General features: G+C 36.9%; 2 protein-coding genes across 3 annotated transcripts; both read left to right on the plus strand.

Annotated features, from left to right (window-relative positions):
• The first annotated feature begins 6,091 nt into the window (after window positions 1-6,091).
• PSMD14 (proteasome 26S subunit, non-ATPase 14) lies at window positions 6,092-115,553 on the plus strand. 2 transcript variants are annotated; one of them, XM_038002023.2, is made up of 13 exons: window positions 6,102-6,272; window positions 10,781-10,830; window positions 14,156-14,288; window positions 16,555-16,606; window positions 70,062-70,133; window positions 70,369-70,488; window positions 72,691-72,761; window positions 73,753-73,903; window positions 88,345-88,452; window positions 94,014-94,088; window positions 98,755-98,880; window positions 112,658-112,720; window positions 115,138-115,553. In XM_038002023.2, exons 4-13 carry the CDS (start codon window positions 16,559-16,561, stop codon window positions 115,234-115,236), a joined length of 933 nt encoding a protein of 310 aa, XP_037857951.1. In that variant the 5' UTR covers window positions 6,102-6,272; window positions 10,781-10,830; window positions 14,156-14,288; window positions 16,555-16,558; the 3' UTR covers window positions 115,237-115,553. The 2 variants fall into 2 exon arrangements, with proteins under 2 accessions (XP_072875860.1, XP_037857951.1); XM_073019759.1 differs by lacking the exon at window positions 10,781-10,830 and having other exon boundaries at window positions 6,092-6,272; window positions 16,556-16,606.
• Window positions 115,554-120,117: 4,564 nt separating this feature from the next.
• TBR1 (T-box brain transcription factor 1) lies at window positions 120,118-129,886 on the plus strand. The gene is made up of 6 exons (XM_007965133.3): window positions 120,118-120,997; window positions 121,573-121,727; window positions 122,100-122,221; window positions 122,785-122,943; window positions 124,088-124,149; window positions 127,263-129,886. Exons 1-6 carry the CDS (start codon window positions 120,306-120,308, stop codon window positions 128,119-128,121), a joined length of 2,049 nt encoding a protein of 682 aa, XP_007963324.1. The 5' UTR covers window positions 120,118-120,305; the 3' UTR covers window positions 128,122-129,886.
• Window positions 129,887-144,179: the final 14,293 nt, after the last annotated feature.

Raw genomic sequence — 144,179 nt, forward strand, 5'->3', positions numbered from 1 at the left:
AACATTAATTGTAAATATCTACTATAACCAGGCCATGCTCCTTGCTGTTAAGAATTTTAAAGTTTAGATGGTAAGGCAGACAAGTAAATCAAGGATTACAGAGTAGGGCTATAGAGTAGATTATATGGGAGGGTATTGACTGATCAACACCCCCCACAAAATGTGGGAAAGAGTGTGGGGATAGGAGATGGGAGAAAAGACATTCAGAGTGGAGAAACAATAGATCTGAAGATTCTAAGGCATATGATAGCATGATTTAATAGCAAATACTTTGGTATGGCTAAAAGAATGGGGGAAAATAACAACTTTGAGGTTTTTTCCTTTAAATCAACTTTATGGAGGCATAATCAACCATAAATGCATCCATTTTTAGTGTGCAATTTGGTGAGTTTTGACAAGCTTTCACCACGATAAAAATATAGAACATTTTTAAGAAACCAAAAAGTTCCCTCATGCCCCTGTGCAGTTACTCCTCCCACCTAACTCTACTATTAACTACAAAGACAACAAGTGATCTGCTTTCTGTCACTGTCTATTTGATTTGATTTGTTTAGAGTCTCTTTAAGAGGTATTGTACGGTATGCACTCTTTCTCATCTTACTTTTCCTCAGCATGATGTTTCTGAAATTCATGCTTGTTCTTGCATGTATCAGTAGTTTCCTTTTTATTGTTAATATTGCATTGTAAAGACATACCAGACATTATTTATTCACCAGTTGGCAAACATTTAGATTGTGTCCAGTTTAGGGCTTTTATCAGTAAAGTTGCTATGAACTCTTGCAGTCAAGAGTCTTGGTGTGGGCACATGTCTGCATTTATTTTTGGTAAATATAAAGTGGGATTGCTAGGTCAAATGATAATGGCATTTTTATTTTTTAAATGCCAGAACAATTTCTAAAGTGGTTGTGCTATTTTAGTTATTATTTAGATGGTATGTTTTTTTTCATCCTTTTACTTTCAACCTGTGTCACTGAATCTAAAGTGTGACTCTGTGGACAGATATAGTTAGATTTTTTTTTTTTAGCATATTCTGCCAATCTCTGCCTTTTAATTGGAGTTTTTATTCCATTTATATTTAATATACTGACTTATGTGAATCCTGAAAGAGCTAATCTTTCAAGATGGATCCCGAGTGGCTAAGTGGTCCTAAATTTAAAATGGAGCCAAGCAGCCATTTGCTGACTAGAGGTCACACATGTACCCTGTGTTCTGAGAGAACCTACAAGCTTATGAGACTTCGGGTCATTCATAGCTGTCTGTTCCTGTTTACTACTGCCTCAATCAACAGCTGCTAGAAAGTCTCATTTCACCACCTGGACCTAACTGATACACTGTGACCTGCATCAACCAATCAGAACTAAACAAGCTTTTATTCCTCATTTGCATAGCAGACCAGAGGGGGAACCTGGGTGGGAACTTTCTCTAAAGAAGATAATCCCTTTTGTTTTCTTGAACCACACCTTTGTTTGGTACAAAAGACTGCAAACTGCTCACTGGAATAAAGTCCCTTTTTTTTTTTTTTTTTTGAGACAGGGTCTCACTGGGTCACCACGGCTAGAGTGTAGTGGCATGATCAGGGCTCACTTCAGACTTGATTTCCTGGGCTCAAGTGATCCTCCTACCTCAGCTGCCCGAGTAGTTGGGACTACAGGCATGTGCCACCACACCTGGCTAATTTTTTGTATTTTTCAGTAGAGATGGGGTTTTACAATGTCGCCCAGGCTCGTCTCGAACTCCTGGACTCAAGCAATCCTCCAGCCTTGGCCTCTCAAAGTGCTGTGATTACAGGTGTGAACCACTGTGCCCAGTCTTTCTTTTTTAAGGGAAATCCTTTGAAGTGGATTGTTGACATCGATAAGGTAGAATTTACATTTGTCATTTTGCGATGTTTTCTTTATGTCCTGTGTCTTTTTTATTCCTCTATTTCTTAATTGCTGCTGCCTTTTGTTGTGTTAAATATATATTTTCAAGTATGCCATTTTAATTTCCTTGTCCTTTATTCATATATTTTAAAAGTATTTTCTTAGCAGTTGCTCTGGGGATTATACTTAACAAGTTATAACAATCTAGTTTGGATTAATAACAACTTTATTTTAATAGTACACAAAAACTTGCTACTATATGGCTTCATTCCTCCATTATTCTTTCCCTCCTTCCTCTCCCTTCTGTTATTGTCATATTAATATCTTACAATAAGCCCATATAGACTTATAATTATTGCTTCACGCAATTGTCTTTTAAACCAAATAGAAAAATGAGTCACAAATAAAAAAATTATACTTTTATATTTATTTAAGTAGTTAAGTTTTGCAGGCGTTCTTTATTTCTTCATGTGGATTTGAATTACTGTCTAGCGTCAATTTAATTCTGAAGGACTCCCTTTAGTATTTCTTGCAAGGAAAATGTCCTAGTGACAAATTCTATCTTTATATATACATACATTTTGGGAAAGTATTAATACCTCCTTCATTTTTTTTTGTTTTTGTTTTTTTTTGAGACGGAGTCTTGCTCTGTCGCCCAGGGTGGAGTGCAGTGGCCAGATATCAGCTCACTGCAAGCTCCGCCTCCCAGGTTTACGCCATTCTCCTGCCTCAGCCTCCTGAGTAGCTGGGACTACAGGCGCCCGCCACTACGCCCGGCTAGTTTTTTTTTTTTTGTATTTTTAGTAGAGACAGGGTTTCACCATGTTAGCCAGGATGGTCTCGATCTCCTGACCTCGTGATCCGCCCGTCTCGACCTCCCAAAGTGCTGGGATTACAGGCTTGAGCCACTGCGCCCGGCCTACCTCCTTCATTTTTGAAGGATAGTTTTGCTGCAGGTGAAATTCTTACTTGATGATCTTTTTCTTTCAGCACGTTGAGTATGTCATCCCACTGCCTTTTGGCTTTCATGGCGTCAACTGTAAATGTTATGGAGGATTACCTGATGAGTGGCTTCTCTCTTGACACTTTCAAGAGTCTCTATTTGCCCTTGACTTTTAATCAGTTAATTACAGTGTGTCGAGGTGTGGATTTATGTTACTTGGCATTTGTTAAGCTTCTTTGATGTGTAGATAAATATTTCTCATTAAATTTAGGGAATTTTGGACATTCTTTTATTTAAGTATTATGCCTGCCCTTTTCTTTTTCTCCTCTCCTTCTGAAACTCCCATTATGCACATGTTGGTATGCTTGATTGTGTCCCACAGGACTTTGAGGCCTGTTCATGTTTCTTCTTTCTCTTCTCAATCTGTTGCCCAGACTAGATCTTCTCAACTGACCTAAATTGAAGTTTGTTGATTTTTTTTTCTCCCTGCTGAAATCTGGGGTTGAGCCCCTCTAGTGAACTTTTCACTTTATTATAACTTTTTTTTTTTTAAATTAAAAATTGTCTCTGTCATGGCATATTATACTTTTTAACTCCAGAATTATTTCGGTTTTAAAAAATGATTTGTCTTTATCATCTATTTGATGAAACATCTCATACTTTCCTCTAGTTCTTTAGACATGGTTTCTTTTAGCTTTGTAACATATTGAAAATATCTGATTTAAAGCCTTTTTATCTAGTAAGTCCAGCATGTAGGCTTCCTCGGGGTGAGTTTCTATTGATTAATTTTTATCCTGTGTATGGGCCATACATTCTTGTTTCTTTGCATGTATCTTAACTATTTTGAAAACCGAACATTTTAAATAATATAATGTGCGACACTGGAAATCAGATTCTAACTGCTCCCCAAGCTTCACTGTCGTTTCTGTTTGTTGTAGTATTTGTTGGTTTAGTGACTTTTCTGAACTCATTCTTTTTTTTTTTAGAGATAGGGTCTGAGTTGGTGACTCAAGGGATCCTCTGGCTTTAGTTTCCTGAGTAGCTGGGATTACACATGTGTGCCACTGCACCTAGCTTATGAACGAATTCTTTAAAGTCTGTATTATTGTGTGTGACCACACAGGTTTCTGCTCAGTTAGCTTAGCGGTCAGTTAATGATTAGTGAGACAGGTTTCCTTAAACACCTTCAACCAAAAAGTCTCCCAGTCTTTCCTGAGGGCTTTAGTACTTACGTTGGGACGAGCCTTCAGCAATCAGCCAAGCACTTTCTATTAGGTTGGTGCAAAATTAATTTCATTGAAACGACAAAACCACAATTTTTTGCACCTACCAACCAAATAATTCTGCCTTTGCCTTCACTTCTTGCTTCTGTAGTGCCTCGAGTCACCCAGAAGTTAGAGCTCAGGGCCCTCTCAGGCCTATCTTGAGTGTTCACATAACCCTAGGCATGTGCACACCCTAAGCACCTTCTACAGTCTCGGGAATATGTTAGCATTTTTCAAAGCCCTATGAACATCTTATTCCCCAGTTAAATACTTCAGTATGGCTGGAGCAAAAGGTGCTCCAAACAAAGTTTAAGGGTTTTTTGTTTTTTTTTTTTACCTTTATAATGTATGTTATGGGGAGCCACTAGTGGAATCTTACGTAAAGAAGGAGCATGACTATATATAGCACAAACATTTTTACCAATCAGGTGAACAGATTAAAAGGAAGCAGACTGAAGGTGGAAAGATCAAAGAGCACTCTAAAAACATAGCTTGGGGAACATGGTGAAATCCTGTCTCTATTAAAAATAAATAAATAAATAAAAACATAAATAAAAAATTAGCTGGGCATGGTGGCAAGCACCTGTAGCCCTAGCTACTTGGGAGGCTTAAGTGGGAGGGTTGCTTGAGCCCAGGGACGGGGAGGTTGCAGTGAGCCCAGATGGCGCCACTGAACTCCAGCCTGGGTGACAAAGCAAGACCCTAACTAAAAAATGCATTAATAAATAAATACATACAAAATAAAATAAAATAAAATAAATAAAATAAAATAAAATAAAATAAAATAAAGTGAGGAAGGTCTGAGTTAAGGCCAAAGTGGGGAGTATTTAGAAGGGGAAGTAGTGGATTGGAAAAGCTGTTATGGAAATTACACATTTCATGGTTTCTACAATGGTTAACTAGGAGGCCAGTGGGGAGAGATGAAAAAGAGGCAAGTGTTTATACTCTTAAGTTTCTGACTAGGAAAATTATTTGGAGGATGGGGTTATTCACCCCCTCCCCCCCCAAAAAGGAATAGAGAGGCACAGGTTTGTGGGGGTAAGCATAAAGATGTGGATCCAAATATTACCTACAAGTAAAATAATCTTTGTGTTTTTAGAGGTATGAATATCTTAAAGCAAAAGTCTAATGCAATTGTGCTACTCAAATCAGTTTGGATCCACGCGCTGTAATCTTTCCCCACTCTCTGTCCAGTAGATTCGTCGCCATTCTCGATTTAGGAATGCTTTCAAGATGCTTGTTATTTGGAACATATTTGAGAAAGTGAGAGGAACGTGGTAAAGAAGCTGCCTTAAACACAGATTGTACCTAGACCTAGAGTGTAATATCAACTTGTCAAGTATATCCTGAGCAACTTTGCTTTTTGAAAACCTAGCACAAAGTAGATCATGAGTAAAACGTGATTGTTGATAATTACATGGAGAAATATGAATAAATGACTCTTTAAACCCTGTAAACTAAACTCGGAGTAAAATAGGTGGTTTGAACATTTGGGAAACATTAGTTTTTCCTGAAATCCAATCCTTGCAAAGCAATTATGACAAGAGGTGGATAAAGCGGTCTTATGGAAAAGGGCGTCTTAGCGGTCCCCTCTAATCACATCATCCCCCGTCTTTCTAAAACATTTTCTTCTCAGATAACCAGTTAAATCTAGTTCAAATGAACCTTTTCGTTTTTGAGGAGAACCATAATAGTAGTCAACACCAAAACGAAAGGGGATCTGGGCTTCGTAATACTAACAGTTCCATTTCCTAGCCAGTCGCCTCCCGGGCTGGATGTGCCCCCGTCCTAGATCTCAGCGGCAGCTGGAGAGCGCAGAGGTACGGAGAGAAAAAGGAGGCGTCGGCAGGGCGCAAGCGGCCAGGGCGCTAAGTTCCGCCTCACGGTACTGGCAAGGACTGGAGACGCCGGGCCGCCCGCGCCGTCTGTCCCAAGCTCTCCTCCTGGACACCCGCCTGTCTCCCCGTCGTCTCCAATTGGCCGTCGGGGAACGGAAGCCGAAGCAGATCAGTGAACCCGGAAGTGCTTCGCGGCAGAGGCCCGGGCAACTCTTTTGAATGGAATCGGGCTGATTCATCGCCGGTTCGCAGAGTCAGAACCGCGTCGGGTCTGCGCCGCTGCTGCTGTTGCCTCTGTCTTCACGTCACCGCAGAGGCAAGACAACGGTCCAGATCGCGGCATCCAGCTCCCGCCCGCCTTCAGGTAAGACCCAGAAGGCAGGCCTGGGAGGTCCGGGGAGGCAGCCGTGCTAGGCCGCCACCAGCCCCGTGCTTTCCTGAGTCACGTTGCCCAGCTGAGTTGCCACTAGAGGCCTGGGCCTCGAGGGAGGAGCCCGAGCTCCTTCATTCTCTTCGCCTGCTCTCAGGGATCTCTGGCAGGGTCAGGTGTGCATCTTGTCTCCTTTCTCCATTCTTTTCTGCTTGGCCGAATTCACATAATGGGAACCTCTTCTCTCTGAGAGAATCCTTGTTTATGGCCTGTTTGTCTGTGCTCTATCCGTAGTTGTTCCTGTCTTGAAAAACTTCAAAGCAGACCGGAGAAACAAGGGAGAGAGAGTAGAATTAACTTTCCCATTGAATACGTTTATCTCCTGTCCTTTCTGTAAGCTTTGACCCTTTTTCTGTTAGTGTTAGGTTTTCAACTTCCTCCAAAAAATAAACAAAAGTCCTGCAGATACACTGGTTTTGGACCTTGAATATCTTAAAAACAAAGTGTGCTACTGTGCCTGTTAACTTACTTTCAATATTATACTAATTGAGTAATTGTTGGTGAATTGATTACATTTCTCGTGTTAAGTAGAAATCTGCTACCGTATGTTCCATCTTGCAACTTAATTTTCCTGGGGATGTAGCTCTGTGTCTGTCAAAAGAAAAAGAATGTAAACTTTTGAGTCTATAAACCTAGTGACTGAACGAAAAATTCTCGAGAAAATAAATGGTAACCAAAAGTTGATAAAAATTTTATGGAAAGGCAGGGGAGAGGGTTTAAAAAATAGCATAAAATAGAGTTCTAGTGTGAAAGTGATTTTGTTCCACTGGTCACAAGTATGTTTTTAGTGCTACTGACTTAATGTGTTTGAGAAAAGCAGCAAGACATGCGCTGATACTGTTGAAATAACAAAAATATGAACACAGTTTTAGTGCAGATGATTAATATAATGGTGGCCTTCCTGTCACGTAAGGCTACCTACCAGCTGACTCATTTGAAGTTTAGAGGTTAAGATATATAGTGGTTCTGAATTAACTACAGTTAAGGTATGTTTAGTGAAGTGCTATTTAGTGAAAAAGCCTGAATGTTGTCTTGAATTTGTCCCTAAATCTTGCCAAGGGAGGAAAGGTTTCAAGTTATGATCTTTCATTGATGCTTCACCTGTTGACTTTGGGAGTTTGGTTTTTTTGTTTGTTTCAGCCTGAAGTGTTTGGTAAATAATATATTGCCATTTTAATTAAAAAGCTGGATGGATTTTAGGCCGGGCGAGGTGGCTCACACCTGTAATCCCAGCACTTTGGTAGGCTGAGGCGGGCGGATCATGAGGTGATCCAGCCTGGCCAAGACTAGCCTGACTAACATAGTGAAACCATGTCTCTACTAAAAGTACAAAAAAATCAGCCGGGCATGGTGGCACATGCCCGTAGTCCCAACTACCTCAGGAGGCTGGAGGTAAAACGTGGGAGGTGGAGGTTGCAGTGGGCTGAGATCGCGCCACCGCACTCCAGCTTGGGCAACAGAGTGAGACTTTGTCTCAAAAAAAAAAAGCTGGATTTTAATCTCTTTGACATGGGTCTATCTTATTTTTATACTGGCCATGTGCTTGTTAGTATATAGTTTGTGAACCCTATGTATGAAAATCAATAAAAGTTATTATTGCTGTTTTTATTGTTATTATCTTAGAAGTGGAAGAGATTATTTAATCTAGTCCTCTTATTTCAGTAACAAGAAGCAATTATGCTTTTTTAATTTTCAATTTTGTAGTAATGTTCATTTAATAATTCAGTGTCCACCTGTGAAAGCCTTGCCTGAATATCCATGTGATTTCTTGCTCAGGAACTTGTCATATTCCCTGTTTGTTGCAGTCATTTTGACATTTCATATTCTGCTTTGTGTGTGGTACTTTGGTGACCTTATTTGTGAAATGGGAGAACTGGATTAAATAATCTTTGCTAGTTCTAAAATGATAATAACAACAATTATAACAATAAGAATAGCAACGACAACATTTATTGAGTACCTTGAATGTTTCAGACACTATAAGTTGCTTTGAACATATTTTTACAACAGACTTGCAAAGTAGGTATTATCCCCACTTTGTAAATGAGGTCTAGAGTCTAGAAGAAGATAAAAATTAGTGTCATATAGTGAATAGGTGGTGAAGCCAGGATTCAAATCAAAGTCAACTGGTTCAAGAGCCTTTTTCACTCTATACTGCTGTCCTTTCTCTTTACATATTTTTTATGGGTTTATGTCAAACTCTTCTACCCACCCCCCCCAGTAGATTATAAATTCTGTCAGTGCACGCCACTAAATTTCTTGAGTCAGCCCTCCATATCTGTGGGTTCTGCATCTGTAGATTCAACCAACCACAAATTGAAAATACTTGAAAAAAGTTGCATCTAGGCCAGGCACGGTGGCTTACGCCTGTAATCCCAGCACTTTGGGAGGCTGAGGCAGGTGGATCATCTGAGGTCAGGAGTTCCAGCCTGGCCAACATGGCGAAACCCCTTCTCTACTAAAAATACAAAAATACACAAATTAGCCAGGCATGGTGGCATGTGCCCGTAATCCTAGCTACTGGAGAGGCTTAGGAAGGAGGATCGTTTGAACCTTGGAGGTGGAGGTTGCAGTGAGCCGAAATTGCAACACTACATTCCAGCCTGGTCAACAGAGTGAGACGCGGTCTCAAAAAAGGGGGGAAAAATTGCGTCTGTATTGAACATGCGTAGACATTTTTTTTTCATTATTCCCTAAGCAATATAGTATAACTATTTCTATTGTATTTACATCATATTAGTTATTATAAGTAATCTAAAAATGATTTTAAAGTATATGAGAGGATGTGCATAGGTTATATGCAAATAGGGTACTACGCTATTTTATATCAGAGACTTGTGTATCCATGATTTTGGTGTCCTGGAACCAGTTCCCCACAGATACAGATGGATGACTGTACTCAAATGCTGAAATTGGGAGACTCCATAATAGATTATTTATGATGAGTCCGTTCTCACTCTTCCTTTTTTTTTCTTTTGAGACGAAACTTTGCTCTGTTGCCCAGGCTGGAGTGCAGTGGCGCAATCTTGGCTCACTGCAGCCTCCGCCTTCCAGGTTCAAGCCATTCTGCCTGCCTCAGCCAGCCTAGCTGGGGTTACAGGTGCCTGCCATCACGCCCGGCTAATTTTTGTATTTTTAGTAGAGACCGGGTTTTGCCATGTTGGCCAGGCTGGTCTCAAACTCCTGACCTTAGGTGATCCACCCGCCTCAGCCTCCCAAAGTGCTGGGATTACAGGTGTGAGCTGCCGTGCCCAGACACCATTTTCACTCTTCTAAGTTGCAGAAATCTTGTTTTCAAAATCCTGTTTATATAATTAGATTTAATGTTGACTCACTCAAGATCTTCCACTGGAAAAAAGTCCTTAAGAAAGTGAGAGTATAAAGTTTTAACTACTTTGCACAAATCAGAAAACAGAGGAATTAGAAATACAGTAAGATAACAAATATGGAATAGCTTAAAAAGGATTGAGCATCAGTCTGAAAAGTAAATTTTTTTTTTTTTTTTTTTTTGAGACGGAGTATTGTTTTGTCACCCAGGCTGGAGTGCAGTGGTGCGATCTCGGCTCACTGTAACTTTCACCTTCTGGGTTCAAGTGATTCTCCTGCCTCGGCCTCCTGAGTTGCTGGGATTATAGGCATCTGGCACCGTACCCAGCTAATTTTTGTGTTTTCAGTAGAGATGGGGTTTTGCCATGTTGGCCAGGCTGGTCTTGAACCCCTGACCTCAAGTGATCCGCCCCCCCTTGGCCTCCCAAAGTGCTGGGATTATAGGCATGAGCCACTGCACCTGGCCAAAAATTGATTTATTTTAAATCCAGCATGGACATGATCTAGCAATATCAGGTTCTAATCAGAGATTAAGAGAGAAAGAAAAAGTGGAAAGTAATCAACTTTGGAAAGTACTGATATCTTTTTTGTACTATTTTTACCAATTACGATTCTAAATATTATTGTATGTATGACATTATGTTAGGTATAAACACTTTATTCATATTGTCTGATATTTTCCATAAAGTTAATTATGTCATGAATGAGCTTTTGAGTCTTCTGCTTTTTGATAGCTGTAAAAACTTGGTTTAGATCCATCAACCTTTTTATTGCTTTTATTTCTAAGAATTGAAAGTGTTCTCTTTTGTGTTAAGTATGACACATTCACTTTGTGAATCTTTCTGCTAAATTCTGCGAAATGCAAGTCCCTATCTCCAATGTGATTTAGTCATGTGAAATACGCCCAGCATTTTGAAACCCAGTAAGTGGCAAACTATGTGAGGAAGAAGGATCTGTGTTGGTAGCCATGCTCAGGATGGGGTTGCTGATGAAGTAGCTAGTGTTTATTATATGCTTACTATATGCCAAGCATTGTATTAAATGGTTTTTTTTGGGTCCATTGTTTTTGTTAATCTTTTAAATGGCTCTATGAGATATATATCTCTATTTTGCAGATGAGGAAACTGAGGAGGAGAGAGGTGATTGACTCAAGGACATAGAGCTTGTAAGTGTTAGAGCCAGTATTTGAATCTGGCACTCTGACTGTAGAGTCATAGTACTTGACTCTCATGTACCAGACAAAATAGTCATTAGTCATCGCCATTTACCATCTAGGCCCAGTAGACCATAAAAGGATAGTGAAAAACAACTATATTAGAAATGTTAGTAAAGCTTAAACATAGCAAATACAAATTTTTATGTTAATTAATTAATTAATTAATTTTTGAGATGGAGTCTTGCTGTGTCACCCAGGCTGGAGTGTAGTGGTACCACTTTTGTGCACTGCAACCTCCACCTCCTGGGTTCAAGCGGTCCTCCTACCTCAGCCTCCCCAGTAGCTGGGATTACAGGCACACGCCACCATTTCTGGCTAATTTTTGTATTTTTAGTAGAGACAGGGTTTTGCCTTGTTGGCCAGGCTGGTCTTGAGCTTCTGACCTCAAGTGATCTGCCTGCGTTGGCTTCCCAAATTGCTGGGACTGCAGGCATGAGCCACCACACCCAGCCTAAATACAAATGTGTATTCTGTATTTTCTTGGTTTTGAAGGTACGTATATCTTCATATGTCATCCTTTGAATGGGCATCATGGTTTGAATGAACTGCTCATCAGCCATCATGCATGAACCTAGAACATATTTGTCTTGTATCGATCAGTTCTATATTTCAAATACATTTCTAGTAGGCTCTAGCTTATTACTTCTGGTTCTTGTATTTATTATCCTGTGTGTGTATCTGTGTGAAAATATACATCACATAAAATTTACTATTCTAACTTTCTGGTGTACAGTTTAGTGGCATTAAGTATATTCACAGTGTTATGTAACTGTCACCACCATCCATATCTAAAATTTTTTTTGTCCTCCCAATTACTTTACTTTTGAAAACATTGAGAGCTCATAATTTTGTTGAAGATAGGATGCCATCTTTCCTTCATAATTGCAAAACATTTATATTTTTAGATTTATAGGCACCATTTAGAATTAGTCCAATGATTTTTAAAATTTCTACATTATCCATTTCCTTTTATTCACATTTGTGTACACTTTAGCATTTTTCCATGTGTGAACTGTATTAACATCATAAGACATAAAAAAATATGTCACACATCTCTTTAGAAAACAGGTTCTCATTGCAAAATGCTGTGTGATGAAGTCCTTTCTTGTTGAATAAGTAACTGAGTAAGAATGTCACTTTTTTGGTTTTAGAAATATATTGTTCACTCACTGACCCTTTAAAAAATAATCTGTTGAGGAGAAATTCACATAATGTAAAACTAACCATTTTAAATTGAACAGTTTAGTATCATTTCGTCCATTCACAGTGTGACATTACCACCTCAGTTTAGTTCCAGAACATTTCTGTCATTCCAAGGTAAAAAATCTCTTAGCCATTTAGCAGTTTCTCCATTTTCCTCCCTTCCCCAACCACTGATAACCACCAGTCTGCATTCTGTCTCTGTGGATTTATTGGATACTTCATATACATGGAATCACATAACATGTGACCTTTTGTGCCTGGCTTCTTTTACGTAGTGTAATATTTTGAGGTTCAGCTAACTTGTAACATGTACCAGTAGTACTTCATTCCTTTTTATAGCTAAACAGTATTTCATATTACAATTTTCCTTTATGTGTTTATAGTAGAATTTGTTTATCCATTCATTCTTTGGTAGACATTTGGACTGTTTCCACCTTTCGGCTATTGTGAATAGTGATGGTGTAAACATGCATGTACATGAACTTATTTTGAGTATTTGTTTTCGGTTTTATGGGGTATATACCGATGAGTGGAGTTGCTGGATCAAGTGGTAATTCTATGTTTAACTTTTTGGGGAACTGCCAAACTATTCCCAGCACTCATTGGTTCTTAAGTTTGAGAAAATTAATCTAGGGTATTATCATCTCAAGATAGTCTGAGATTTTGTTTATATCAATGGTTCTCAATTGTGAGTGATTTTTGAGACAATCAAAAATAACTTCAAACATTTGTCCCCCGGGGACATTTGGTAAAGCTTGGAGACATTTTTGATTGTCACAACTGGATAGGTGCTGCTGTTGTCTAGTGGAGCTGGGGATGATGTTAAGCATCCTATAGTGCACAAGACAGCCCCACGAACAACAACAGATTATCTGGTTCTGAATTTCAGTAGTACTGAAGTTAGTAAATCCTGGCTTGTACCGTCAATTTTATTGTCATCATTAGAGACTAGAATGCTATAATCTGTCTCCTTCACATTCATCTTTGATTTTGTAGTAATGTGAAACATTTTCTTTGTTGCTTTTTCCTTTTGCCATTATTAAAATGAAAAATTCTGATTTCTTAACCATGCTAAATGAAGACTGAAAAAAAGACTACAAAGATGAAGTCTCTAGTGTTCTATATCTTTTCGAAAGATGGATCAGTGCTTTGGACAACACAATAAGAATGAAAGGATGATGTAATAGCTATAATTTTTTTTCACTATTGCATTATTTTAGATAGTTCTTACCATTTTTCCATATTCTTGTCATTTTAGTGTTTTTGGCATAGTTTTGGGAATAATTGATTAAGAAATGATGGACTACTAATGCCTCCTAGTATGATAAAATAGCAAATTTTCAGGGTATAAGAAAAATAACCACTAATATTCCATAATATTTGATAGATTTGTAATAATGTACAATTAACCTATATAGTAATTACATGAGAGAATGAACTGTCCTATTTAAAAAATAAGTAAATTTTTATTTTATTCTTTTTTTTTTTTTTTTGAGACCAAATTTCACTCTTGTTGCCCAGGCTGGAGTGCAATGGCGCATTCTTGGCTCATTGCAATCTGCCTCTGGGATTCAAGTGATTCTCCTGCCTCAGCCCCCTGAGTAGCTGGGATTACAGGTGCCCACCACCACGCCTGGCTAATTTTTTTTGTATTTTTAGTAGAGAAGGTGTTTTACCATATTGGCCAGGCTGGTCTCGAACTCCTGACCTTCTTAGGTGATCTGCCCGCCTTGGCCTCCCAAAGTGTTGGGATTACAGGCATGAGCCACCGTGCCCAGCCTCTTTTGTTCTTTGAAAAATGTCTGGAAAGACTAAAAGTTTTGAAATGTCTGTCTTCAAAGTTAGTGTTCACGAGAGAAACATACACATAAAATTTGGATACAGGGTTACTCACTGTGCTCTGTAACTCCCTGTAAAGTAGCTTATTCTGTATTCAGAAAATGATTATTAAGAAACAGTTTTGATTTCTACTTCATTTTTAGGAATGTTGATTCTTTTAAAGATTTTGGTATAAAGTTTTTCTCCTTAAATTATCAAAATAATTATATTTTATTTTGTTTACTTTTTTCAGGAGAGAAAGAAAAAATAAAATATACTTGGGGAAATTGTGCCTGCCAGAATTAGCAAGAGCTTTCTTTAAGAAGAAATTTGTCAAACTCAGCAAATTGAAGGTTAACACCTTAAGAGTTATAGTTATTGACCAGGTAAGGTTTAAAAATGTATTTTACTTTTAATTATTCTTTTAGGAGTGGATAGAGAGATAGCATGAAAATGTATTATTTTTAACAGATGTCAAATTATGAATATGTTTGATAGATAACCAGATTTTCAAAAGTGGTGTGATTTAGAATATGTATCAATATACTTCATTCCCAAATGTTAGTATTTTTCTTAAACCTGGTTATCTCAGCTTAAATGTTTTAATTTGTTAAATATGTTTCCTCTTTGCTGAGACATCTAATTTTGCTACAGAAACAAATTTGACCTGCCAGATTTTCTTTCTTTCTGCTTCTTGCATCACTCATGTATATTTGCAGCATCTGGAGTCTGTGTAAAGTCATCAGAAACAACACAGAGGAATAGATAAACTGAACACAGCTGGGAATCAGTTTTGGCCTAGAATAAATATATATATTCTAATGTACACTGTATGTTGTTTGTTTTTTCTGTTGGTTCTTTAAGTTTGTAAGGTTGAAATGGTCCAAAAGAAATTTTTTTCTTCTTTGGTAATTTATTCTAGAGAATTGCTTTAATATTATAAAATATACAGGATCCCCCGCCCCCGCCCCCCACCCAGTTTACAGCCTTTAAAAAGTGCTGCATGTTGAGTGCCATATTTGATTTGAGGAATTTCAATGAGTATTTGATGGAGATTTTATTTGTAAGTGTTGGTATTAGGAGGATGCGTTAAGATTGTGAAGTGGAAATTTTGTCTGTATTACCATGTTTTCTTATATGCCTTTTCATTTTAAAAAGAAATTGTTGAAATTGTGAGTTTCATAAACATGTTACATGAAACAGTCCAGATACAAAAAATATATGATTCTGTTTATATAAAATTCAAAAACAACTGAACTAATCTATGCTGTTGAAAGTTGAATTTTTACCTTTTCAGGGTGGAATAGACCGGAAGAGGGGCTTGGGTGGTGTTTCTGAGGTGCTGATAATGTTCTGTTTCTTGAACTGGGTGATGGTTACATGTGTGTTCACTTTGAAGAGTCCATGGCTATATCGTTTGTGTTCTTTTCTGTATGTGCACTTGAGTAAAGTTCTTTTCTGTATGTGGACTTGAATAAAGTTTGCAATATTAACATTGTTAAATTGTTACCAGGATTCAACAAATGTGATTGGTGGGGGGTAATATATAAAGTACATTATTGAGTTTTAGTTTACATAGCAATTTGAACTTGTAAAACAACATGGATGAATGATGAAATGAATCTTAGCATTTAATTTAGAATATAATTTGTAATAATACCATTTTCTAAAGCATACACTTAGGAAAAAGGAATTTTATTTAAGGACATAGCAATTTTCAAGTAGAAAAAATTGCTTTGTTGTCATTTTTAAATTACTTAGTTGTACTGCTATTCATTTTTAAAATTTTGTTACTTCTTTTTGTTATTTAAGACCATATAAATACACTTGCTATTTCTTAACTTCTTCTCTGAGGTTTTCAAGCTTGAAGAATATCTTCTGTAGTTACTCCAAACATTAAAACTAAATCAGATTGGTATAGTAAATCCACCTTGTATTGGTTAACTCTGAAGTTATAATTGAGAAGCACAGTTGAATTTCCTTAGTGAAAAAGTCGTATATCTCTACAACATCTGAAATAACGCAAAATATCTGTGTAGGTTCTAGAACACTGTCTTAATACGTTTAATGTTTATGCTATAGTATTTCTTTTAGTATAATGAGTTCAGTTTTTAAAAGCCTTTGATGCTAATTCAGAGATCCATAATCTGCTCACAATGTCTTTCACATGTAGTTTTGATGATAACTGACAAGCTGTAAGTTAATTAGCACAGAACTTACTAATGAGGATGTTAAAATTTAATTTAAAAGTGAGGATTTTTATTTGTACACTCTGGACAAATTGAAGGAAATTCAATCATACATATGATAAGCATTTCAGGCACTTTTTCTGCATTCAGGTACTTTATTAGATAGCAATAAGAAAATATAATTAACTTAATGATAGCAAAGTTTTGAAAGTATGCTAAGATTGCTTGTCTTTAAAACTGGGGATAACCCAAAACCAAAGCAGTAAAATAAGGTCTGTTAATTAGCATGGAAGACAGCTTCTTGAATTAATATGTGGTGTTAATTAACAGGAAGTCTGATGTTGTGTTGTAATTACCACCAATATTTTTGACATACTGAGTGACTGAAAGTGAATTATATAGATAGCAATTGAATAAACACTTTTGTGCTTAGGAACGTTTTTTCTTTGTTTCTGTTTTCTAGAAATATGGACAGACTTCTTAGACTTGGAGGAGGTATGCCTGGACTAGGCCAGGTTAGTATATAGTCTCTTGAGCATTTCCTTGTGTGTAAACTGCAAGCCTTTTTGTAGTTATCCAAAGAGAAAGAAATTATCCCCAAGAAAATCACCTAACGGATAACTTTATGGTAAGAATCTTACCTTATTGATGTTTGCTATCTTGCAACACTAGATAACATGTGGTAAACATTTACTGACTTAGTTTACTTTTCTCCTGGGAATAAGAATTTTCTGTTATTTTCTTTGTTTAAAATTTTGAGATATGTGAGATTATCAAAGTTGTCTTTTAGGGAAAAAAAAAACCCTCAACATTGCTTAACTTCCTGAATTTACAATGTAAACTTTAGATGTAACACAAGAAAAAGTAAGCACGTCATCCTGTTTGCCAGATCCAGAAAACTAACCCATAGAATGTTTGTATGTACAGTCTTAACACTGGTAAATTTCTGCTAATAATTATAATATATAGATGGATTAATAAGTAATCTCTCTCCTTTAAATTTGGTATAAATGATTTCTTTTATAATCTTTTTTAAAAATAAATAAGCTTTCAGTTGTTTTAATATTGTTTGTCTTGTTCCATTTGCTGTTGAGCAAATGACCTCTAGATTTCTGCCTCAGGATAGTCTATATGCTTTCAGGTCAAGAATTTCTGCCTCTTGTGAGTTCTACACTTTTGCTCTGTGCAATCATACATTGAGTTAATACTAATTAACAAAAGAAATGACTATGTGTTTTTCTCTTCCTAAGACTTCTATGCAATGTATTGTTTTATGACCAAATATTGGAAATATTTTTATAGTCCCTTTTAAAATCTCTTTAGTTTCCAGCTTTCCCACATTTCTTTATTGCTATCAGTGACTTCATCTTTCTTCAAAGTAATCTATGTTTACTGTAAGAAGCAGTTTTTGTTTGAGACTTCATGAAATTCTCAGTGTTTTAGAAGAACTTTCATAAGAACTGTTTGATTAGGTCTATCATGGTTTGTGACTTTTAGAAAGTTTGAATCTTTTTGTGGTTCTGTATTGCATTCTTGGATGGATTTCAGTTTTTTCATTTACTTTTAGTTTTGATGATTTCTCATATTTCTTTGCTGTTAGCCTATTTCTTCATGATTCTTCATTTTTGTAACACCTGTATAACTCATTCTTTCAAGAGGCCTAAGCCTCTTTGAGCTTGATCCTGAACCATTCCCATTCTTTCGTAAACATTCTAGAGAGCTTCTAGAATTTCTCTAATTTATTCTGAAATTAGTAGTAATAATGTTCAGGCATGTGAAAATGTGAGAAGTGAGGAGAGGTTGTGTGTAGATACTGCAAATTTACCTGCAAATTATAGGTAAAGATGTTGCCTTAGAATTCTTAAGGGAAGTTGTATCAAATTTAAATATAAAAATAACTTTCCTTAAGCATAGATACAATAAATTACCCATTTTGGAAATCCATGCTGGAAAACCCCTGGACATGAAATAATGGTTTTACTGACCACAAACTGAGCTACATTATATGTCAATGGTGACTTCAAACCTTTGTATCAAGTGAAAAACTTGATGTTTTCTCAGTAACCTTATTGGTTTCTGATTAATCAGCCATTGTGTCCTTACTTTGTATTCTTTTTTGAAGTTAAAAATCTGCTTAAGAATCATTTCATCTAAATTAGATGACAAACTCAAAGAAATATTTTGTGGAACTCTTATTTTTATGTTATCTCCCTTATCCTATACTAGGTGTTTAATTTTCTTTTTCTCTAAAATTTTATTTTATCTTGTTACAGGAATAATTTGACAAATACCTATCATGTTACTTTTGCAACATGAAATGTTAAGTGTATTTTTTGCCTAATAAGAATATGTTGTTTATTATTTACTTATAATTTTTTTTGAGATGGAGTCTTGCTCTGTCACCCAGGCTGGAATGCAGTGGCATGATCTCGGTTCACTGTACCCTCTGCCTCCTGGGTTCAAGTGATTCTTCTGCCTCAGCCTCCTGAGTAGCTGGGATTACAGGCATTCACCACCACGCCTGGCTAATTTTTGAATTTTTAGTAGAGACCAGGTTTCACCATGTTGGCCAGGCTGGTCTTGAACTCCTTGACCTCAGGTGATCCACCTACCTTGGCCTCCCAAAGTACTGGGATTACAGGCGTGAGCCGCCACTCCCAGACTATTATTTATTTTTAATAAGAAGTCAAAGATCTTTGGATTGATAATAGCTATCTTTTCATTAGATAAGGCAGGGCACCAATAGTAGTAGAGAAAAGGAGACACAAATTGACCCTTCTCTCTAGAAATCAGTGGGAAATGTTATCTTACCATTTAATGGAAAAGTCAGAATTCCCTCCCAAATAAGGAGCAGGTCACTTGCTGGTAAGTTTGTAGATGGCCCTCTTAAAATGTGGCAGTAGGCAGGAGCAGAACAGGTAAGGGCCTCATATGATTGAGAGTCCCTTAAGGTTATTTTATTTCCTTGATTGAAGAACAAGAACCATGGACATTTTATGAGTGAATAGGCCACCTTAAATCATGATCTATACGAATAACCTAACTTTGATGAAAGAAATATCCAAGACTTACTTTTTTTATATCAGTCTCCAAACAGTTGCTACTTTACTGGCTTGAAGACATTCTGTTGCACTCCTGGTTGACGCAAACCTGGTGGTTAGTGTCCGACTCTGCAAATTAAAGGCTCACTTCTCCACAGAACTACCCTTACTTCAGATGCCAGCTATACTTCCTGTGTCCCCAAGCCATCCACACTTCTGACCGACACTTTGACCTGACTATAAATTTGGAGGTCCTCACAACCTCCTCAGGTTTGATAATTCACTAGAACAACTGACAGAACTCAAGAAAGTGCTGTGCTTATTATTACAGTTTTGTTATCCAGGAATACAGATTAGGAGGACCAGTGAAATGAAGACACACAGGATGGGGTCTGGGAGGAGATGCAGAGCTCCTGTGCTCTCTCTTCATGGAATTAGGGCTTGTCACCCTCCCTGCACATCAATGAGTTTACCAGCCAGGGAGCTCCACATGGTGTAGCTTTGGTGTCCAGAGTTTTTATTGGGACTCGGCATACATGAGCTTGATTGATTAAATCATTGGGTGATCAAACTCAAAATTCAAAATCTCCATCCTTCCTTCCCTCCTTGGAAATGGGCCTGGCTCAAAGTCTTAGCCCTCTGTTTACCACCGTCTTTATGGTGATCAGCCCTCATTCTCAAGCTATCTAGGGGTGGTCACTGAGTCACTGTGTTAGCATAACAAAAGAAACTCCAAGGGTTTTTGAGGCTTTGTGCCAGAAACTCAGGATAAAGACCAGATTATTTTGCAACAAAGACTTGTTTTCAGCCTTGACTTCATTATTTGTAGAAACAATTCAATATTTCATTTGAATTTTTCTTGTACTATTATTTGATACTGATTTTTGTGCCGTTTCCAAGAGACATGATCCCACCTTGAGTCCCAATGCCTTTAATATAACCCAATAGTAGTAAAAAGGTCTTTGGGCTTTGCTCTATGTGCTAATTGGTTATGTTATCATTATTATTATTTTGAGTCAGAGACTTGCTTTGTTGCCCAGTCTGGAGTGCAGTGGCATGATCTCAGCTCACTGTAGTCTCACCCCCCTGGATACAAGTGATTCTCCTGCCTCAGTCTCGCAAGTAGCTGGGATTACAGGCATGAGCCACCACGCACAGCTAATTTTTTTAATTTTTAGTAGAGATGGGGTTTCACCATGTTGGCTGGGCTGGTCTTGAACTCCTGACCTCAAGTGATCTGCCCAATGCAGCCTCCCAAAGTGCTTGGATTACAGATGTGAGCCGTTGCTCCCGGCCTGGTCATGTTTTTTAATGGAGGAATTCATAGTAGTAATATAGGAATATCAGTATTATAATCACAGTTGATACTGATATTTCATTGTTTTTGAGGCCACTTGGCCTTAGTTGTTTTATTTGGGAGTTGTAGTAGGGCTAGTAGGTAAAAAAGGAACTTGTAAATAATCTAAAGTCCCCATTCATTCTAGTCTCTTAATTTTCTCTAAATAGGAGGTGACTTTTCTCTTTTCCAAGGCTATTCCTTGTTCTCAGATCTCCATTGACTCCTTTCTCTGCCTACAAAGATGTTTAAGTCTCCTGTATCCAAAAAAGAAAACTCTACTGCATACTGTCATAAAACCTTTTCTTCCATTTATTTCTAGAATTCCTGAAATAATAGCTTAAACTCCATAATCTACTTAATTACCTCTATTCACTCTCATGAGAATGCGTTCTGGCCAACTCCTGTATTACTGTATTGGAATTTTTTAAACTGCCAAGTCTATTGGCCTATTTTTAGTTCTCTTTTAACTAAACTTCAATATTCCACACTTACTATCTTAAACCTTTCTCTTCCATTTGTTTTTATCATGCTGTCTTTTCCTGTTTCTCATTATGGTATCCATTCTTACAAAACAACTAAGTTTTATATTTTTTAATATCACATTTTAAAATGTTAATATTGGCCAGTCCTGGTGGCTCACACCTGTAATCTCAGCACTTTGGGAGACCAAGGGGGCAGATCACATAAGGCTAGGAGTTCAGGACCAGCCTGGCCAACATGGGGAAACCCCATCTCTACTAAAAGTACAAAAATCACCTGAGTGTGGTGGTGCACATCTGTAATCCCAGCTACTCAGGAGGCTGAAGCAGGAGAATCACTTGAACCCAGGAGGTGGTGGTTGCAGTGAGCCAAGATTGTACCACTGCACTCAAGCCTGGGTGACAGAGTGAGACTATGTCTCAAAAAAAAAAAGAAAAAAAGTTCGTATTTGAATAGTGATAGGCTAAAATAATTAAATTTGTCCTCAGTCCTCTACTTCAGTTTAACTTACCAGTAGTTTGAGGCAGAAATAAAGATGTTTTATCAGTACTATTAAAATTTGTAAAGTAACAGCTTTACATTTTAAATGTATTTTTAGATTTTCTTTGTTAAAGTACTTACAAACTTGAAATTACTAAAAGGTGTGAGATTATTATATTAAAAACATATATTACTATAATTTGGCTACTTCGTTGTCTTTATAACAAACTCCACCTAGGTCTTGGCATCTAAACGATTTCCAAAAGCAGTGAAAACAGAGCCCAAGAGATGAGAATAGCCAAAGCATATTCTGCAGTTTTTTTAAAATTTTGGTTTCTCTCTGGGTTCATTTTAGCTTTGGAAATAGTCAATATAAGCTTGAAAGTAGGTGGAACTTCAGCAAAATGACAGCGGCATTTAGTAACTTGTCTTCAGTTTTAATTTGTTAAGTCAATATTTGGAGTTTCTGTGTATCAGGTATTATATACTATAACGAATTCCAAGATGAACAAGAATATCAATGCCTAATCCAGAGCCTTACATTATAATAGACACACAAGCAATCGTGTTTTAAGTGCCTACCACACATTAACTACTTTGAATCAGTGAAAGCTAATGCTCATTGGAAATAATGTGATTTGTAAGTACAGTGGAGGTTAGTTTAACTTCTTTTGGGAAAAATGAGACTAACTTGGGAAAAATGGGAAAAATGAGACTAAATTGAGGAGATGATGTTTGAGTTGAGTTTTGAAATATGTGTCAAGGCATATTCAAAAGGCTAGAGAATACATACATAAGAAAATACTGGGAAAAGAAGCTTGTAAAGGACTCTGAAGTTGGTTATGAAAGGCTTGGAATGCCATACTTAGTGATTTTTACTTTTTTCCCTTAGGTGTTGTAGTTTCATGAAGATTTTCTTTCTTTTTTTTTTTTTTTTTTTCAGATGTGAAGTTTTTTTTTTTTCTTTCCAGTAGACTTGTGAGATAATTTGATCTGTGTTTTTGAAAAGTAATTCTAGTGGTAGTTTGGAGAACAGGTAAAGGGGAACAGATTAAAGGCAAAGTCATCAATTACATGAATATTTGTGACTTTCAACCTTCCAGGCATATAACAGGATTATATTTTTCTGTCATCTTTGAAGTTAGCATTACCATGATTTTGCTTTGACCAATGGAATGTGATTGGTTAATAGGTCACTTTTAGGTGGAAGCTTTAAGAATCAGTATGTGATTTGTCTGCCCTGGTAATAAACAACATCATGATCATGGAGCCTCTTTTTGCCAGGTCCCTTAGTGAAAATGACATACAACCTGCAAGTTTTTTTTTTTTTTTTTGAGACAGAGTCTCACTCTGTTGCCCAGGCTGGAGTGCAGTGGCCGGATCTCAGCTCACTGCAAGCTCCGCCTCCCGGGCCCACACCATTCTCCTGCCTCAGCCTCCTGAGCAGCAGGGACTACAGGCGCCCACCACCTCGCCCGGCTAGTTTTTTGTACTTTTTAGTAGAGACGGGGTTTCACCGCGTTAGCCAGGATGGTCTCGATCTCCTGACCTCATGATCCGCCCGTCTCGGCCTCCCAAAGTGCTGGAATTACAGTCTTGAGCCACCGCGCCTGGCCAACAACCTGCAAGTTTTAAGCAAAATTAAAAATCATGTGATTTCTGTGTAAAATACCCTAATTTTTTTGGTCTCTTTAAAAAAAAAACAAACAAACACTGTGTAGGCCAAACTAAGCACATATGCAGCAGGTTATATAATGCCTATAAGTTGTCACTTTGTGTCTGTGGTGCAGACCTCATTAATTTCAGATGCAAAAATAAGGCAAAATACTGTGGGTGAGTGATCCCAGAAGGCTTCCTGAATGTGGTGAGATATAGCGTACATTTTGAAGAATTATTTCAGGTGGCTAGATTTAAAAAATGAAATTCATGAATTGAATAGGATGTATTTTGTTATAACTCCCAAATCATCGCAGTGTATGGATTTTTTGTATATTCACTAATAACTTTTTCTGGTTTCTTATTGTGGTTATTGGACCAGAAATGTTGTTTCAATTGTTTGTCTCAGGTTTTGGTCTAATGTTTGGTAGAGAGAATTAATTTAGCATAGCAATGGAAAAAATGACTGGAATAAATGAAAATATAATACTGTTTTCATGGATGAGGAATCTTTGTATCACCACATGCCAGTTCTTTCCAACTAATCATACATTCAATGCAGTTTCAATACAAATATCAACTAGAATTTTCATGGAAATAGGCAAACTGACTCTAGAATTCATATATGAAAAAATAGTTCAAGAATAGCAAAGAAATTCGTAAAAAGGAAAAAGAAATTTGCTCTACCAGATTTCAAAATATATTTTAATGCTATATGACTGAAGTAGTAATATATTGTTGGGGAGATAATCAGGTAGACCAGTATAATCAAAAACCCAGAAATACATCCATCAATATATGGGAACTTGGTTTGTAATATAAGTGACATTAAAATAGTGGAGAAGGAGAGGCCTGTTCATTAGATGATGCTGAAGCAAGTGGTAGCCAGTAAGGGGAAAAACTAAAATTAGATTCCAGCCTTATTCTATATAAAAAATATTTGTATCAAATGGATTGAATATCTAAATATGAAATCAAACTTTATAACATTTTTTTTTCTTTTAAGATGGAGTCTTGCTCCGTCACCCAGGCTGTAGTGCAGTGGCATGATCTTGGCTAACTGCAACCTCCACCTCCTGGATTCAAGAGATTCTCCTGCCTCAGCGTCCTGAGTATCTGGGATTACAGGTGCCCACCACCACACCCGGCTAATTTTTGTATTTTTGTAGAGACGGGGTTTCACTATGTTGGCCAGGCTGGTCTCAAATTCCTGACCTCAATTGATCCGCCCACCTCGGCCTCCCAAAGTGCTGGGATTATAGGCAAGAGCCACCATGCCCAGTCCAAACTTTATAATTTTTGAAGATATGCCCATTTGAATGGCTATTATCAAAATTAAACAACAACAACAACAACAACAAAATAAGTATTGGTGAGGATTGGAGAAATTAGAACTCTTGTACATTGATGGTAGAAATGTAAAATGGTGCAGATAATATGGATAACAGTATTGTTCCTTAAAAGATTAAACATAGGATTACCGTATAATCCAGCAATTCTACTTCTGGGTATGTGCCCAAAATAGTTGAAGGCAGAGACTCCAACAGATGTTTGTGCACCAATATTCTTAGCAGCATTATTTATAATAGCCAAGGGGTGGAAACAACCTAGATGTCCCTTAACAAATGAATGGATGAATAAAATGCATACACATTCATTCCTTAGTATCCTTGGGGGATTGATTCTCGGATCTTTGTCGATACCAAAACCTGTGGCTGCTCAAGTCGCTTAGATAAAATGGCATAGTATTTGCATATAACCTATACACGGTCTCTCGCATACATTAAATCATCTATAAATTACTTATAATGCTTAATACAATGTAAAAGCTATGTAAATACATATATTTAAAACATTTTTGTTTTTTATTGTTGTATTGTTACTTTTTATTGTTTTTTCCCTCCAGTATTTTGTGTCTATGGTTGGTTAAATCTGTGGATGACGAACCTGTTGATATGGAGGGCTGATTGTACATACAATGGAATATTATTAACTTTAAAGGAATGAAATTCTGACATATGCTACAACATGAGTGAACCTAAAAGATACTGTGCTAAGTGAAATAAGCCAGACACAAAAGGACAAATGTTATTATATGATTCCACTTACATGAGGTACCTAGAGTATCAGATTCATAATGATAGAAAGTAGAATGGTAGTTTCCAGGAGTTGGGAAGAGGAGAGAATAGGGAGTTATTGTTTAATGGGTACAGAGTTTCTGTTTGGGATGATGAAAAAAGTTCTGGAACTGGTGTTGGAGATGGTGGTGTTGGTTGTGCGACAGTGTTAATGTACCTAATGCCACTGAATTGTTACTTAAAAACAGTAAAAGTGGCAAATTTTATATTTTTACTACAAAGAAGACATTTTAAAGTTCAGTTACCGTATGTTTAAAATGAGGTTGATAATACCTACCCAGATGGTTCTTTATAAGGATTAAATAATCTCCAATATGAACTAGTCAGGTGCATAGCATATACCCTTCCCCAATCCCCCAGTTTTTGGGGGCAGAAATTTTTATGTCTTTATGACCTCAATATAGGAAAGCACAACTCAAAGGATTCATAATTTGACTATCTCAAGACAGTATTACTAATTCTTGTCCCCAAAAGACAATAGAAACAAACTTATAAGACAAGCAAAGATGGAGACAAGATACTGGCAACACATTAATCTGCAACACCATGTGGTTCATTCAGCAGAACCATAGATAAGTAAGACAAAAAAAGACCTCATTTAACAAAAGAATGTGAAATAAGAATGGCCAAAAAAAAATTATGACAAGATACTCAGTGTCGTTTTATATCAGGGAAATGAAAACTAAAACAACTGTTAGATTAGTTTTTTAAAAAAAGCAACCTGTTGAATTAAGTATTAATGAAAATTTAGGAAAGCAGTAATTTTCATGTAAGCTGTGTGCATGTGTGTGTGTATGTGTTTGTGTGAGTGTGATGTTGGTTAGGAATTATAGCGCAGTGCTTAGATCATTACCTGGCAAATAACAGACAATAAATATATGTTAAGTGGACACACCATATGTGGTAAATGGTTAAAGTCACTTTGGAGAGCAATTTGACAATATCTAGTAAAGTTGAAAATGAACAAACTTCTGTTACTCCATAATTCCATTTATTCACTTTAGAGAAACTTTTATATGTCAATATCAGGAGACATATTGAAGAATATTGTTAAAGCATTATTTGCAATATTAAAAATTGCAAAATATTTAAATGTCTAAATGTGTTATGATGAAATTAATGCAGCAGCTAAAATGAATGAACTAGGTTCCATATACCAATATGCATAATAGATCTTATAAACATAATAAGAGAAAAATTCAGTTGTAAAAAGATACATACAACATGGAAGCATGTATATTTAAAAAACATAAAGTAACACCCTTTTTTAGGGTTATATAACTCCAGAGTAAAAATATTACAAGTTGTTCTACAGAAGCACTGTCTAGTACAACTTTCTGCAGTGATGGAAGTGTCCATATTTGCACCATTCAATACAGTAGCCACTAGCCACATGTTAAGTACTGGAAATGTGACTGGAGCAGCTGGAGAACTGAATTCTAAATGTTATATTACTTAAATTTAAAGAATCACATGTACCTGTTGAGCCCATGAGATGTACTTTGTCTAACTGAAAACTGAACTTCTAATTTTATTTAAATTTATATGGTCACATCTAGCTAGTGGCTACCATATTGTACAGCGCAGGTCTAGATAACTCACAACAAATTCATGAAAAGGGAGGGAGGCAAAAGGAACTTCAACTTTATAATGTTCTCTTTTTAGTATACAAACATAAAACTAAAGCAAAAGAAATAAGTTGTGGAATAACACTAAATAACATTAAATGACATTAAATAACATTTTTCTTTACTACTTTTTAGAAGAGCCACCAAATAAAGTCAGAAATTCATTTGAATTTATTTTTTAGTACTTTTTTAATGCCTTACCTAGGTATTCCATTTTCTCTCCCACTCTTTAATTTGAAGGCGATAATACTAGAGAGGTTACCACAGTATAGATCTTGCAGGGCCCTGTAGAAAGTTCTCTTCTGAGTGATTTGGGAAGCTATTAGAGATTGCTGAGCAAAGGAGTTATGCTTATCAGACATACATTTTTAAAGAACTTGGATACACTGAAGATGAAGGTACCGTAATAATGTTTTAAAATAAATTACAGATTATTGTTTTATTTTTATTCTATATCTGCTAGAGCAATCCTGCCATGTAGTGAACCATCATAGATTAATGTGTACAATTAGTCTTTATTTATATGTGTCACATCTGTCATAAATACAAGCTTTAATTTTGCTATAAGCACTGGTATAGTAGTATGCAAATGAGCAGACCTTTACAAAATTTTTTTATAGGTTTTCTTTATATTCCTTGAGTTCTTTAGCTTAGCTGTATTGACAGTATTTATATGCTCATGAATATTCTGGTTCCTTTTTTTTTCTTTGACTCTTGAGTATCTGATGTAATCCTGTGTACATTTATGAAGAGCCTTTCTAAACATTAGTAGATTAATGTGGGCATTTTCTCTTAAGAAATGGAGAAGGGTCAAGAAATTTTAATTGTTTTATTTCTTAGCTTAACTACAAATAATAGTGATTTTGCTTTGGAAACAAAGCAGAATTACAAGATGCCTTTAACGTTTTTCTTATTTGCTGCTCTTGTGAGGTTATAATTTTATTAAATATAGTTCCTAATCATTCTATTCATATACTCTGATACTTATACGATAGGAAATTAAGAAAGGGGTCAGGTTAAAAGCAAACTAATTAGAGCATATTCTTTCTAGTTGTCATTGTAGTGTGATTATTCTGAGTATGTATTAAACTCTGTGAAAAATAGGGTGCTCCTGAGAGTCCTCAAATCTAGTCTCGAGGGTTCTCAGATAAGTAAAAGGGACATAAATTTTCCATAGGTATATGATAGTTAACCTGTGTCAGTTTGTTTGAATATTTTAATTGTGATAGGTCTTCTTTTGGGAAGAAAGGTCTTTGACACTTGTGAATGCTAAATTTCTATTTTGATATGCAATTGTGCTAAACAATTTTGTTCAAGTTCTTTAGAACAGAAGGGGATTGGTGATAAATTTTCAGTTACAGTGAAACTGTCCTTCAAATTAATCACATTCTGATGAAATAAGAGAAAAAAAAATTGTGAAAACTAATGAAATATTTAAAGTTTTAAATACAAAGTCAGGGATATGATGGATCTATTACATCCGATACCATTTTTGGTAGAAAGAGTATATGGGAAAGAAGACAGAAGAAGATATCTCTATCTAATATGAGAAATTAAGACATTGCAACTTAATCTCAATATTCCAAATGTATGGGATATTATGATCAACGATCCCATCTGTGTCTTTTCTTTCCCTACCTTCGACATTGTCTTACCTGTTTGATTTACTGGTTACATTGCTGATTTGGCACATTGATCATTGGGTTTCCTATCTTTTTTTTTTTTTTTTTGAGACGGAGTCTCGCGCTCTCGCCCAGGCTGGAGTGCAGTGGCCGGATCTCAGCTCACTACAAGCTCCGCCTCCCGGGTTTACGCCATTCTCCCGCCTCAGCCTCCCGAGTAGCTGGGACTACAGGCGCCCGCCACCGCGCCCGGCTAGTTTTTTGTATTTTTTTAGTAGAGACGGGGTTTCATCGTGTTAGCCAGGATGGTCTCGATCTCCTGACCTCGTGATCCGCCCGTCTCGGCCTCCCAAAGTGCTGGGATTACAGGCTTGAGCCACCGCGCCCGGCCTGGGTTTCCTATCTTAAACTTGCATAATTTTACTTGTAATTTTTCAGTTCATTTTATTATTTGGGAAGTTCTCTAATTACCAGATTCATTTAAAACCCAAGCAGGTGGGACTGATTTTCTTACAACACAGACTCAAGGTGGTTCTCTGTGGGATATTGTCTGGGTTGAGTACCCTGAAAGTATGCCACCAGAGCATAGCAGTGGTCTCCACTGGGCAGCCTCTCAGTGCTGCTTTTTAAGCTGTTGCCAGTGATTGCACAGGCTCTTCCCTTCAGAAGACTGAATGCCTGTGAAGGGCATAATGATTTAGGGACAATAGAGTAAATAATAATAATAATAAAAATTATGATAGTTGTACTTTTCTCTTACTCATTGTACATTTCCACCTCTTTTTACTCAGTTACGTTCTTGCCTGCCTGTGGTAATTTTCTATTCCCTAGTGTTGTAAATACCGGAGCCTAAGTTATTAGAAGGAAAATGCTTACCAACAGTAGACAGTAGAATGACAAAACCTAGTTTTTGAAAAGTGCACCATTCTGTTTTATAGAAAAGGAAAATTTTCACTTCATAAGAAACAATATATTTCACTACCTAGTAGAATACATTTTTGTTGTCATTGTATAGCTGTATCACCATAGAGAGATGATTTTGATTTTGCTTTAATTTGTACCTGGTTTCATGGTTTCAGGTTATTTCACTCCCATTTGTGATTTCTGATTTCTGTATTCATTTCCTGATTTCTACTGTATAGACTAGATGATGTCTTTGGATTTTTTTTTTTTTTTTTTTTTTTTTTTAAGACGGAGTCTTACTCTGTCACCCGGGCTGTAGTGCAGTGGTGCGATCTCAGCTCACTGCAACCTCTGCCTCCCGGGTTCAAGCAGTTCTCCTGCCTCAGCCTCTCGAGTAGCTGGGACTACAGGCATGTGCCACCATGGCTAATTTTTTGTATTTTTAGTAGAGACTTTCACCATGCTGACTGGGCTGGTCTCGAACTCCTGATGGTGATCTGCCTGCCATGACCTCCCAAAGTGCTGGCATTACAGGCATGAGCCACCGGGCCTAGCCTCTTTGGATATTTTATAGCTCAGCCATTCTATAAGACTTTTGCCTTGGGAGCTTTCAGCTTGAAATGGTATGAAAATTATAGTAATATAGGGAGACAGCCAGATACTGTGAGTAGGGAATGTCATTGTAACATCTAGAACAAATGTATGGATCTATAAAGAGAACCCACATATTTTGAAACTGTATTAAAATTTTCCTCTAGAATTTTAAAAATTGGGGTGGGGGAGCAGAGGAAAGCCAAATGGACTGATGCTGAGTACCTTCCTTATTCTGATATGAGGTGGTTATGCACTCAATCTTTTAATCCTCACAACGATCCTACATGGGTAGGGATAATTATTTTCATATTATAGGGTCAAGTCATAGAACTAACAAGAAGTGGAGCTAGAGTTGGAACACAACTTTTTCTGATGTCCCAGCCTATTTACATCAACATTTCTTTAGGTAGAGAAAATCAATAGTGTTGTCATGGTTACTTGTTTCATAAATTAATAAAATTTAAATAGTCTTGTAATTTTTATTGTAGATCGAAAGTAAGATGCTTGCTTTTTAAAATTTTTGGGAAACTAAAATATTTAGGAGGGTTTTTCTTTATCCTGACATGTAATACTTGGCCCATGTTTTAAGAATATTTAAGGAATTAGTGAATATTTCATTTTATTCCCTCTGATAATGTGAATTTTGACACATTGGTAAAGGTAGAGGTTACAAAATAGTACAACTTTTAAAAGAAGGTTTACATTTCTTTCTTTTTTAAGTTTTTAAAACATTTTCCTTACACTCCAGAAACTGACTAGCACTTCTAATTGCCAAAATACGTTGTTTTATTTTAAAAAATTATTTTGGGAAAAAGGCTTCTCTTGTTAAGCTAGTTTCAATGACCAGTCTTGTTGTACCTTGACTTGTAATAATGAAAAAAGAGGTACAGAAAGCTGTTTTATTTGAATAATAGATTTGCCAATTAGCCATCAAGTGCTTCCATCTGTGAAATTGTTGATCAGATGGGTTAGCTGGGATGTTTCCAGACTAGGGCATCATAAATGGCACTTGAAAACTGTCACTTTAATGATGAGGTTTCAAGTATTACACTGCTTGATGCTGTGGAACCTTTTTCTCCTTTTGCAGTACCATGTTTTTTTAGAACATACTGATCCCACTTATGAATTCTGTGGCATCAAGAAAATTTGGGAGACCTGCCACTGATGTAAAGTTCTGCCTAATCTGCTGCTCTGGCCTGTGCTGGGATTACACCAGAGTGCTAACAGCTTCTTTCATAGCCTTTCCAGTAATGTTGGTTGGGGATCTGACTGGCACAGGCAGGTGATGCTCATTGCTTGTGGGCTATGGAGCTGGCACACTTTGGCAAGTTTCTTTGCACTTTCCCATTAATATAAACTCATTTTCAAATATCTCACCTCCTTAAATAAATGTATAGGAGCATAGTAGCCTAAGGCCACATAAGTGTTGAGATTTCTATGTGTACCCCTTGTGTGAAATGACTTTAGCATCTGTCTTGTACATTTTTGAAGGATTTAAATTGCTTATAGGTAATTATTACATTTTAAAATTTGTTTAATAATAGCATAGAAATATAAATTTCTGGAAATAATTGTTGTATGTCTTTCCTCACTGTTTCATGTCTTCATTGCTCATCCTTCCATTTTATGGGAAGTTTCTTTTTTAGTAAGTTGACTTCCTCAATGCCGGTGCGTGTGATTAGATATTAGAGTCTCTGAGTGACATTTTTCCTTGGTAGGACTGTACTGTGCTTTTCTTTTCCTGTAAATCCAAATTCCTGAAATTTGGGCACACTTCTGGGTTACCAGTCTGTGTGGGGTCAAATTCATGGCCCATGTCACTTTTTGGACAACAGCGTGGCCTTCTGCCTGTCCTGGCACAGGTTTCAGACCTACCACTATGAAAGGCAGTATATATTGGGCAGTGGTGAAAACCCAGGGCTCCGGAGTTAGGCTAGATTTAAACACTGGCTGAGATCCATGGAAGAGGAAGAGAGAATGAGAATGCAGTGTAAATGTTCAAGAAAGCAGATAGTTTAGGATCTTGTTCCTATTCTTCTTCCAGAATAGATCATAATTTAGCATCATTCCCAGACCCTTCAACCTCCTCAAGTGGACAAGCCCCCAGTGAGAGAAGAGTATCAGTGTTTAAAAAATTATGTTATTTTGCCTGGTGCAGTGGCTCACATCTGTAATCCCAGCACTTTGGAAGGCCGAGGCAGGCGAATCACCAGGTCAGGAGTTCGAGACCAGCCTGGTCAGCATGGTGAAACCCTGTCTCTACTAAAAAATACAAAAATTAGCCAGGCATGGTGGCATGTACCTGTAATCCCACCTACTTGGGAGGCTGAGGCAGGAGAATTGCTTGCATCTGGGAGGTGGAGGTTGCAGTGAGCTGAGATGGTGCCACTGCACTCCAGCCTGGGATAGAACGAGACTCCATCTCAAAAAAAAAAAAAAAAAAAAAAATGGGCCGGGCCCAGTGGCTCACACCTGAAATCCTAGCACTTTGGGAAGCTGAGGTGGGTGGATCACCTGAGGTTGGGAGTTCGAGACCAACCTGACCAATGTGGAGAAACCCTGTCTCTACTAAAAATACAAAATTAACTGGGCATGGTGTTGCATGCCTGTAATCCCAGCTACTCTGGAGGCTGAGGCAGGAGAATCGCTTGATCCCAGGAGGCGGAGGCTGTGGTGAGGCGAGATAGCGCCATTGCACTCCAGCCTGGGCAACAAGAGTGAAACTCCATTTCAATTAAAAAAAAAAAATTGTGTAATTTTTTTTGACTGCCTGGCCACAGTGTCTTTTTTGTTCTCAAAGGTTTGTGTGGTCTCTCTCCACAGCAGAAATGTCCATTAGTTAATAGATAACCTTGATTAATCAATAGGTTTCCCTTTACAGGTGAGGAAATTGAGGCATGTAGAAATTAAGTAAGTTATTCAGTGTATTAAGACATTAAAAAAAAGTGCCTTCAGAGCAGAACTGGAAGACTGTCTTGCTTTCAAGTGCTCCTCTGTAGAGCATTAAAGGAAGTATAAGAAAAAGAAAATGGAAACAGATGTGACCATGTTGATGGAAGAATAGAAGTTTCCCTTCTTTGACTACTGCTACTTTTTCATGCTTTTTAAGTATTTTTCTTCTGATGTGTTTTCTTTTTTTGAAAATAGAGACAGGATCTCACTATATTGCCCAGGCGAACTCCTGAGCTGAAGTGATTCTCCCTCCTCAGCCTCCCAAAGTGCTGGAATTATACAGGCATGAGCCACCATGCCTGCCATTTGATGTGTGTTTTTCTATCTCTGTTCCCTTAATTCCTCAGAAATAGGCACTCTGTCATCTTTTGTGTGGTATCTCAAATAGCATTGTGAATAGATGAATGCTTAATGAAATTAGGGTAGTGGTCAGCAGTATTTCTAGGAAGCCTCAGGGATGACTTCTGTCTCTTAACCTCTACCATGCCTCAGAAACTCTGAGCCGTTTATGCTTCTCATTAACAGAATTCAGGCAGTTTTTATGAGAAACAAAGAAAGTATTTTTTTTTTTTGACAGTTTAGTTAACCAATTTTATTGTTAGGAGCAGTGTTACAACAAACATCCTTGTGCACACGTATAAATGGCATTATCATGTGGTAGTGTACATGCATATTCTAATTTATAGATTTTGTTCAATTCCCCTCTAAAATTATTATTTTTTCTTTTTTATTATACTTTAAGTTCTGGGGTACATGTGCACAATGTGCAGGTTTGTTACATATGTATACATGTGCCATGTTGGTGTGCTGCACTCATTAACTCATCATTTACATTAGGTATATATCCTAATGCTATCCCTCCCCGCTTCCTCCACCCCATGACAGGCCCCGGTGTGTGATGTTTCCCTTCCTGTGTCCAAGTGTTCTCATTGTTCAGTTCCCACCTATGAGTGAGAACATGCAGTGTTTGGTTTTCTGTTCTTGCGACAGTTTGCTGAGAATGATGGTTTCCAGATGCATCCATGTCTCTACAAAGGACATGAACTCATCCTTTTTTATGGCTGCATAGTATTCCATGGTGTATATGTGCCACATTTTCTTTTTTTTTTTTTTTTATTATACTTTAAGTTCTAGGGTACATGTGCACAACGTGCAGGTTTGTTACATATGTATACATGTGCCATGTTAGTGTGCTGCACCCATTAATCGTCATTTACATTAGGTATATCTCCTAATGCTATCCCTCCCCTCTCCCCCCTCCCCACAATAGGCCCCAATGTGTGATGTTCCCCTTCCTGTGTCCAGGTGATCTCAATGTTCAATTCCCACCTATGAGTGAGAACATGTGGTGTTTGGTTTTCTTTTCTTGCAATAGTTTGCTGAGAATGATGGTTTCCAGCTGCATCCATGTCCCTACAAAGGACATGAACCCATCCTTTTTAATGGCTGCATAGGATTCCATGGTGTATATGTGCCACATTTTCTTAATCCAGTCTGTCACTGATGGACATTTGGGTTGATTCCAAGTCTTTGCTGTTGTGAATAGTGCCGCAATAAACATGTGTGCATGTGTCTTTATAGCAGCATGATTTACAATCCTTTGGGTATATACCCAGTAATGGGATGGCTGGGTCAAATGATATTTCTAGTTCTAGATCCTTGAGGAATCACCACACTGTCGTGCACAGTGGTTGAACTAGTTTACAGTCCCACCAACAGTGTAAAAATGTTCCTATTTCTCCACATCCTCTCCAACACCTGTTGTTTCCTGATTTTTTTTTTAATGATCGCCATTCTAACTGGTGTGAGATAGTATCTCATTGTGGTTTTGATTTGCATTTCTTTGATGACCAGTGATGATGAGCATTTTTTCATGTGTCTGCTGGCTGTATGACTGTCTTCTTTTGAGAAATGTCTGTTCATATCCTTTGCCCACTTTTTGATGGGGTTGTTTGTTTTTTTCTTGTAAATTTGTTTGAGTTCTTTGTAGGTTCTGGATTTTAGCCCTTTGTCAGATGAGTAGATTGCAAAAATTTTCTCCCATTCTGTAGGTTGCCTGTTCACTCTGATGGTAGTTTCTTTTGCTGTGCAGAAGCTCTTTAGTTTAGTTAGATCCCATTTGTCAATTTTGGCTTTTGTTGCCATTGCTTTTGGTGTTTTAGACATGAAGTCCTTGCCCATGCCTATGTTCTGAATGGTATTGCCTAGGTTTTCTTCTAGGGTTTTTATGGTTTTAGGTCTAAGATTTAAGTCTTTAATCCATCTTGAATTAATTTTTGTATAAGGAGTAAGGAAGGGATCCAGTTTCAGCTTTCTACATATGGCTAGCCAGTTTTCCCAGCACCATTTATTAAATAGGGAATACTTTCCCCATTTCTTGGTTTTGTCAGGTTTGTCAAAGATCAGATGTTTGTAGATGTGTGGTATTATTTCTGAGGGCTCTGTTCTGTTCCATATCTGGTCTATATCTCTGTTTTGGTACCAGTATCATGCTGTTTTGGTTACTGTAGCCTTGTATTATAGTTTGAAGTCAGGGCTGTGTGGTATTAGCGTGATGCCTCCAGCTTTGTTCTTTTGGCTTAGGATTAACTTGGAAATGTGGGCTCTTTTTTGGTTCCATATGAACTTTAAAGTAGTTTTTTCCAATTCTGTGAAGAAAGGTATTGGTAGCTTAATGGGGATGGCATTGAATCTACAAATTACCTTGGGCAGTATGGCCATTTTCACGATATTGATTCTTCCTATCTATGAGCATGGAATGTTCTTCCATTTGTTTGTGTCCTCTTTATTTCATTGAGCAGTGGTTTGTAGTTCTCCTTGAAGAGGTCCTTCACATCCCTTGTAAGTTGGATTCCTAGGTATTTTGTTCTCTTTGAAGCAATTGTGAATGGGAGTTCACTCATGATTTGGCTGTTTGTCTGTTATTGGTGTATAAGAATTCTAGTGACTTTTGCACATTGATTTTGTATCCTGAGACTTTGCTGAAGTTGCTTATCAACTTAAGGAGATTTTGGGCTGAGATGATGAGGTTTTCTAAATATACAGTCATGTCTTCTGCAGAGAAATAAAAGGTATTCAATTAGGAAAAGAGAAAGTCAAATTGTTCCTGTTTGCAGACGACAAACAAGGTATTTTTAAATAGGTATATAGTTATTTTTAAATAGGTACCAGTATATGACATGTTACTTCAGAATTCAGAAGTTACAAGTGGGCATATGTTGAATACTAAGTTTCGTTGTTGTCTCTGTTCCCTTCTTTAGAGACAACCTCTGTTACCAGTTTATGTCCTTCCAAAGATAATTTTATGTTAGTATTGTCCAGTGGAACTTTCTGTGTGGTGGAAATATATTATATTTAGCTGCCTAGTATGGCAGCCATTAGCCACAGGGTGCTACAGAGTCCTTGAAATGTAGCTGGTATGACTGAATAACTAAATGTTTAAATTCCATTTAATTTAAAATAGTTTAAATTACATAGCTGCATGTAGCCAGTGGCCACTATATTGGACAGTGCAGTGTACATAAAACTGGATCCTGGCGATTGTCTCATCCTGTATCCATAGATATAAAGCTGCATGTATTTTCTTAAAGAATGGCTTGCTTTCCCATTTTTTAGACAAACCATAATTTACTTAATTAGTGCTCTACTGATATACACTTAGATTGTTTCTTATCTTTTGATTTACAAACCTTGTTGTAGTAAATACCTGGTTGAAAGCGTTACTTCACATGCATTTTCCCAGAGGGTAAATTCCTAGAAGTGGAATTACTGTGTTTAATCAGTGTAGTTAGCCTGATATGGTAGAAAGAATACAGGATTTGGCTTTGAATTTAGGATTTTCTAAGTTACTTTTCAGACATTGATTAACTTCTTTGAACTTCAGTTTCCCCATTTATAAAATAGGCATGGTAGAATCCACTTTGCCAGGGTTGTGTTATTATTAGAAGTAATATATGTAACGGTCTTCTCAACTGGTATTAGGAGCTTAAATTAGGAATGGTAGATAATGAAAGCCCTACTACTATTACTTGTTTTACTAATAAAGAGACCATTATAAGCCTAGAGGCCTATGTTTAATGCTGAATTGCAGCAGAACCTTCAGAATAGCTTTGCTTAGCCCATTTTAGGTTTGTAAATATGGTCTCCATCTTTTATTCATTTGGTCTCCACCTTTTATTCATTTAACTTGCCTGAATTATATGTGTATAGCCATCTATATAAATTACTTTTCATGTGCTAATTTATCGCTTTTTTATATCAACTGGCAAAACTGTTGTGCCCTGCCTGTCACCTGATAGTTAAATTTAAGCAGAATCACCAACTTAATAAATCACTGCTTGTATTTGAATGTTTTATGGCATATTGGTCAAAAACAGGGAAATGAAGATACTGATTACTATTTACAAGCAGCTATAGGTTCTAAAACTGGATGAATTATGGAAGCATGAGTTTGGATATCATTTTTTTCTATAGTATTTTCAGTGATGTTACTTATTTGAAACCTTTAGAATTACATTGGAGAAGTAAACTTTGTAACTTGATTTCTTGACCACAGTTATTTGTTATTTATTTATTTATTTATTTAGAGATGAAATCTTGCTCTGTCGCCCAGACTGGAGTGCAGTGGCATGATCTTGGCTCACTGCAACCTCTGCCTCCCGGGTTCAAGGGATTCTCCTACCTCAGCCTCCTGAGTAGCTGGGACTACAGTTGTGCGCCACCATACCTGGCTAATTTTTATATTTTTAGTAGGTATGGGGTTTCAGCATGTTGGCCAGGCTGGTCTTAAACTCCTGGCCTCAGGTGATCCACTTCCTCAGCCATCCAAAATGCTGGGATTATAGGCGTGAGCCACAGCGCTCATCCTATTTGTTATTTTTATATTCTTAATACACTGGCAACTATTAATAAGCTCATTTTAAATTTTCCTTGACTTCATTTTTTATAAACATTAAGGGAGGTCTTTTTTCGGGAATTTACACTTTCATATGAATGGTTACTTTAGAAGTAACTACTTATTCAAAGTCATTTAAAGAAAAATTAATCTTTTAAAAACCATTAAGATTTTTACAAGTATGCTGATTAAGAATCAGTTTCAGGAATGCTCTGTATCTGTATGAGCAAGAGGGAAATGTGCTTTGCTTTGTTTTTTTTGTTTTTTTTTGTTTTTGTTTTTTTTTTATGGTAAATCTGGAGTACCTAAAAGCCTCGTTTGGGAGTGAAACTCAAGGGAAGAAACAAACATTGTTAAATTTTATACCTAAATTTAGTATTTGTTTCTACATCATATATATTATGTTGAAATTATAATTGCTCTTCTTTGGTATCAATAACCTAAATATTAAAAGAAGTTTATTGTTAGGAGTAGTAGTAGCAGCAGCTGTGTGCCAGACACTGTACCAAATGCCTTACATATGTTATCTCATTTAATCTTTGCATTAACCAGTACCATGTAGTATGATTAGCACCATTCACAAGGGAAAATGGGTCATAGCTTTAAGTGGTTAAGAGAGGATTAAACCTCAGACTTGGTCTTTCTAATTCCAAAGTATCTCTGCACCTAATCAATATTTTAGTTTGGGAGAGTGTCATTCAGGTTGTTGATAGGCATTGCTATCTTTGTATACGGAACTTACATGAATTACCCAGTGCAGAAATGATTGTTCTTAGTTTATGGTGATGGTCCCAAGGCTGCCAGTGCACATGACTGTGAACAGTAAGTAGTATATTTTTCAAAGTGTATAAACAGGTACATTTGCAGTAATTGAGATGATGCGCTGTAGCAGGAAGGGGATTCGACTATGGATCAGGAGATACAGGTTCTGGTTCTGAATGTATGTCTTGACCTGTAGCATGCACAAGTTATTTATATACATTTATTTTCCTATCTGTATGCCATTAAAAAGTGTGATTATACGCTCTGGCTACTTAATTGTTACAAGAATAACAAATGATAAGAAAATCTAAAAACATTTTGTAACATCATCTAGCACTCAATAAGTAATTTAACCTAAAAGATGAAGGTCTCCAAGCACATAGCTTTGTGGTGAGTTGTAGAGCCGTGATGAAGCATTCCTAAGGTAGTTTTTTCTTTTTTGCCTAGAATTTCTCTCAAAGAATCCTTGGAACTATATTTAGAGCTATAAATTATGAGAAATGAAGTTCGGAAACTTCGTATGTGTGTGCACACGTGTGTGAGCATGTATTCACAGGTCCTGTAACGCAGTTATATTGTTGGTAGGGTTAGGAGAGTTTTTTTTTTTTTTTAAAGAAAAACTTCTCTTAAAAATTTTTTATTTGTTGAGCTACTGTAATCATATTATCTACTCTGTAAGTCTTTTTTCTACTCTTTTAGACTTGGAAAAGCATTTTACTTTGTAATCACTGTATATGAGAATGATCACTGGAAAAGCATTTTACTTTGTAATCGCTGTATATGAGAATGATCACAACAGGAAGTACTAAAAAAGGGATTCAGTAACTTTATAGTACTTTTTGAATTTTGAGAATTTCAGTATAAGAGTATTTATAGGCCTTTTGTATGTTTTTAATAGCTTAATTGAGATCTTACTGACATATAGTAAACTATACATATTTAAAGTGTATAACTTATTAAGGTTTGACTGTATTTACTCAGGAAACCATCACTATAATCAAGATGGTGAACATCCATCACTCTCAGAATTTACATATGCCCCCTGGTGTAGTCCCTTTTCTTGCACTTCTCTCCCCACCCCCAGACTACCACTGTTTTGCTGTCACTATACATTACTTTGCATTTTCTAACATGCTAATCAATGGGATCATATAATAGGTACTCTTCTTTTTGTCTAGCTTTCATTACTGTAATTGTTTTGAGGTTCTTCAGAGTGTGTATTAATGTTTCTTTTTTTTTTTTTTTTTTGCTGAGTAGTATTTCATTGGATGGATATATAACACTTTGTTTATCAACATTAACCTGTTCATGGATAATTTGGTGTATTTTGGTTTTTGGCTGTTACAAATAAAACTGCTGTAAACATTATGCACGTGACATTGTATGGACAGTTGTTTTTCTTTCTCTTTCTTAAATACCTAGGATTAGATTGGCTGGACCATATGGTAGGTGTATGTTTAACTTCTTCAAAAACTGCCAAATTGTTTTTCAGATTGGTTGTATCATTTATATTCCCACCAGCAGTGTGTGAGAGTTCCCATTCTTCCACATCCTTGCCAGTAGTTGATATGGTTAATTTTTAAAATTTAGCCATTTTCTAGTGGGTAAATAGTATCTGATTGTGGTTTTAGTTTGCAATTTCTGGATGACTAATGATGGTGAGCATCTTTTTATGTGCTTATTTGCCATTCATATATATGTTTTAGGGATATATTCATGTGTTGCCCAGTTTTTACTGGGTGGTTTATTTTGTTAATGAATTTTATGAGTTCTTTATATGTTCTGGATATGAGTCCTTTATCAAATATGTCATTTGCAGATGTTTTCTCCCAGTACGCGGGCTTATCTTTTTATCTTCTTAACACTTTTTTGAAGACCAGAGTTTTTAATTTTCATAGTTTAATTTATAAAAATTTGGGCCAGGCACAGTGGCTCACACCTGTAATCCCATCATGTTGGGAGGCCGAGGCAGGTGGATCACAAGGTCAGGAGATTGAGACCATTCTGGCTAACATGGTGAAACCCCGTCTCTACTAAAAATACAAAAATTAGCCAGGTGTGGTGGCATCTGCCTGTAGTCCCAGCTACTTGGGAGGCTGAGGCAGGAGAATCTCTTGAACCTGGGAGGCAAAGGTTGCAGTGAGACGAGATCACGCCACTATACTCCAGCCTGGGAGACAGAGTGAGTCTCTGTCTCCAAAAAAAAAAAAAAAAAAAAAACTGTAAAAATTTGTGTTATAAATTATACTTTGATGTGGTAATTAAGAAGTCTCTTCCTAACCCAAAGTCACAAACATATTCTCTTGTTTTCTTCCAGAAGTTTTATAATTTTAAATGTCGCATTTATGCTTGTGATCCATTTTGAATTGTTTTTTGTATGTGGTGCAATATATGGGTCATGCTCAGTTTAAAAAAATATTTTTTGCATGTGGATATCCAGTTACTATAGCACCACTTATTTAAATCCTGATGGCCCTTTATTTCTTGCCTTACTGATCTGACTAGAACCTTTAATAAAATGTTAATAGAAATGGTGAAATGAGTGTTCCTGTCTTGTCCTGATCGTAGCGGGAAGCATTCATTCTTTGACCATCAAACATGATATTAGCTGTACATTTTTTATAGATACTCTTTATCAGGTTGAAATTCTCTGCTATTCCTACTTTGTTGAGACTTTTTTTTTTTAATTAGAAGTGGATCTTGGATTTAGTCAAACGCCTTTTCTGCATGTATTGAGATGATTATATGACTCCTTTATTGTAATAAGATGATCTTTTTTATTCCTTATAACAATTCTTTGCTCTGAAATTGGTTGATGTAATATAGGCTTATCAGCTTTCTTTTCATTAGTGTTAATGTGGTCTATCTGACTGTCTGCCTATTTGGATCTTTATTTAACCTATTTGAGATAAGTTTCTTGTAGGCAGCATGTAGTTAGATTTTGAGGTGTTGTGTTTTGCTCTTTTTTTTTTTTTAAATCCAGTCATAGCCTCAGCTTTTTAATTCAGATATTTAAGTAATTTACATTTCACAAAATTATTAAATGTGGTTAAGTTTAAATCTTTCATATTGCTGTTTGCTTAATAATTTTCTCATTTATTCTTTTGTCATTTTTCCCTTTCTCTGACTTCTTTGAGATTAATTGGGTATTTTAATGATTCCATTATATCCCCTTTGTTGGATTTCTAGCTATAACTTGTTTTGTTAGTTTATTAGTTTATTTTTTGCTTTAGGGTTTATAGTATACATCTCTAACTTACCATAGTCTACCTTCAAGTGATACACTACTTTATTTATAGCACGTGAACGTTATAATAATATACTCCATATATACTCTCCAGACCTTTGTGCTATATGTTGAAACTCCATGCTTTATTTTCGTTATTTTTGTCTAAATAGTCAGTTGTCTTTTTTTAATTGTGATGATATATATGTAACATAAAGCTTACCATTTTAATCATTTTTAAGTGATCAGTTCAGGTACGTTCACATTTTTGTGCAACCACCACTACCATCTGTCAGAACTTTTTCATCTTCCCAAACTGAAACTCTGTACCCATTAGACCATAATTCTTCATCTTCCACCCCCTCATCCCTTGTAGCCAGCATTCCACTTTCTGTTTGTTACGAATCTCACATATATGGAATTCAAAGGAGCTCACATATATGGAATCATTCAGTATTTGTCATTTTGTGACTGGCTTAGCATAATGTCATTAAGGTTCATCCATGTCGTAGTATGTGTCAGAATTTTATTCCTTTTTATGGTTGAATAATATTCCATTGTATGTATGTATACCACGTTTTGTTTGTCCATTCATGTATTGATGCACAGTTAGGTTGATTTCACCTTTTGGCTATTGTGAATATTGTTGCTATGAACATTGGTGTAGAAATACCTGTTTGAGGATTGAGTATGGTGGTTCATGCCTGTAACCCCAGCACTTTGGGAGGCCAAGGTGGGCAGATACCTGAGGTCAGGAGTCTGAGACCAGCCTGCCCAACATGGTGAAACCCTGTCTATTCTAAAATTACAAAAGTTAGCCATGCATGGTGTCCCACCCCTGTAATTCTAGCTCCTCAGGAGCCTAGGCCTGGAGAATCGCTTGAGCCTGGGAAGTGGGGGTTGCAGTGAGCCAAGATTGCGCCACTGCACTCCAGTCTAGGTGATGGTGTGATACTCTGTCTTAAAAAAAAGAAAAAAAGAAACATCTCTTTGAGTCTCTGCTTTTAGTTCTTTTGGGTATATAGGTAGCCCTCCTTATCCATGGGTTCTGCATCCATGGATTCAACCAACGTTTACATCTGTACTGAACATGTACACTTTTTCTTGTAATTATTCCCAAAACAATATAATAGCTATTTGAATAGCATTTACATTGTATTAGGTATTATAAGTGATCTAGAGATTAAAGTATATGGAGGATGGGCATTGGTTATATGCAAATACTAGGCTATTTTATATTAGAGACTTGGTGCCTGAGGGAGGTCCTGAAACCAGTGCTCCGAGGGTACTGTGGGATGACTGTACTCAGAAGTGAAGTTGATAGATCATTTAGTGTCTTACTCAGTTGGGGGTGTTCTAACAAATTACCGTAGATTGGGTGGCTTAAATAACAAATATGTATTTCTCACAGTTCTGGAGGCTGGAAGTTGGAGATCAGGGTGCCAGTGTAGGGCCTGCTTCTGTGTTGTAGACTGCTGGCTTCTTGTTGTATCCTCGCATGGCAGAAAGAAAGCTAAGAGTTTTCTGGAGACCCTTTGTAATAAGGGCACTAAATCTCATTCATGAGGCTTCCACCCTGGATGTCAACATATGAATAAGAAGGAGGGGGCACAAATATTCAGTCTGTAATAAAAATTACTTTTTTGAGAAAATGTCGTATTGTTTTTCACAGCAAATGATTATCTTTTAAAGATATTTAAATAAGAAAAAAATAACATTTAATGATGTAGTTAACATTTCTGGTGTTCTTCTTTTTGTTGTATAGATCCATATTTTTATCTGGTATCATTTTCCTCCCGCTGGAAGGATAAAACATTTTTGTAAGGAGGTCTGCTGCCCATTTAAAAAATTAAGTTATTTTTCTTTTTATCTTTGAGTTGTAAGAGTTCTTTTTATCTGTAGACACAAGCCTCCTCATATGTTTTCAGATATTATCTCCCAGTCTATGGCTTATCTTTTCACTTTCTTGAGGGCGACCTTTGAAAAGGTTTTAATTTTGATGAAGTCCAGTGTATCAGTCTTCTCTTTTTTGACTTCTGCTTTTGATATCATGCTAAGAAATGCTTGTCTAACCCAAGTTCACAAGGATCTACTCTTCTGTTTGCTTCAAGAGTTTTATTGTTTTATCTCCTATATTGAGTTCTGTGATCCATTTTGTGCATATTTTGAGGTGCGAGTCCAAATTTATGCTTCTGGATGTAGATACTCAGTTGTTTCAACACCGTTTGTTGAAAAGACTATTCTTTCCTCATTTAATTGTCTTGGTCCCTTTGTTAAAGATTAATGGACTGTTAATTGTTAGAATTTATTTCTGAAATTTCAATTCTGTTCTCTTGATCTCTTTTTTTTTTTTTTTTTTTGAGATGGTCTTGCTCTGTCGCCCAGGCTGGAGTGCAGTGCCGTGATCTCAGCTCACTGCAACCTCTGTCTCCTGGCCTCAAGCGATCCTCCCAGCTCACCCTCCTGAGTAGCTGGGACTACAGGTGCATGCCACTATGCCTGGCTAATTTTTCTTTTTTTTTTTTGTACAGACAGGGTTTCGCTGTGTTTCTCAGGCTGGTCTCGAACTCCTGGCCTCAAGCAGTCCGCCCACCTCTACCTCCCAGAGTGCTGAGATTATAGACATGTGCTATGTGCCACTGTGCCTGGCCTCTATATCTATTCATATTGTTGTATAATACATTTAAGATATTTTTCTTTATCACTGATTTTGGGTTATAACATTCATTGATGTAGTTTTCTTCATGTTTCTTGTGCCTTGGTTTATTCAACTTCATATATCTGAAGGCCTGTTATTTTAATCACATTTGGACAAATTTTGGTCACTGTTTCTTAAATATTTTTTCTATTGTCCTACCACCCTTCCCAGGAATCCCAAAGATATGTATATTTTTTCTGCTTATAATTGCTTATAATTGTAGATGGCTTAATTTTTTTCCCTGATCATTTTGCCCTGTGTTTCATTTTTCTATTGCTACATCTTCAAGTTCATTATTTTTATTATTATTTTTATTTTTTCTGAGACAGGGTTTCACTTCCGTCACCCAGGTTGTAGTACAGTGGCATGATCACAGCTCACTGCAGCCTTGACTTCCCAGGCTTAGGTGATCCTCCCACCTCAGTCTCCCAACTAAAGTCATGTGCCACCACTCCCAACTAATTTTTTGTATTTTTAGAAGAGAGAGGGTTTTGCCATGTTGCCCAGGCAGTTCTTGAACTCCTGGGCTCCAGCGATCCGTCCGCCTTGGCCTCCTGAAGTGCTGGGATTATAGTTGTGAGCCACTGTGCTCGGCCATTTATTTTGTTGTTGTTGTTGTTAAATCTTCTATTAACCCCATCTAGTGTATTTTTTTATTTTGCATCATTTTTTCTTCTGGCCAACTATTGACAGCCTAGAGATAAAGTTTTGTCACACCTCTCTCAACTCACCCCCTGCTTTATCCTATTGCTAGTGGTACATTGTCATTTTCATCCCAAGAAGTCTGATTTGGGTCATTTTTATGTTTTCCATGTGTCTCCTTAACTTTTTGACAGTTTTTAAAACTTTTAAGTGTCTTTGCTAATTTTAACATCTTTGTTGGTGCTCAGTTTCAATTGACTGACTTATCTCCGTACTGTGGGTCATATTTGTTTTGTTGCTTTGTATGCCTGATAGTTTTTACTTGATGTTTCACATTGTGAGTCTTATCTCATATGCTGGCTACTTTTTATTCGTAGAAATATTCTTGATATTTGTTATGGGATGCAGTTGAATTACTTGGAAACTGTTTGATTCTTTGTAGTTTGGCTTTTTAACACTTGCTAGTTAAGACTGGGGCAGTGCCTTGTTTAGGAGTCATTATTTTCTACTATTGAGGCTAGACCCTTCTGTCTCTTCTAATTTTGTGAATTCTGAAATTTTCTAGTTTGGCTGGTGGGAACAGGAACTGTTTCCAGTGCTGTGTGGGAGGTAGGTGTACTCTTCCCTGTAATCCTTTTGGGTGATTCTTTCCCCAGACCATGCACTGATTGACTCCTCACACATGCACTGATCATTATTAAGCTAAATACCCAAAGAGGACCCTGTGAAGATCTCTAGGGTTTTCTCTCTTTGCAGCTATTTTTTCTGTGGTACTGTGTCCAGATTACTAGCTGTTTTGGTCTCAGTAATCTCAGCTCTGTCACCTCAACTCAGAGAGTCTACTGTTCTCTGCCTGGGTTTCTCTGCACTGCAGTCCAAAAAGTCTCTTAAGGCAGTAAGCTAGGGCAGTAGTAAGGCTCACCTCATTTGTTTCCCAATTTTTGGAGATCATTGTTCTTTGTTGCCTGATCAGTGTCTTACAAACTATTGTTTCATAGAATTTTGTCTATTTATTCTTTGCTTTAGGTGGGAATGTAGATTTAGTTTCTGTTACTCTATCTATCTTGGACATAAGCAGATCTCCCTTTTATCTACTTTTATTTATTTATTTTTTGAGAGAGAAGGTCTTGCTATATCAATAGGCTGGTCTCAAACTACTCAAGGAATCCTCCCGCTTCAGTCTCCTGAGTACCTGGGACTACAGGCATGAGCCTACTGCACCTGGCTTATTTACTTTTTAATGGGAAAAAAATTGTGTTGGAATATTCTAGATGGAGTTCTCTCTCTACTCAGATGTTAGAGAGATCAGTATTAAGGTAGTGCTGAGATTTTAAGAAAATCTGTTCAAATTAAATAGTTAATTGATACCACATTAACAGAAAGTGCTATTCTTAGCATTCAGAGATAGTGAATAAATAAGATGAGGCTTAGATTTATATTACTTTATGGATACTTAAAATTGAATATGTAGGGCAGGATTTCTTAAACAAGATAGCACAAATAATAAAGGGATGATTGGTTCATTTTCATCTAAAAACACTATAAAAAATAAACAGCTAATATTTGTGGAGCACTTATTGTGTGCCGGGTACTCTTCTTTTTTTTTTTTTTTTGAGACGGAGTCTCGCTCTGTCGCCCAGGCTGGAGTGCAGTGGCCGGATCTCAGCTCACTGCAAGCCCCGCCTCCCAGGTTCACACCATTCTCCTGCCTCAGCCTCCCGAGTAGCTGGGACTATTAGGTCATGTAATCTTTACAACTCTTTGCAGTTTGCTTATTGTCACAGTGCTCATTTTTCAGATGCAGCTGAGGCATGAAGCATAAAAAGCAAACGGAGCTACGGATTGGGAAAGTTTTATCTAACATATAATTGACAAGGTGTTAGTCAATTATATGAACTTTGACAAATCAGTAAGAAAAAGATATCCATTTAAAAATGGGCAAAAGATACAAACATTAGTAGAAGCACAAATATTCCATAAACATGTATAAGCTAGTGAGAGTATACAACCCTCTTGGAAAAACTTTTGGCAGAATCTATTAACAATGAAGATTTGACTAACCTACAACCCAGCAAATCTTCTAATTACATTCCCTAGAGAATGTCTCCCACATGGATACTGGGACATTCATAACAGCATTGCTTATAAGAGGGGTTGATAATCTTTTCTTTAAAGGGCTAGATAGTAAATATTTTAGACTCCTGTACCGTATATCTGTTACAAACTACTCATTCTGCCATTGTAGTGCTAAAGTAGCCATATATATTACAAAAATGAATGGACCTGGCCATGTTCCAGTAAAATTTCACTTTAAAAAACAGTCAGCTGGTTTGCTGATAGGTTGTAGTTTGGAGATCCCTAGTTTATAATTTCAGGAAATTGAAAATGGCCCAACTATCTATCAGTAGGAGAATGTGTACATAATTGTACTTAACAGTAGAATTTTGTAAAGTATTGAAAAATGAATAATCCTCACCTATTAACATGATTAGTTCATACTAATGAAAAAGCACATAGAGGAATAATTCTATACAATTGTTTTTATGTACAATTTTAATATATGCAAAATGATACTGTATGTTATGTGTGTATACTTATGTAGTAAAGGTATAAAGAAATGTATGATCACGAAGATTAGAAGAGTGGTGACATCTGAGGGTATGGAGTAAGGACGCAGTCAGTCAGGGAAAAGGATACAGGAGCTTCAACCCAGCTACTTTAGTGATGTTTTATTTCATAGGCTGGGTATAGTGAGCTTATTATATTATTCATTAGACCTTTCTGTATTTCTTAAGTATTTCATAATAAATTTTAAAAGAAATAAAGTAAATAGCAGTGGTTAGAAAAAACATTTGTTCCTATTCCAGGTAGTTGTTGCGTGGCTCTTTCTTCCTCTCTGCTGCTCACGTACCTGGTTCATTGGCCTCTCACTCCCAGAGAGGAATCTTTCTATCTTAGGCCCAAGACAGATCAGCTTTCTGAGTAAATGACCCTTTTGCTCAGTCCACTGCCAAATTGGTTTACTATAGGTTGGTACAAAATTCACTGCAAATTTTGATATTGAGAGTAATGGCAAAACCTGCAATTAACTTTTGCACCAATGTAGTAGCCACAGTCTCTTGTTTTATAAGTATGCGTCAAATCCTAATAGTTTCCCTTTAGCCTCTCATTTATTTTGCCTTTTGGATATACTTACTCTTCCTAGAGAAAGGATCTAAATTTCTTAATGGAGACCACACAGGCAAAGGATTGCCTTTGGCATTTTCATGTATGCCTGGCTCACAGAGGCATCAGAATGCCTGCTTGGCATGTTTGTGGGTGAGATAGTGAGTCAAAAATAAAAGCTAAAACTGCATTTATTTATAAAGAGATTGAAGAGTTATTTATTGAGCATCTTTTTTGTGTGTGTTTGGTAGTCTTTCCTAGTGTGGAGTTCTTTCAATTATTTCAGTACCCTTCTCTAAACTTTTTGACTTTTCTATTAAGATGTTCGATCAGGTAACAGATGTAATCTGTGGAGCAGTGACCTAGATCCTGTGTGAAGTTACAAATAAGTGAATGCCAAACCCTTACAGAGTGTTTGAATTAATGGAGACTTAATGACATGATGAGGAGAAGAGCTGTAGCAGAGAATATGTAGGGCAGCTGAGGTGCGCTGCTTAGAGGAGGGAGGAGAGTCTTCTGTGAGCCAGACCAGCAGGGTGGAGTTGGAGAGACCAGCAGGGCTTGCAAGGTGTGGTCTAAACTGTGAATGTTTTCTTGCCTGAAGTAAAAGATGTATTTGTTGGTTAATGAATAATTATGTTAGCATTTGGAGAGAGAAGATACTTCAAAGTTGATATTGATTTCCAACAAGATTAAAAATACGATATGTATAACATTGAGATATAGATTTAATTTGTATTCTTTTCATAAGAGGGAACTGGGAATGTCCATTTGGTGAGGGTACTTAAGTCTTAAAAGTATGCTTATTTAAAGACAAATACGTGGTAACATTTTTAAAGAAATGTTGGTATGTTTAGTAATATAAAGTTGCCTTTGGCTTAAGTAAGCTAGGCAGAACAAATAAAATGTGTAAGGAACTTAGAATAGAAAGTACTTGGGGATAGGGTTGCCAGATTTGGCAAATGAAAATACTGGATGCCCAGTTAAATTTGAATTTCAGATAAGTAATCATTAAGTTTTAATGTAAGTGTGTCCCAATACTGCCTGGGATGTACTTAATAAAAATATTATATATATGAAATTCAAATTTAACTCAATATCATGTATCCAGCAATCCTATTTGAGGATGAAGAACTTCAGTAATTTATACCAAGAAGGAAGTTAACTAGTCCTAAAACTAGATGTGATGATGTTTAATTTTGAGTGAATAACTGACTGTTGTAATGGTTTTGAATAGTCTTAAACCGTTCCATTTTGGGCAGGGCCTAACCAGCCATTTGCAGACAGACAGATAAAATGTTATTATAGTTGTGTTGACTTAACTTTGAACTTTGTAATGTTGTGTCTTGATTAATGAAGGTAGCAGGAAGGAGAGGAGATCTCAGATCATTTCCAATAAGAGTAAAAACAAACTAAAATGAGGAATAAGTGGATTTCATGTTCACATAAATACATTTATAGTTAATCACTAGATTGCTGTAATGCAGGTATAGTTAGAAGCAATTAGATTTTGGAGATTTTGGATATGGCCTGAAGGTATTCCATATCTTGGTTAATGGTATTGATATTTACTCTGCTGCCTAAGGCAAAACTTGCAATCATATTGTACTTCTCCATTTCCCCCAAGTGTAATTAGTCTCCAAGTATTGTACCGTGCTTCAAATGTTTATTCTCGTCATTGCCTCTGCTTATTTCAGCCTTTCTATAATCCTGTCTGTGCCCTCCTTTGTCCAGTCTTCCTTAGTAAATCTTCCCACCACCAGAAATTCTATAATTCTTTTTAAAATGTGGAACTTATTACTTTATTTATTTGTTTAAATATCCTTAATGAGACCTCAGTCATTTTCAGTTTAGGATAAAAATTATGGTCTTCAGGCCAAAGTGTAGTGAAGGGGGATGGGAAAAGGGGATGGGGAAGAGAGGGCCACCTATCCCTTTTGGGCGTGATCAGGATCATCTGGGAGCTTTCTAAAATGATTTGTATGGTCGTGTGTCATTGTTGCTGGTGAAAGTGGCCTTATCACTTAGCTTATACTAGGGCAGAAAGAAAGTTGCGGCGTAGTATCACAGAATGGCCCCTTTGGCCCTTTTATGAGTTGATCTACTATCTAGAATTTCTGTCCTCATGATTTGTCTCTTTCTACATTCATCTTTTACTCTGACCTTCTCATATCTCAAACTAGCCATATTATACTCTATAAGTCCTCAAGTTTCCCATACCATTCTGCTTATCCATTATAATATTACTTTTTGTAAGGTGTTCTCTGTAAAGGAAAGCCCTTTAACCCCATTGTGTATTTAATGTATTTACTACTTTCTTTCTAAACTACTTAAATGATCCCTTACCCTCCTCTTTCCCCTGGAAGTCTTCTGTGGTGTGCTAGTTAGGAAAGGTTGATTATGTTTCAGGAACAACCTCCAAATCTGAATGGTTTAAAACCAGAAAGGTTTCTTTTTCACTCATACTATATGTCTACGTGGGTCGTCTGGGTGCTCTGTTCCGTGGTATCATTACTGTGGGACTCAAGCTGACACAGCACTATCGTTGAACACTGACTCCTTAAAAAGCTTTGATTGAAAGTGACACCGGCCACTCTGCTTACATTTCCTTGGCTGAAGCGAGTCACATGTTCATACCTGACCTCAAGAGGTCAGGGAAGTGCAGTCCTATTAACGTGCCTGAGAGAGTAACCAAAAATATTTCATGGAGAGCAGCAATTAGTGCATGTGATGTCTCTAGCCTGATAAATCTCTCTACTTCATATTTCTGTGATAATTTGTAAACCTCTGTATCTCACTAAATTGAAATTATAATAAATGTTGTAGTAATTCAGAATTTGATGCATTTGGTGATTGGCTCTAGACCTCTGAAATTCCTAGACAACTGGCTGGGCAAACTAACTGTAGCCATTTCATTAACCTCACAATAATGAAATTCTTATTTTGTAAGTTTATATCAGTGGTTTTCAACCTTGATATAAATAACTTCGTTATTTATATCCTTGATTTAGAATAACTTGGGGAGCTAAATAAAAAAAGATTCCTGAGCCTCAATCCATAGCAATTAAATCAGAATCTCTGAGGGTAGGCCCAGGTATCAGAATTTTTTAAGCTCTCCTTGTAATTCTGAGCTATAAATACAGTTAAGAACCTCTGGCTTACATTCACTGCTTATTTGCTTTCTGAGGAGGCTCTTTGAAATAGGGCCTTGCTTTTATTATATTCCCAAGACTTACTCTCTTTCCTTTTATTTTGCCACTAAAATAATAAACTACACCGGGTTACAATCAAGTATTAATTTTTATGTATACTGTGTATTTTCTGTCTCCTATGTTACATTTTAAGGACTAGGACCACATCTAGCATCATATACCCAGTGCATGTCATAGTATCTGCCACCCAGTTTCCCAAGTCTTTTTTTCTTCCTTTTTTTCGGATATTCATGCCCACATTCACCCATTTTTTTGGATTCCCTGTCTTCTGTAGGTTGCTTTCTTTTTCTTGTATTGTTTCTTTGTCTTTCTCTTCTTTCATTAGATGAGGTAAAATAACATTTGAGAAATAAAGCAAAATGTAATTATATTTGAAAAATGTAAAGCAAGATACACACAAACAGAAAGGTTATTTGTATTCCGTGTTAACACCTCCAGGGCCCAGCTTTTATGGCTGCTTAGTGGCTCTAACAGCTGATCACTGTAGCATCCACTTAACCTTCAGCTCCTTTGATCAGTGATCCAGCTAATCCCCCAGTCTTGAACTCCGTGTCTTCTCATCCATTGGTGTCCATTGCTTGGATGTCAGATAATCAGCTGTTTATAATATTATTTATTAAAGGAATATTTTGTTCTGAGAACTGTATATTAAAGAGAAATAATCTGGCTTTAAGACTATGAGTCAGATGTAACATTTATACAAATTCTGTAAACTAAAAGATGCTCTATATCATAATAGTGAAATCTTGAGTCCTTAAGACTTAATATTTTGTGTGGAAAATATATCATCTTATCCTTCAAATACTGTCTTATAACTGTGTATTTATTTTAGGCATGTCAGGGAACTCCAAAATGATTTATATTCTTAAGTGCTGAATATTTTTCATAAAGCCAAAAGTATGGATAAGGAAGAGCATGTCTCCTTTAAAGATGACCCTACTTGTTTGAAAAGTCACATCCTCAGAAAAACAACCATTGAAATTTAAACAGTATTCACTCATGTTTGACTAATTAGAAATCCATGCTTTAGTTAGCCCATTTTATTGTTTAAAAAACTTTGAGTGGTACTGTGTTTTATGTCTCTGTGCCTTTCAATGTGTCATTTTTATCTTCCCAGAATGCCTTTTTCGCCTCCCCCTTTTCTTACTTGGAAAAGGTCTATATATTCCTTAATTCTTAGCATAAAGGAAGATTTTATCAAATAGATTGCTATCACTTATGTGTTTGTTCCCTATTTATGCATCTATTTTGGTACTTATTCTATATTGCAGTTATGGTTCTTCTCTTTCTTCCCTGCCCTCTACTTTGTAAGCCTTTTTAGGGCGAGGACTTTCCTACTTGTGTGTAGCTAGTACATGGTACGTGGGCTGTCAAGTCTAGTTGTTGAGTGAATAAATAAAAACGTAGATTCTTTGTATGTCTCTCTCTGTGTAACATTTCATACATGGCTTTGCATAGTATAATTTAGAAGATGGTCTAGTTAATGAATTATGAATTATGGGTGCTTCCCAAAATAACCACTTAATTTATTTTTTATTTATTTTTACATGTTTTGTAATTTAAATACATAAATAGTACCATAGCTGAACAGTATTTTCAAAAAGGCCACTGGCACTATAAGAACTCTAAAGCCAGTTGCAGTCTTTTGTGGAACAATTCTGATACCTCAGTGTTCTGTTATGAGACATTCACGTTCTGCTTGATTCTGGGCCCCTCTTTCCAGTTATAAAAGACAGTATGTTTTTGCCAATCTTAAATGTTTATATTTTCTGGTTTCTGAAGTTTGAACTGGTCTCCATGAATGATGCTGCCTTTTTGTATGTGTGTCAGGTGGTGGGGGGTTGGTGGAGACAGAGTATCACTCTGTTGCCCAGGCTAGAGTGCAGCAGCACAGTTTTGGCTCACTGCAGCCTCCACCTCCCAGGCTCAAATGATCCTCCCACCTTAGCCCTCCAAGTGGCTAGAACTACAGATTTGAGCCACCACACCTGGCTAATATTTGTAGTTTTTTGTAGAGACTGGGTTTCGTCATGTTGCCCAGGCTGCTGAATGATGCTTTTTTATAACAAAGGTAGTTGAGCATTGTGCTTGGTCCTTTCTCATTGCAATGGAGCATAGTGATTGTTACCCAAAGTGGGAGACAGCCATTTCCTATTCTGATGAGACAGATTTCATAGATCTCTAAAGTGATTGGTGCTCATGGTATATTTCACAGACACATAGACACTTTTTGTTTTTAGTTTTTGTGGGTTGATAGTGGGTATATTTATTTATGGAGTATACACACATGTTTTTTAAATAGGTGAGAATTGTTTCAAAGTGAGTACTAAGGGTGGTCTTAAAGGGAAAGAAATATCAGTTAGGCATTGTGCACTGGGCTGACAGCCCCTATGTTACTTTGATGGGGTCTCTTATAACTAGATAATGGTGTCATTTACCCCTCTCCCCTGCTAGTACATTGCTTCACCCACTGCCTGTTTCTTGCTGCAGTTTTTATATTCTCAAAATACTGGCTGCAGGGCCACCAAACTTAGGTGTGCTATATTAGAGGAACTCAGTAGGCCTAGGAAAAGAAACTTTTCAGAGAGGCAGGAACCGAATTTGTTAAATAATTAGAAAATTTGAGAGCAGGTGGGTGAGGTAGGAAAGGGATATAGAGTATGGTATAGGAATATAGTATACTTCTCATTGTTTGACATCCTTGAACGATTATATTTCCCATTGTTTTCTTGTCTCTTGCTAATCAGATTTTTAATAAAGAACTATGTCGTTGGTTAAAGTTACTCAAGAACCTAGGTATATTTCAGCAGTGGATGAAATTATGTCTCTGTTGTTATGTTGGCAATTATTTATTTATGTATTATACAAGGTACATAGTGTTAGGTATGTTTTCTAATGTTTAATTCTTACTCTGATATTCTGAGTTTTTACTAAAGTCAGTACTTTCAGGATTACTCAGATGAAAGATGCAGTATATGTATGTTTTTATTTGTAATATTTGTAATATTATATAATTGCATTTTATTTTAAATTTCTATAATCCTTAAAATATATGGAGATATTAGTATTTATAAATGTAGCATTTCAAAAGCAATGCATCATTATTTTGACATTTCCATTCTTATTTTCTTTCCTTCTTTTTGTCTTTCTTTTTTTCTTTTAAAGAATTAATGCACCATCTGGAAACCTCTGAGATCATGCCATAAAAGGAATTTGGGCTTTTTTTGGCAACCAGTCATCAGGCTATGCTGTGATTATGCACCTTATCAGAATAATAAAACATAATTAGAAAGGTGTATTAACTCGTTTATGTTTTAAAACACTTTTATATTGAGGATTCTTGTATAGACATTATGGGAATAAAAAATTACTACTACTCTATCCCAAGGTTAAGATGATTAATGGGACAGTTGTTGGATCCGCAAACAGAAATGTAAATGGAAACCCTATGTGATTAAATTGTTCTGAGCTATTTCTAAACACTATCTCCTCTATCTTCTTTTCAGTGTTAAAACAAGCAAATACAATTAGTTTATATGTTTTTCGGAGGGGAGATTGCAGTATTACATTACAATTAACTTGCTCTGTTCTTCTCTTCTGAATAATATAGTCATTGGAACTGTCAGCCAAAGAATCTTTTTTTTGGAACATTTTTTTTTTTTAACTCTAAAAAGTAACAAGTTTTTTAAATTAATTGAAAGCAAACAGCTGAAATCATGCATTGAAAGGGTTAAGTCGACATGAAAGAATTCATTTCCACTTTAATGACCTAGCCTTGCTGGGTTAGGACGATGGGGAACATGCTTCTGACTTGTACTCCTATTGCCAATTAACACCTCCTATAACAGGTTGCCTTAGCTAGTCATTGAAGCTCATGCAGTAGAAATAGTTTACATGCAGCTTGTTTTTCACACTAGTTGTTTAATACTCACAAAATTAAAGTATTAAAAGGTTGTTTCTTACCTTGCTGGGTAAGAGATAAACAATACAATGGTAGTTATTTGTATGTGTTTGAATTCACTTGTGTTGTTTTTTTTTTTTAAAGAATTTTTAATTGAGGAAACAATGTAGTGGTTTCATCAAAATTTTTGATTTTATGACAAAATTTGTTGAGGGTTATATTAGGTACCATAAAATTAAGAATTATTTTCCATCAACTCAATAAATTATATGTTCAGGTTTTGTTTTAAAACATATAATCACCTTCATTTGTTCCTAAAGCCTATTTTCTTTTTTGATATAAAGCATATATTTTAACGGACTTTTAAAAATAATTTTAAAACACAGGACTAAATATGTACTTTTAAATAGCCATTATAAAAATAAGCCATATGTAATATTTAAATATTCAAACTCCTGTTTTTTTTTTTTTTTTTTACAAATTTTTGAAATGTTTAATGTGATTTCCCGAGATAAATTTATATTTTTAGATATTTTTGGAATGTTGCAGTTCAGTGATGCTATTTATTTTACATTTCTTTTAAGTGACACTTTAGTTCATGTTTAATCAGCAGGTATTTTAATAACATAATACAATTGGCTAAATAATTGATACCAGTTCACACTAAGAGAAAGGTGGAGTAATAGAACTAATAGTGTTAACAAATTTGTTAAAAGGCCTGAGTAGGTAACACTTTGAGGCGTTAGTTTTTATGCTGTTATAATGGCAAATGCCTTTTTTTTTTTTTTTTTAGCACTTAGTCAACAAGGGCTACCCATGTAAAAGTCACAGGTTTTTATACTAGATCGGAGTTTAGTCTTCCAAATGGAAAAAAAAATCCACCTCATGCCTCAGTTAATTTAACCACATTTAAAATTTGTAAACCTGGATGATAATATCTGTCTTACTAAATGTGGCAGATCAAAACTCATTGTACTGAGGTTTGTTTGCCTTTGCGGAATTAATAACAGGTTTTATATCACTGGTTGCTTAGATTTTCATGAATGAATAAAGGCTGATCACACTGCTTGTGCTCAGCTCTTTACCCTACAGTTCTGTTAGATCACTGACTTACAGTTTTAGTCTGTTTAAAGGTGTGAATTTTCCCCCTTTTTATAACAAACTTATTTTCAAGAGTCAGAATTACTTAAGTGATTTCAAAGTTGCTTGTAGGAATTTAGTATTGAGGATTTATATAGCAAAAGTAATTATTTCAATTCCTTATTTTTACAAGGGAGATGTGCATTTTAGTTTCATATTTTTTACAGAAGTATGTAACTATAAATCATATTCCAAGTTTCAAGTGGTAACATTCATTTAAGTTTTAGCAGCGGACTGTGAAGTTGCAGAATGTTCAGATGTTTCTTATTTACTTTTCTATTGTCAGTGATGTGTGTGCTTATTTTATAGTGGCATTGTGTGAAAGACAGACTATTTATATAGCTTAAGTACCTCTTTAGTTATACTGGTGCCTTGGTTTATTCTAATAGTTGTTATTAAGTGACCTTGAAGTTTAAGTTACATCACATTCAATCTCCAATAAATGACTTCTGTTCTTTTTTTAAAAATGGTGGTGAAATAGTTGTTATAAGGTCAACAAAGTTAACTTGACTAGTTCACATACTACATAAGCTGATAATTTTAGAACTATGCTCTTGATTAAGCACCAGAAAAAAGACTTTTTTTTTTCCATTACTGTTTTTTATAGTAGTAGCAGCCTAAGCCAATTTTAAAAATTCAAAAAGTATTTGGAGGCCAGGTTTTCATTTGGTTTATATCATTATATAATTTTTTTAACCTCACTTTACCTAGCATTTCACTGACTTTCTTAAACATAATAATTTCTCAATAAATAAAAGATGATTGAAGTGATTGATACTCTGTAAATTTATTCTGGTCTTTTTTAGTCCTATAAATAAGACATGTATAATTTGTCCTCATGTGATCACTTAGTCCATTTTAGTTGAATGTAAATATAAACTAACAATGCAATAGTTACAACTTAAGTCTAACTTGAGAAAACATGTTAACAGTTTCTACTTGTGAAGTCTTTAGTTTTTCATTGAAGTCTAGGATTGGAAATATGAGACATAAGCATTGGGGTAGAGGGACTTGGAAACTTACTTGTGGGTGAGGGATAAAAACCATGCGCTGTCTCCTTTCCACTAGGTAGCTCCTCCCAATCCTGAAACTTTGTGTCTCTGCCCCTTACGTCCTCATTAACCTGACCACTCCTACTCGACATTTCCCCTCACTGAAACTCTTGACTCATACGTTTTTCCCCTTAAGTTTTTTCATATTTAAAACAGAGTCTGGCCAGGCACGGTGGCTTATGCCTGTAATCCCAACACTTTCGGAGGCTGAGGCAGGCAGATCATGAGATCAAGAGTTTGAGACCAGTCTGGCCAACATGGTGAGACCCCGTGTCTACTAAAGATACCAAAAATTAGCCGGGCTTGGTGGCACGTGCCTGTAATCCCAGCTACTTGGGAGGATGAGGCAGAAGAGTCACTTGAATCCGGGAGGCAGAGGTTGCAGTGAGCCAAAATTGTGCCATTGCACTCCAGCCTGGGCGAGAGGGTGAGACTCTGTCTCAAAAAAAAAAAAATAGAGCCATACCTCAATATCTATATTTGCTCAGGGCATAGCCATCTAGCACATGAAGTATCTTGAAAATCCTTCATATTTGAGACTTCTGTTTCTACAAGGAATTAGTGTCTTATTTTTGTTGTTTATTCAGTTCTTTTTCTGAAGACAGGGCCTTGTTGTGTTGCCCAGGCTGGAATGTGCAGTGACACAATCACAGCTCGCTACAGCCCCAACCTCCTGACCTGAAGCAATCTTTCCACCTTAACCTTCTGAGTAGCTGGGAATACAGGCACACACCACCATGCCTGGCTAATCTTTAAAAAAAATTTTGTGGCAATGCTGTCTAACTATGTTTCCCAGGGTGGTCTTCAGCTGCTGGGCTCAAGTGATCCTCCAGCCTTGGCCTCCCAAAGTGCTGGGATTATAGGTGTGAGCTACTGCGCCCAGCCCTATTCTAATATACAACAAATTTTGGGATTATAGGTGTGAGCCACCGTGCCTGGCCCTACTCAGTTCTTTAAAATACATTAATACTAAGAATATAATTTTATATTCTTATATATATGCATCCATAATTTAATTCTTTGGACTGGTAATATATTTGAGAACTGTGCTTGCCTGCTTTTTATTTTTCTATCATTTGTATGCCATGACTTTTAAAAAGTCTCAAATGCTTTGTGTGACTTAAATTTCCCATAGCTTTTAATAAAAAGTTATTTTTTTAGGGCAAAGACTGTTTTTTAATTGGACTTGGAAAAAGGCATATTAATTTTTATATTAGTATCTATACAGTGTATAGTGCATTTTGCTCTCTATAGCCCACTGTGCCCATCTAGACTTCAGGAAATATGGGGAGACACTGAAGTGTTCCCTGTTCTCAGTGAGCATACTAACTACTTTTCAGTAGGAAGGACATCTCAAGTTTTCTTTCCATTTTCTTTAATAGGAAATGGCTCCAGGAGGCAGAAACTTCTAAAATTATAAACAATGAAAGTGAACTAAGCTCCCAGAATAAAAGTAGATTGGGGCATCTGAAAATGGGATGGCATACTCTATTGGAAAGTATATTACTAGTGTCAGAAGTTGCATTTTAGCTCTGATTATAATACTTTTAAGCCTTGTGATATATGTTGATGCATATTTTGACTACCTCACAAGCTTATCGAAGCTTTTGTTTAACCACGCAGTTTGTGGCAGCACAAGTATTATTTGTAGTCTGGGATTGGTATCTATCACACATTTGGAAAAAAAAAAAAAAGTGTGTTTTTCCAGAGCCTGAAAAATTCCAGATTTTCTCTGATAGGACTGTTTTTCCAGAGCCTGAAAAATTCCAGATTTTCTCTGATAGGACTATGTGGCTCATGGAATGATTTAGAAAACTTAAGGTTAAACAAAGATAAACAGCTTTTATTACACCCTGTAACACACATATATATGTGTGTGTGTGTGTGTATATGTGTGTGTGTGTGTATATATGTGTGTGTGTGTATATATATATATATATTTTTTTTTTTTTTTTTTTTTTTGAGACAAGGCCTCACTGTGTCCCAGACTGGAGTGCAGTGGTGAGATCATGGCTCACTGCAGCCTTGACCTGGACTCAAGTGATCCTCCACCTCAGCCTCCCAAGTAGCTGGGACTACAGGCGTGTGTCACTATGCCTGGCTGAGCCTTTCATATTGTTTTTTGTTTTTTGTTTTTTTCACCCACTCTGTCACCAAGGCTGGAGTGCAGTGGCATGATTTTGGCTCACTGCAACCTCTGCCTCCTGTGTTCAAGCGATTCTCCTGCCTCAACCTCTGAGTAGCTGGGATTACAGGCACCTGCCACCATGCGTGGCTAATTTTTGTATTTTCAGTAGAGGTGGGGTTTCGCCATGTTGGCCAGGCTGGTTTCGAACTCCTGACCTCAGGTGATCCACCCGCCTTAGCCTCCCAAAGTGCTGGGATTGCAAGCGTGAGCTACTGTGCCCAGCCCTATTCTAATATACAACAAATTTTGGGGGTTAGGGTGGATACACAGTATATTCCAAACTTACTTGCCTAGGAGTGAACTCTTTGGATGTTATTTTCTTGCCACTCATTTCTCAAAAATGAATATTTAAAAAATCTCTGCCCACACTGCAGAATAACAAATAATTGATGAAACTTGGTGATATATTGAATATAAGGACTGAAGGAGAAAGTGAACAAAAATTTTGCCTAGATTCATAGTTTGAGACTCAATATATTAATTAGAATAAGTTGGCAAGTTAGTTTGTAGAGAAACATGGTTGAGTTTGAATTTTGAAGGCCTCGAATTTGAGATTTCTTCCTTGGGAAAGAATGTGATCATAGTAAATTAGGAAGGAACCTTTAAAAATTATGTAATTTTTTTTTTTTTTTTTTTTTTTTTTTTTTTGAGATGGAGTCTTTCTCTGTCACCAGGCTGTAGTGCAGTGGCACGATCTCAGCTCACTGCAACCTCTGCCTCCTGGGTTCAAGTGATTCTCGTGCCTCAACCTCCCAAGTAGGTGGGGTTACAGGCATGCACCACCACACCCAGCTAATTTTTGTATTTTTAGTAGAGACAGGGTTTCACCATGTTGGCCAGGATAGTCTCGATCTCCTGACCTCATGATCCGCGCCCCCCTCGGCCTCCCAAAAAAATCATCTGATTTAATCAGTCATTGAATATGTAAGCTTTTTCTGTAATACTTTTACCAATTTGAACACCTGTGTTTGATTAACTCCAAATATATGGGTAGCTTATTAACTTAAACTCTTCTTTAGATAGTTTGGACCAATACAAAATTTGTGTGTGTGTGTGTGTGTGTGTGTGTGTGTGTGTGTGTGTGTTTGTGGTTTCTTTTTTTTTTTTTGAGACGGAGTCTTGCTCTGTTGCCCAGGCTGGAGTGCAGTGGCGCAATCTCAGCTAACTGCAAGCTCCGCCTCCCAGGTTCATGCCATTCTCCTGCCTCAGCCTCCTGAGTAGCTAGGACTACAGGCACCCGCCACCACGCCTGGCTAATTTTTTTGTATTTTTAGTAGAGACGAGGTTTCACCGTGTTAGCCAGGATGGTCTCCGTCTCCTGACCTTGTGATCCGCCCGCCTTGGCCTCCCAAAGTGCTGGGATTACAGGTGTGAGCCACCATGCCTGGCCCAAAATTTTTCTTAAACTGAACCCAAATTCACTGTCCTATAGCTTCTTCCAATTAGCTCATAGTTCTGCATAAAATGTAGTCTGAATCAGTAGTTCACACACTTTAGCATCATAATCACCTGGAGGGCTTTTTAAAAACCCACATGTCTGGGCTCTGCTTCCAGAGTTTCTGATTCAGTAAGAATGTGCATTGCTAACCAGTTCACAGGCGATGCTGACTGTGAAGGGTTCAGAGACTACACTTTGAGAACTGTTAGTCTAAACTTTGTCTATCTGACAGCTTTTCAGATTTTAAAGAGAGGTGTTTTGTACCTTGGATCTTCTGTTTCCCAGACTTTATCAAGTTCTTTTGAACATTTCCTATATATCATGCATGATTTGAAGTCACATTCCTGTCCTGGGTAGCTCAGATTTTGAGAGTGAATAACTCTCTGAAGTGGAATCTCTAAAGAGCCAAGACTTGCCCAAAAAAAGCTGTATCCTTCAGTGCCTAAAATACTTTGCATTTGTAAACATAAGCCTAGCTGGTTGTTGCATGGGTTAATCTGTAATTTACCTCTTGTTTTTGTAGCCTCCAAGAAAGGAGAGAAATCTGCCTCCATGTGAATGTACTTGGTAGCCAGGCTCCTTTCTCTTAGCTTTTTTTTTTTTCCTCCCCAGGTTTGTTGAGGTATAATTGACAAAATTATATGATCTTAAGGTATACAATGTGGTGATTCGATATACATGTATTTAATGATGTGATTATCACAATCAAGTTAGTTTACATGTGTCACTTCATTCGATCCTCAGAATTTATTCATCTTATAATGAAGTTTGTACCCTTCAACCCACATCTCCCCTTTTCCCCACACCCCTGGCTAATGGTAACCACCATTCTACTCTCAGTTTCTATGAGTTCAACTTTTTTAGATTGCACGTATACACGAAGTATGTGTTTTTCTCGGTCTTGCTTATTTCATTTAGCACAATGCTTTTGACGTTCACCCATGTTGTCACAAATGGCAGGGTTTTCTTTTATGGTTGAATAATACTCCATTTGTGTGTGTATGTGTGTATATGTGTGTGTGTGTGTGTGTGTGTGCGCATCACAGTTTCTTTATCAATTCGTCCATTAACAGACACTTAGATTGTTTCCACATCTTGGCTATTGTGAGTAATGCTGCAGTGAGCAAGAGACTGCAGATATCTTTGTATGGTGTTGATTTCATTTCCTTTGGGTATCCAAAAGAGGAATTGCTGGTCATATGGTAGTTCTGCTTTAATTTTTTGGTGAACTTCCATACTGTTTCCATAATGGCCATATCCACTTATGTTCCCACCAACAGTGTATGAGGTTCCCTTCTGTCTATAACATCACCTTTTTCAAGTTAGAGGAGGGTTCCTTCAAGATTGTAAATTAAAATATTCAGTGTAGGAGTAGGTTAGAGTTCTTTTAACTTAAGGTTATATTACTGGTTAAAATGGCTAGAGTCATCAGATATCTCAGAGAAGGAGACTTTCAACAATATTCTTTAATTATAGGTTAAGTTCCTAGGTTTATTTGCCTTATTAAAAGAACTATCATGAACACTCTGGTTTCTGCAAACATCTCTGCTTATTTACTCAAATAATGTCTAGGAGTGAAAAAGTAGGTCAAAAAGTTCGTGCAGTTGAAAGGCTCTCGATATACATTGCCCAGTTGCTTTTCTGATAGACTATCCCATTTTACATTCCCATCAACAATGCTGATAGCGTTTCTTTTATTATACCTTTTCTAAAATTGGGCTTTGTAAAGCTTGTTTGGTAGACAAACAAACCCCCACAATATCTTAATGTGTTAATTGGCACTTCTTTAATTAAAGAAGATCAACTAGGGAGCTTGAACATTTTTCATATTTCTCCCCTCCCCTCCCCCCCCCCTTCCCCTCCACTCCCTCAGAGTCTCACTCTGTTACCCAGGCTGGAGTGCAGTGGTGTTAGCTCACTGCAACCTCTGCCTCCTGGGTTCAAGCGATTCTCCTGCCTCACCCTCCTGAGTAGTTGGGATTACAAGTACATGCCACCATGCCTGGCTAATTTTTTGTATTTTTAGTAGAGACAGGGTTCCACCATGTTAGCCAGGATGGTCTCCATCTCCTGACCTCATGATCTGCCCGCCTTGGCCTCCCAAAATGCTAGGATTATAGGCATGAGCCATGGCGCCTGGCCTTCATATTTATTTCATCACGTTTTCTGATGTAATTAGTGTCTTTATTATTCTTTGCCCGTGTTTCCATTATGGTTTTAGTATTTTTAATTTGCTTGTGTACTAACTTTTAGTCATAAATGGGAAAACTATTTTTTCAGGGTGTTTTGTTTTAAATTCTTTAAGTATTTAGAAATTTAGATTATGTTGGCAATTTTATGTTCCTTTATTTGTTCAGTTGGGTTTGTACCTAAAATGTGCTTCTTCACCCAGATCAAATAGACATTCACCAATATTTTTGGCATAGCATTTGTTACACTTTAATTTTTTAAAAAAACATGTAACTCTTTAATCCATCTGGGTGGTAGTATAACATGATAGAGGGAAGGAAATTTAGTTTTAAATGCTTCCAGTACTAAGAAAAAATGAAAAATTAAAATAGAATATGTTCAATTCTATGGTGATAACTTTGAAATCTAAATGAAATGAAGCTTTCTGCAATACTATAATAGTTCATCTGGCCTCAAGATATAGATAACCTGAATTTATCAATACAACTGAAAAGGTTATAACACTTAGCCACAGAACAGCCTCAAAGCCAAATGTTTTAATAATGAACACTTCCAAAATTGAAAAACATGGATAGATTTTTTATTCACATACATTGTATTGGAACATAGAAAATGGAAAACTTTGTAATTGGGAAACTTGTAAATTTTTCAGTTTGTTTTGTAACTAATATAATGATATCAAAACCTGGCAATTTTCACACACAAAAAATGCCAGAGCAGTCTCACTTACGAGAAAAAAAAATCAATGAACAAATAGTAAAGAAAACATGAACAATTAATCTAGAAGTACAAAGATGATTTAATAGTGGGAAATATTAATGTAATACACCACTGAAGAAAGGTAAGGTGAGTGAACTGGTAGCCATTGTGGCTTCTTTTAAACAAAAAATGTTGGTATCTCATTGACAAATTTTGTTCAGTCTTTTTGTATTAATTGTTACTTGTAAGCAGCATACACATGAATTTCCATTTTAAACCCATTATGAGAGGCTTTTATCTTTTAACAAGGGACTTTAATCCATTTGTATGTTTTCATAACCAATATATTTGATCTTATCTTATGTTGCTTGGTATTTTTGTTTTTCTTCTTTCTTGATTTCCTTCTGTTGTTTTACTGTCAGTATTGTGTTTGGTTTTTCTTCCCCAGTGACTTACTAATGTGTACATAGCGTTTTAATTTTAGTTTAAAAAATTTTTTGAGACAGGGTCTCACTCAGTTGCCCAGGCTGGAGTGCAGTGGTCAACCATGACTCACTGCAGCCTCAGCCTTTCAGTTTTTAGCCATCTTCCCACTCAGTCTCCTGAGTAGCTGGGATTACATGCTTTTTAATTTTTACAGTGTTTAAAGTTGTTCAAAAAACTAATTTATGTTTCTAGAATAATAAAAGTCAACACTTATATCTGTATTTTCTCCTATTATATAAGATAGAGCATATTGTGTACTTCATTTCTCCCTCCTGCCTGTATAGTTACCTGGATAATGGGGAGTTTGGATCCTGATTACATTATTTGTATCTGTATCTTTTTAACTGCATTCATTGGTTGTAACAGATTTCTTTATATGATGACTCTTCCATTTCTTAGCCTTTAATTTTTATTTGAGGAATGGGATGCTCAAGTGAATCTTTTATTCAAGAAGCTCTTTCAGGGAAGATATATGAAATCCTATTTTCTGAGCCCTTATATATTTAGTAATATACTTGTGGGCCTTTGGATGTTTTTAAAAAATTGAATATAAAATTCTTACTTTCAATTTTTTACCTAAAACTTTGAAGATTTGCTTCATTGTTTTCTGCCATCTAATGTTGCAAATAAATCCAAAGTCAACCTGTGTTGCATTTTTTTCCCAGCAGGCTGTTTGGTTTCTCTACTCATATGGTTTTAGCCTTTTTACTTAAAGTAATTGAGATTTAGCTAAGATTTTTCAAGATAACAGTTTTTTTTTCATTGCTTATTGCCTCACATATGGTCCCAAAAGTGAACTTTTTTTTTTTAATTCAAGAAAATTTTCTTCAGCTTTGCCTTTGCTTGTTGTTCTGTTTATTTTATCCTTAGAAACAACTGTATTTTTTAGCTTTGAGCTCTTGTCTGTCCTGTAATTCAGGTGTCCCCATATGAGTCTGTGACCATAGAAACCGGGCCACACAGCAAGAGGTGAGCCGCAGGCAAGTGAGCATTACTGCCTGAGCTCCACCTCCCGTCAGATTAGTGGTGGCTTTAGATTCTCATAGGAGCACAAACCCTATTTTGAACACCCATGTGAGGGATCTTGGTTGCATGCTCCATCTATAATGCCGGATGATCTGAGGTGGAACAGTTTCATTTCAAAACCATCCTTCCCAACCCAAAACTCGAAAAGTGGTCTTCCATGAAACCGGTCCCTGGCACCAAAAGGTTGGGGACTGCTGCCCTAATTTTATTGTATTTCTAAAAGTTTTCATCTCTAACTTTTTACTGTACATTTTGGGACATCTAGAAATTTATATTGTATGTAACTGAATTAAATTTGTTATAATGCTTTTACCCTTGTTTCTCTTAGTGTGATTTTAATTCTTAATTATTTTTCATCTTTTTATCTTGTTCTGTCCTTCAGCTTTCCGTTTCAAAGATAAGGAACTTCTATTTTACTGATGTCAAATAGTTTTCTAAAATTTTGTTCACGATTCCTATATTTAGGTGACTTTTCTTTTTGAATCACCAGAATACTGCCCCCCAGGAGTGTTTGCCAAAAGATAATGTAGTTAGATGGTCCACAGCCCCACATTTTTCTCATCTTGGGAGCTAATTGGGTCATCTTTGATCTGTAGCTGTGAAATGGGAAAAGCTCCCTTGTCCCCTTCACAGGGCGTTCAGTTGGGATGTGGCTCGCTTCTTCAGTGCACCACTGCTCACACCTCTAGGGGAGCATACAGACAGGCAGGCTGTGGGGCTCTGACCCCCAGCAGTGTCTAGGATTGAATGTTTACAGCTGAAGCCCCAGTGGGTGTGTGTTACAGGGTGCTCTTTTAGTTTAGCCATCCATAGGTGGCTTGTGTTAGACAGCTCAATTAGACCCCGTGCCTTACTGCAAGGACAGAGGCCTTTCTGTATCTGGGAATTCTTGCCTTGGTGTACTGGAAGAATCCGATCACATGTGGGCTTGGAGAATGAATGCAAGGTTTTACTGAGTGGAAGTAGCGCTCAGCAGATGGGGGAGCCAGAGGGAGATGGTTTTCACCTGGAGTCAGGCCGCTGTCCTCTGACTGCCCTGGCCAACTCTGCTTCATTCTGCTGGTTGATGGCCTACTTGCATGCTGGTTTGCTCCTACCCCGGTGGTTTCTCTCCACATCCAGCCATCCGTGGTTCCTCTGCTGATGTGCTCCTCTCTCATGTTCAGCCACCGGTGTCTTCTTCTGCTGATGTGTCCTGTTCCTCTCAACGTCCAGCCACTTGTGTCTTTGACTGCTTGGGTCTTGGAGTTTTAATAGACACAGGATGGGGGAGTGGCAGGCCAGGGTTGTCTTGGAAATGCAACATTTGGGCAGGAAAACAAAAATGCCTGTCTTCACCTAGGTCCATGGGCGCAAGCCCGGTGGTGGTGCCCTAGCCAGGGGCCACACCCTCCTCTACCCAGCCCTGCCCTGGCTCCCCTCCCCCCATATCAGCTGTTCATGTTCTTACGTACTTCTCTGAGCTCAGTTTTGAGTCTTTAATGGGGTTTTCTTCTGTTGCCTGGTTTTTGCTATTCTGAACAGGTGAGCATGTCGGAAAACAACAGCCTTAGTCACTGCTAGCCAAGGTCTTTAGTATCTGTCCCATTGACAGTATATTATATGCGATTTCTCTCTCTCTCTCTGGCATCATTTCACCACTACCAACCTTTTCTAGTTCTTGCCAACAGTAGTGAAAGGGGCAGCAGTAAGTATCACTGGCTGCTGTTTTTAAAACAGCACTTATGGCTGGGTGCGGTGGCTCACGCCTGTAATGCTCACACTTTGGGAGACTAAGGTGGGTGGATTGCCTGAGCTCAAGAGTTCAAGACCAGCCTGGGCAACACGGTGAAACCCCGTCCCTACTAAAATACAAAAAATTTGCTGGGCTGGTGACGTCCCCCTTGTAATCTCAGCGCCTCAGGAGGCTGAGACAGGAGAGATGCTGGAACCCCGGAGGCGGTAGTTGCAGTGAGCCGAGATTGCGCCATTGCACTCCAGCCTGGGCGACAGAGCGAGACTCTGTCTAAAAAAAACAAAAATAAAACAGCACTCATACAATAAACAGCTGCATAGTCTTCTCTTAGTACATGGCTTTCTTGTTACTATGTTTCTGAATCAGAAGAAAATCCATTGTGAGTTAGTATGTTTCTGAATTAGAAGAAAGGCCACTGACATGTGGCTTGCTTCCTGTCTCTCAAGGTAACTAGCTGGTATTTTTCTTTTCTGTTCCATTGGCTTGCAGTAGCACCTTAATTTATTCATTCATTCTTTCAATCAGTACTTAAGTTCTTACTACGGCTGAGGTACTTTTCTAGGTACTGGTTATATATATAATATTAAACGAAATAGTGTTTCTTCCTTCTTTGGTGGCAGAAATAGTTTCTGGATTCTGTCAGTAACGCATTTTGGTGATGGTGTGATGTTTTATTTCCCTTTTTTTCTAAAAAAAAAAATATTTTCGGGCAAGTTGAGAAAGGCTGTATTAAAGCTACAGTCAAGATACCAGTTTAACTTCTTTCTCCATATGCAATGTATAAGGTTGCTCTGGATCTAGGAATAATTTTATGAATACAGTGTTCGTTAACCTATTTTTCTAGTTTTATTTTATTTTAAATTGGCAAATAATTAAATATATTGGTGGGGGTAATGTTTTGATAAATATGTATGTTGTGGAATGATCACATAAGGCTAACATATCCATCACCTCGATATTTATCATTTCTTTGTGCTGAGAACATTTGAAGTCATCTTTTAACTATTTTGAAATATACATTATTATTAACTATAGTCACCAGGCTATGCAGTAGATCACAAGAATCAATTCCTTCTGTTTAACTGAAATCTTACTATTATCCTAACCTTTTAAGGCTACTACTACTTCCCCCAAACCTCTCATCACAACTAATTTATTGTTGTCCTCACCTTTTTGTTAATCTTTCTTAACTTTCTAAGTGAAATGAGTAAAATTATTATACCACTAAAATTAGGTTTTTATGATGACTTCAGCAAGATGCTTTGGCCTGATATTACTTTACTTTAGCAGAGTTTTCATTCTGAAGGAGATCTTAGCTATTTGAAAAATAAGCAATAAAACTGCATTAGGTGATAATAGATGAAGAATTTGGTCAGTTTCCAACTTTATTGCCTGGCATTTATCATGAAAATTAAATTTGAGGGATTTGATTTTTCCCACCACTTTGAACAGAAGTAAATAAAAAAACAAAATTATTTTATTTAGAGAGAACTCATTCTAGAACCTTTTATACTTAATGCTTCCAGTAAATATTATGAACTTTTGAAACAATATAAAGTAATAGAATTTAACACACACACAAAAGCACGAGGTACACATAGACCTATAAGTATGGAATGTAAAGCGATTGTTTACTTTCAGTATGTAAAAGTGTAAATGGGAGAGAGAACATAGCTTACAATTTGGATAAGGTAACATGTTGTTTACCTAATTTGTAATAGAGTTACTGTCAAGGAAAGGGAACTTTAAGCAAAACAGGACCTGGCAATTATGTCATATCTCCTTTTAATTTCCTAGATTGTTCAATATTAAAAAACAAGAAGCTTTCTATGTGCACTAATTGTGGGGCAGAATCACATTTATAAGACTATAGGCCTCTTGAGGGTAAGAACTATATGTCAGTTACCTTGTGCAGCTGAATGTTATAGTCAAGAGAAGTTTGCTTCCTTTCAGGAAGAAGATAGAATCCTTAGAGGAGAAACATAGTGTCTTCCTTAGCCTGTAATAAGATTGGTAGTAATACTTGTTTTAAAGATAGTGGTTAGGATTTTGGAAGTATTTTCACGTCAGATATACCTGTCTCAACTGGTTTGTTCACACCTGGGGCAATTGTGTTAAATTTGTTGTTGTATAGGGGGAGGGGAACAGCTTCATTAGGTGACATGCAGAGGATGTTGTTCACAGCTCTTTCACCCAGGGATTAGAAGTCTTCTTTCCCCTTCTCCTCCACTGTAGCGATGAATTTGCAGAGGAATCCCATAGCCTTAATCTATTAATACATGCTGTCTTTAGCTGAAAATCAAGAAGCTCAGAGAATTTGCTGTTTGATGTTGATGCTTTAGTTAATTGTGCTAGTCCAACAGCATTTCACATATACACACTGTGGTAACAAGCGTGGCTGATTGGTAAATTATAGCCATTTTGTAGCCAAGGTAGATTGGCATTGCCGAAAGACTTAAACTTTGTGTCCATTAGACCCTTGGCTTAGTATTAAGTTTTACCTGTTTTCTACAGGTTTGATATTTGCAAATGTGTTTTGATTGTGTCATAGCCAAATAAAAGGGTACTTGACATGTTTTTCAAAACTATTTTAAAAATATCAAGTTTATACCACATGTAACTTGAATTTTAAACTCATAAACTCTCTGTGTGTGTTTGTAATAATTGATGTATTTGTTTCTAGGGGCCACCTACAGATGCTCCTGCAGTGGACACAGCAGAACAAGTCTATATCTCTTCCCTGGCACTGTTAAAAGTAAGTAGTGAAGGTAGTTACTTGCTTTAGAGAACTCTCTTGCTTTCATTTGGAGTATTTGCTTTGGAGTATTTGTCACCTTAATCCTCTCAGACATAAATAAGCTATTGTTTTAGCTACATTTATAAAAAGAGTTTTTTATTTTCACTGAAACAAAATTTGGTTTTTGTTTTATAAAGAGGAACCAGAGACCTTAATGAACTTTGCTTGTATCCCCATCTCTTCCTTTCTACAGATGTTAAAACATGGCCGTGCTGGAGTTCCAATGGAAGTTATGGGTTTGATGCTTGGAGAATTTGTTGATGATTATACCGTCAGAGTGATTGATGTGTTTGCTATGCCACAGTCAGGAACAGTGAGTACTTTTATGGTTGCCTGCTGCAAGTAAATGTGTTTCTTTTCATTTTTCTTTTCCTATGCAAACTAACTCATCATATTACATTTTCTCTTTCCAATAGGAAAAATTAATCATAAGCTTGATAGAAATTTTAGATTGTATTGAATGAAATCATTAATCTTTAAAACACAGCATAACTTCTTATAGGTCTACAAACTGAATGATGCTAATGCTAAATTTATTTTCTCATGCCTTCAGCTTAAACTGGTAAAATACTGGATTTAAAAGTTACTTACCCTATAATAGCAGAGTGTTAGTTTCATTTCGAACCAAGTTTTCAAAAGATTTGAGATTCTCTTATTTAGATTTTCAACTCACATGCACTAGTTCTTATGTCTTGTTCCCATTGTTTTGAAGTATGTCATTTAAAAAATGTTCTATATGGTGATGAATGACTTTTAAGCTTTTTTTATTTAAAATGTTAAGTTAAAAAACAAACAAACACACAAAAAACAATAGCAAACCTGAGTATTTTTGCCCAGGCATGGTATTTTGTTTATGTGCACCGTACTCCATACAAATTACCTGTATAGAATACATTATTCTTTCTAGAGATTTTTGTTTTGTTTTGCCTTTTTGTTTGATGAACTTGTGTTGATAGATGTGCATTTTGACTGAAAGAAAATAGCAAAAAACAATAACCATTCCATCTGCCTTCCAAAAACATAACACATATATCCTTCTCACCTGTTTGTTTAGAAAAATATGCATGCATTTTTCCAAGGGATATTTCTTCTTTGCTAGGCAATATTTCTCTTACTGAGCCTTGTAAAAGAAGGATTAAAGAAATTGTGTTATAAAGCTGTTTGTTCTGTTCGAGGCTCTGTAAGTTTACTTTGATAAGGTAGATGCTAGACAACAAATTACAATTTCAAGTACTGTAATATATATAGTATGTATATTAAAAATAAGCATTTAAAATAGAATATTTGCTACAGAATGCAATATATTTATAAATGTAAGGTTTTCTCTAAATAGATGAATTTGTTGAGGGAAACTAATTTGGATCTACTGATTTTATCCATCTCGATATCCATTATATTTATTTTATACATTTGGAAATAGAGAAACACTCTACATGTTAACTAAAAGTTTAGATTTAAATCTTAGACTATTTATTATGTGTCTCTATCTTTTTATATTTGGCTACATGAAATACATAAAACTGACTTATATATGTTATGGGTACTTACGTAGATATCCATTATAATACATCGTTCTTAGGCTTTAATATCATTACTTCCATGTAAATGCTTGTTTGACAATGTAAAATAAAAGATTTTGATCCCTATATTCACTCTAATTCTATTTCCTAGTGTCATAGAATTAGAAAGTTTTCCTTCTGACCCCAGAGTCAGTAAACTTTTTCTATAAAGACATATGTCTCTGTTGCATATTCTTCTTTTTTTTTAAGACAGTCCTTTTAAAGTATATATATGAAAAGAAAGAAAAAACCCGAAAACATTCTTAGCCTATAAGCAGCAGATTGCATACCCCTGTTCTTGAGGATGTACTCTCTGTTGGAATTCAATATGTGTACTGTTTGTTTTGGTGGGAAGGAAGTGCTTATGTTAACTAGTTTCTTTAAGTACATTTGATTTAGATTCCTGAGGTTAGAAGAAAGCCCTGGGAGCTTTAAAGACAATACTCTATAGCCAGAGAGATGATCTGAACCTTTTAATTCTTCCATGTTCAAATATTTTATTTTGATTGAACTAGCAAAATAATGCTGTACGTAAGAGACTTGAGGCTGTTTCATTATGATAGCTGAATATTTGTAGAACTTTGGATGAGGCTCATTTTAGTTATCAGTTATGATAAGATGGCATTAGGAAGTATGCTTGCCTAGATAGGTCTAACCAATAGCTATGGTTGATTCAATTGTTTTCGTATTTCTGGTAAACGTATACATAGCAATGGCCATTATATTCTTAAGAATCCTGAAAGTTGGCTTAACTCATTAGCCCACGGCAGTTTGTTAGTTGGCAATTTTAGAAGCTTGATTGGTATGAGGTTTATAATTGAATGACTTGAGTAGGTATCAAATGTAGGTATCAAAACCTATAAAATGATTTTGGCAACCCCAAATAATATACATAGGGAAGCTTTTTTTTTTCCAAATTTACAAAAATTAATAATTTTTATTTCTTTCTAAATCAGGGTGTAAGTGTGGAGGCAGTTGATCCAGTGTTCCAAGCTAAAATGTTGGATATGTTGAAGCAGACAGGAAGGTAAGCATTTTAAGTGATCAGGTAAAGAAATAATGGGAAATATTTATAGAAACATACCTCAAAGTTATAGATGTTTATCAGTATCATTTCTAGAAAAAGAGGTCACGTAGTTGACATAAAAGTATCTGTAAATATTGGTGCCATGCACCGCCTCTCTAGTATGTCTTCCCTTTAGAACCAAAGTAATTTGCCCATCAGAGAACTGCCTCATGTTAAAATTCTTGACTGTCACATAGTAAGCTTGGGCTGTAGCCTCCCTCTGTTTAGCATATGGAGTTACTGTCTAGTCACTTATAATTGAAAGAGATTGTATGTTCCATGTATTTGAGAGCTGCAACTGAATGAGATTATGAATATTTAATTATGTTTGTAGGCATAGTTTTAAAGACAGAGAAAGTATAATCCAAATATTCTGAAGTTTTTTTCCTCAGACCAAATCTCTCAAAGTTGCCATTCTCTTGCTCAAATTCTTCTACTGTGGAAAAAACTTCAAAATTAATGTTAGCAAAAGGCTCAGCAGCTGAGCAGAACAGTGTAAATTGGTTTTTGACTGAGTTCCTAGTTCTACTGCTGGTTTAATTGATATTTAATCCTTTCACAACAGTGGATCCTGGTGTCCATTGTTAAAAATGTACTCTGTGCCTGGAAAATCCAACTCCCAGAACTAAGGAGTTAAAGAGTAGATATTTACTTGAATGCTGAAAGGGTAAAAACTGGCTCTGAGAAACTGTGGTAACAAGGTGAAAAACCGAAAGCCTTATCTACCACTGCTAATGTGAATCTCTTAATGATAGTACTCCTTCACACATACTCATTTCCATGTTTTCTGGATAATATGGTGTACAATTTCAGGGTTTCTAATGGTGCTTTTTCACACCTGTGTGTTTTTCATCTCTTCTTAATTTATACCCCGTTAGTGTGTTGTTTCTTTTCATATCATAAATGTACTACTTGTTCTGTTCTGAGCATCTGAATGCCCTCTTTGTTTCAGGCCGGAGATGGTTGTTGGTTGGTATCACAGTCACCCTGGCTTTGGTTGTTGGCTTTCTGGTGTGGATATCAACACTCAGCAGAGCTTTGAAGCCTTGTCGGAGAGAGCTGTGGCAGTGGTTGTGGATCCCATTCAGAGTGTAAAAGGAAAGGTAGAGTAGATTCTATCTTTATTGCCATCTACTGCCACATTCTGTTTACAGATACATTAAATAAAAATCCATTTTGTTCAAAGCAGGATTCTTAATTATACAGAAAGCTGCTGTTTACTTAAAAAACAAACAAACAAAAAAACTTTACAAGTTGATAACTTTGTCTTGGTATTATTAGCAATTTATTTAGAGATTTCTTCTTTAATCACTTGTGTAATTGTCATGAATATTTATCTTTAAATTTTTTGAATTTCATAAAATTAGGAAAGTTAAACCATACTCAAAGCCTGCTATAAACATTTTATTAATATTTAAATAAACATTGCTTTACCTTTATTTTCAAATGATGAATTTGGAATTGGCAAAACATTTTAAAAATCTATTTAAAGGGCATTGTTTTGCAGACATTGTGCAGGACATATTCTGGAGGTGTGTTTTCCAAATATTTTAGACAATGAAAACTTGCCCAAAGACTTGGTATCAACCATTCACGTTTTTTGGAGTGAGGATGCAAATGAATGATTAAATATGCTAAATAATTCTGAAAACAGATTAACTTGGAAAGCATATTGTGTTATAGTTCTTTGTTGAAACCCCTTTTGTTCTTGTTTAGTTCTCTTTCTCTTTTTTTGTTCATTCTTTCTTTCTTTCTTTTTTTTTTTTTTTTATTTCTTTCTTTCTTTCTAGCCCCATATGCCATTTTCCTATTTCCTGCCTCATGACAGCAGGGAGCAGCTCTATTATCACCTTCACAGAGCTGTCTGCAAATGTGAGAGGCAATTCGATTTTGCTCAACCACAGGGAGAGTGGATTAGAAAAACTACAGAACATACAGAAATTGGCTAGGTGGTTACTGCTTTAAAATACTGCTGAGGTGTCTTGTTTGAGCATGTACTTCCATTGTAGTGTAGAATAATTGTTAAAATAAAATCACAATATATTTATGCAATCCTTTTTATGCAGGTTTTACAAATAATTTTTAGAGCACTTAGAAATAAATATTAGCTTGTTATCTATCAGACCTGGAGTTTGATAGTAGTGCAGATTACATTTATATCTGCTCACCAGCTCAAACAAACTAAACATGGCTGTTAAAACATGGAGTTTTTATGTGACATAAATTTGAAGTTGAATGTTTTCTGACATCATACCATTATCATGTATAAAAATTGAGGTCTTCTCTAAATCATGATCTTATTTGGTGTGATTTAGCTTTTCAGAGGCAAAAACTATCCACAAAAACAATAATAGAAACTGATATACTAGACCATTCAGAATGGATAGCTTCTGATTCTTGCTATATGCCTATATTTCAATTTATTTAATTTTTTTTAACTAAATGGGTTAGATAAAAGAGGTTGAAAAATCCTTGATTGTTATTGGCTTTATGAATTACAGTATAATATCTCTTAAGTTTAATTCTGTATTTTAAGGTACCTTTTTAGTAACTCGTAAGTAATTCATTTAAGTAATGATTACTGTTTTACAAATATAACAATTATCTAACAAAGTCCCCTACCACAATATTTACAAGTAATAATTAAAGCTTAATTTTAAATATAATTAGAATTCTGTTTCGTAGTAATTAGCTTAACTTAGGTTTTATGATATCTTGACTCATGATGGTGGCTACTTTGAAAAAGGAAAGTAAAAACAAACACAATGAAAGAAAGCATTCTCAAAATACAGTAAATAAATGTAAATGTAAATAAATGAGTATGTATTTTATTTTTGGTTATCCTTTTGTAATGTCTAAAATGGCAATTTTAGTTTCCAAACCTAGTTTAAGTGTTGTATAATATTGGAATTTTCATTATTTCTAATTAATTGTAATTTATATTAAAATGATGAATTTCATTTAATATGCATTCATCACATGTCTTATGTTAAATTTAGTTTTTAAAAATAATATATCTAAAATTTATGAAGTCATATGTATCACTGTCTACTTTTGTATAGTAGGAAGAAATCTTTTTGAAAAAATTTAGTGTAAATACCTATCATTGATGATTTGCATCACTTGTTGGACATAATGTCTAGATTCATACTATTATATCTCCTGAAATAAGGATCCAGTTCTTTGTCAGTAATGCAACTTCATCTTTAAGGAGTCAGAGTTTGATTGTAATTTATGGTTCTTTCAGTGTCAAGGCCTCTCATCACTATGAATCAGATTAAATGCTAGTAAATCCTTAGGATGTTTTAGTTAAATCATGATACTTAGGAATATAAACTTATAAAAATGAAGAATAGCATAAGAGTCTCCCTCTCCCTGTGTGTGATTTATGAAAGCTGTCAAAATATTTAGTAAGGCAATGATTAGATCAATAATTAAAATGACATTTTATATATAAATGATTTAAGTTGGGTCTCTGTTCACTTTTTTTAAAACCTCTTTCTTGAACGTTTTGTATATTTCCATCTTTATAAATTCCAATATTTCTGTCTTTGAGAAATTAGATAAGCCTGGATTCTTTCTTGGTAATCTCAATTCATTCACAATTAGTTTGATTTTCTTTTATGGTGACTTGATTATATTTTTTATTGAATAATTGCTGTGAGCCAGGTATTGTGAATAACCATTTCAACTTATTTATTCTTTGTTATTATACTAAAGATAGGACCTGTTACTATTACATGTTATTAGCGGTTAAAAAAAAAAAAATTAGGGCCAAGGAGATTGCTTTGCCAAAGTCAGACCATGAGTTAGCAGCAGAACAAAGATACGAATCCAGTTCTGTAAAATTTCAGAGCTCAGGCTTTTTTAATGACTCTTTAATTCTTTAATATTAAACCATTATGATGATATAATCAGAGTAACTGCAGAATGCAAAATGAATACCAGAGGTCATTGTGAGGCCATTCCTTAAGTTACTGTGGATAGGTGTCACTCTCTTCAGCATAAGTCAGGGGTAAGAGCTGTACATTTCCTCTAAGTTCTCCATAGTTTTCTCTAGGTATTATGTATTATATATTAATTGATTTTTTAAAATGTGTTGTTCCATTAATTTTAAAAAACAATTTAGACAGATTTATTCCTGTTGACTTTTGTGACATCCCTAGGAGTAAACACTGAAATTAACATAAATAATGAAGTACACTATATGATAAAGAGTCTGTAACCCTACTATAAATGTTTTTAAATGATACAGGTGAAAATCAATGGTAATTGCATTCATAATTTAAATGGAGAGTAAGCTCACAGAAGTTACCAGTGAGTTCTGCTCTAATCAGGGAAATGGTTTATAAGATCTGCTTGCAGCATTTTGTTCATTTGTAAAATATACATATTTACATATTTTAAACTTTAGTTCTCAAATGGCACAGTGGGGACCTCTTGCTGAATGTTTTATTATCTTGTATACTCAACCCACAACTAGATCCAGCAGTAAATTTAGAAGTTAATTCAACTTGTAATGTGACTATACTTCTTTCTTGAGGCAAAAAGAATGGTCACTTTGGGCAAAATCATAAAACTAGCATACAACTTAATTAGGATATTGTAATATATTTATTAAAAAGCATTACTGCTTTAGAGAACTCATTTTCCTTGACGGGGTTCCTATTAGTAAAATGCTCAGTTGTTACCAGCTAACTAACTCCTAACAATCATTGTGTCTGTTCTCTCTTTTGAAAACATAATAAAAGGAATGACTATGTCCAAATGTGTCTTCCACTGGTTAGGTTTTCTTGAAACATTTTTATTTAATCTGATCAAAACACTCAATCGACTTTAAAAAATGTAATGTTTATTTAACTGCAGGTCAGCTTATCTGCAGGTATTTCTTAAGGATACCTGATCTGTATGCTAATGATTCTAAGGTACAAAATAAATTTTAAAAAATGATCTTTGTCTTCTTTGAGAAGATAAATTAGATACATTTAGTGTTAGTAGTGAGCAAGATCTCATTCTGCCAATTATATACTGATAACCTATACTGATATTTTGCATACTGATACAAAATATACTGAAATTGCTTGTTTCTGTAAGTATTAAATTGGTTGCTAGAGACAGAAATAATTCAACAAATACTTATTCAGAATTTTGTATGTGCCAGTATACAATAAAGTATTACTTGTATAGCAAACACAGTAAATATAAATTAAAATTAGAGAAGGGAGAAAAATCAGTGTAGGTTGCACAGAATAGATAAAGCTTGGGCTGAGTTTTGAGAGGTAGGCGGGACATCACTCAGAAAAGAGGAGCTTATACCGCATGGGAAGAATGTAGAAACAATATCATTCCAAGAGGTACTCACCTCTTTGTTCATTCTTTTTTCCATAGATATTAGAATGTAAAAGGAGTGGTTTCATTGGTTTTAATTTGTTTAAACAACTAGCATTTTACAAAAGATGGGGCTTTGGAGAATAAATACAAATGCAAGAAGAAAGTTAGGGAATGTGGCCGGGGTACCATGGCTCACATCTGTAATCCCAGCACTGTGCGGGACCAAAGTGAGTGGATCGCTAGAGCCCAGGAGTTTGAGACGAGCCTGTGCAACATGATGAAACTCCGTCTCTAGTTTTTAAAAAAGTTAAAATAAAAAAAAAGTTAGCGAATGAATGTTGTAAGAGCGTACCCTTTATTTTCAGATATCTAGAAGGTTGTGTCTTTTCTTTTAGGGGTGGGTAGCAAATATTTTACTTTTCCAAGAAATTTTATATTAGAAAGTTTTAAGATGGTGAAGGTTTTTAAGTACTCAAATAGTTTACTCAAATTTTAGTCTTATTTTGAGCTTCTTATTTTATATATCTATGTGTGTATATATATACTCTCTCTCTCTCTATATATATATATAATATATTATATATATTAGTAGTAGGCCATAGCCAGGGCATAGAGTAATGTAGAACACAGACTTAAGGGTCAGGCCTGCATTAAAATCTCATTTTTATCTTCTCTTTACAGTGTGACCTTGAACAAGTTACCTAGTTTTCTTGAGCTTCAGATTTTATATAACAGGAATCTTAGTACCTATTTCACAGCATTATGACTATCATGAGGTAATATATGTAGAGATTAGAGTACACATGTCATATTAGGAGGTGTGCAATAAATGATACTTTATTCTGAAGATTAACATAATTCATACTTAAAAGGATCAAGAACGGCCGGGTGCGGTGGCTCACGCTTGTAATCCTAGCACTTTGGGAGGCCAAGGCGGGCGGATCATGAGGTCAGGAGATTAAGACCATCCTGGCTAACATGGTGAAACCCTGACTCTACTAAAAATACAAAAAATTAGCTGGATGTGGTGGCAGGCACCTGTAGTCCCAGCTACTCGGGAGGCTGAGGCAGGAGAATGGTGTGAATCTAGGAGGTGCAGGTTGCAGTGAGCTAAGATCACACCACTGTACTCCAGCCTGGGCGACAGAGCGAGACTCCATCTCAAAAAAAAAAGGATCAAGAACTAGAATATTAAAAAAATAGAATGTGAATGTTTCTGCAAATTTTGATAAGAACAAGCCTATAAATGAATCTCTAATTTGCTACATTTAGGAAGATGGTAATGACTACAAAAGAAATGAAGTCTTCCCTTCTTATATTTTGTACATGCTAATTAATCTAGGAATACTCTTCTGATTGGCCAACTTTTATTTAGCACTTACCATTTTCTAAGATTTTTTCTTTGGGCATGCTGATGAGGCTGAAGTGAATATATTACTTTGAAACTTAGGCCTATGAGGTGATTAATGTATTGCACTTAATCATTTTGTGTTTTATTCATCTGTCTGTGTTGTCTTCCCCACAAGACTGAGATGTCTTTGAGGAGAGATACCAATATCTTGGAATTTAGTGTGTTGCAATAGTTTTTTCATAAATGTTTATAAAATAAAATTGAGGAATGAATTTGCATCAGTGTTCAGCCATTACCAGTTCTATTTTTTTTTTAGCTTTTAGCATATCCAAACAACTGCAGTTAATTTTGTGACACTTATTAATTTTTTATATGTCAGCATAGAGTCATTTATTAAATAACTGGAACATGTGATTGACAAGGTCAGTTAGCCAGTTTACTTATGAACATTATCCTTGGTCAATTTGGACCCTGTAAAATTAGAGCTAGAGTTCAAGTTTAATATGTCATTTGTCTTCTAAAAGTAGGAAAAGATATTTAGCACAGCTGTTATATTTATAAGATTATTTTTTGATCAGTATCCCGCAAGTGTCAGCTAGGGCTGGGTAGTCCTAATCATAAACTGTGCACACTCATGCACACCCCTTTTCTTTGTCTAGTTTTCCAGGCAAAAAGAGAAAAATAGGAAATAGAATACATAAAAAAATCTATTTCCATTCCTGATATAGCTCTGTGAGCATACCCTTCCAAGGTATTCTTGGAACACATTTTGTTACTGTATTATCTTTTGTTTGCGTTCTGTCTTTCACTCTTATTATCAGTTTGAAGTTTTACAACACTCTCAGATCTTGTGAGGACTCCTAAGAAAATATTACAGGTACTAATGTTCCTATACTATTTATGATAGAAACACATGTAATAGTTTATCACATTTATTTAGCTGATATAAGGAATTGTCAGCTAGGAATGTAGAAATAATTTTACTTTTAAAATTCTAAGAGCATAAGTCATATATAGAGGTAAGAGTTGCTATGGAGTTCTTTTAACCTGGAGCTTCTAGATTAATAATATAATCTCTGAGCTAATTTGTTATGCTTTACTACTTGCTGTGCATTTTGAATGATGTAAATGTGCTTCAAATTAGTTTGAATCCAACTGTTTCAGTAAAAATGCATCATTCATTACCTGTAAGAATATTATTTATTGACTCTCACTTCTTGAATGCTTTTCTTTCTGTAGTCATCTAATTATCCCTGGTCATTGGTTCAACGGACACCTGTTGATCACTACTTTATGCCAAGAGTACATTAGAGTTATAGAGAAGAATATGATTTACTCCCTATCCTTAATGCCAGTTTTGAACTAGCAAGTGGAAACGTGGAAACTATGACTTTGATTGAGAGGCCTTTTCAGAGCCTATATATTTTAATTTTAAAAGATCACATTCTAGATGTGACGTTAGCCATTGTTAGTTGTGAGGATATTTCTGGACCTGGGACTTAGTTTTGTCAGGTTTAATGTCTTCTTGTCATTGTAATTTCCTGAAGAGGGTAGAAATGAAGTGGTAAATTTTCTTCAAAGTCATAATTGATCCCTCGGTTGTGATTTTTAGGCTACTAGTAAGCTGATTAATAGATGCTTACAGCCACTTTTCACATTACACATAGCTTTACCGTATGTAGTTTTAAATCTAAATTAAATACAAGTCAGTGGTCTATGAGTTTCTCAGTTTAGCAGGTCACAAAAAAGTATTTCATGAATTCAGAACGGAGCAGTGATAAGTAAAAACTATATTGTTAACAAGCTAGTGATTAGATTTTGTTTATAGATAATGGATATTTTTCTTTTCTTTCCTTTTTTTCAGGAAAAATAAACATAAGTGTTAAAAATTTCTATAGCATAGTAACCAAAAGTGCTTTTTTTTTTTTTTTTAGTTTTTCATTTCAATAGATACTTATTTTGCGCTGTATTTTGTGTGCTACTTACTCTGTTATAGAATGGATATTCAGTGACGAATGAGACACAAACCTTGCTGTTGAGTAACTGAACATAGTAGTAATCCTTTCTTGTTTTTGTGTCAGGACAGCTATTATAACAAACAGCTTCATGATGAAGAGTACTGGCTTTGGCAGGCTGTATAGGTACAAATCATAGTGGTATCATTTAGGTTGTGTCATTTCATTTAATTGATTTAAATTCTCTACACTGCAGTTTCCTCATCCATAGATTGATAATATTAATACCTAAACTTGGTTGAGAGGATTAGCAAGATAATTTCTATATAGTATTTAATTGATAAGCAAAATAAAAATACACAAAAGTGATACACAGCAAAGTAATTGGCCTTTACATATTTTTCCTACTAAAATGCCTTTGCCTATTGAGAGATAGTAGTTCAGTGGATATACTTTGTATTTTTCTTTGAATGTGGTGTTATATAGCACAAGCAATGTATATACATCCCTTATTCTCATCCACATGCTCTACTGCCATGCTAACATAGTTGAGCCCATCTTTGTTCTCTAGGGCCCTTTATTCCTTTGCTTTATATGGAATTGCCAACAGACAAACCACTTGTTTTAATTTTTCCACTAGAAAGGGATCTGAAGTCACTGGTTCCATTTTATGTAGACTGAATAGCCACTAGATAGAATTGATATCAGATTAGTGATCCATAGGTGATAGTCTCTTGTAGCTTATTAGTAGTCCCCTGAGGAGTTCAATTTTAAGCTCACTGTTTGTCACTTATGAGTCTAGAAACACTGATCATGCAGGAGTAGTATCAAGATTCTAGGCATATTCAGTCATTTTTAAAAGAGAGATAATAACCTTCAGTGTAACTATACGCTTTCTTATGGTAATCAGGAATTTCCCTAAGGAAATACATCTTAAAGTGTCACTCTCTAATTTCCTATTGTTTTTTAATACTTCAGGTGTCTCCTGAAGCAAAATTTATAGTTATAACTTGATTTTTAGGGTAACTTTTTTCCAATTTTAACACTCTTCATGATACCAGTACTCTGCTTTGTTAACTGTATCAGTTTGGGTCCTCTGTGGATCAGATGCCAAAATGAAATTAGACGTGCAAGAGATTTATTGGGGGAGACACCCATGTTGGAGAAAGGGGAGAGCCTTCAGACAGCAGTGAAGGTTTGACCCTGCAAAAGGAGAAAGTAAAGGTAGATTGGGTAGAAAAGCCACAGACTGTAGCTAGTGCTCAGAAAATTTCAGCCAGGCTGCTGGGGAATCCTTGAGCCAAAATTAGCCTTTACAGGAATCCCTTATTTGGCAGGAATGACTAGGTTCTAGTACCACTGCTGTGTTCAGTTGTTGGCTGGGAGCTGCCCAGGAGAAGTATGACCTGGTGTGAATGCCCAGTGGATCCAAAGGTGTAAAAGCTGGAGGTTGTGAGTCAGTCATACACTCCACAGCAGGTTCTGTTGAAAGATCTGAGCTGGGCAACTCCATCACTGCGACAGTTAGTAACAGTGAAAACTATAGTGGCAGAAACACATATATTATTTTATTACCAAGTCTATGAGGCATCGTCATTCATGAGCAAATGGAGAAATTGAAGGGTTAAATAACTTGTTTGAGGTCCCTTAGCTAGTAAGTGATAGACCCAGAATTCTAACTTAGGCAGGATTGACTCCAGAGTGCCTCAAGCATTTAAACCTCTACACCATACTGACTACATGCATATGTTGAAAAAATTCTGTGAAACTTTATTTTTATTATAACTTAAGTAAATTCTTTTCCCAGTGTTTCATGAATCTAAAAATGTCTAATTACCTTTTACCATACTAGTTTCTAAAGATCGATTTGTTTTCATTAAAGCATATATGTTCAAAACTTGTGGATTTACTCTTTGAATTTTGATGCATGTCTTCACTTGTCAAAAAAAGTAAATTATGCAAGTTACACCCCATCCCCCTTTTCTCCCAATATACTGAAGTTGTACTACAGATCTCTAGCTACAGTAAGCAATTCTCCGAGGATGAAGAAAGAAAATGTACATACACATAGGAATTTCTTTTCCAGAGCTAAAATTGACATTTTATAAATAATTTCCGTGTTGCAAACTTGAGACTAAGAAATCACAGCAATTCAGTGATATGCATTTGGCATGAGTCAGTTTTAGTTCTTAGTGCTTTTCATTGGAAATGGCATAAAAAGTAAGATTTCTCTGAATTTTTTATGCTGTGGGCTTACAAGAGACATAAGATGTTTTTCTCTTATAGATGTCTGGCAGTGCATGGCAGCAGAAGTAACGAAATGGTCACAAACCCCAGCAGTACTTCCCAGGTCACATGCACTCTTAATTTTTAAAGAATCTAGAAACAACCTAAGCAGTTGATAACAGGTCATTTCTAGGTGATAAAGAGTATTTGATATGGGTTGCCTCTCTTTCCACACCTTTCATTTTTATAATCATTTAGAGATTTACTTTACATAGTGATGGTTTTATGTTTTAAAATATGTAATCTAACTAGTAACTGAATTTTTACTTTCTTTTTAGTGTTTGACATTGATTTTGAGGTCTTAAAATTTGTTCAAGTTTTTAAAAATTATTTCAGTTCATCGCATATATACAAGTTACAGTTTCTATATATGATGAACTGAATAATTTTTATTATATACAATATATAAGCATACATATATAATATATATTATATATATAGTGAGCTGACCTGAGGTTATGGAAGATTCTGATTGTTTCATTTTTAAGCTCAAGAAAATGAATGCATTATAAATTCTTAAAACATTAGTTCTACTCTGTAAATACCCATAATCATTGACTGTGATATAAGTACAACTGGACCAAAGGCAACTACTGAAAAGAGAGAGAGAGAAAAAAATTACAGCTACTGCCAGAAGTGTTTGTCTATTTTTCTTTAAAACACCTTTGTATTAAACTAATTTGAAGAGCTTTGCTTAAAAATAGCTTCCTTTGGATGTAAAAATTGGGAACTATAGATTGGTGCTTTAGAAATTTAGTCTAGTCTTTCAGTGACCTAGCAGTTGATGTGAAAACATGAATTTTAAAATAAATAGCATATTGGATGAACTGTATTCTACTCATGAAAGAAGCCAAAAAATTATGGATTAGACTGAGTTTTAAGTCATAAACCAGATTCGTCATTAAAACGAAATGATAGATCCTTGACCCTTGGGCATGCTTGGAATAAATACGGAACTCAGTATTGTTTTTAAAACTATTTTGCTTTTATAATCTAAGACAGATGTACAAAAAACATGCAGTTTTTATTTTGTATTGGCAGCTTCCAAATATTTAGTATCTATTTCCAAGAGTTGCAATTAGTAAAGCAACCATGGTACTGAAATCTGCACATCCCACAAGCTAATTATATTTGCAAGGTCAGAGTGAATACATATTTTCAGAAAAATAAAGGGTTATATAAATATGTGTCTTCTACTTGGCTGTTATATCACAGTTTGTTGATCTGGAGTATAATGTGTACAATTCACAAATTTGTCTGATAACAGAAAGTGGTGTGTGATTGTGTTTATTTTACTAACCAGTATATTCACAGCAATCACTTCCAAATATCTCTCCAGTAAAGATGTGTTAATTACAAAACAGACAAGGTCTTCTATTATATTAAAGCTACTAACAAGAAGACAGCAGGAATCACACATGTAAATAGCATCATCAACCCCTATTTTAGTCCTCTGTTTTGATCTGTGAGTTGCGCATAGACCAAAGGTGCTATTAAAGACTGAGTGTATGAAATAGGCAGCATTATATGAACAAAATTTATTCAACAAGAAAACAGACCTTTAACATGAATTTAACAAGCCTGAGAAATTATAAACTATCATATGCTGCAGATTCATGCAGTGATAATAAACAAAAAAGGAAAGTAAGAGGTTTCCCTAAGCTAGCCAAACTGCTAATGGTTTTGTTATAAGCTGTCTACTGTTGCAGTGACCTCTGAAAAGTCTCAAGGCACTTGTACCAGAAAAAATTAAATGGTCAGGCTGGTGAATAGAGACTCAATGTGGTGTGTAGGCCTTCAGTATGGAAAGGAATTTTTCAAAGTCTAGCATCATATTCCTGAAAATATTCTTCATACTTTACTCAGAGGTTTTTGTTATTATATATTAAGGAGATACTTTTTGTGTAAAGTTTTTTGGTTAATTACTGCTTTAGTTTATAAGATACAAACTGAACTAATTTAATGTCTATATACTTCAAAATGAACTGTTTAGAAAACTCAGAGAGCTCAAAAAAATGGATTATTTCCCCTACCCACCCATACCTTAATTAATTCTTGGGAGTTCTTTGTTCAGTGTGTTGTATCTAAGATTTCTGTTCTTAACCATGGAGTGATCATTTTGCTGTCATTCTGTTGCATCATGCTGTAAATACATAAACATGGAGAAACGCTTTCAGCTTATACATACCATCGAGTGCTCACTAGGGCTTTTTTTTTTTTTTTTTTTAAATCTTACTGTGGCATAATTAACACCTTCTTCACCCGTTGCTCATTAGTGCACTGGACATTAATGAGTCTATTTTGATAGGTTGCTCTCAGGGATAAATCCACTTATTTTCACAGCGCAAAAAGCAATGATAAAATTATACAAAAATTAAAATGTAGACTATATTGTCATGTTTATATTTTATTGCATACTAAATCTAATTTTGGTCTGCAGGTTGTTGAACATGTTAGTTTCCTTAAGACAGTTGCTATAGTGATGGCAGCAAATTCCTTTAATCTTAGTGTAAGGTAGTCATTTTCTATAGGCCATCATTGATACTTAGGAATTGTCAATGAAAGCATGTCATTTTATTAACTTCTTGAATTTTTCTCTTAATTTCTTAAGAAAATTAAAAAAATTTGTTTTTAACAGATCATGATACCTACTTAACTGGTATTTTCATTTCCTTTTTATGAAGTTTCACACCTGCTTATAATATTTCAGAGAAATAATACAGACTTCTGCAAGTAAAATAGCTGTCTGCTGTTTTAGTTTGAAAGCATTCACTATAAAAAAGTATACAGGAATTTTGTTGTGCTATATAATGAAATTTTCATAGTTTTGTAGCAGCTTTTTCTCCCCCTCATAAATGATTTTACTGAAATCTTGAAATGGACCAAAATGATGCTTTGCTCTTAAATATTTACCATTAATAGTTAGGGTGGCAATTCTTAATTTTGTGTTTAAGTTATATACCTATCTTTGAAAATGGTCACCTTCTTCCTCCTTTGCCAACATTTTAACTTTATCTTATTTAGTATGAGTGTGAGAAAATTTTACTTCTGTATTTTTAACAATTATTTGAAGTTATTTATGATAACATCTGATTAAAATATGTCTGATATTAGTACTTGTTTTTATTGCTTTTTTAAAAAAAGAGAATATGTTTAGAAAAAAATTTTAAGTATAAGCAATGTAGGCCGTATTTATTTATGTATAAACCTGAAAGTTAAGTGCGGATTGAGGTTATTGTATAAAAAGAAAAAAGTTTTCACAAACCATTAAATCATTCATGTTCTTGGGATACTTGGCTTTATTTTGATGCAAGAGGAATGAATCTTTGGGAAAATGTTAACTGTTCAAAATAAAAGTAAAATTCAGAGTTGATATTGTAGGCCAAATGAGTAGACAGAAACTTGGATTGATTCACTTGCCATCATGTTTTAGTCTAGGTTTGTATTTTTTGTTATTGTCTTTGGACCCATCATAGCAATCTTTTACAAAGGGTGATTTCTTTCTTTAAATCTTGTTCTTTAGCATACAGCATGCAGTAATACTTATTACAAACAGAATTTTCAGACTTGATTAGATTTGGTTGGCTTCAGTATTTTTAATCTCTTAATATCCTCAAGTAATAATTGTACACATAAGAACAAATCTAGTTGACACAGCTTTTAAAACATTGATTGTTCAGCACTTTTAAAGGCAAAATATAGAAATACTCTGTTACTATACTATCTTGCTTTAAGATTGTTTTATGTGATAAATCTATTGAGTTAAATTCCCTTAAAGTGGCAATCTGTCTTAAAGTCACATGACTTTACGTAAAACTTTACAGTGTTGAAAAGCTTTAGCAAGTATGTGATTCTTGTCAATCTCTTTATATGTAAGAGCTAACAGATGTTATTGTATCATAGAAGAATTTGAAGTATTTCTGTACACACAAAAAGAATATACCTATTGTAATTTCTTTACCATGAATTTAGGACCTTATCATTCCATACCATGTTCTTGGCTTAAAGCATGGATGACCTTGGTTTTCTTATATTGTGCCTTCTATACTTGACAGTGGCTTGGACATTTAAGGCCATCAGACAAGGTATAAAGTCTTTCATAGTCACAAGAAGTAAAAGGTATCTGACTAGAAGAGAATACGTGGGCAAGTGCCTTGCTGGCTGTAATTTTGTTGTCATTTCAAGTACTGTGGTGGTGTAATTGATGTGACAGGGCTGGGCTTTAGATGTGGTCTCTTAACTTGTGCTCACTTTCAGTTTTAGTTTCTCTGTCATTCATTTTGGTTAGGTAAAATTTAGGTGACAAACATATGCACACCAGTGAAGGCTGTTTGGTGTAAGTTTAGTAATGACATATTTCAATAATAAAGATGCAAAGTTAATTTTTTTCTTTACTGTTTCATGAAAATTGCAATAATTGGTGTCACCTTACATTACAAGACAGAGGGTGGTGTGCTGATGGCACAGTCAGCAGGAGGTTCTTTTTTATTAATATTATAATTAAATGATTTTCTGGATATAGTCCAGAAACAGATGCACGTTGGTCATGCCTTGTCCACTGTTGCTTGGCATTATCACTTGCTTTTAAAAAAAGAATTGACTTGACACCTTGTTTTTACAGGTTGTTATTGATGCCTTCAGATTGATCAATGCTAATATGATGGTCTTAGGACACGAACCAAGACAAACAACTTCAAATCTGGGTCACTTAAACAAGCCATCTATCCAGGTATTGCCTATATTTGATAATGTGTTAAAACTCTGTTTTACATTTTAAAAGCCTGCTATAAGTAGTCTTTTTAAGTTCTAATTCTTAGTATTTTAATTTGCTTGCACATTAATTTTTCTTTTGTTTTAAAAGAGAATTGTAGAAATACTGCAAAAGTTAGATTTGCTCATGTGTGAGTCAATTTTTAATGGGGTCTTTAAATTTTCCTATCATATTTGAGGACACCCTTTTTGGGAGCATAGTAGATCCTTTATCTTGAAAGCATTCTGGCTTTGCATGGTTAACATTATAGAGAAGGACCAATAGGAGTTTCAGGTGAAGGACATAACTATTATCATTGCTTGATTAGTAGGTATTTTTCATAGCAGAAAACAATGGAGAAATTGCTGTATATTTTAAGATATCCCTAGAAATAATTCTTAAATATACTTAAAATTTTCTTTTTTAAAAAACCCACCTTTAAAATAAACCCTACAAAAGACCTCCATGTGTTACTTGTGATGAGAGTTTATATCTTGTTTTTTATTGTGATAATCAGTTACCATTAATTGCAGTTACCGATATTCAGACACTTAATATCCTCTTGAGTGATTGTTTTCTTTGTATCATTCACATGCCATGGTGTTTTTATACAAATCTGTATTGTCTGCAAAAATTATTTTAAATGTGTTTTTAAATGCACCACAGTCTGTGGCTATCTAGTTAATTACTTCTCTAAAGATTAATTAAATGGGCAGAAATACCACGTTTGGTTAAGTAGAATACATAAAACAAAGACATTTTAGTAGTTATTGCTGCTCCCTTCTGAAACCTTGCTCTGTCATGAGGTTGTCTTTGGGGAGTTATGGCTTTGACAGTTAACCATGGTTAAGCCTTGGTTACACTTTGATAACTTTATACTTTTAAATGCTTAATTTTGCGGCAGTCACTCTTCCAAAATCTTCATCAAAGTGAAGTGTTTTGTTTTAAAGGATTGAGGTGTGATTTGAAAAAAAAAAAAAAATTGCAAGTCAAGGAAAACTGCAAAGTATAATGAGTATGAAATAAGCTACCAGTGGTTTTGACTGGGTACAGACAAGCCCGTACTTGCATGTTCCAAGAGAATATATTATTGGACCTGTTTAGCCTGTGATAATGACCTTTTTTTATAAACTCCAGTAGCATCATACTGCTTCATTATTTTTTGCAAAAGGTTAAGTAGCATCTCACAAGCCAAGATCATTGTGATTACTACATGGTATGTTTCTGCCAGAAGTTTTTACTAATTGCAACTCACTCACCACCTGTTGCAGATTTCTTTTTTAAAATTAAAGCACTGCTTTTTAACCTTAAAAATCGACTGTAATCAATATTAATAATGTTTTTTTAATACCAGTCCAGTTTGTATTTTTTAATCTTACTTTACAGCCTGTAATTTAAAGTGCACCTTATAAAGCAGGTTCCAAACCTGTGTTAAACAGCATGTGTATATAACAACTACAGCATCATTATTTTTCCTTTCATTTTAGTTTGTTTTGCCTTCCAATTAGAACTTCTAAATATATTTATTTCACAGTTTATATAGCGCCCATCAGAATGACATCTATCTGGGTGCTCTACAGTTTTAAGACAATTTCAATACTAAAACACACAAATGCGCCAAGCCAACAAGTCACAGAACAAAGCCACACCTTAATGTACTTTCTTATTTTTCTAAGACAAGCTAGAAAACAACCCAGAAGAGCCTGAAGGGAATGGTAATATCTGTAATGAATTTTACTTTATGTTAGCAGAATATTTAACTCTGGGATCAGAAGCCTTTCAGAAATGCCATGCCTTTTATTTTGAAGGGGAAATTAGCTGGTGTTAAGAGGGGCCTTGCTCTTAAACCAGCTTTCAAGTAGTAGGGATAAAAGTCTGATAACAACCATCAGCTCACATGCTGGTGGTCACTAATGATTTTCTAACAGATTTTTTTTTTACTATTATACTTAAAGTAGTAGAGAAAAATTATGATTCATTGTAGACTGCTATTTAATAATTTGGGAAAAGTTCAAATATGTTAAGTAAGAAAAAGATTATACAGCAGAATATATCAGTTCTCCATTCTGCAAGTGTGTATTTTATAGATGGTGCCTGTATATTTTATACCAGGATATTAGCATTGGTTACCTTTGGATGGTAGAATTGTGAGATTTTTTTTGTCTTTCCTTGCCCATATTTCTTAAATTTTTGTTCAGTGAAACATACATTGCTTTTAGAAAATGTTATTTTTAAAGTACTAATTGACAGTGTTGAAATAAGCTAAGAGACAAAGGTTATTTTCACTTTCATGTTTTACATAATAGAAGCCACTAATAATCTTCATAGAGAGGAGAAAGTATAATGCCTGTACTCTAGGCTTTTATATTAATATATGATAATGTATATTATTTTGCACTTGGAACATTTGTCTGTTACTGTCAAATGTTTAGAATTGAGAGTTAACAAGCATTTATTTTAGTGACTAAATTTTTTAAACTATTCCATTATAAACTGTTCAGTGACATTTTGGATTCTTAAGTGTCACAGTAAATTTGAAGATTGGTAGTCAGTCTAATGGAAATTTAGTAAATATTGATGCATAGATGCATGTGCTAAGGCTAAGAGCCTCTAAGTATAGTGTTGAGTACAGTTGCATAGTTTAATAGAGTTAAGCTATTTGGAAAACATTGTATCAGTAATTACTGAACATATAAGTTATAAAACAATTGCACTAGAAAGGAGCCATTGTAATCATTTCGTACATGAGGAAACCTGAGGCCCATAAAGGTGAGTTGCCCAGGTTGCCCAGTGAGGTAATGCAGGAACTAGTACTCATAACCAGATTGCTTCATTCTTTTATATTATCATTGGAAATTTAATTAATTAATTTTGGCATAGATAATATATATACAGTTAAAAAAAATTTAAAGTACAAAGTCATTTAGCAAAAACTCTCCCTTCCTCTTTCACCTTCTGCAACTCAGTTCTCCACTCTAGAGGGAACCACAAAACACATTTTCTTTTCAGTTATTCTATTTATATTCAGAAAGCTTCATTTTAGAACGTGATTTAAAGGATATCAGTTACCACCATATTTTCAGTTTATCAATATAAAATAAAGGCAAACAAATTTGTCTTTAGATCCAAGCACACCTTTTTAAGGAGCATGAAAACTTTAAAAACTTATCAGGAACCCATGAATAGCTTATATATAATTCGTAAACTGTGTGTTTTATAATGCGCCTGCTTTTCCACAGCAGTGAGTGCATAGAGGTAAAATCATAAGTCAGTTAGTCGTGTGTAGTTCTACATGAACCCAAAAAGGACATGGCTGGTTGACTTATGATTTGGGAGGAAGGCACTGGGGGCACCACAGCAGGTGAGTAAGTGAAATTGAAAGACTACTTGAGGATATCATTTGATTTAAACTTACCATTGTTTTGTTATTGTTATACCTGCTGATCTTTCTTGCTGTCTGTGTTAGTTTTATTGCTTTTATCTAAAAAACTGATTTTCAAGTAATAAGGATAAAAGTCTGATAACAACTATCAGCTCACATGCTGGTGATCACTATCAGGAACCCATGAGTCACTATCATGAACCATGACTATCAAAATGAGACTATCTGATTTTGATAGTCTCAAAAATATAGGGCCTAGTATCTGTGGGTCCATCAACTGGCTTCTGTATGTATTGGCTATAGCAGTTACTAGCTTTATGACCACCATGTAGGGTTGTGCAATTAGTGAGTGCATTGCGCAAACATGCTTGGATGAGGGAGCTTCCAGCTCAAGCTCCACTGTCTGCAGCCAGACTATGTCTGCTTAGAGGACTGAGCACCTTTTTCTAATTCTCTACCAGGATGATTCATCTCCTAATGTACACAAATAGCACAGATTAAAGGAAGCCCTGATCACTTCTACTTTTTGGTCTGTACAGAATAGCATTTTTATGCACTAAAATTTAATTCATTGCTCCCGATGATTATTGAAATGAATAAGGATTTAATATATACTCTTGGTACTTTACAATCAGTCACTGCTTCCTATGGAATTTCATAGCTCACTTTTATAACAGACATTGGTAAAATAAGACTCTACTGTTAAAGTACTCATCTAAAATATTTTCATACTCATTGGAGTGATTTTTGCTAGCAAAGCTTAAAAATTAACATAATGCTTTGTTTCATCCTGATCCTTAAAGTACACAGACTTAATCCAAGAATTTCCTGACATGTATTGTAGCATAGTATGTTAGAAAGAACATAGGCTATGGAATAAGAATGACCTAGGTTCAGATCCCCATCTAGCCTTTCACTAGCTATAAACTTGGACAAATTACTATTTGTGTCTTATTTTCTTTCTTTTTTGTTGTTTTTGTTTTTTATAGAGATGAGGTCTTGCTATGTTGTCCAGGCTGGTCTTGAACTCTTGGGCTTAAGTGATCCAGTGCTGGGATTACAGGCTTGAGCCACTGAGCCTGATGCTGCATTTTATTTTCATCTGTCAAAATACAAATTGAATTGCCCTACCTTACAGTACTGTGAAGATTAGAAGATTTAATGTGTAAAGCAGATACTAGCCGCTCATTAAATGTTCTCTTTTTTACCCCTTCTTCCTCTACCTCGGTGACATCTTAAGACCTACGTTGTAAAAGTCCATTAGTTAGAGAAGTGGTGATTATTTTGGTTAGCTTTTGTCTTTAGATTCCTGAGGGTTAACTCCAAAGTCCTTTTTGTTTTTATACTTGTTAAAAATATCCCTAAAGGTGTATTTCTGTACTTTCATGTTTTTCTAGGCTGCCAGAGGGTCCTTTAGGTCCACCACAATACTGTTGAACCTTATTTGAACACTTGATGTTGTTAGACTTAGATATGGGGGCAGTTGTGATTTGATTTCAGGACATCCAGGATTATTGTTTCTTAATAAAGCCATGCCGTTAGCTTAAGATTTTATTATGATTGGACTGTTCACCTTGGAAATAGAGTGAGGTGAAAAAAATTCTGGTTAGTGAGACTGCATGTCACTGGATAAGAGCATTAGCTAGACAGACCCAGTAAAGACCAAAATCCACATTGTTAATTTAGAGACATGCATAACATAATTATCTGAATCAATCATAACTGAATGAGGAAAAGGGGAACTCCAGATTTATGTGGGTAAAGAAACAGTTGTGTTATTGTAGCTTTTTAGGCTTTTCATTTGAAATACCCATGAGCCCCCTAGATATCATAAAGTTAGATTTAATAAATTATGAATGATTTATAAACTTAGCTTACAATAAGATCAAACCTTATCTCTGACTGAGCAAGGCTACTGAAACTGCTTAATTTGTGCTCCTCCATATCATGCTTTGAAGAATGTGTAACCCATTCCTCTAAACCTTAGGTTTAAACTTATAGCTAAGAAAAATACTTTAATTTTGTCTTAATTTACTTAAAATAAAATGCCTTTATTAGAGGATGGTACAGGTATTATGTAAGAATATCAACAGTTTCAAATATTTTTATTAGGTGAAAAGTAGTAATTTGTCCTTTTTAAAATCATTTATCTATATAGGCATTAATTCATGGACTAAACAGACATTATTACTCCATTACTATTAACTATCGGAAAAATGAACTGGAACAGAAGGTAAGTTTGAATTTTTATCTTATAGGAGGAAAAAAGTCTTTTTCAAACCATTTAAACTATTATCTGGAATGTGATTTAAATTTGAATTTTTGACCTCTTTCAGTGTTTCCAAATATTATTCCATTGTTGATGAATTGCAGCACAAAATAAAGGAATATTTTATTGGACTATTTAAAAACACATTTTACCTTATTGGTAGGTGCTGAAGTGGGAGAGGAAGTAGGAAATAAATCAAACACTCCACTTTGGTTTTATGATAAATCATAGAAATATTTCTTTTAGTTCTGTGATTTTCTGATTAACTTATCTTCTTCAAGAAAAAGGCTTTTTGTAATTACATTAGTAAATATATTGCTCTATAAATTTTAGAGGAATGACTTAAATTGCAGTTGTGTCATGCTTTTTGATTGTTTGTTTTAAGAGAGAGGGTCTTGTTCTGTCTCCCAGACTTCAGTGCAATGGTGTGATCATGGCACACTGCAGCCTCAAACTTTTAGGTTCAAGGGATCCTCACTCTACAGCCTCCTGAGTAGCTGGGACTGTCGGCATGCACCACCACACCTGGCTGTTTTTTGGGTGGTGGGTGGGAGGTAGAAACGGACTCTTGCTTTGTTGCTCAGGTTGGTCTTGAACTCCTGTGCTCAAGTGATCCTCTCACCTCAGCCTTCTAAAGTGCTGGGATCATTAGCATGAGCCATTGCACCCAGCTTAGTGCTTTTAGAAAACATACCATGTTTACTCTAAGGAAAACTAAAAGTGAGTCAAAGAGAAACAGTTATAGGGTTTTCAGATAATTTCTACTAGATTCTTATCCCATTTTATACCAGTTTTCAAGTTTGATTAGTTTTTAACATTACCTGACATTTTGATGAATTAGCATTCTCATTTGTTTCTACTATTTTAGGATTATTTCTAGTATAGTTTTTCTCTCAACTAATGCCAAGTATTTAACTCTGCCTGTTGTTTTTTGATATTACAATCTAAACCACTTTCCTCCTCTTTACTATTACAATTAATCATCTACCTAATTAGTTTCTTGTATTTCTCTCTAAGAAAGTTAAAAGCATTTTTTAAAAGAACACTGAGTTTACTGTTGATTGATAGCCAGTAAGTTCTGGTTAGTGAGACCACTCTCAAGTCTGAAAGTGATAAGTAATCAGTAGCAAATAAGATCATTCTATCTAGCCCAAACCGTTTCTCACCAAGGTGTCTTAGACGGGGATTCTGGTACATGGCAAGTGGCGGATGGAGTGAGCTGGGCTCTCCACGCTTACCCCCTCTTTCAACCAGATCACGTCCATTTTTAATCTAATCTATATACTGGGGGGGAGGGTATGCAATATAAGATTTTCTTTGAAATAAGAATTCTAATTTTGTTTTTTTTTTAAGTTTGATAAACTAGAGTTTTAAAAGGTGAAATCCACTTATAAACTCATCTGAAGGGCCCAGTGCTTGAGCATGTAATGAGCGAGGGGAGTGGGGGACTACTTCCCCCTTGGCCTGAGGGGATCCTATAAAGCTGTCTTCTAATTCCTGCCTGTGTACCACAGTTTACTTCTGCTGTGATAGATTTAGTTGATTAAGTATATTTTTAACACTTATTTTTAATTTCACATGGAATGAGTACAGGCTGTGAAAAATGGCACCACTCAGGTACAAACAAAATTCATTCAGAATATAAATATTTTATCAGACTGCTATCTGATACCCATCTATTCGGAAATGTCTAGCTAATTACATCAATTTTTTCTTTCTCTTTTTTTGGGGAGCATCTCATAAACTTAGCCATTTTCCTTGGCATAAACAGCAAATATATAAGCACTTACATAAATTACTTAATGTTATGTTTATGTTCTTAATAGCCCAGTTTAGCTGTTAAACTGCCTTCTTGGTAACAAAAGCTCTGCCTTTACTCTTATCCAGACAACTTGTATATTTAACCCCAAGCCTTACTTGAGGGTCACAAGGGAATCCTTGTCCAGGTATGATAGGAATATCCTGCTGCTCCTTGGAAACTGTCTTTGTTTGCTTTTGAAGTGGTAGGGAAATCTTAATTCTCAACACTTAATTATAGGTGGCTATATAGCATAGGTAGTTGTAGCAGCATCCACATTTCTCAAACATGTATTTTCTAGAATGGTATCAGTGGAGAAGCTAGGAAGCAATCAAAGAAACTGAAATAATCTGTGGAGGGTTTTCCTAATTTTTTTTTTGGCATACTCTCTTTGTCCCTGGAGCCATAGTAAGAAAATGGGAGAATTAGTGCCTTTGGAACCAAAGGAAGGGAATGGAGGAGTTTTGTATCTTGAAAAGCCTTATAGGTGATTTTGACAGGCAGCTTATTTTCCAACATACTATAAAATTTGTATCACAAATAGCTGTAAACTTCTAAGCAAGTAAGATAATTTTTCTAAACTAAACCCCCATATATCTCCAAGTACATCTTCAGATTCTCATGGGTCAGGGATCTCATTTAAAGTATAACAGTTCTATATAAAACAACAATCATTTTATAGCCATCATTTTTTTTTCTTTTACTTTTCACAGTTTTGTGAATCATCCAAAGGGGAAAACTGATTTAATGATAGTCCTCAATTGAAGAAAATTTGTAGGGTAGGACTTTAAGAAAAACTGTCTTAAAATATAAACTTGAAAACTTAAAAACTTCTAGGAATAAGTACTCAGAATTGTAAGTCCAGTTTGAGAAACGTTGAACTAAGGTGTTTAGTTTCATGATCACTAATATAGGGTCCAACCCCAATTTGCTGGTGTGATTGCACGTGAGATTTTTTTTTTTTTTTTTTTTTGGAGTCTCACTCTGTCACCCAGGCTGGAGTGTAGTGGCGTGATCTCAGCTCACTGCAACCTCCATCTCCCAGCTCCAAGTGATTCTTCTGCCTCAGCCTCCCAAGTAGCTGAGATTACAGGCGTGTGCCACCACACCCAGCTAATTTTTGTGTTTTTAGTAGCGACGGGCTTTCACCATTTTTTTTTGTTTGTTTGTTTTAGAGGTATGAAGTGGGAGATCAGGGGTCTCACAGCCTTCAGAGCTGAGTGCCATGAACAGAGATTTGCCCACGTATTTATTAACAGCAAGCCAGTCATTAGCATTGTTTCTACAGATGTTCGATTAACTAAAAGTATCCCTTATAGGAAATGAAGGGATGGGCTAAAATAAAGGGATGGGCTTGGCTAGTTATCTGCAGCAGGAGCATGTCCTTAAGGCACAGATGGCTCATGCTGTTGTTTGTGGTTCAAGAACGCCTTTTTTAAAATTATTATTATTATACTTTAAGGCCGGGCGCGGTGGCTCACGCCTGTAATCCCAGCACTTTGGGAGGCCGAGGCGGGCGGATCACAAGGTCAGGAGATCGAGACCATGGTGAAACCCCGTCTCTACTAAAAAATAGAAAAAAATTAGCCGGGCGCAGTGGCGGGCGCCTGTAGTCCCAGCTACTCGGGAGGCTGAGGTAGGAGAATGGCGTGAACCCGGGAGGCGGAGCTTGCAGTGAGCCGAGATTGTGCCACTGCACTCCAGCCTGGGCGACAGAGCGAGACTCCGTCTCAAAAAAAAAAAAAATTAAAAAAAAAAAATTATTATTATTATACTTTAAGTTCTAGGGTACATGTGCACAACGTGCAGGTTTGTTACATATGTATACATGTGCCATGTTGGTGTGCTGCACCTATTAACTCGTCATTTACATTAGGTATATCTCCTAATGCTATCCCTCCCCTCTTCCCCCTCCCCACAATAGGACCCGGTGTGGGGCTTTCACCATTTTAATCAGGCTGGTCTTGAATTCCTGACCTCAACTGATTCGTCCGCCTTGACTTCCCAAAGTGCTGGGATTACAGGCATGAGCCACTGTGCCCAGCCTGGATAAATCTTTTATTCTCAGCTTCATGGCTTTTCATCCTGACAATAAGGAAGTTATAGATGGAATACCAGAATGTGAAGGAAACTTTGAGAGTACCTAATACAAGCCCTTAATTCATAGATCTCTAAACTAAGGATCAGAAAGATTGACACAAGGTCACTCAGTAAATGGGGCATTTATCTCATTGTCTTGGCATTGAAAAGCTAGGCTATATGAAAAATTAGAGATACTTTGTGTAATATTAATATGAATGTCATTCATTCATCAGATGTTTATTGAGCTATTATTAGATATTGTTCTAGAATATAGACCCTAGTGGTCTTGAAATGAATAGGGTAAAATCCCTGCCTTCTTGATTTCCCTTTAGTGGGAGAGAAATGCAGTAAACAAGTAAACAAAAATTTCAGGTCTTTGTAAGCGTTATACAAGTAATACAGCAGGTTAAGGGAAGAAAGATTTTGATTTTGTTTAAGGTAGTGTAGTGCGACTATTTTAGGTATAGTGTTGTTAGGGAAGACATCTATCTATAAGGAAGAGAGGAAGGCAAGTTATGCAAAGATGAGAATAGCCTTCTAGGTAGAAGGACAGCAAATGCAAAGGCCTTGGTGTTGGAGTACTCCTTAAGTTATATTAATATAAATACAGGAGCATTCTAATTGGAGTTTATTTGCATTAATAAAGTTAAATTTAAATCATTAAGGCAAAATGTTTTCTGTTTTTTTCTCTAGACAATGAAGGGGGTATCCTCAAGGCAGAAAAATAATTACTTTTTCTTTATTTTTTAGATGTTGCTAAATTTGCATAAGAAGAGTTGGATGGAAGGTTTGACACTTCAGGACTACAGTGAACACTGTAAACACAATGAATCAGTGGTAAAAGAGATGTTAGAATTAGCCAAGAATTACAATAAGGTAAAAGTTACTTCCACCATTTGTTCTTTATAATCTTTGGAATACATATGATTAGATGCCAAGCATTGTATAAGTAATTAAAAATAGAGAAGCCTTTTTTGTAAATAAAATAGTAAATATTTGCTTAGCAGTTCATCTGGTCTGCAACTACTCACCCTTGCCTTTGTAATGCAAAGGCAGCCTTACACAATATGTAAAGGAATGAATGTGTTTGGGTTCTATTAAAACAAGCAGCTAGCCAGATTTGTCCCATGGGCTATAGTTTTTCAACTCCTGTTGAAGACCATGTAATACAGTTGCATATTTGAAATCTCTTCATTATTTAAGGTATGTTTTTCTTGAAGGGGACAGGGAGTAAGGGCATATAGATAACGATTAACAGCACTTACTACTTGCTGTGTATAATTTATATTATGAATGTTTCTATTTTTCATTTAATAATTATTTATTAAAAATCGAATGTGCCAGGCATATCATACATGTATACATATAGATTGCAACTCATTAATGGGTTGAAAACCTGCAATCTGAAAATACACATTTATACATTATGCAGTGTTACATTAACAAATATTTATTGAACATCTCTTATACAAGTTATAGTAAAAAAATGAATCTTAGCTTTATTTATAGGAAAACAGGAACAGTTAGACAAACTTCTAAATAATCAGCGCATTAGTTAAAAATCAGTCTGTACCATAACACCTTCATATTCAGATTGTCCACAGACCAGCTATATCAGCATCACCTAGGATCTTGTTAGAAATGCAGACTTTCAGACCTACTGGCTCAAAATCTACACTTTAACAAGTTCTCCAGGAGATTTGTATACTCTTGAAATTAGACATTAGGAAATACTACCAATAGAGAAGACCATGGGAAGCCCTGTAGGAGTTCAGAGGCTCTGACTTTGAAGCTGGCCAACATTCAGGTTGCTGTCTTACAGATAAACAACAATCGAACTAGGTCTTAAAGCATAAGTAAGGCTTGAACATACAAAGAAATGTTACCCTAGGCAAAATAAACATCACAGGCAAGGGCTAGGAGATAGAAAAGGCATAGAACAGATCCCGCAATCCCACCACTGGTTGCACATCCAAAGGAAATGAAATCAGTATGTTGAAGACATGTATACACTCCCATGTTCATTGGAGCATTATTCATAGTACCCAAGATATGGAGTCAACCTAAATGTCAATCAACAGACGAATAAAGAAGATGTGGTACGTAGATATACATACAATGGAATACTACTCAGCCATTAAAAAAAAGGAAATCCTGTCATTTATGACAACATGAATAAACCTGAAAGGCATTATTTTAAGTGAAATAAGCCAGGTATTGAAAGCCAAGTACCACATCATCTCACTTATATGTGAAATCTAAAAAAGTTGAACTCATGGAAGTAGAGAGTAGAATTGTGGTTACCAGGAATGTGAGGTTTGGGTGGAGCAGGGTGGGTGGGGAGGTGTTGGGGAGAAAACAACACACAGGACATGTTTAGGAAACAATATGCTTGGCTAGTATGCATAGTACGTGAGGGTGAACAGTGGGGAATTAAGTTTTAAAAAGTTTTTGAAGTCAAATAACAGCACTTGGGATGTCAGGATAAGAGGTGTTTTTGAGGAGTTTTTTGTTTTGTTTGTTTTGTGAGATGGAATCTTGCTCTGTCACCCAGACTGGAGTATAGTGGTGCGACCTCGGCTCACTGCAACATCTGTCTCCTGGGTTCAAGAGATTATTCTGCCTCAGCCTCCCAAGTAGCTGGGATTACAGGTGCCCGCTGCAACACTTGGCTAATTTTTATATCTTTTAGTAGAGACGGAGTTTCACCATGTTGTCCATGGCTGGTCTCAAACTCCTGACCTCAGGTTATCGACCCGCCTTGGCCTCCCAAAGTGCTGGGATTACAGGAGTGAGCCACCGTGCCTGGCCTAAGAGTTATTTTTGATCAGAGGCATGATATGCTTAGAACCTGACTTTAGAAACATAATTTCACAACAGTATAGAAGGAAAGCTGTAAGAGAAGATTTGAAATGGAGAGTCTGTTTGAGAGGAGCTTGCTACTACCCAAACAAAAGATACGAAGAGTCTGTATTATTACCAGGGTAGCAGTGGGAATGGAGGTATCAATAGGCAAATAAATAAAGCATGGTACTGGTTGGATAGACGAAGTAAAAGGAGGAGGAGGAATCAAAGAGGAATTCAAAGTTTCCTGCCTGGGTGACCAGTAGTATGGTAGTACCACTAGCATTTTCAATTTAGGTGCAAGTAGAAGGATTGAGGAAGGAGGTAAAGAGTTTATTTTTAAGGAAGCAATTAGAAATGTGGGACTAGGAATTAATGGTGAGGGCTAGAGCTCAAGATTTCAGGATCATAGTTAAGATTGTTGTTAGTTATTACACCAAAACGTAATATTTCCCTTTTAAAAATAAATACATCTTAAAAATATATTTTGTCCACGAGACAGTGTATAAAATTCACCAAGTGTAACAACAAGACTTTTGAGAGAACTAAGCTTTAAAATAAAGTTGATGGGCCCATGCAAATGAAATCCCAGCAGAATTAGGGTTGGCTTTGAAAAGTATGCCCTGATTATAGTGTTTCAATTGGAAATCCCCATTAGTGCTAGATCGTAGGGAAAATATTTCTTATCTTTCTAGTGTATGTTTTCATGCTGTGGAGATTAGATAAAGAGAAATAAATCACTTACCATATTTTAAATAGTTAACCTTTTATAAGTAAAAAAGTTATGACTTAAGTAATTATTCAGCAGACTGTAGGAATGGTTTTCATTTCTCTGTAACATTACACGTTTAAGTAAATTTGTATTGGTACCACTGCCAGGAAATAACCTATTTATGGTTACTGCTGCCCATCTACAGAAGTTTTTCCTATTTTACAGTTTTAAAAAATCTCTGTAGTACTCAAAAACTTGTAAGGTTTGGTTATAAAATGAAAACAATGTGTAAGCTGTGATATGAAAGAGTCCAAATTTGGGAATGTAATTCCCTCTGTGATTGAAAGAAATACGGTGGGTTTTTTTAGCAACACTTAAAATATAAAAAGAAAGGCCCATGCTACCAATTCTTCATAGTATTCTTTTTAATTGGTTGGTGTTTTAAGCTAAGGTAATTACTGTTGGATGCCAGTTAGGTCCTAAAGTAAAAGAAGGTTAGAAAATAATTAAATTCTTATGTTGCAAGTTTTCAGTTTCAAGTCTGAATTCCACACAAATTCTGCTTGATTATTATTAGTCATTTGATTTTTTCTAATTACTGAACCACAACACCCACAGTTCTGTTTTTCCAAGTCTCCTAATTTATTTATGCCAAGATGCATCTGCTATTTTTTTTTAAATTTTGATGATGTTTGATTACATACTTGTAAATGAATGTGCAGGTGAAAAAATGAATTGCGAAGAACATTTTAAGAATAGCATAGAAACAAAAATTTACCTTTTTTTTCCCCAAGCATGTAGTGCTATAAATTCTGAGATCTGACAGTTTACTGTTCAGGTGGAAATATTGACCTACTTAGTAACCTGAAAGAAAGTTTGAATATTTCTTCTATATGCTTACATATGAAATATGTAAATATACAATTACATTTGGTTTAATACAGTAGCTATACTAAATGGAGATATCCCATTTGGTAGTACAATATGATAAAAACAACAGATATAAATATTGGGGAAAAGAGGTAAGATTATTATTATTTGGATGTGATAGAATGTGTTTGCAATCAAACATAAAAATCTAAGAGAATAAACTTAGAAAACTCTTAGAACTGTTTTAATCAAGAATTATGTAATTGGTAAACACAGTTATATAAACTGAAAACAGTCGAAAAATAGGCAAATCAGTTACAGTAGCATCTAAAATTATAAAATATTCAGGAATTAACCATCACAAGAAATGTAAATGTGTAAGTGTGTACGACTTATGTGAAGAAAACGAAAAACATTTGTAAATAAATTGGGACATACCATGTTTCCAAATGGGAAGACTTAGTATTGTAAAGCTGCTGTCAGGCTTCCCAAAAGTTACTATAATTCTAGTAAGAATATTAATGTGAGCTTTGAAAAATTTGATAACATGACGTTAAAGTTTATCTTCATAAAATAACAACTAGCATTTATTGTTTGTTATGAGTCAGAATGGGAGAAAATATTTTTACCTATAATACAGAGTGAGCTAGTACCCAAAAATGCATAATACTCAGAGAATTCCTATAAAATATTTATTTTATTTTTGTTTTTTATTTCTGTAAGTTACTGAGGAACAAGTGGTGTTTGGTTCCATGAGTAAGTTCTTTAATGCCGATTTGTGAGATTTTGGTGCACCCATCCCTTGAGCAGTATACACTATACCCAATTTGTAGCCTTGGCCTATAAAATTTTTTTTTTTAAATAAGTTGAGCAAAAGAGAAAACTCACTGAAAAAAAAGACAAATGGTATATAAACATGAAAAAGTTCTAGCCTTTTTAAGTAGTCAAAAAAAAGTTAAAATAAGTAGAAAAATTTTTTTTCTTTTTAAATAAAAAAGAATTTTTTAGGAAAATATAGCAGTAGTGGGAAAGTAATTGATAGAACATTTTTGGAGGCCATCTTTCAGTTTTAAGTGCATATAACTCTTTAAACAACATGTTCTCTGTAGAGGATTTATTATGAAAAATAAAATTCACAAAAACCAACTTAGAGAAATATCTACAATCTGCTGTTAGATGTACAAAATTAAATTGTATAACAATGTGAAAATAATTCCTATCACGTTATCTTCTCTCCCTTTTTCAAAAGTATCTCTATCTTGCATATATGTCAACATATTGTGTTGGTAGCAGTATGTGTGAGGCAGGAGACTCTATACTTTATGTAATGCCTGAATTATTTTCAGTTTTTGCTTTAAGCAAGTAATACTTATATGTAAGGTTGTGTTAGCTCAAAATAACAATGGCTTAAACAAGGTAGAAAGGTATGTCTCATATTTCAAGGCCAATATAAAACTTCAAAGACATTAGAGACCCAGGTTCATTCTGTCTTTCTGCTCTACTTTCCTTGTGTTGGCCTTCTTCCTTTAGGTCACCTCATGATTCATTGTGATTGCGATAGCTTCAGCCATCTCATCTAAGTTTCATGCAACAGGAAGAGAAGAAAGGGCAAAAGGGGGATAAATCAGTTTCCTTTCAGGATACTTTGCATAAGTTCCACACAGCACTCCTGATTACAACCGACCCTGGAACTATATGGATTTGAACTGTATAGATTCAAATATATACATGGATTTTTCTCATAAATATACTAGAATTTTTTTTTGAGATGTACAACAATTTGAAAAACACCTCAGACAAACTGCATAGCCCAGAATTATTATTATTATTATTATTATTATTATTATTAAAGACAAGGTCTCACTCTGTCACTCAGTCTGGAGTGCAATAGCATGATCATGGTTCACTGTAGCTTCCACCACTTGGGCTCACGCAATCCTCCTGCCTCAGTCCCCCGAGTAGCTGGGACTACAGGCATGTGCCATCATGCCTAGCTAATTTTTTGTAGAGATGGGGTTTCACTATTTGCCTAGGCTGGTCTTGAACTCCTGGGCTCCAGCAGTCTGCCTGCCTTGGCCTCCCAAAGTGCTGGGATTACAGGCATGAGCCACAGCACCTGGCAGCCCAGAAATATTGGAAAAAAAAAAAAAAAAAAGGCATGTCACAAATGCATAAAATATAGGAGACACTAGTCTGTTTTATCATTTGCTACCATAAACTATACAATCTATTATAAAATAAAAAATTGTCAAAACGTATACATACAAACACAGTTGTACATGGCCCCATGCTCAGTTGAGAAGGTTGAATTGCTTGATATGTACTATAGATTGAGGTCCCCAGCTGCTGTTGCCTGCTATTTCAGACAGGTAATTCACCTTGTAAACAGATAATGTAAACTTATTGTATTGATAAATAAGTATGGTACTGTAAATGTATTTTCTTTTCCCTACACTTTTCCAAATAACATCTTCTTTTCTCTAGCTTACATTGTTGTAACAGTATAGTATATAATGTATATAACATACAAAATATGTGTTAACTGTTTATATTATCAGTAAGGCTTTCAGTCAACAGTAGGCTATTAATAGTTAAGTGACACACAGATTTTCACCTGTGATGGGTTAGCCCCCATAACCCTCATCCCCATTTGTTCAAGGGTCAACTGTATATCTCATTTGGCAGGACGTAGTTAAATGGACACAACTAGCTGCAAGAAAGTTTATGCAATGTGGTATTTTAGCTGGGATCATTGATACCTGTAGTAAAATCAGGGTTATGTTACAGAAGAAGGGGAAGATGGACATTAGGAAGGTGACTATCAGATTCTGCCATAGAAATGTTTTCCAACAACCTTAACTACAGTTTCTCTTACATGCACACGTACGCACACACAAGCATGTGTGCACATACATGTATAATCTTTATTGTTCATCTCTATTTCATGTAATTACATTTTGAAATTGAATTCTCTGTGAAATTTTTATGAAGCATCTATGTTGTTTAGGGCCACTTAATAAATCATGCATTTGACATTATTATTATTATTCAAGTTGTATCAGTGAAAAGTAATGATTTCCCCAATTGCCATGAATGTTTCTTTGAGGTCTTTGGAGATACACAGGACTGTGTTTAAGCCACAGTTTCATTGCTTATTGCGTGTATGGCTAGAGGCAAGTCAGCCTTTCTGAACTGTGTTTCCTTATCTCTAAAATTAGGTTAAGGATTGTGATATATGTGAAGCATCTGGCACATGATAGGCATTTAATAAAATGATGGCTACAACCACTTCTGATGTTATTAATATTATTCTTGACTCCTCTCTCTTTTTCTCACATCTACTCAATCAGTAAACCATTCTGACTAAATTCTTGAGTTAATCTGCTTCTTTGCATTGCCACTTCCATTGCCTTACCTCCTCATTGGTTTCCTTGCATCTCCAGTCTTTCCCATTCAAATCTATTTTCCATTCTGTAGAATGATCTTTCTAAAATGCATATTGGTCATGAATCAAAGAAAACTATTTAAAAAAGAGAAAAGGCAACCTACAGAGTGGGAGAACATTTTTGCAAATCAGATATCTGATAAAGGTCTAATATCTAGAAAATAGAAAGGCATGTGTGGTGGCACATGCCTGTAAGCCCAGCACTTTGGGAGGCCAAAGCAGGAGAGGATCATCACTTGAGCCCAGGAGTTCAAGACCTGGGCAACATAGGGAGACCCTCTCTCTACACAAACACACAGAATTAGCTGGGTCTGGTGGCCTGTACCTGTGGTCCCAGCTCCTCAGGATGTTGAGGTGGGAGGATCACCTAGGCCCAAGAGGTCAAGGCTGCAGTGAGCCATGATCATACCACTGTACTTCAGCCTGGGCAACAGAGAAAGGCTCTGTCTTTTAAACAAAACAAAACAAAACAAAAATGAAAAGGAAGTATACAAGAATTTAAAATAGGAAAAAAAAAAAAAAAAAAAAAAAGAAAGAAACCATAAAGAACTCTTGCAATGCAGCAACAAAAAGACAATCCAGTACAAAATTAGGCAAGGACTTGGATAGAAATTTCCCAGAGAAGATATGAAAATGGTTACAAACACATAAAAAAGATGTTCAATCAATATTATTAGTCATTAGAAAAATGCAAATCAAAACCACAATGGCTATAATCAAAACAATGAAAAATAACAAGTGTTGCCAAGGGTATGAAGAAATTACTAGTGGAGATATAAAATGGTACAGCCACGGTTGAAAACAGGTTCCTCAAAAGGTTAAACATACAGTTCCCATATGACCCAGCAATTCTGCTCATAAGTATATACTCAAAAGAACTGAAAATCAGTATTCAAACAAAAAGCATGTATACGAATGTTCATAGCACTATTCACATTAGCTAAAGTTGGAGACAATCCAAATGTCTGTCAGTAGATGAGTGGATAAACAAATTGTGGTTTATACGGGCAACGTACTACTACTCAGTCATAAAAAGGAATGGAGTGCTGATACATGCTACTACATGGATGGATCTCTAAAACATGGTAAGTTAAGACAGATGCAAAAGGCCACATATTGTATGATTCAATTTATATGAAGAAACCAGACTAGGTAAATCCATAGAGACAGAAAACAGATGTGTGGTTGCCAGGGACTTGGGCAAGGCGGGAATGGAGAAGTAACAGCTTAATGGGTACTAGGTTTTCCTTTGGGATGATGGAATACAGGTGATTGGGGCACTAAATGTGACTGAATCATACACTTTAAAATGGTTAATTTTATGTTATGTGAAATGTACCTCATTTTTTAAAATGCAGATTCGTTCATGTCACTACCTTGCTTTTAAAAAGCCTTTGATGACTGACTTCTCATTGCCTTAGAATGAGGTCCAAACCCCATTTGGCTCCTGCTTGCCTCTGTAGCTTTATTTCTTATCACTCTTATGTTGTTGAAATACTGAGTAATTTGCAGTTCTTCTAACTCATAATGCTTTTTCTTGCTTCGTGGACTGAAGCACTCCTTACCAATATATCCCCATCCCAACTCCTTCTTTTCATTCAATTCTCAGCTTAACCCTTTCTCACTTTTGAGGACCTCACCATACCACCAAGAGTGCTATTTACTTCTTCTTTATTTGCCAATAGAACTTTGTTCTTCTATCAAATGAATTTAATTTTTTTTTAAGGGACCAGGTCTTGCTCTGTTGCCCAGGCGGGCTGCATGTTACCATCATATCTCACTGTAGTCTTGACCTCCTGAGTTCAAGCAGTCCTCTTTCCTCAGCCTCCTGAGTAGCTAGGACGCCAAGCACTCACCACTATGCCTGTCTTTTTTTTTTTTTTTTTAAAGATACAAAGTCCTGATGTGTTTCCCAGGGTGGTCTCAACCTCTTGGCCTTAAGTGATGCTCCCGCCTCAGCCTCCTGGGTAGCTGAGATTATTACAGTCGTGAACCCCTATGCCCAGCCTAATTACTACTTTTTAACTTCCTGGTTTTTACAGCTAGTCTATAAGCTCTGTGAATTCAGATATTGTCTCATTTTATCTTTAGTACACTGCCAGATAAATGGTAGATGCTCAATAAGTATTTGTTAAATGAATGAAATTATGCTATACTTGTATTTTTCTACCAAAAATGTAACTTTATTAAGTGGCCAATCATAAGCACTGTTATTAACTAATATTAACATAATATAAACTAAAATTTAAGGAAATGCAATGTCCTCTGAGGGGCACCTTTCTTTCTAATCTTCAACTGTTCTCTATCATGGCACCCTTTGCCCCTCTCCCTTCCTTAAGGCTAACTGGATAAAATACAACCTCCTACATCATTGATCATTTCCTTCCGCCTGCCTCCAGTGTTCTCAGAGTCATAACCTTTTCATGACAGAGTACAGTGCTGATGACAATTTGCTGTTTCCAGCTTGTTAAAAGAGATGAGTGATTTATTTTCTTAGTGCCCTGAGTCTTGCATCTCTTTCAGTTATTTTCCTTGTCCTCTTGCCTTCACATCATACCTTTGAACTTCTGAAGTCTCTTCTTTTTACTTCCATGGCCATACAGTCCCATGGTTCTCCTGACTTTTTGGCAACTACACACTCTGCTGCCTTTGCCAGCTAGCTTTGCTGCCTTTGCTATGAGTATTTCCAAGATTCAACCCTTGCCTTTCTGCTCTTCTGTTTTTATACCTTTCTTTAAAAGTCTGTTTTCATAGTTTAGCAATGCCAACAACTTTGAAATCTCTTCATTTCCTCTCATTTGAAATGTATTATCTCCACTGTTTGAGACCTTTCCACTTACATGTTCATTACTTCAGATGCTGCTGTTCAAAAGTAAGCAGTATTGTCTACCTTACTTTCTACTTTTTCATGACAGTTCCCTCTACCAATTAGGTTATAACTGACACTCATTTTTCTAGGCATCATGTAGGTCTGAAACTTTGGACTCGTCTCTCTTGCTCTTCTTCCACATCCAGCCATTCTCTCATGGTTTTTCCCTTTCCCTATTACTACTAAGTATCACATGATGTGTTACTCCCTAATGCATTCTTTGTGCTCTCACCCTGACTTTCCCTCTCTTTCCTCAGGTGATGCACAAGAAAAAGTTAGGTACATTTACTTAACCCCTATGTCCCTATCGTGCTTTGTGCACACTCCTTTTTTGTATGTTTCACACTGCATTATGATTTGAGATTTATGGGCAAGTAAAGCTCAAATGTGAGCTCCTTGAGATCAAGAAGAGTTTGAAAAATTCCTTTTATGTTAGAAATTTTGCTGGAATTAACATATGAAGTGTAGATTAACTTCTTTTTGAGATGTTTTAAGGATTCAGTAAATTAATATTTGTAAAAATCATGCCTATATTGATGTTTAATTAGTGATGGTAGTAGAAAAGCTAGTTTTAATGTCTCCATTTGTAAGCCTCTTATACCTTCTCAGTTTTCTAATTGCTAAATGTTTGTTAATTTTGCTTTCCCAAGTATGTTTTATCAAAGCCAGTTCTTTAAACTTATTCTCAATCCCATAACACATGATGTTTATATAGTCAATACTTTAAAAATCATGAAAGAAGTAAACTACATTGTCTTGAAATCCACTAGCAGTTATGCGTTGATTGCTTAATAGTGAAAAATTAGTATATGCCATTTTAGCAGTTTGTGCTGTCTTATGTAAAAATTGCCGTAATGGTGATATTAAAAAGATATTTAAATGGGATCATGGCATGTTATAGTGTGAACAAAGTTAACATGTTAATGTAGGAAAAAGAAACCAAAGGAATAGTGAAAGAAGCATGATGTGGAATAAGAGACAGGGTGGCAAAAGCAAAGGCTAAGGGAATAGAAGAGAAAACAGATGTTGGAGTAGCTCTAAGTATGTTCAAAAAGTTAAAAAAAAAAAAAAAGGTCCATTGGAATTGACCTCCTGGAGATCCTTAAGAGTGTTAGTGAAGTGCCAAAGATCCCATCAGTGTTTGTAAAAGGGTAAATAAAGTGATGGAATTTGAGATACAGATTGTCCATATAAGAAACTTGACTATTAGCAGAAAAAAGAGAATGAGGTTAATGGGTTTAGTAAAAGCCTCTGTAAGATAGGGGGTACATTGGAGGGGATTATGATCACATAACAGACCAAATTCCAAGGATTTCTTAGAACTGTGCAGACCGTGCATGATGGGATAGCCATCTGGGGGTCTTTGTTGATAAACTGTTAAAAACGTTTCTAGTGTGAATAGCCACAAACATTTTCAGTGCTTTTTTGTTGGTTGAGTAAACCGAAGAGCATGAATGCAAAAGCAAAATTTGACGCCAAATCACAGAAGTTGCCATAAACACAGAAGTTCCCTAGTGAGGACACTGCCTGTGCCTGAATTTCATTTGTTTCTGCTGCAACCATTTCTTACATTTTTCCTGGTGACTAGCCAGATTAGAACTGTGAATGAAGACAAACTGGTCTTGCTCAGATGGTAGATGAGATACAGGTAACTTGGGTAGATAGAGAAAATATTTAGGCATTTGATTTGGAATATCTTAGAATCGAAAAGATATGCTTACTCTTTTGTCATGGGGGTTTGCAACCTTAGTATATGCCTAAATCTACAGCTGCTCCTCATTTCCCAGATGGCATCTATGGCTGGGAGTACTTTTTACCATCTGTACTTCTCAAAGAGTTTGTGAACTCTCTCTTTTAATTATTGGGAATGGAAAAACTAATTGGTAAAGTGGGTAAATGATGTAAAAGATTTTTAAAATTTGAATTAGCGCTTTTTATACCTATTTAACTTTTCAAATAAGATCAATACTTCAAGTGCTTTTTGACCTTCATCGTTCATTGTCTATCTACCATCTTTGTTGTTTGCAATACTCCACAATATTCCCTAATAACTGTTCTTTACATGGATTGGTATTTTGAGCCAAATTCCAAAATTTTTGCCTCCTTCCAATACTGTAGTAAGTACTGTTGTTGGCATGTACGTAGAACAACTAACACTGAATGGGTATGTAGTACAAACTTAGTGAATTGTTCCATTCATCTAAATGCTTTTAAGTCAATAAAGTATAGTGTCACAATTTGTGAAAGTAATTTAGAAAAACATACTCTTAATATGTTTTGTCAATGTTTCCATTTATGTAAAACATTGAATAGTGGGAGAGCCGTTTCCCAGTTAGGAAATACTTTTATAACTGAAAATAATAGAGTGACATCTGACTCTGAAAATGAGCATATTCTCTGTCTAGGGATTTCTAGATTTGGCATGTTATTAACTTTTACTTTTTCTTCTTTTGGGCTTATGAGTCATAAATGCATTTCCTAATGATGTGTTGTAAATAAGTATCTTCTGATAATCAGTAGATACAATACCTATTCACTATCTTTTTTCTTTAGGCAGGTTCTACTGAGGAAAATTCTCTAGATAGTTTGTCCATTTATAAAATTAGACACTTGCCATCTTTGCTCATTTTCAAGTTCTCTGTTTACAAAACTATTAAGAAGGTGTGAAATGCAGCCAAACTTCCCAGTTTATGGGGAATGTCTGATGATTACATTTCCTACATGTTCATTGTTCGCACATGAAGAAATTTGGCAGCTGTGAGACTATAAAGTTCAGAGTATCCAAATCTAACCCTCACTGGGATTTTGGTTCCCTGCTTTCTGCCACCACCATCTCACCCCCTTTTGTAACTCTTTTTTGTGGTAAATGCTGTGTTGGCATTTCTTAAGGTTAGTGATCCTTACATTTTCTTGTTTTTTCAATTTATCAGATGCTATGAATAAATCATAGACTAAAAGTTCACCTGATACAGAGTTTTGTCTTCAGGCCATAACATACTTAAACTGTTAAGATTTCTTATGTGTGAAATTCTCAATAAAGAGGTTTTATATTGGTGCCATTATTGGGAGAGGAGGGCAGTAGTGGTAGCTAATCTAAATGTTATAATTATTTCAGAATTACTCTGCCAGAAAGTTATGATCATACATAGAAGAGTTTATAGCTAACTTTGAAAGTAGTAGAAAGTGGTTTTCATGTATTGTTTGGGTTAATTCAATTTTGATTATATTTGGTTTTTAGTTCAGGTAATTTTTTGTTGAAAACTTCAAATGACAGTTTCTTCATGGTTACTAAAGATCACTCGTGGAGTAGTTTCAGTTTTTTTCTGAATACATGTATTACTTTTAGAGATTTAAAGATGTGAAATTACTAAGAGAGAAACCCATGTGATTTGTTTAGTGGATCAAAAGTCAGTAGCTCCTTTGATCCTAAGTGCTATTGATAGTTAAATAGATACTGAAGTTATGGGCAGGCTGGATTGATAAGAAAAAAGGAGACAGAGAAATGGGAAACTGGGAAAGAACTGTGCAAATAGGAAAAGGAGAGGGCAACAGAACAGAATTAGTTAGTACCACAGTGCCATAAGTGCCACCTCAGGTACTTCCATCTCCCATCTCCTGAAGAATTCAGTAATGGTCAATTTGTGTTGCAAATGGTCAACACAACCATTTAGTGATCCTGTTAGATATTTTCAGTACTTTCTGTGTATTTCTTGTCTGTTTTCAAAATGATGCTGCTGATAGTTTTTATTGCCCTGAAGGTTATTATGAAGTTTAGCATAATTTTATTCAGTAGATTCTTTGAATAAAAGTTCTATGAATGAAAATTCTGGTCATCATTATTTTTGGTGATTATCCTGCAGTGGGAATAGAGAATTTATAATTTTAAACTCTGTCCTTTGTGTTTCATTCACAGGCTGTAGAAGAAGAAGATAAGATGACACCTGAACAGCTGGCAATAAAGAATGTTGGCAAGCAGGTGAGGTATACTGTTAATAAGTTATGCAGTTGCATAATAGCATGTTCTTATAGAGTTAAAACTGTTTTAGGGCCTATATAATTTTTTTCCTGTCTACTCTACATTTTTCTTCTGTCATGTAAATGTCATACTAATTGTAAAGGTCACTAAATTTATTTGATGTCAGGTTCTCTATAGAGAAGTAAATCACAAATACCTATGAGATACTATCTTCAGTGAAAATAATTTGCCAGGAACAAATTAGGACACTTGTGTTCTGAATTAATTTTTCAAGTATTATTTTAATCTACAGATAAATAAGATAATAGAAAAGATAATAGAAGGGTAGATTTATTTCATATATAACAAGTTTTGTTAATTATGTACTTTATCAATATGTAGGTAATATTCCTGAGAACGGTTAGAGCCTTATTGGGTTACACTGAGTGAAGAGAAAGGGCTTTAAGTATTTGCTCTTTCACTTTTCTAAGATGAAATATATATTTTAGTCTCTATTATCTGAGGGTGGGGGAAGACACCAACCAATTAAAGGAATCTACGGATTAATTAGACTGTTTTTTAAAGAATGTCGATTACATTTTTCCCCATTTCATGGAACATGGTTATCATATTGCTGATGTTGGCAGAATCTTGATATTTCAGATGCAAGACACTAAGCTGTCTTTGCTTTCAGCCATCCTACCATATGCTCTGATCCCATCACATCTCACAAGCTATGTAGGTTTGGGCCAGGACCATTCTTGGATGGGAAATCTCTAAGAATCACCCAGCTGCCACAAGAAGTAATGTAGATAACTGAGGGAAGCATGTTACCAATTCACTATAAAATGAATTACTCCAACAGAGCAGTAGGGGCAAAGGTCTGACTTTATCATATGTCATAAATGAGAAAATCAAATTTCACTACCTTCTGAGTATTATAATTTAAAAACAAATACCCCCAAAAAGCAAAATGAAATACAGTTCATTTTGTTTTCTCATCTTATGTGATATCACCCTTGTTATCTTTCCACTACTTATTTTAATCATAATACTAGATCACCAACTTGGAGCCTTATACTTTATAGAATTCAGTAACTGTTTTTTGAATAAATGTCTTTCCAAGGCCATAGTTTCTTGATACAGATTTAAAGCAGCAAATAAAAGGTCTAAATAAAAAATGAAACTGAAAAATATGTAATTGGCAAAGTTTAATAATCATCAGAGTCATTTTTAAAAATATAGTTATTACCTCACTGGTTTGGCCTACTGCGTGGCAAAAGCAAAACTGTCTATAGTGGAATTAAACCAATATCTTTTTTTCTCCTGCCAGTGTTTCTCAGTCTTTTTCACCTAAAATGCCCTGAGACTTATTTCTGAAATAAAAAATATATTGTAGTCTAGTCACTTGAAATTATTTGTAACATGTTGTATCTCTGGGTTGTTTTAAAAAAACAGTGTATTAAAATAAGGGTTAGAAAAGCACGGCCAAGAAATAATTCCAATAATGAGCAAATGAGCATTTGTTTAAAGTTAGGAGTCTTGGGTATTTTAACAATAACCGTAAGAATATAATCCTTTAAATTATAATTTTTCTATTGTGCATAATGTATATTCCTTATTTCAAAACTTTCAAATTTTGCTCAAATACTTAATCCCACCTAAAACATAAATACATACTAAGCATTTTAATTTAAATTCCTTTATTACAATACAATTTTAAGCCTCCTTTTTAACTCAGTCTATTTCAAAAATAGATATGATCGGGTTTAAGTTAAAGGATTGTACCTATATAATTTTCGATGATACATTTTTTCAGAATAGCTACATGAAACATTCTTAACATTTTAGAATTGATCCAAATTGTATTTAAATTCTTCAACTACAAACAGCAACTTTTGATCCAAGAATATTTTCTGAATCATTTAAAGCACTACTCTTGAAAGATTAAGATTGTACAGAATTCTGATTTTTGCTATTATAAAACATAGAAGAAGTGCTGAGAATTCACACTGAACTCTTACCCATTGGTATGTCCGCTTTGAATTAAGCATTCCCTCAGACATTCAAGATATATGAATGGTAGAGAATATACACATACATGCAGACAGGTAGACATATGTAAATGAACTTTAAAAAAAATCAGATGATTGTAAGCTGTATAGAATTCCTTGTTACTCCTTATAAAAATCTCTGGTACAGTCATTGCATTGTGTAAATCAAGCTTTCATTGTGTAATCTATTATTTTATTAGCTACTTAACTTATTGATTTAGAAATTCTAAGAATGTAACAATATACTAGTAAAGTTAAATTGTGAAATATGTAAGTTAGGTCTGGCTTTCTTTACCAGTTTCATCGGCTACTGAAAAAAATTTAAGTAATTTATCTACCAATAATATGGTTCTGTTTTCTTTCTCCTTATTTTTGCTCTTTTAGGACCCCAAACGTCATTTGGAGGAACATGTGGATGTACTTATGACCTCAAATATTGTCCAGTGTTTAGCAGCTATGTTGGATACTGTCGTATTTAAATAAAGCAACGAAAAACGCTATTGATGATGCTTTCAGTGTATATTCCTCTGTTGTTCCTAATGCTCAAAATCAAGGGACCTCTGAAGGTGTACTTGGCTAAATGTAAGACATCTGGCATCATCTGCAGCACCGTAACACCTTCAGTCTCAGTTGTGCAATTACTTCTGTTTCTTTAGTCAGGGTCTTTGCAGATTCTAAAGTTATACATGAGTACATCAAAGTGGACAAATTTTGTTAAGATCCCATTTAATATTTGAAAAAATCAGTAGCACAAATATATTTTGATTGTTACTTACAAAATAAAATACATTTACAGTCTATGCTTCCTGAGGTCTTTTTGGCAATGGGTGGGATTGATGGAATAACGTTTGACAGTGGTCTAGAAATCTCACACAAAGATATGTTTGCCTTTGCATTTTAAGATCTTATAACACATAAAACATCAGTGTGATAACAAAATTTCACAAATGTATAATGATTTCCATTAATGAGTGGCTACCTAATTAGTAACTCAGAAAAAATGTTGACATTTTATTAGCATTTGTCATAAGCTAAATATTGAATACTCGCTCTCTTATAAACATATTATACTTTTAGGATTTTGGAGGAGTACATTTACAAAGAAAAGGGAGCAATTTTAATTTAGACTTTATCATGTTTTAAAAGAGTACATTTCTACCAACAGTTTTGAAACTGGGAACTGGCTACTGCAGACTCTACTGGACTTTTATCTAAAATAACTACAGAAAGTATATAATGTCTAAAAAGCAAAATGAGAAAAGTAGTCATTATGTGAGGTTAATATAAGCTTATAAGCAATAATTTTGTTATTGTTTGGTCTCATCTTTTCTAAATTAGGACTACCCAGTTTTCTAATAGAGAAAAAAAAATGGCTAATACCAACTTCTAATGTGATGTACAAAAGTAACTGCCCCTGTTATTACTTACGGTTCAGAACCATACTGATTATACCAAGGAGTATGGCAAAAGATACAGAGACAAAGATCTAATTCTAGTCTGCACCCTTGCTTGTGAAAATATGGTGAGAGTATTACTAAGGCTTCATTAAAGGAAGGTTTTACATGGGGACTTGGAATTTAACTTAACCTACTAGAACTGTTATGAGTGCTGTGATAGATCAAGTTACTGTCCTACTGGAACAAGTCTAGGCTCTTATTGGTTGCCTAGTGAAGTTACCAGAAACTGAAAGTAGAAATGGCTTAAATTCCCAGTATGTTTCACAATATCTTTTTTGGTGGAGTAAGAAGTATTCTGAGCATTTCTTGCTTGTCCTGTGGTTTATTGTTTCAGATATAGTGACAGTATATTTTATGTAGGACATGTAAAATGTATTGAAGTTGTTGGGATTACATTTAACCATTTAAAATTAAAATATAAGTGGAAGTTAGTGAAGTTTTATTTTGCCTAATTCAAACTTGTGTGCAGGCTTTTTGGATATGATTTTTCCCTTTACAAATAAGATTCTCTAACTTATTTCGCAGATGTTGTTAATGAGTGCTAGTCAGTGATTTCTGGGGGGCACAGTGCCCTCAGAAGAAGGCCTTAACATTTCAAGAACTATTCTCAATATGTGGGTTGAAAGGGTTTTTTGTTTTTGTTTTCCACTTAGTCCTCTGAAAATATCCTGAATCCTGTGACTGGGAAGGCTTACCTTGCCTGTTTTTGCCCTTATTTGATCACCCCATCTTCCTGGACTCCCTGTAGCCACACACCACTTACTGTCACTTGGTTCATGTTGGTGACATTCCCAATTTCAGAACCTTGTCAAAATCTTTGCTAGCAAAAACCTATATTTTTGTAGATTTGGAGTCGATCAAAATCAAGATGCCCTAAGAGGCGAGGCTCAGTGAACACCTTTGTCTTGGAATGTACAGCTATTTTCACAGCAGCCTGATGTCCCAGGCCCAGTTAGGCATTGAAAAGATGCGTTTAATCACAAACTCAGGAAGCTGTTTAAGACTATGTGTGCGCACACACGTGCACGCATTCAAGCATGCTTATGTGAGCATATCTACTCCTCCACCATGCAGAGGTAAAGCAGCTCTGGAAACAAAACTGTTTGTCTCTAGTGCAGAAATGTCCCTGCTTTTCTCTCAGACTAGTATGGCGGCACTGAAAGCTCTGGCCTCACCATTCAAAGTGTCATCTGCCTGGACCAATAGCATCTGGGTCTTATGGAAATTTGTTATATATACAGAAAGCAAGCCCCACCCCAGGCCTATTGAATCATAATCAAGAATTCTGGTGTGGTTCATATGCACTTTAAGGTTTGAGAAGCCCTGGCCTTTTAGAAGTATGGTTCACAGGCACGTTTGGTGATTCTGAGAAAAGCCTTAATTTTCCTTAGTATATATAAATTCAAGGCATAGCCTATATTTGAGCAGTCACTGAATTTGTTACCTATAATCCAAAGTGGGGTCAGAGAGCACATCAATTCCTTAAAAACTCTGAAGAAGGTGCACTCTTTCCCTTTTCTATCCTTTAACACCTTAACATTTCATTTTAGCATTCTTCCCTTAAAAAAAAAAAAAAAAAAAAAAGCAGTTTAGGGTGTCCAGAATGGCAAAGTCTCAAAAAGAGCCCAGGTGATGTCTCACCTCTTTACACACTTAAGGCTCTGTCCCACTGAGAACGGAGGAAAGTACTGTTTTCCGAAGCAACGGAGGGAGAGGCACTCAGGGACAGAGAAGTTGAAGATGGGAGAAAGACGGAAACGAAAGTAGCCAAAAGTAGTCAAGAGGTCAAAAGCCTCTCATGAGGCAAATGGTGGTAGAAAGTCAAGGGTAGAAAAACAAGTGTCAAATGGCATCCCCTACTCCCCTCCCACGCACCCCAACGACTCAACAGCTAAGACTGCTTGTTTATGAAGCTTCCTGACCAAGAGCTGAGGTTTGCTTTCGAAAGGAAAAATGGGTCTGGCTCTCTTTTTATCCCAGAAAATTGTCTCGGCTTTAGTCTGGGACATCTGGTCATCAACCTGCCCTGTCCAGGCCGCCCGCGCAGGGCCTTGCCCGCGGCGCCCTGATGGAGGCCGCAGCTGGTGCCCTCTGTAGCCAAGGCGCCCAGCCCGCCTCGAGGGGCGCAGTCTCGGCTCAGCGCTGACCGCTCAGCCCACCGAGGGGCCGCTCTGAAAATGCACCACAGTGGCGAAGCGGCGAGTCTGGTTAACCCGTCTCCGCCCATGCTCAGGACCCCACCCAATGTCCCCAAGCGCTGCTCTCACTCTGGGAGCTGCCCCAGGTACGGGAAGGACAGACGCGCTCGCTCGAAGCCAGAAGCTCCCCCGGCTGAGGTGCCCATGCCGCGCCTCCAGCACGGGAAGAGCGTGTGCCCCTGGGATCTGCACCAGACGCAGCTCGACCCGCGCTCCCTCACTCCCCCGGGCGGAGCCCGCCCTCGGGCCGGCCAGCTCTCGGGGCCGAGTGGAGCTCCGGGCGGCGCTCCTCTTGCTCGTTCCCGCGCGGCTCGGCGTCGGACGAAAGCCGCGGGAGGGCAGGTCAGCGAGCGCCGGGCCGCGGGAGGCAGTTTTGGGCAGAAAAAAGCCTCTGCCGCTGTTGGCCCTCTGGCTCAGGCCGAGGGCTGGGCTCCTCTGTAGAGCGGATGCTGAGAGACCTCCTCCCTACACCTCGGGGTCTCTTTGGGCCTCGTGCTATTTATTTGTGCCAACATCCTTTTAAATTGGTTTTTTTCTATTCCTCTTTAGATTCTTTTTCCTTTTAAAATTACTGGCATGGATGCTTTTTCTCCCCTCCAGATTATATAAACATTAAACACACACACACACACACACACACACACACACATACACACACACACACATACACGTTTTCAGTAGCGATTACTGTGTTGACACCACTTCCACTCTGTCTCCCCAGATCAGCGCTTCTGACGAGCCCATTTGCACGGGGACTCGGCCCTCTCTTTTCCTGGCGAAGCTTTTGAACCTGTCGCCAAGCCAGTACCTCAGAGAGAAGGATATGCAGAGGGACGAGAAGGATGCATGGCGCCTACCCCCAGTTAGATGCTCTTCAGATAATCTGCAACCAAGTTCGCTGATAAAATATTTAGTAAAGACCCGGTAAACATCACTGCAAATACATTAAGGCATTTTAGCCCGACAGCTTATGATTATTTCAAAACTTAAAAAGGAGATCATAGATTGTCACTGTTTCTGTGCTCAAACAAGAAACCGAACCTTCCTGAGGTGGGTGGATTGGTGGGTGAGTTGCTGCTTTTCGCCCCCTCTTCTCCCCCCCTTCTGCTTGTCGCTGTGGCTCTCAGCAGCAGGGATTTATTTATTTATGTTTGCAGTTTAAAAGGTGGGGGTGGGGGCGCCGAGGACACGTAGGACCTGCTCACAAAGCACCAGCTCAGGTGTTGTGTGCTTTTGTATTAGCTGGAAAAGACAGACTCTGGAACTTTTACAGGGCGAGAAGAGGCCACCGGCTCGCGCTTTGTATACTTTGCACTTGAAATCGTTACATTCAACTGAATATTTGGCTCATTCAGATCCGAAAAGTCTCCTAGCATCGTCGAATTCCCTCCTCCGCCCCTCCGCTCTAAATGGGGGAAGGGGGGGAAGGTAGGAAATGTTTAGTAAATTGCACATCTTTGAATCTTCCTAAAGCAGTGGTCACAAAGCTTAAAGGTGACACAACAGTGCTCACGTAAACCAACACACATTCCCCACCCCCCAAGCCAACAATAAAATCATCCCCTTCAATTTGCCATGATCGTCGCTACCAGGAGCCAGGTGATTATCCTAATTAATGTCTATCTAATTAAATTACTGTCAGCAGTTAACCAATGGCAGGAGCCGTTTCATCGGCTGCACAAGCAGCAAGATCAAAAGTGAGCCTTTTCTGATTGCTGCATAGTGTCAATTGGCCAATCTCTTCTCCCAGGGAAAAAAAAAGTAAATCAAACCTTTGAGAAGCATTTGCTGGTTGAAGTGCTTTCTGTCTAGTGAGGGGGTCTGTGGATTTCTAGTTTATGATAAATAGGACTTTAAAAACCAGGAACGGGAGGGCGAGTGTTCAGGTTCTAGAGCTATGCAGCTGGAGCACTGCCTTTCTCCTTCTATCATGCTCTCCAAGAAATTTCTCAATGTGAGCAGCAGCTACCCACATTCAGGCGGATCCGAGCTTGTCTTGCACGATCATCCCATTATCTCGACCACTGACAACCTGGAGAGAAGTTCACCTTTGAAAAAAATTACCAGGGGGATGACGAATCAGTCAGATACAGACAATTTTCCTGACTCCAAGGACTCACCAGGGGACGTCCAGAGAAGTAAACTCTCTCCTGTCTTGGACGGGGTCTCTGAGCTTCGTCACAGTTTCGATGGCTCTGCTGCAGATCGCTACCTCCTCTCTCAGTCCAGCCAGCCACAGTCTGCGGCCACTGCTCCCAGTGCCATGTTCCCGTACCCCGGCCAGCACGGACCGGCGCACCCCGCCTTCTCCATCGGCAGCCCCAGCCGCTACATGGCCCACCACCCGGTCATCACCAACGGAGCCTACAACAGCCTCCTGTCCAACTCCTCGCCGCAGGGATACCCCACGGCCGGCTACCCCTACCCACAGCAGTACGGCCACTCCTACCAAGGAGCTCCGTTCTACCAGTTCTCCTCCACCCAGCCGGGGCTGGTGCCCGGCAAAGCACAGGTGTACCTGTGCAACAGGCCTCTTTGGCTGAAATTTCACCGGCACCAAACGGAGATGATCATCACCAAACAGGGAAGGTAATACTACATTTTTGGCTGCCGCTGCTCCAGGCGCAGCCGGGGACAAGTGCACCTAGGTTGTGACTGCCGCGGCAGCGACGATTTGGGGTCGGGAGCGGAGTGGAAGGCGCCCTAGAGTTGGCTGGTTTTGGAAAGGGGGAAAGTGGAAGGGATAACCGCCACGGGGATGTTGGTGGGGGGCACCCCGTTCTAGGTACGTGGTTGGAGAGCCAGTCAGTGGCCAGAGGAAGGCAAGAAAAAGGAAGAGCCCCGGCCAGCGGCTGGGCGATGGGAGGGACGCATCAACACTGGCATGCACGGACAGGTGGAGACGCAGGTCGCCAACCTCTCTCTCCACCTGGGCAGTGATACCTGCCGCCTTCCCACTCCAGCTCACCCGCCGCTCTCCCTGATTTGGGTTGCACTTCTTTTCTTCTCCCATCACCCTTTTTCTAACCCATCAAATATTCGTCCCTATTTGCTGCAAGAACAAGTTTTGCTTTGCTATCTGGCGCCCCGCTTCTTGCATTTAATCTTTAACATTTATGTTTCTTTTTTCCTTGTTTTCTCCCCCCACCCCTTAATTTAAATAGGCGCATGTTTCCTTTTTTAAGTTTTAACATTTCTGGTCTCGATCCCACGGCTCATTACAATATTTTTGTGGATGTGATTTTGGCGGATCCCAATCACTGGAGGTTTCAAGGAGGCAAATGGGTTCCTTGCGGCAAAGCGGACACCAATGTGCAAGGCAAGTCCTTCCAATTAACACATTTTCTTGACACTTATTTAGGTGAGAATGATTAATTAAAGCCTTTGTGGACTGGCTCGAGCGACTTTTAAAACGATCGGCCAATGACTTCTAAAAGGAAACGAGGGGGACAGGGGGACAGACTGAGCTGCGAGAAGGGGGAGGATTATGCAAAAGCTATTTTAATCACCCCCAGTTAATAGGAAGAAAGAACGGCCTAAAAAAGCCCCAGCTAATGGGCTTCACGGTGGAGTAAGGTGTGTGTGTGTGTGTGTGTGTGTGTGTGTGTGTGTGTGTGTGTGTCCTACGTGGTGAGGAGCTGGGACTGGGCAGTGCCGGGGGCATATGTAAACAACGTATTTCTTTCTCTAGGAAATCGGGTCTATATGCATCCGGATTCCCCCAATACTGGGGCCCACTGGATGCGCCAAGAAATCTCTTTTGGAAAATTAAAACTTACGAACAACAAAGGAGCTTCAAATAACAATGGGCAGGTCAGTGGCTCAAGCGCTCGTGTTCTCTCTCACCCCTTCCTCCCTGACATCCAGTTCGTCAGTGCAAAGCAGCATATGGAACTGGATACACGTTTCTTTGCTTCATTAAAAAGACTTAAAAATTGGATTTCCACCCTCCAAATTTATGTTAAATTTATGAAGTTGTTCTCATTGACAACACCCCCGTCGGCCCAATTTTGGAGTGCCCGACCTTCCCAAGTACTAATACTGATTGATTTTGAGAAGAAACCCCACAAGATCTGCAGGTTGTGGAAATCTTTGTTCCTCCTTACAGGAGGACTAGGAGAAGGGCCCTGAGGATCGGGCGGTCGGCTTCCCCTTTTTCTCCGGTGCCCCGGCTCATCTTCGCTCCCAGAGGTGCGAAGGCCGGTCTGCCCCAGCCAGTCAGCCGCCAGCCAGGCGAGTCCCGCGGTCAGTTAGCCTGGGAGGCTGGCTGCAGGCTGCCTCCGCCAGTCCGGGCGCGCAGCGGGGCGCACACAGCCACGCGCACAGCGACCGCGTTAACACGCCACCCGGCGCTCCCCTTTCTTTCCGCCGGACAGATGGTGGTTTTACAGTCCTTGCACAAGTACCAGCCCCGTCTGCATGTGGTGGAAGTGAACGAGGACGGCACGGAGGACACCAGCCAGCCCGGCCGCGTGCAGACATTCACCTTCCCTGAGACTCAGTTCATCGCCGTCACCGCCTACCAGAACACGGATGTAAGGAGACCTAGGGGCTGGGCGCGAGGCGGGCGGCACAGACATCTCTCCCACCCTCTCACATCCTCCCGCCGTGCAGGTCTAGGGTACTAGCAGCGCTAACATCAGCAACAGCTGGCTCCGCTGTGCGTTTTAAGGCCTAGGGCTAGGGGCCTGCCCACCGCACCTTTCCTAAACACCAAGCCGGTGGGAAAATGCTTTCTATTTGTTTTCGTCGCGGGTTACCCGGGCCACCTTTGAGGTGGCCAGGATTTCTAAAGACTCTTCTTTTGGGAGTTTTAATTTGGGATTCGAACTAGAACAGATTAAAATCTACTTTTTTTTTTTTTTTTAAGTCTCTCTTTCCTTTAGAAAACAAGCAGATTTCCCCGTGCATTTTATTCTTGGCAAGCTTTGGCATCTAAAAAAAAATTTCTCTCTCTCTCTTTTTTTTCCATCTCAGAACTGATGGCTGAAATGAACAAACATCACTGTTCTGGGAGATCAAAAGAACATACACATTCATATATGTGAAAACTACAATAAATCAAATTACTAAGGGCTATGGATTGAGCTTTCTAGCACTTGAACCTCTTCCGATTTTGCAAGTTTGCAAAAACTGATTTTAGTGACTGATTTAACTTCTAGGAGTGATAGGGGTTTTTGTGTTTGTCTTTTTTTTTTTTTTACTTAAATGATAATATCAGAAATTAAAACATGTTTTTAAATCCAACCTGATTTTAAGATGCAACTTGTGGTTTCTCAGGTTGTGAGTCAGAAGCGACAAATGTTTTAAAATATAAAATACTTAAAATAGTCAACATTTAGTGATGAATTCAAGTTCTCCTTAAAGATTTTTGTCTGAATAAGTACACTGTGTGTAACAAGCATTTTAAAAATGTGATTTTGAATCAATTTAGAAAAAAACAGGAGAGCTAACTGAAAGCAGTCCTTTAGTTATAGGTATCGTTAATTTAAATATGTTCCTCATAACTTTCATGATACTTCCTTTCCACTCAATCTCTCAAATTTTTCAGTTAGGAAAACCTTGCTATTTAATAAATTGTAGGCCTTAAGCCCCTGTAAAAGTGGCAGATGATATATTCTCAAACACCCAGTCTTCATGTAAAAAAAGTGAGATAACATTCATTTTTTTCTTTGCCAGATTACACAACTGAAAATAGATCACAACCCCTTTGCAAAAGGATTTCGGGATAATTATGACACGTAAGTAATTTTGTATTTTCCTTTTCAAATAGTTGTGGAATTGGGCTTTAGGTCAAAGGTGGATTATTATGTACAAGGATTTTGAAAGCTGGAATGTGTGAAGACAAGGTTGTTTTAGAGGTTTTCCCTTTCTTCTCCTCCTCCTTCTTCTTTTTTTTTTTTTTTTTTTTTGTCGTCGTTGTTGTTGTTGGTTCCCCTTCTCTCTGGTGACCTTGTGGCTTGGTACTTGTGTGGTTTTTGGTCAGAGGTTTCCTCCACCTAATTTTAGCTTTCCTGTGGATTACAAAGTTGTGGGGGGCCTCTGGGGCTGGCTGGCTGGCTGGGGAGGCTGCCCCGGTTCCCGGATGCGAGTACTGTATGTGGCGCTGCAGATGCTCAGCTCAGATTGTCTATGTCTGAAACGGGCAATTCTGCCTAAAAGTGCATGTGGCTCCTCTGGCAGTTGTTACCAGTCTCCTTAGCATATGTGACTTTTATTTACCTATTTCCAAGTTTTGTGTAATAGCATTTCCTGTGCAAGTTTACCATGGACTGAATACAAATGTGCAACCACCACAGGCGAGTTCGTGAGCAGAACCACTGTTATGGTCATTTTAGGCTTTTGGAAAGATTCAGACAGTGTTGCTGTGTATTATTTATAAACTTCAAAAGAAAAATATTTTCCTCTTTCTTTTGTATCTAGGTGTGTTTTAATTAAACATGCTGGTGCCCTTTTCTTTAGGCCTCCCTTACCTCCCTCTTTTGTATCAAAAGGCTGTTCTCTGGGGGCAACAGTAGGTGTAAACTGAATGCTTTCTGGGCTTGTTCTGCAATTCTCACTCAGGGTCCATAGTGCCTAAGAGTTCAGATAGTGTTATAAATCTAAATCTGGATTGTGGGGTTCCCCCATGTTTTCTGACCATAAAAGGAAAGGGTACATACATCTTAATTTCATGGCTTACATTGAGCGCCGGAGACAGAGCTAAAAAGTTGAAGCTACCTTTGACTAGCATAGATTAAGTGTGTGGAGAAAGGTACAAGTGACTGCCTCTATTCCATCTCCAAGCGGATACTAACTATCCCTCCTGATATTTTCTAATAATTTAAAAGAGAGTCATTGATATTACTGCCTATAACCACTATATATATTCTTCAAAAGTACTCCAAAGGAAGCAAGTCTCATCAATATGATTCCCCAGAATAAAAACTTGGCTACTCTATTCCTCACAATCTAAAAAGGTGTGCCCAGCACAGTGGAAAGTGTGTGGCCCAAGAGACTAGAGATGTCGGAGGAGAGTCCTGTAGATTTTGAGGTTTTAATTCTGTTGTGAACATCTGTTCAAAAGCATTTTATTTTGCACAAATCAATTCAGCAATCCCAAGTGGGTGGGACCTGGATGGGCATCTAAACTGTATCTTTTGCAGACTGCTTTTTTCTTTTTAAAATATTGTGGTGATAAACAGAGAAGATATTTGCACCTTGCTAGTTATGTTCCCTTCCTGCCTCCCTCTACTTCTCTTATTTGAAACTGGAATTCAATTTCAGGAGGGAAATTTTGTGCACTAAACAGAATGGACCTGAGCCGCCACAGCAAAACTCTCACATGCCCCTCCTCCTCTGGCTGCCTTCTGTTGGAAAAGCCACTCCTCTTTGATGTTAAATCAATTTAAATTTTTCATAAAAACTTCTTTACCTCTACAAACAAAACAAAACAAAACAAAAAAACACCTGATATCTTTAGGGGATAGGGAAGAGTTGACTGGTTTATGACACTCTTCCTTTCCCCTTTTACGTTGGTTACTTGGGCATGGCTCAATTTTGGAGAAAGAGGGAGAAGTATAAGGGTTCATGGGGTACTAGGAGCTTGCTTGGCCACTCACCAGGGAATCTCCTCCCTGAAGGATTAAGGTCTGACAAGACTGAGGTTCTCCTTCAAAACAGTCTGTTGACTAAAGATTAAAACATTTATGTGTGAGCTAAATAAAAAGGGAGGCATGTGTGCATGTGTATGAGAAAACACTTCTACCAATCTTCATCCAACCCTTGCTTTCCTCTCAATTCTAATGTGATTTTCTAGGCCCAGGGCCTAAAGTTAATCTTTGATTATTTTATCTAAGGTAATTCCCAACAACACAATCACTGTCGGTGGTTGGGCAAGTTATTTAACGTCCTTTTGCCTCAATTTCCTCATCAGTAAAGTGGGATAATAAAAGTTACCTAGTTCGCAATGCCTGGCATATAGTCAAGCTTCGTAAAGGTTAGCTATTATTAGTGGTCCACTGCACGGAGTAGGCTGGTAAGTGCACAGTAGGTGTGCACCGTAGGTTTGCCCCGAAGTTTCTGCCGTAATGGACCAAAAGCTAGGAAAAGCAGGTCAGAGTAAAGAACACCTTTTGTTTTAAGAGAATATTTCTGATTGATGACTATTGTTTCTGAGTAGTAATTCTTGTTTGTATTAATAGACGTGGGAGTGAAAGTTTCACATAGGGGAAACAATAGATACCAAGTACCTTGCAGGCTTCCAGCAGCAAAACTCGAGTTCCAGAACACGGGTGAAGAGTCTTTGATGATTTCTGCGTGCGCGGCTTTTCCCTAGGGGTTTCTGAAACTATCTAGAAAAAGGAGAGAAATGACCTGAACAATCAAATGGACATAGGTCTTAAAAGGGTGGAGGAGTGAGTACCTTGTTTAGAAATTTCACCCAGAAACTCTGACCGCAGAGGAAAGGCCCAATGGGCAAAGAGCATCTTAGTCCCTAGGTAAATCTGCCTTAATGTGCACACAAATGTTGGAGAAGTGAGATGAAAGCCCTTGCTTGTGCCCCTCTCTCAGTACCCCAGTATACTTGACGAGAGCAAGAGAAGAGGGAAGTCGTTCCCTTGATGGTCTGCATCTTGCTCAGGTCCCTGCATAGACAGATTGGCTCCTTCATAATACCATGATTTATTTTGGGAATGATAGAGGTCTGTGGCCTCTTGTATTCTCCAGGAAATTCTGGACTGCAAGTTTGTAGATGGAGGGTGTGGGGGTGGGCGAAAAGTGGAGGTGGCCTTCCCTTCTGCCCCCACCCCCACCCCAAGGGACCTCCGCGCCACCCCTCGGCTCTCTCTCTCTCTCTCTCCCTACCCCGCAGGATCTACACCGGCTGTGACATGGACCGCCTGACCCCCTCGCCCAACGACTCGCCGCGCTCGCAGATCGTGCCCGGGGCCCGCTACGCCATGGCCGGCTCTTTCCTGCAGGACCAGTTCGTGAGCAACTACGCCAAGGCCCGCTTCCACCCGGGCGCGGGCGCGGGCCCCGGGCCGGGTACAGACCGCAGCGTGCCACACACCAACGGGCTGCTGTCGCCGCAGCAGGCCGAGGACCCGGGCGCGCCCTCGCCGCAGCGCTGGTTTGTGACGCCGGCCAACAACCGGCTGGACTTCGCGGCCTCGGCCTACGACACGGCCACGGACTTCGCGGGCAACGCGGCCACGCTGCTCTCCTACGCGGCGGCGGGCGTGAAGGCGCTGCCGTTGCAGGCTGCAGGCTGCACTGGCCGCCCGCTTGGCTACTACGCCGACCCGTCGGGCTGGGGCGCCCGCAGCCCCCCGCAGTACTGCGGCACCAAGTCGGGCTCCGTGCTGCCCTGCTGGCCCAACAGCGCCGCGGCCGCCGCGCGCATGGCCGGCGCCAACCCCTACCTGGGCGAGGAGGCCGAGGGCCTGGCCGCCGAGCGCTCGCCGCTGCCGCCCGGCGCCGCCGAGGACGCCAAGCCCAAGGACCTGTCCGATTCCAGCTGGATCGAGACGCCCTCCTCGATCAAGTCCATCGACTCGAGCGACTCGGGGATTTACGAGCAGGCCAAGCGGAGGCGGATCTCGCCGGCCGACACGCCCGTGTCCGAGAGCTCGTCCCCGCTCAAGAGCGAGGTGCTGGCCCAGCGGGACTGCGAGAAGAACTGCGCCAAGGACATTAGCGGCTACTATGGCTTCTACTCGCACAGCTAGGCCGTCCCTGCCCGCCCCGGCCCCGCCGCGGCCCGGACCCCCAGCCAGCCCCACACAGCTCTTCCCCAGCTCCGCCACCCCATACTCCTCCTTGCGCACCCCCTCATTTTATTTGACCCTCGATGGCCGTCTGCAGCGAATAAGTGCAGGTCTCCGAGCGTGATTTTAACCTTTTTTTGCACAGCAGTCTCTGCAATTAGCGCACCGACCTTCAACTTTGCTGTAAACCTTTTGGTTTTCCTACTTACTCTCCTTCTGTGGAGTTATCCTCCTACAATCCTCTTCCCCCTCGCCTTTCTCTTACCTCCTACTTCTCTTTCTTGTAATGAAACTCTTCACCTTTAGGAGACCTGGGCAGTCCTGTCAGGCAGCAGCGATTCCGACCCGCCAAGTCTCGGCCTCCACATTAACCATAGGATGTTGACTCTAGAACCTGGACCCACCCAGCGCGTCCTTTCTTATCCCCGAGTGGATGGATGGATGGATGGATGGTAGGGATGTTAATAATTTTAGTGGAACAAAGCCTGTGAAATGATTGTACATAGTGTTAATTTATTGTAACGAATGGCTAGTTTTTATTCTCGTCAAGGCACAAAACCAGTTCATGCTTAACCTTTATTTCCTTTTCTTTCTTTGCTTTTCTTTCTCTCCTCTCTCATACTTTCTCTTCTCTCTCTCTTTTAATTTTCTTGTGAGATAATATTCTAAGAGGCTCTAGAAACATGAAATACTCAACAGTGATGGGTTTCCCACTTCTCCTCAATCCGTTGCATGAAATAATTACTATGTGCCCTAATGCACACAAATAGCTAAGGAGAATCCACCCAAACACCTTTAAAGGATAGGTGTCTGTTCATAGGCAAGTCGATTAAGTGGCATGATGCCTGCAAAGCAAAGTCAACTGGAGTTGTATGTTCCCCCCCTTCCTTCTAAATAGAATAGCTCGACATCAGCAATATTATTTTGCCTTATTTGTTTTTCCCCAAAGTGCCAAATCCATTACTGGTCTGTGCAGGTGCCAAATATGCTGACAAACTGTTTCTGAATATCTTTCAGTACCCCCTCCACCTTTATATGCTGTAAATCTTTGTAATGAATACTCTATTAATGATATAGATGACTGAATTGTTGGTAACTATAGTGTAGTCTAGTGAAGATGAATTGTGTGAGTTGTATATTTTACTGCATTTTAGTTTTGAAAATGACTTCCCCACCACCTAGAAACAGCTGAAATTTGACTTCCTTGGGAGAACACTAGCATTAATGCAAGTAAGACTGATCTTCCCCTAAGTCTTGTTATATTTGATAAGGAGCATTAATCCCCCTGGAAATAGATTAGTAGGATTTCTAATGTTGTGTAGCAAACCTATACTCTTTTGTATTTAAAAATTAATGTGAAATATGCATCATACACAATATTCAATCTAGATTCCAGTCCATGGGGGGATTTTTTCCTAATAGGAATTCAGGGTCTAAACGTGTGTATATTTTGGCTCTTCTGTAAATCTAATGTTGTGATTTTTATATTTGTTTCGTTTTGTCTGTGAACTGAATAATTTATACAAGAACACACTCCATTGAGAAACGTTTTGTTTTTTGCTCGTTTGTATTGTCTGTGTATAACAAGTAAAATAAACCTGGTAAAAACACTAACTATGGTGTTTGAAAGCAGTTTACAGTTTGAAAATAATTTAATTATTATAGGTGATGATATTTAAGGGTTAAGGAAGACTAGCCCGTCCCCAGTCCAATATGGGCAGCCTGTGTAATGGAAGCCACCTCCCATTCCCCCATTAAATTTGTTTTATAGTACTTCCAGGAACTACTTTTTTCTTCTTATTTATAATTATTTGGCTACCTATGAGCCAAATTTCACTTTTCTGTGCTTATTTTCTTTTTTCAGGAAAACATATGCACTTTTCTCATCATATTTATCTGATTCTCTCTGAAGTTGGAAGTAATGCGAACAGGAAAAGGAGGTTCTTTAAATAAGGAGTTAAGAATTTCTTTAAATTTCACAGAGTAAGGCGGGAGGCGTTGGCTGAAAGTAGGGTGTAATTTAAATGCATGTCAAAATAGGATGTTGACCGCAGATTTAGTAAATTCTGGTTGTACATACGAGGCCTTGGAGGTGAGTGGCGAATCTGTAAACGCAGACACAGAACAGCCTACGTTTCTCGAGTGGATGGTTTCCGAAGATTGGGCAGGGGTAGGATGGCGAAAGACCCGTAGAACAAACTCGCGAAAGGGCCGTTTTTTAACCACTGAACTTAGAACTGCTTCTGGGAGGTATCTGGGGTGGGGGTAGGGACACTGCTCTGTCCCTTCTGTAGTGGAATCTTATGCCAGTCCTATCCAGGCCAGATCCACACCTGGGGAACAAATGTAGAAATGCGAAATTCCAACCTGGAGGGCGCTGCGTCTTAGTGGAGCCCGCAGAACTGTTTACCTCGTGGAGAAGAGACTTTTGTACTTTTGTCTCCAAAGAAAGGTGATCCAGGCAAGAGGCGGAAAATGGTTAGATATTCTTGCTTTGTCTGGGCCAGCCTCAGGTTACAGAACTAAATTTACCTTTACCTAGACATTGTCCTGTGTCCTCTCTGCAGTTTGACGGATGTAAAGAGGCCTCAAATTTCTAATTAAAATGAAAATTCGTGGGAGGATAAAACTAACTTGCCTTCCCTGGACAATTCCACCACTAGACGGCGTTCCGTGGAGTTTTGTCTGCCACATAGAAAAGCGAGGACTGAATTTCCTTTGTGTTTCTTTTCCCTCCTCACATCTAAGAACTAAGTAAGAGGACAAAAGTACAAGACACAGTGCATGTGTGGCGACTGAAGTGGAGCAGTGCATTTGTGTCATCACCCACTCGACCCTGGCTGCGCTCCTCCGACCCCGCCGCCCACTCCTGCCGAGGAGGAGGAGCACGTGCGGTCGGTGGGGCGCAGGGCCGGGGAGCCAGCGGGATGCCGGGGCTCTAGGCCGCGGGGCCGCGGGGGCCGCCCTCTGCTCTCCGCCCAGGCCGGGTCGCGGGAGCGCCGGAGCTCGGGAGCCCAGGAGCCCGGAAACCCGGCGCTGCCCGGCCCTGCCCGCCGCCCTCTGGACAATCACCTTGAGCAAAAGAGTCGGTGTCATGTGCGTAAACGAAGCTCTTAGGAGCCGAGGATAGATTTCACAGGAACGTAGTGCCTTGTTCTGAAAGACGCGCTTTGGTTGATATTAGGAAGTATTTTTAAAAAATTGGGGAGGTCGTTTCCCTTGCAGCTCTGCCACCATCTGCTGTGTGGACTGAGTCAGCGTGAGGTAAATTTGCAGCTTCGCGCTCCTCTCGGAGGCATTGTGATTTCTTGTCCCTTTAAAACATGATCATTTCTCCTCGCTTCCAAAAAGTCTTGGGTGTCTGGTGAAATGACACTGTCAGTGCGTCTGAGAGGCTACTGCTGTTCCAAGGAAATCAAAGTCTAGATTTGGGAGGCCGTTTGGGAATCAAAGTTCGCGTCCCCTGTTAGAGTTGCCTTTTCTCTCCTGAGACAGCCTGAGAGGAACGACGATTCCTTTCCGTAAACCCAGATTTCCTCAGTTTTTAACAGTGTATTTTCAAAAAGAGGTAGAAAGACGACGAACGTGCGGCTAGCACTGTATTCTGGCTCGTGCCTTCCCGCCACTCGCAATCCGCGCCATCTTAACTAATTTTCAATGTCCCTCGGGGCTGAGCGTGCAGGCGGCGGGTGCTGCTCGGGCCAGGAGATGCTGCGGCCTGGGTTCTCAACCTTCTGGTTGGACGCCGCCCGTCGGGGTAGACAGAGGCGGGAACAAAGCGCGCTGCGGCGGTGGGAGGCAGGCTGGTCTTGCCCCCACAGGCGAGGTTGCAGCTTGGCCCTGGTGCACCCGAGCCCAGAGCAGCGGGGACGGGCGTCCGGAGAGCTCGCCCGGGTGCGGGGTGGCTCCTGTGGCCTGGGCCGGGGCTTTCCTGCTTTGCCGTCGGGCCGGCAGCGGCGCCCGGGGCTGTCCCAGTCAGGGATCCAGGTCAGAGGTCCAGGCTGAGAAGCAGGCTGTGGGGCGAGACTGGAAGTCCAGGCCTAACTCAGGCCGCGGGTCTCAGCCCGAGTCCAGGCAGTTCTCTGAGTACCCCCGACCGCAGCATGGGTTGAGAAGGGCCGCGGCCTGGGCCCTGGCCTAAGCGCGCAGCCTCTCTCCGCTGCTCTTTCAGAGCCAGGCCTGGCAGCCGAATAGGATTTAGGGCGTGGACTTCTGTTTCGGACTACCAGAAACTTACTTAACAGTTTGTTTCAAAAATCAGGTTGTTTCTATCTTTTTAGGACCGACTTACATCACTGGAGCTTTTAAATTGTAGCAATTTAGAGTCTATAGATAACTTTCTGAACCTCTTATCCCCTGCAGTTAACCTTTTCATATAAATATCACTGCTACAACTCTTTGTGACCCACCTTTTTTGGGGGTGATATTGAGTATTTATATTTTTAGCACTGAAGCTTTAAAGGATGCTCTGCTTTCTGCTTAAGATGCAGGTTTGGAACAAAAGCTTCGTTGAACAGAGACCGTTTCTATTCCCAGAGTTTAAAATGCTTCATAGGTATTTGGACAACATATGTGTTCATGAGTGATTTTTATAAGATGTTCAGCCTGTTCTATCTAGTGCAGCACCTTTTGTGTGTGTATTTGAGTTACTTTGTCATATAGGCATTTTGGCCATGAGACGAGGGAAAAAACGTAGAACCCATGCTCTTGTATGAAAACAAACCTATGTAGACTCCCGTGAAAGAAACAGCAACAATTATTATTTTTAGACAAATGTACTTATGAAGTAGTCAGCAACTTTAAAGGTAGTGATCAATTTTAAACATATTTAATTGACCCTGGTATGTTGGTGATTGCTTGGCTAATTTTGATGTTTAAAAGAGTAATATTTTAGCCTAATATCAGTAAAATCAGTTTTTAAAAAAGTAACTGATACTTTTTAAGGAAGTTGAATGTATGTGATTTATTGAAGTTATAGTCTGAGTGCAACAAGATTTACTTTTGGACAGTCGGGTTTTCTTTTACCAGAACAAAATAAGAGTCTCTCAGAGAAGACTAGGCAAAATTTTAGGCATTGCATTATATTTGGTTTAATTCAGTTGCTCTGAGATTTGTGTGTTTTCCTGGTTCCCGTCCTCAGTTTGTATGTTAGGTTGCCACACACATTAAAAAATATATTCACTTGAAAGAAAACCCCATTGCTTTCACAATAAAGTAAACTTGATGGTGTACAAGTCACTGGTCTCATCTGAGCTGATTATATCTTCCTTGCGTGTATTTTACACCCACAGTATGGTTTGCAGTGGTGTTCAAGGCATGGCGTGAAAAATTTGATTTGAATAGTTCTATTAAAGCAATGAAAAAAAAAAAACATGGCTTAATAGACCTTCTAGTGATAGCTCCCCCTCTTACTATGCTAACTCTGAAATAAATATGTAATCTAGTATTAGGAACATGGCATTTAGAAGACCCTTGCTGGTAATATTTAATTTAATAAACATACTAACTGTGACATTATTAATGCAATGAGGCTTGTACTATAAGCTGATTCTTACAGGTTGTTTGACCTATTACTTATCACTAGATTCCTTATAAACATATCCTGCAATTTAGAACTTGAATTGTGTATTAAAATTATTTTGAATTCAAATCCTTAAAAATATCAGCATGACAGGGCACTCATTTTATATACAAAGTATTTATACTTGGGTACCCGGGCATGCCTTTTATGAGAAGGAAGAGGGAATTTAGGAGGGGAGGGTGTCTCTAGGGATATGTGTCTGGTTGTTTTAGTCAATATAGTTATTTTGTTCCAACACTAGTAGAAAAAAGAAAGAATATAAGTTTAAATTTTGGAGCAAGAGTTGACTCTATATTTTGATGGTTACTAAGTTTTAAGAAATGGTAAATTAATTAAACTTTCTGGTTGACAAAGAAAGCAAATCGTGCTTATATTAGGTTAAGTGCTTATATTAGGTTTCTTTAGCTTTAGATTTCATACGTGTCTTCATGTTAGCAAAAGGGTACTATGTGGGAAAAAGCCTTTACATTACAGTCTTATCTTATTTCAGGTGTCTAAAAAAAGAAAAAAGCCAACAATGTTGTTCTCAAACCACAGGGTCTTCCTAGCTCACATTTAAACTTTCAAGATGTATTTGTCATTTATTTTGCCATTCCTAGTATGAGAGGGAAGGCATTTTTCAATCTTAGGAAAATTCAGAAGCAATTTTTTGGTTCTCAGTTAATTCAGTTTCATCTTAAAAGTTCAAATTTAGCAAAGCACATGTTCCCTTGTTCATGCCAAGTGTGATAAAAACTAGTCGAAAAATAAAACCATTGCAAACAAGTAGAGCACTGCATTTCACTGCACACTATACAGGCCACATCATTTCTAGGACTGATGTCACTGCCTGCTGGGTTGCCATTTGTGGGCACACGTAAGTCTGCCTTTGAAGGCTAATAGAAGGCATTAGTACTTCAGATACATATGTGTGTTTGAATCATGCATGTGTTTTAAATATCCTCTTTGAGTTGTGATATGCACACCCGTGAACGTTCAAACATTTGCCATCTTTTATCAACAAAAGGTTATTCTTTGTAGAACTCCAGGATGTTGTTATTTTCTCCCTGTGCACTAGGAGATAATACTTTCTTTGTATTTAAAATATGAATTTGCAAAATCACTTTTACCCCTTTGTAATGTAGTCAAATTATAGGCTATTATGTGGAGTTACAATTACTTAAATTACTTTAATCTTTGTATTGACAATATTAAGCTGTCACATATGTTTTTTTAGTTCAACATCCTTGACCTTAATGAATAAAATACATGTTATGCAGATTCAGGTTAGGCCATAACAATCAATACGGACATTTTACGAGAACTTTTCAGTTGTCATATAGTTTTCTATTATTTTGAATGGCTTGCTCAATTGAGAATTTACTGAAGGCCAAAGTATTGCTCCTAATTAAATATGTTTCAAAAGGTGGCTAGTACTTTTATAACCGAATGTGTTTTTGAATTGCAAAATTATAATTTCAGAGATAATTTTTACCAAATAATAGCAACGTTTACTACTTAGCACCTTTCTTTGAGAAAATAGAAACTATAATGAGGACTTATCCTTTCACAGTTTACTTACCATTTAACGCTATATATTTTGTTCAAATAAAATCTTTTTTTTTTCCTACCTCTGCCTTAATTTGCTATTTGTTAAAATGACTGTGTTCTTAATAATTCTTAGAGTTCACTCACCTTTGGGATTCACTCTTTTAATTTATGCTTTCATTCTGCTTTGTTCCTGTGGAGAAAGGCAAAGAAATATACTGACTTCCTTCTCAACAAATTTGTTCTTTCCTCCTCCAACTCTGCTCTCTCTGACACTCATTTTGCCCTTGTTGACTCTCTTGCCAACAACTTTTTTTTGTAACCTACTCTTTTTTTTTTCTCACGCTACCACCCTGAACTTGAATCTTTATAAAATCTATGCTTGATTCATCAGTGTGTTTATTTCAGGTCAGAACTTTTCTATTTCCCCAAAAGCAATTGGGGGAAAAAAGCAATGTTTTGGGGACAAACATTGGGTAGAATATGTTTTCCTGTTTCACCTCCTCACATTATTATACTTTTTTCCTATGAACTTCTATATTACTTCATCTCTTGATAGTCACTTCTCCATTATCTTGTTTCTTTTTTGTATTTGTGAAATGACAACTTGATATTTTTTGTGTCTTATTGGTATTTCTGTTCTCTTCTTTACACATAACACTCTTAGCTAGGTGAGGCACTGCATTTATCCCTGCTCGCTTTTGTTGTACTTAGGACCCATATTTCAATACTTTCTTTGATCCTTTTCAATTTAGCTTTCTCATTTGCACGGACATTACAATCTTTCTTACTAAGTTCACCAGTGTCCTTTTAACGAAATGTAATGGCCTTATTACAGGCTAATCTTTATTCTTTTAGCTATTTAAAATCATAATTAGCCCTTTGGGTAATTGAGAATCACAGATTCTGCAACTCCTTCACTTTTCCCTTCCTTCTTCCAGCTTTTCTTTCATGGTTCTCACTTTTTGCTCGCTCATTCATTCATTCATTTATTTTACAGGTTTCCATAGCGTTTGCTTTTCACAGGGTATGTCCTCATATGGCTCTCCTAAGAAAACTTGCCAGACATGTGACATGTGATATGGAAGAATAAGGTGGAGGAAAGAAGATCTGCTAATGTTTTTCTTAATAGTCTTTTCAACCCATTTTCTAACAGCCTTCCCCTACTCCATGGTTTCTTATTTCTTGTAGCCTAATACATTTTAATTGACATTCTGGATTGTCCTTCCTTGAACCATCTGATACCAATTCACTTTCTCTGTACTCTTCACCTAAGTTTATCATGATAAAGATTAAGAGGAATTTTTTCAAAAGCTAAGTTTTCTTAGTTAATATTAATTTAACCCCTTGAGAAGATTGCAATATGAAGTGTACATGCCACTATTCAATAGGAAGGGTTTCTACAATTATCTGCACTATATCTTATTAAGTAAATACATCACTATCAGCCCTTTCTCAACATAGCCACAAAAAAATAAGGTACAAAACCTAAGAGATTCAGGCCTTGCAGATCATGAGAAACAGTTTTACTTGCATTACCACTTCTTTAGGAAACTCTGTTCCTGAGTTTAAACTTTAAAGTAACACACATTTTATTTTAAATTCTTTTTGCTTTAGGGTCATATTTCAAAATATAAATTGGGTGTGTGAGTGTGTCTGGTGTGTATGTATAGCAGCCTGATGAGTCTGGAGAAAAAGAACATAAAATCAAGAAAAGCAAATAGGGGATTTTTGACACTCCTTGCATTTTGCTGCTCTAGGTGCTGTCATGACTGCGTGCTCTTTGAGGATCTCCTGTTGGAGTCCGAAGTGCTCTTTTAATAATCTCATATTTGTGTAAATAAGTATCTACTTCCTAACATTAGGATCAAGAGTCTTTAAATTTATTATTACTTAATTTGCACATAGTACAATTTACATTTGAGTAAGAAGTTGGTAAAAATGCCATGTCAAAAAAGTGTTTATATAACTGAAAATTTGTAATTGGTGTCATGGAAATTTAGTATGTAAGATATCATATTAAATTAGTTTTGAAAATACAGATTTCAAAGAAACTTGATTCCTATGGTACAGTAGAAAACTACGGGCACAAGTAAGAGGCTTTTCTTTTTTTTTATGATTTCCACTATCCTCATTTGTAAAATGAAATTATAATTAATCTTTCAAATACCTTCCAGACTTAAACGCCATGGGTTTTGTGGACTTCTGACTCCCTATGCAGTTTGAGTTCAAATGTTCTGAGCTAGGGTAGAACTACCTCTAGAGCAGTGGCTTTCAAAATTTTTAAACTGGGACTCACAGTAATAAACGTACGTACATGCCCACAAACAAAAGTTTCACAAAATAATGTTTACCCTGTGTCACATTTGATATACTCTGATATTTTTCTTTTGTGTTTAATTTCCTTGAAAAGAAAATTCTGGTTATGACCTAGTAAATTTATTTCATGATTTTCTAATATATAGAGACTTGAAGTTTGAAAAACATTGCCGTAATGATACTGTTAATTTAACTAGCCTAGAATGTTCTGTTGCCTTGTAGGTCTCTACACACACATTTTGATATTGCATTTCTAGAATGGTAAACTATACATGTTAGCAACCGTGGGAATCACTTTTTATGTAATAACACACTTAAGTGTATGGCATACAGTGTGATTGGGAGTAAAGATGGAGAAACTGTTCTTTACAATATTCCATGATGATCTGCAGGGGTTTTTTGCTTGTTTTTTAAAATCATTAAGGCATTTCTCTTTAAGATTGCTTTATTTTATTTAGGACTTTATCTTATCTTTATGTTTCTTTTTTTCGCAGTTCATATTTTTCTCCCCTTTCTCTTTCTCTCCCTGCCTCCCACCATGCACACGCGCGCACACACACACACACGTACACACACATACTTCCTCCAAACATACTGATTTATTGAAAATCAAGGTGACTTCTGGTCTTGGAGATAAGCAGGCCCACACTTGTTGGTGTGGTTCTTTACATGAACTGCCTCCTTCCCTTTCCTGACACTAAGGCACAGCTGAGTGGAGGGAAGACAATAGCAGTGACTTCTCCCATCCTCTAGGTCATTGGCTTCACATTAGAAGCACCAGGGGAGTTTAAAAAATTATCATTCCCAGATTCACACCCCATCCCAAATAAATCAGAATGTGAATATCTTGTGTTGAAATACACATATCTATATTTTTTAAAGATTCTTAAGTGATTCCAGTGTGCTGCAAAGTCTGCGATGCAAAGTCTGGGAGACACTCTAGGTTTTTTGTTTGTTTTTATAATGAAACAGTAGTGTGTGTGTGTGTGTGTGTGTGTGTGTGTGTGTGTTTAAAGTTTAACAGATATTAATGGTGGCATAGTACCCTGTTGGTAGTTTTTCAATCCTCACCCTCCTTCTAACCCCTCCTCTCAAGTAGGCCCCTGTGTCTATTGTTCCCCTTCTTCTATCCATGTGTACTCAATGTTTACTTCCCAGTTATTAGTGGAAACATGTGATATTTGATTTTCTGTTCCTGCATTAATTTGCTTAGGATAATTGCGTCCAGCTGCATCCATGTTGTGCAATGGACATGATTTTTTTTAATGGCTATATAGCATCCCATGGTGTGTATGTACTGCATTTACTTTACCCAGTCTACCATTGATGGGTATATAGGTTGATTCCATGTCTTTGCTAATATGATGGTGCTGTGATGAACATACAAATACATGTGTCTTTTTGGTAGAACGATTTATATTCCTGTGGGTGTATACCCAGTAGTGGGACTGCTGGGTTGAATAGTAGTTCTGTTTTAAGTTCCTTGAGAAATCTCCAAATTGATTTTCCACAGTGGCTGAACTAATTTACATTCCCACCAGCAGCGTATAAGTTTTTCTCTGTAACCCTGCCAACAGGTTATTTTCTGACTTTTTAATAATAGCCATCCTGACTGGTGTGAGATGGTATCTCATTGTGGTTTTGATTTGTATTTCTCTAATAATTTGTCATGCTGAGCATTTTTTAATATGCTTGTTGGCTACTTGTATGTCTTCTTTTGAGAAGTGTCTGTTCATGTCCTTTGCTCATTTTTTAATGGGGTTGTTTGCTTTTTGTTGTTGAGTTTTGTTTAAATTCCTTATAGATTTTGGATGTTAGAATTTTGTCAGATGAATAGTTTGCAAATATTTTCACCCATTCTGTAGGTTGTTTGTTTACTCTGTTGATAGTTTATTTTGCTGTGCAGGAGCTCTTTAGTTTCATTAGGTCCCATTTGTGTATTTTTGGTTTTGTTGCATTTGCTTTTGGAGATGTTGTCATGAACTCTTTGCCAAGGTCTATGTCCAGAATGGTATTTCCTAGGTTTTCTTCTAGGGTTGTTGTAGTTTTAGGTCTTACATTGAAGTTTTTAAACCGTATTGAGTTGGTTTTTGTATATGGTATAAGAAAGGGTCCAGCTTCAATCTTCTGCATATGGCTAGCCAGTTATCCCAGCACCATTTATTGAACAGGGAGTCCTTTCTGCACTGCTTGTTATTGTCGACTTTGTCAAATATCAGATGGCTGTAGGTGTGCAGCTTTATTTTTGGGTTCTGTAACCTGTACCATTGGTTTATGTGTCTGTTTTTTTAATTAGTACCCTGCTGTTTTGGCTACTGTAGCCTTGTAGTATAGTTTGAAGTCAGGTAGCCTGATGCCTCTGGCTTTATTCTTTTTGCTTAGGATTGCACTGGCTTTGGGGGCTTTTTTTGATTCCATATGAATTTTAGAATATTTTTTCTAATTCTGTGAAAAAATGATGTTGGTAGTTTGATAGGAGTAGCATGGTCACCTTTTAGAACTGGCAGTTTATCTCCTTGACTATAAGAGAAAAGTGACCTGAAGTACATTGTCTTCTCACTTTCTGTATAAAAGAAGCATTTGCACTCTTCTTCCAGTTCATCATGATAAAACATGATGATTACTGCTGTATCTGGAAACTCTGCAATCATCCATAAAGTAGCCTTTATCTAGATAGACTGAAATTGGAAGGTTGTCTGTAAGTAATGTGTGTTTTACATCTGATGTCATTCTTAAAAGAATAAATGACAGAGCATCAAGAATGGTCCCAATCCATGGAACAAAACAGAATTCTAATGGTGGGAAGTCTGTACAAGCAATGCCATCCATATACCATATTTTAATTCTGTTACAGAGGGATTACCTCTAAACATGTCAGATGGAAAAATTTCTTCCTCTCAATATAGGCCAGATACAAGCAGCTTACTTACTCACATAGCTTCATAGTCCGTGGCAGCCTCCCAAGTCATTCATTTTTAAGTAGTTGCATCTATTTGAGTCATGATGTGAACATTACCCAGCAAACTGAGTCACAAATTAATTTACATATTTGAGAAGTTGTTGTATTTGGTATACTGCAATAGAAATATCATAGAAGCTTTTTATTCTTGTTTCATTCAGATTCAGAATTCACTAAAGTATGAAGAGTTATTATTGCTATTATTATCCCTAGGAATAAGTGAATATTAATTGATTGCATTTGTGTTTTATGTGATATTTATATGTGGGAACATTATACCATAACTAGAAGATAGAATGCAATGAGAAACATAATTGTAGAATATGAAAATTCACCAGCTGTAAGATTCAAAATGGTTAAAATTCAAAAAGGTAAAAGGAAAATGCTTGGTTAAATATACTGGGATTTTCTAAGCTTGCAGTATTAGAAAAGCCATATAGTTTTTGTTATGTACAAATAATTCAGCTTATACAATCTTTAGAAAGCTTCGGGTTCTGGTATTTAAAAACAAAAGGGAACCAACCAGAAGAAAAGTTAAAGTTATTGATTCTACTTAGTTTTTATACCACATAGTACCCACCTCTCCAAATGCAATATTTCATGTAAGCTGGAATTAAGTATTTATTAATGTTCAAGAAACTAGGCAGTCATATGATCATGGCTTATTATAGCTTACTCCTAAATTTAGAAGTGTTCCCAGATTGAAAAATGGTAAAAGGATTAGAGAACAAATGCACAGTTTGTAGTTTATTCTTTGTTTTAGATTTAATATATTTTTTGAAACTAGATTTTATTTTCCTAATCATACCGTATTGAACCTTTTAAGAGAATAAAATAAGATTGTGTTAGAATTTTTTGAGATCCCCAAGATTTATTTGTATAATTATGCTTCTTTTGTTTGTTCAATTGACATACTTTCTATAAATGAAATGTCAAAGTTTTATTATTTAGGCATTTCCTGTTTCTGAATTATCTGTGTACATTACTTCTCACTTGTCTCCATCTGTGAAGCTTTTGGTTACTTTTACTTCTTATTTTTACTAGACAACAAAAAGATAAGTGTATGGTAAAAATGAAATCTGTATATCAGTAAATGCAATTTGGTAAGAAGGAGGATACAAATATTTCTAAAATGAAATCTTTGGACTAATACATTTTATTTATTCTTGCTTTTTTTTGCTGGTTTGAACTATAATTAAACGAAAAGGTCCTAGTTTATTTATTTGCAAACTCCAAGCAACATTACAATAGTTCATTTCATAGAAATCCTAGTGAATATGTACTTGCCAAGGTGAACTAAGGAATACCTGAACAAAAGTTCAGGACTTCTCTGCTGTTAGTTCAATAGACCTCCAAGCTGATATCTGACGATTCCTCTTTTTTCCTGTGGCTTGCCAGTTGAGAGAAGAGCAATAATGGACAGTGTTACACTCCCATTTCATGTTTTTGTTTAGGGTTATTGTGGTTTAGATTAATTTCCTTTCTCTCTTTCTACCTCCTTTGCTCTCACAACTTGGAGAAATGAAAGTAGCTTCCCTTCATAGAAAGATTTGGGATCCTTTATCTGATCATATAAACTGATATAATAAATACTTTTTATATAGATTTTATTATTTTGATTAGCAAGCCTCTGTTAATTGCTGACTATGATTGAGGCATTATATAAGGCATCATGGGGATTTTAAGATGAATTAAATATGGATTCGCTGTAATTTGTGAAAACACTATTACAAGATAAAAAGTGGTGAGAGGCCGGGCGCGGTGGCTCAAGCCTGTAATCCCAGCACTTTGGGAGGCCGAGACGGGCGGATCACGAGGTCAGGAGATCGAGACCATCCTGGCTAACACAGTGAAACCCCGTCTCTACTAAAAACACAAAAAAAACTAGCCGGGCGAGGTGGCGGGCGCCTGTAGTCCCCGCTACTCGGGAGGCTGAGGCAGGAGAATGGCGTAAACCCGGGAGGCGGAGCTTGCAGTGAGCTGAGATCCGGCCACTGCACTCCAGCCCGGCGACAGAGCAAGACTCCGTCTCAAAAAAAAAAAAAAAAAAAAAAAGTGGTGAGAGTAGTGGATTCTAGAATAGAAGCATAGGAAAAATCCTTTGGAAGCACAAGGGAGGGTGTGGTTATGTCTAGCTGAGAGAATTATGAAAACCTTTATGGCTGTGATACTTGTTGAGGTTGTCCTTGCAGATTTCCTGGGGTGGAAAGGCATTCTGGACAGAAAAAAGGTCATAAGCAAAGTCTATGAGGTAGGGAAGCAGAGACCTATTTGAGAAACAGGTTTTCATGCCTGGGAAACAGAGTGAGTAGAAGAGATAAAAGGAAGGTAAGACTAGAAAAGCTGGGTGCCGGACCCGGCGCGGTGGCTCACGCCTGTAATCCCAGCACTTTGGGAGGCCAAGGCGGGCGGATCATGAGGTCAGGAGATCGAGACCATCCTGGCAAACACGGTGAAACCCCATCTCTATTAAAAATACAAAAAATTAGCCGGGCGTGGTGGCGGGCGCCTGTAGTCCCAGCTACTCGGGAGGCTGAGGCAGGAGAATGGCGTAAACCCAGGAGGCGGACCTTGCAGTGAGCCGGGATTAGGTCACTGCACTCTAGCCTGGGTGACAGAGCGAGACTCCGTCTCAAAAAAAAAAAAAAAAAAAAAAGAAAAGCTGGGTGTCATATAATGCAACACTTTGAGTGTTAGGTTAAGACAAATTGGGTCTCTGATCAAATGGAAATAAGAGTTTGATTAAACTTAATTCACTTTTATTATGAATTCCAGTAGAAGGAACCATGTGAACTGTTGTGCAACTTATATTTGATCACATTGATAAGATTAAAAACTGGCATCTAAAATAGGAAGACATTCATTAACTAGGGAACATATAATGCTGAGAGATGTGTAATCTTGGGATGGGATGATATAAGAGAAAACGCACAGGAATAATATGACATACCTTTCTAGATTGTTAATTCGACTTAAGGATTTGGGAGGAGTGCATGTTAATTTCATTTTAAAACAAGTTGAAAAATACGAAGGTAAACTTTATGTTATTTCTTTTTTTATTAATAAAAGAAACATTTATTCTATTTCACTATTAAATAATATATCTGATAGCACTTTGCATATTGGGAACTACTATAAAAATCGCTTTCACTGCTGAACCAAACCGTCAATATATAAGAAAAAAGAATGACAAATTGTTTATTTATTTAAATGTTTCGATAGAGTTGCCACATATGCAAATCAGAAGGTATCATAGGGTAGTTAACACCTACTTCTCTTTTTTCTTTTCACGTTGTAAGCAAACTTTTACATTGCTTTAAATAACTTCATTGTAATATGTGTTTGTTACATATTTTGCTTTTAATGAAAAAGCTATTTCTTACAGTTGCAGGCATTAGTTTTTTTTCTGTCACCATATAGTTTACAACTCTTAACTGGCAGATGAACTGAAGGAAACAGGCCAAAAGTACTTAGCAGAATCCCAGAAAACAGGACTCTAATTTCTCAGCAAAATTCCATCAACATCAATAAAATATTTTTTGTCTATTATTTTTGCCATAATTACTTACACATTTCTCATATACTCAGTTCTAATTCAAACTTATTTAAATTCATATTTAAGATAACACATTA

The sequence above is a fragment of the Chlorocebus sabaeus genome, chromosome 10, assembly GCF_047675955.1.
Source record: "Chlorocebus sabaeus isolate Y175 chromosome 10, mChlSab1.0.hap1, whole genome shotgun sequence".
In the NCBI taxonomy this organism is placed as follows: Eukaryota; Metazoa; Chordata; class Mammalia; order Primates; family Cercopithecidae; genus Chlorocebus; species Chlorocebus sabaeus.

What these genes read in the sequence shown, in the direction of transcription:
- PSMD14 (XM_073019759.1), top strand. Translation starts at nt 16,559, where the DNA reads ATGGACAGACTTCTTAGACTTGGAGGAGGTATGCCTGGACTAGGCCAG. An exon ending in TTCAGAGTGTAAAAGGAAAG is followed by an intron (nt 73,904 to 88,344) that starts GTAGAGTAGATT and finishes TTGTTTTTACAG; the next exon opens with GTTGTTATTGATGCCTTCAG. An exon ending in TAAAGAATGTTGGCAAGCAG is followed by an intron (nt 112,721 to 115,137) that starts GTGAGGTATACT and finishes TTGCTCTTTTAG; the next exon opens with GACCCCAAACGTCATTTGGA.
- TBR1 (XM_007965133.3), top strand. Translation starts at nt 120,306, where the DNA reads ATGCAGCTGGAGCACTGCCTTTCTCCTTCTATCATGCTCTCCAAGAAA. An exon ending in ATCATCACCAAACAGGGAAG is followed by an intron (nt 120,998 to 121,572) that starts GTAATACTACAT and finishes TAATTTAAATAG; the next exon opens with GCGCATGTTTCCTTTTTTAA. An exon ending in CTTCAAATAACAATGGGCAG is followed by an intron (nt 122,222 to 122,784) that starts GTCAGTGGCTCA and finishes TCCGCCGGACAG; the next exon opens with ATGGTGGTTTTACAGTCCTT.